Raw genomic sequence first — 123675 nt, 5'->3', positions numbered from 1 at the left:
GGAAGTTTGATAATTTGATTATTACTTAAATGTTGATTAACATGCTTATTTTTTTAGGAAAATGAATGAAAATGACTTCAATACTTTGCATTTTAACCAAAAACCATCTAATAACTTTATTTAATGATAAGGACAAAAAGAAAAAAAAACATAAAATAAAATCATGTGTGCCTAGTGCGCGTTAAGTTTCATAAACAGTATCATACCGTTAAATTCCACAAATAGTGTAGTAAGTTTCATAAACAGTATAGTACCGTTAAATATCATAAACAGTGTAGTAAATTTCATAAACAATATAGTAAGTTTCAGAAACAATGTAGTACCGTTAAGTTTTATAAACAATATAGTAAGTTTCATAAACAGTATGTGTGAGATGAGCAGGTCTCGTGCGTCAGTTTTTTTTTTAAAAATATTTTTTAATATTAGAATTATGTCTTTTTTCATTAAAATCTTAGTTTTTTTATTTTTATTTTTTATTAAAGTTTAAGGGTTTTTCATTAAAATTTAAGTCTTTTCATTAAATAAAGGTATAACATGGTTTTTTTTGTTAAGATAAACTTAGGCCAAACCATTTTTATGAATGTTTCATTTTTTTTATTAGCAACATATCATTTAATCTACAAATTTAATTTATCTTGCATTACTCATTTAAATGTGATCTATAAAACAAAGTCTCTCTTGCATTATATTTTTTTATATGATAATACTAAAAAATATAAATATAAATTGTCACACAACTATTGATCATAATTAGGTCTCAAACTTGTAATATTTGAGAGACAAAGTTGAAACTTAACCATCTGTGTAGGGGCGCACCTAAACAAATAATCAACGGATATTAGGGACTGTTGAATGGATTCCACGACATGCAGAGTCAGATTGATGTAGCAAACATACTCTTTACCCATCTCGTGGGTCCCACGTCGAATCAATTTTTTGGTAGATAGCTTGGCAATTTTGATCATAAACTAAGATTAGGGTTGCAAGAAGCAAACATAATTGGAGAAATTCCCTCATTTGATGTTGGAAAAAAAAAACTCATTTGATATGTGGGATCCATCAAATAAATCTTTTATTTATTTTGGCGACTAAATTCATTTAGACTTTGAGAAGATGGTAGTGTTTGAATTTAAGACGCATTGGTTAAAATCAATCAACATAATTTACTATTTAAAAATATATTATTTTATATCAAAATGGACCAATTGGTGGCTTTGCCACGGCAAACCATTATTCTTGAGGCTGTGAAGACTCACAGAGACATTTTAGCTTTTTCCTGGCCACCATTTAAAGATGCAAGTTAGTCTTATTTATTTTAGCGAATGGTATAAACATGAAGTTTATCAAATAAAAATGTATGATCTATTTATCAATTCTTTTGGTCGGCAAACTAAATTGTCAAACGACTAAATTACTCATAAATGTTGCAATGTGAACATCCCAAGGACCAAAGAAAACTCATTAAATAATAACCGTCAGATTAACCGTCCTTTGGGGTTTCTGTTGCCAACTCGGCGCATCAAAGATCAGTGATGAAGTTTCTTCGAAGTGGAGTATGAATGTCAGAGGGCCGCTAGACGGTCAACAATTCGAACCCTAGTTATAATAACAGTTGGATAACAAATGCCACGGCAATACACACTCAAACCCGCCTCAACAACAACTGGTCATATGTGTTGAATGAAGGGTTTATAGTAGATGTGAGTAAAGTCACTTGAACAAGTCAATAAGCTTACTCTATCTTGCATTTTTTATTTTGTTAAAAAAGAAAACAACTGATGGAAAACTACGGTTATCCACTCATTTTAGGCTTGGAAAGGTTATGAAGAATTTCACTATGTTCGTGGTTACAATTAAACTGATCCACCAGCTTACGCTTGAGTTTGATTATGTTTACAACAAAATTAGACTATACTTTAGTCCTCCCAAAAACTTTGTTCAAAATTGTCCTAAATCTTCACTTTAGGAGGTCTATGCCGATTTACGAGTAATTCCGGTCTAAATCCCGCCATCATTCTTCTCTCGACGCGGTTTTATTTTTGTTCTAGTTGTGCCATGTCACATATTGAAAATGCCCTCCACTGATAAAATAGCTCTTTTGCACTTATATTTTGAGTCCATGTCAACCCTTTTTGCTTTAAGATATTTTATTTTGTCCGGTTGCACATTCCTAACACTATCTTATATTCTTATTGTTATTTGACAAAAAAAAATATATATATTCTTATTGTTGCATAATTCCATCCATAGTACAATTTTTTTGTCGAACATGAACTGTAACTTAGAGTCTTAGACCTCTTCCTTTGCATCCCAAAAAGCCTAACAAAAATTTGCTCTAAAGAGTACAATTTTTCTCATGCGCATCACCTACATGGGCGCAGAAATTGAGCATCAGCTCACTTAATCAAATCTTGGCCTTTCATTTTTTTTTTTAAAATGAAAACAAGTGATCGTGATCAGGTTTTAGAAGTTGATGAGCAATGCATTTGCATGTGGGTAATGCGCAGGGTAGAAAAACTGCTCAAGAGTATTCGGTAGAGCAAAGGAGGTAGCCTGTTAGGTAAGAATGCTTTAGACCATCTAAAGGAGATGTCAAAATTTAAACACAAATTTAAATTTGAAGGCTTATGTGGCCCATCGATCTTTGTATCAATTCTGTTCTCCAACCGATATGTCAAATTTAAACTATTATTTATTACATTATTTACTTTTTATAGTTGTAATTAGTATTTTAAAACAAAAGATAACTATTAAAAAATTATAAAAGGTATTTATTAATTACTAAAAATAGATTTGAAGATGTTGTCAAATTTGACAGCAACTTTATCTGCTGCATTTTTATGTCATGTCACATAGGAATTTGTATTTTGGTTGGAAAACACTAGTGATGTCTTTTATTACTGTTATTGTTGATGTAGACTGTCACATCCCGGCCCGGGCCCCCACAACATCCCGAGCTCGACTCTGCCGTAGCACGATATTGTCTTATTTGGGTCCTGACCATGCCCTCACGATTTTGTTTCTGGGAATTCACACGAGAACTTCCCAGTGGGTCATCCATCATAGGATTGCTCTCGCGCGAACTCGCTTAACTAAAAAGTTCCGATGGAACCCGAAGCCAGTGAACTCCCAAAAAGCCTCGTGCTATATGGAGGTGGGCATGTACGTATAACGCACATCACCCCCTCTCTATTGGTCGATATGGGATGTTATAATATTATTACATCCCACACTACCCAGGGGAGTGGATCCTCTAAGCCTTATATGTACATGCCCACCTCCTATAACACAAGACCTTTTGGGTGTTCACTGGCTTCGGGTTCCATCGGAACTCCGATGTTAAGCGAGTTCGCGCGAGAGCAATCCCATGATGGGTGACCCACTGGGAAGTTCTTGTGTGAGTTCCCAAAAATAAAACCGTGAGGGCATGGACACATCCCGACCTGGATTGTCCACTAGGACTCCGAATCAAGTTGTGTTGGCCGACACCTGGAAGGTGGCGAAGCCATAAAGTGTAGTGATGTGGAAAATGTGAATGAATTTAAACCTAAAAGTGCCTAAATAGAAGAGTGCGCTATGAGCATGAATGAACGCATTTCACACGTGAAGTCAGAGTATAAGTAAAGTACAGTAGAGTAGATTGAGAATCGTACCATAAAAGGTAATCTCTAATACCAAGATTTGCCACGAATTCTCGTCAATAAGAAAGCTCAGCTATTAAAACCTGGATGGGGAAAAAACAAAGGTGAGTGGGCCTGAAAATAAAGTTCTAATAAAAACCTTTTGAAAATGTTATAACCCATTATTGTAAAACCTGTATAGTTTCCAAAAAATCATACTACATATAAGTATGAAATCAAATGCAACTCAACAGTAAATCCAGAAATATTCCAAATCACTACATATCAGCAGCGGTATAATAAAATCAGGTGCTCATCAATCTATGCTGACACATGAGTCAGAATTGCCTAAGGCAACCTATACGACTCATAAATCAATCTATGATAACACACGAGTCGGAGTTGCCTAAGGCAACTTGTACTACTCAATAGGCAACATGTACGACAATGTTGAAGTTGCCTATTATTGCAACATGTACGACAAGGTCGGAGTTGCCTATTATTGCAACCTGTACGACAGTGTTGGAGTTGCATAAAGCATAAATATAGTCATGCCATAACTCAATCATTTCAAATAACACCATAAACTCACCTGAACTTACTTGAGCGTCCCGCGTTCACCTTAACACTTCCAAGCATTCACAACAATTATATGCAGGTAATATGCATATGGATATGCCATGATGCAATTTAAAACTCAACCATATGATAGTATTTAAAATATATATATATATATATGACATGGCATAAAATGCCTAAATCAATTTAAAAGCATTTGTTGAACTATCAATCATATATATACTATAAAAAGGAAAAGACTCACTCAACTGAAGTCCGTGCTACAATTCCCTAGCACAAATATCGAGGCATCACGAATCATCATCGCTTAGAACAATTATCAAATAACGTCTTAGAATGCTTATCACTAGAACATGTAATTTACATAAAATACATCCTCAAGATACACATTATGCTTCTAGAACATCATACTAAAATTTCATTACGATCCAACGGTCGGATTTCCGCCAATTGCTAGAATTAAGTGGCGACCGACGTTTCATTTTACGAGCTTACAAATCCAGTTCGGGAAGATCCGTTTGTCGGATTCCCAATCCGTTAGTTTCTATTGTCCTCAAATATTATGTATTATAATGTATTAAAGTTTGGTGACGATCCAACGGTCGGATCGTCAATTCATATAAGGATCAAGTAACGATTTGTATCATAACTATGTTCAAACGATGAAATTCCATCAATCGGACTTCACATATGGAATTGGGGTATCAAATTTAGCCTAGGAAGGTTAGGGGATACCTCGGCCCATTCACTGCCGTACATAATGGTCGGCCGTCCCTACTCGCCGGAAAAATCAACTGTTTCTAAAAATTCTCAAATTTCATAGAAATGAAGATCTCAATGAGTAGAGAAAGTTTTATACCTGTGGCCAAGTCCAATTTGGCTTGGAAAAACTCCAATTTAGCTCGCACCCACCGGAAACCTAAGGTGGGTGTTCTTCGATTCTCATTCCTCGGTGTTCCAATGCCCCTATCACTGGTTGGGTCTTGTTCTTGGGTCCAAGGGAAATTGATTAAGGGTGGTGCAGCTCGCCGGATCGACGAATCGCCATCGAGGACCTCCGGGTTCTCTGGTGAAGTTCTACACAAAAATGGACCTAAAACCCTTCAATTTTGGGCGGAAATGGTAGATGGGAAGTGATGGAAGAAGTTGCAGGTGTTGGATGTGAATGAATCGCCTGAAAAATGGTGGAAGACCGCCGGAAACCACTTCGGGTCAAAATCAGGTTTCTGCGTGTGAAGGGCTACGGGAAGGGAAGTTGAGAGCTTCTCTCTCTCATCTCCTCATTGGCTAACTCCCTCTTTTTCAAATTTTTTGATTGGTCCTCCCTTACTTTAATTGATTTGGTCCCTTATTTTCTTGCTTAAATCTGATTGGCTTCTTTTCCACAAGATGGGAGTTCAATTTATTTATAATCTAAAATGTAAATAACCAATTTCAAACTTCTATAACTATACCGTTATAATCCGGACTTGCAAACGGCTTCCGCCTATGCGCTCATAGTGACGAACTCGCTTAACTTCGGAGTTTCGATGGAATCCGAAGCCAGTGAGTTCCCAAAAGGTCTCATGCTATATAAAGGTGGGCATGTACATATAAGGCATATCACCCCCTCTCCGTTAGTCGATGTGGGATGTTACAATCCATCTCCCTTAGGGGCCCGATATCCTCGTCCGCACACTCGCACCGAACGGCAAAGTGGCTCTGATACCATTCTATCACATCCCAGACCGGCTCCACCGTAGCACGATATTGTCCGCTTTAGGCCTCAGCCACGCCCTTATGGTTTTATTTTTTGGGAACTCACATGAGAACTTCCCAATGGGCCACTTATCCTAGGAATGCTCTCGCGCAAACTCGCTTAACTTCGGAGGTCCGATAGAACTCGAAACTAGTGAGCTCCCAAAAGGCCTCGTGCTATATGGAGGTGGGCATGTACATATAAGGCACATCACCCCCTCTCCGTTGGTTGATGTGGGATGTTACATGGACTTTTTGACATCTCATTTGAAAATGCTCTTAAGAACAAGGGTATTTTTCTTTTCTTACTATTCTAAAAAACTATTAAAAAATTAAGCTATAGCCACGAATATTGAGGCATCGGCTTACCAACCGTGGCATTTTTGTTCAATACCCACAATTATTGGGGAACAACCATATGGCTTATCTCGCTTTTGTTAATAATGGGTGGCAAAATAACATTTTAATTTTAGGGGTGTGATATCCACACACACCCCATCTTCCTTCTCACACATATTTTTAATTTTCGATCATTGGATCAGATGAATTGAAGAAAATAAACAAACATAAATGTTCAAGGAGTGTGAGAAGTAAAATGAGATGTATAGATAGCACACCCCTTAATTTTTTTCCACTGTTTATGGTCAGTCGGATATCACCATGGATGAAAAAATAGAACGTTGGAATGGATCTAAAGCACTCTATTTCAAAGGTTAAGTTAGTAAACAGGTAAGGAGTCCTTTTGTTAAGCTTTGCAGTTGCAGGACTAATATACAAAACAAACAGAACGAGAAGCCCACGAAAAGTAATACTGTCATTACTTAAAAAACCATACAATGGAATGGAACGTGCTTATTGTGATGACGTAAATAATATCTCCCCACCCCCACCCCCATCGCGAGCCCCACCGCCACCCACCCTCACCCACCCTCTACATTCTACTAAGAATTTGATAAACAAAACTTGTCACTGTCTTTACAATTTGAACATTACTTTGATGGCATTACCCCCACGAGCACTGGTTGCAAACGCTTCTTCCACCTCCTTCTCCGTGAATCCAAAACGGTGCGTGATAAGCGGTTTCACGTCGATCTTCCCACTCCTCAAAAACTCGAGGCAAAGCGGCCATGTGTTCTTGTATCTGAAAACTCCAACAACGTCGACCTCCCTAGCAGCAGCAGGGGTGAGAGGCACTGTCATCAGGCCGTGTCCCATTCCGACAAGGCAGACTTTTCCGCCAGGACGAGTAGCATTGAGGCCGGTCGCCATGGTTTTGTTGAAACCCACACAATCGAAGGTCACATCCACTTCGGAGATCATGGCTTTTTTAATTTCGGCAACTTCATCATCTAAATCGTCCATTTTTGTTGAAACTTTGACGGTGTCATCAGCCCCGAGAGACTTTGCCATCGCTAGACGCTTGTCATCCATATCCACTATAACAATTCTTGGTGCCCCGAAAGCACGAGCGGCCAAAACTGAGACCAGACCAATAGGCCCTGCGCCGATGATCAGAACAGTTGTTTCAGGACCAACATTGGCTCGCCGACAAGCGTGAACCCCAACACTCAAGGGTTCACACATTGCCCCTTCCTCCAAGCTCACATTTTCCGGCAACTTAAAGCACAGATCTGCAGGGTGCACAATCTGATTAGCCAAGGCACCGTGAACCGGTGGGGTGGCGAAAAACTTCATGTCGGGACAGAGATTGTAGCGGCCTCCTTTGCACTGCTGGCAATGTGCGCAGCTGATGCCGGGCTCAACCGCCACTCGGTCACCGGGCACCAGATGCTTCACCTCGCTCCCAACTTTGTCTACGATCCCAGCACACTCATGTCCGATCACCATCGGCTCTTTAACCTCAAAATCCGCACATTTCATGGTCTTGAGGTAGTGAACATCACTTCCGCAAATGCCGACAGCCTTAATTCGAATTTGAACATCATTCGGTCCTAAAATAAAGAAATCCCAACAAAATAGGGGAAAAACAAGTTAGCTATACATCCAAGAAAACAAAAAAAAATATAGAACTGCAAACTGAAACTAAAAACCGAACAGAACAACAACGAAATTAAAAAGGAGAGAGATTATTACCAATAGTGGGGAGCTTGAAAGGTAGGATCTTGATGGTGTTAACATCAACGAGCCAAGCAGCCATGTTTTCCTTCTCCACAGGTTTGACATCTCTAACCATGCCATTGCAGGATTGGCCTCCCTTGCCCATTTTTTACTCTTCTCTGGTTTTTTCTAGGGCGTTTATCTGTGTTTAGAAGACACAAACTTCTTTCTTCTCCAAATAAAATGGACACAGAAGACACGGAATACACGGAATACACGGACTTGTTTGATTTGTTGATGGAAATAGAGTGGATGCGGGATGGTATTTATATGAGTTTGGAGGAGTGTGATTTGGTCAAGTTGCCCTTATACAGCTATCCAAAACCAAACTGTATTATCCAATTACTTTACGGAAAAGGAGAAGTATCCATATTACCATTTAACAATGATCCGAGAAGTTAAAGTATTTTTGTAAATTATATTTTGATACGGAAGAAATAAGTCATCTAAAATATAAAAAAAAAAGTCCTTTTGTGATTGGTATAATTGCAGAATTTTTATTTACAGTGATGTTAAAGAGACTATATATATAATTTTTTAAGAAATGGTATTATCTATCCTAAGGAGAGGGGATAGGCTCAACCTCATAATGAATTAGTAATAATATAGTTCAAATTTGCATTTGGTAAAAATCAAACTTAAACAATCTGCTTTTAAAAAAGTCTACTTATAAAATACTAGTATTTGTCTACAAATTTTTTTAGAAAATTAGAAGGAGAGAGGGAGAGAGAGAGAACGTTGGGGGGGGGGGGGGAGTGAGAGTTTTTTTTTTTTTTTTTAATATTGGAGGTATTTTAACATCACTTGTGAGGCTTCAATAAAAAAAGCAAAATTTGGACCTATGAAGTTACATTATTGTCTATCATTTTTTTTGTGTGTGATAGAAGATTAATTTGTTTTTTCATCATTTTTTTATTGACAAAAAAAATTTCATTAATTAATAAAAATATGAAATGACGGAAAGTCTATAAAAAAACTCTTTTGAAGAAGTCTTATTAGCATTTTTCTTTTTCTAAACAGCATAAATAAATATATATATATATATATATATTTTTTTTTTTGGTAAAGAAACAGAATAATATTTGGGGATTGATATTTACGAGCTTGTTGGAAGCAGCCGAATCGAAGTCACAATTACGAAAAGAGTAGGCGTGGGCCGGAATGAACGGATATTATGCATTTGCTGAATCGATTCCACGACATGCAGAGTCAGATACACGTAGCAACCGTCCCTTGTGGTCCCACATCTTAATTATTTAATTTCCATTTGTAGTTGGGTAGGTTTAAAGGATAAATTAGGATTAAGGTTCTTTGCAACTCAAAAAGAAATACATTTGATGTAATTACCTGCGTTGGTACAAGGGATCATATCGGATAAAATCTCATTCACATTTTGACCCAAAAGCAAATCCTTATTCAATAGTTGATTATCAAATACTTACCCAAATAATCTTTATATATGAATAGGAAACCTTCAAAAATTACGACAACTTCGGATTACTTGCCGCATAAGGAAATTAAAAGGGGCGTTTTGATTTAGACACAGTTACATAAAACGTTAAAAAAAAAACAATTTATCTTGGTTAGCAATTTAAGATTTTAAATTCAAATGAAGTTTAGACGATGATTAAGAAACAAAATTTTTAGGAGGTCAAATAGATTTACCTATGAGGTGGATGCATTGGGTGCGAAAATTTTATAATAAACCCCCGCATATCGTAGACAGTGTAAATAAACAAATAAATGTGCATCCAAGCATCTACCAGCTAAGGATTCAACAACTAAGAATCCCACCACATACTATGTTCTGGTTGATACTCGAAAATCCCTAAGTGAATGAGGAGGATGGGTACACTGCAAGTACTGTCCTAAATCGACTATTGCTTAGATTTATCTTCTTGTTCTTGGGTTTGTAAATGTCTGATTACCGGCAAAAAAAATTACATCCTAATCCTAATTATCTAATGTTAATTATTTCACATAAATTACCGACAAAAATAGAATTTAATTATATATAAAAAAAAAGATGGACTCTCAAAGTTTGCTATGTTAAATTAGATGGTCACTCTCTCTCTCTCTGTGGTTGCCAGCCTATATGTTTTCTGGCAAGCATCATACATCAAGTGACTAGTTTCCACGTCAAAAATATGTGTGATAGATTTTTCCAACCGCTGAATTTGCAACTGGTCCCCAAAGTTGTTTAACATATGCAGCATGTCAAGTCAAAAATCGCCGTAGTAGTTGTAGTAGTACGGTCAATAATTGGATACCTCCCGAATCCCGATCTCCTCCAGCGAACAGTAACAGCAATAGGACAGGGATGATGACTCCACGCCGATATACAGTCAGCTACGCGTAGGAAACAACTGTTTGTAATCATGTATTATCCAACATGCATGAAACGAACGATCCTCGTTTATGCAAGTTTTTTTTCTTTATTTCCATGGCATATGATATATGTGGGTTAGGTTTGTCCTAGGAGTGTGCTCACCATCGTCCATTGGGGTTTCATCTTATTTTAACAGAGTGGAAATATATTAAATTAGTTTTGGATGAAATTTCTACTGAAGTAGCCAGAGTGATCTATATATTTATAAGTAATGTTAAGAAGATTAAATTTGAAGACTAAAATTGTAAACTAAATAATGTATCTAATAGAAATTAGAAATGAGCACGTCTATCAATATTTAAGTAATAAATCAATCATCAACTTCTATATCCTTTAGTTTCTAAAATTTAATTTCCAAATTGAGTATCTCTAGTATTACTCTTTGTTTGGTCGAAAGTGTTTAAGAGCAAATTTGAGTCTAAATCGTAACCTGGAATAGAGCAATTTTATAATTAAGGTGGAATATACCTTAATATGGTAGATATTCATATATTAGTTTTTTTTTTCCTTTTGGAATATGCTTAATTAGGGAATTGCGGATGACTATAATTTGACTAGACCTAAGAATTTGTTGCACAACCCATTAATTCGACCCGAAAGTATCGGATTTATGGTCAACACATTAAATAATCAGGCTATTATTGGATCATTCCGTTAATCATTGACCATGAGTGGTCAACAGTCAACGTCGGTCAACGATGATCAACAATCATGGGTGGTCAACTTTGACCGCTCATGAAGAATTTTTTAAAGTAAATTGACTTTTCCTACAAAATACCAAAGCACATCAAAACATTCATAAAAATTAATTTACAAGTGCGAAAAATGTGAAATTTTTTTTTGTCAACATTCGTGATCACATTCTTTATGCTTTGATGATGGTTACATCATTGTTTGAATTTTAGAGTTTAGGGTTTAGGATTTTAAGATTTAGGGTATGTAGATATAATTTAGTAACAACATGGTATGTAAATACTAATTTAGTATAACGTTTTTCATTTGGTTATTTATTGAAGCAAAATATATATTTTTTAATACGTAACTGGTCGGGTCATAATACTTGTTAATTTTAACAAGTTGAGTTTGAGTCGGGTCATATTACCAGTTCATTTTAATGGATTTGACAAGACACATTCCGTTTAAACATCAAGTATGTCACGAAAACAACACAAATATGATAAACACGAAACGATCACCATATCTAAATCTAACTAGGGTTATTGGACTGAATGATTCCCGTTGTTACACAAAATATTTTCAGTTAGATGCATCGAGTTTGATGCCGGCACTCTTTTCAAATGGTGGCCATAGTTGTTTTGCTTTAGCCTTATCAGTTGTTTTAGGGTTTTGGGTTCTTTGAGCTTGGTTACTGATTAAGCTTCTTTCGGTTATGTGTGATATTTAATCAGTGGTCGATGAGGTTGTTGCCTGTTGTGAGTGTGATGTTGTCCTTTTGGTTGGTGTGTATTCATCTTGTAAATAACTTTGATGTCATGTTGACGTTTATCTTTATTTATTTTGATAAAAGAATTACTACGGGTTATTGTGATTTTGGTATCAATTAATTATTTTATATTTTATTTCAAGGCATATGTTATGTGGGTTAGGTTTGCCGAAGGAGTGCACTCACCATCTTCCATTGGCCTTTGATCCTATATATTTTCCCTAATTAAAACAGTGTGAGATAAGTTTCTCAAGATGTAGCGAAAGTGATCTATTTGTATAGACAAAAGTACTTAAATTGGGACCGAGGAAAATAGAAAGAACGAGAGATAGATACTTGTGAATCACTCAATCAGGGGCAACGAAAATCACTCACGTTGCTAATTGTGGATTCACTCGACATAACCAAGTCTCAAACTTGATTTTAGAAGAAGAAACAACTCACTTCGATTGCACTAAGCAAATTATATTTTAATTCATTCAAGTCTCCTTTCTCAAGGGTTTAGTACATATATTTGTAAGGAATACAACACAATGAAACACTAATCCGAATTGGACTTTTGATCTACCCCAAAAATATTTAAAATGTTCTTAAATGACTACTTAATTATTTGTGTTGCTCTAAAACTCAATTAAATATATTTGATGGTTCCTATATGCATGAGACTATTACTACATCATTATGAGAAATTGAAGTCAAAAGTCTTAAGCAATAACTTGAATGGTGCAATTTATATAAGGTGGAATATGCTACTCTTGTTAGCCTTTTCATTCTAAAGAACCTTTATTGGTGATTCAAATGGCTTTCTCATTAGAGAAATTCTAAGGTTCAGTAACCAGACCACGTGTATATATGTATCACTCCATACACAAACAACACTCGCTTACTCCACCCTTCCTGATTTTTCATGCTAATTTTGGCCCATTTTTTATCTCACCCTCTCTTACAAGGATTCCAGGTGCCGTACGTATAGAAGACCCTCTCTTCTCATTGACGTTTGGTAATGTGAAAAAACATAACGACAGTTTAAGATAAGGTAAGGTTTAGGTTTAATTTCTGGATGACCAATGACTAGGGTTGTTGGGCAGACTTTTTTACACCATTGCACCCGGCTCAACTAATTTTCCTTGGTTTGTTGGCGGAAATTTGCTTTAGATATTTATGGGTTGTTTTAGGGTTTTGGGTTTCTTGGGCTTGGTTAGTGATTAAAATTAGTTGTGGTTATGCGCGCGTGTTGTTTAGTTGATGTGGTTGTCTTTCCCAATAGTTTTGTGTTGTTGAACTCTTAGTGTGTGTTTTGGTCTTGCAGATGACTTTAATGTAACGTTGGAGTTTGTTTTATGAAATTATTTATTTGATAAGAAAATGACTAGGCATATTGTAGTTTTATGATGTTAATGTATTGATGATGTAGGGCAAATATATATATGTATATATAAAAACGAAAGGAACAAAGTCACTTGCAAGTTGCAACTTACAAAACTCATACTCTCTGATCACAGTGGAAGACAAAAACAGTGGAAGCAGCTGACTTGGAGCAGAGAAATTACATTTTCCTAAGGCTATGAAAATATAGTGAGGGCAAGACTGATTCAAATTAAGAGAGTAGGATTCTCTCATCTTCTTCCCACTCTTCCTCTCACCGTTTTTTTTTTGTCTTTCTTTCTCTCTCTAAAAAATCAATACAAGATGATGACGTGGTTTAATTATAACCGTTTAAATAGGAAATGAGGGAAGGAAAGAGAGATTAGGAAGGAAGATAATCCTCCTCCTTCATAAGAGACCTTATATATCTCTCTCTTGCTGGATATCCCATGGGTCATTGGAACTGTCATCTCCTACCCTTCCCTCTGGCTGCTTTTGGATTGTTGAGAGATCAATATATATTATGCCGGGAATCGCCTTACAGGCTAGCTGCCCCTTCATTGAACCGGCATATGGAGTAGATAAATCTTGAGTTTGCACAAACCATTGAAGAGAAGCATCATGAACTCGTAAAGAGCTAGTATCAAGGTTCTCTTCAACACCCGGAGATTTTGAAGCATTATCTAAGTAACATGCACCATGCACGAACACAAGTATCGGTGGCTAAATGCTTTATTCACCTCATCTTGTGTAAATGACTACTGATGCTGTTTTCCTATCGTGTTCGGTCACACACATATATGGCATGGTGTGTACGTGTCAATCTGCGTTGGGTAGTAGCCATTAATTACGCAGGGTTGAGGGTTACATTGCACATGATCTCTTGAATTACTGAGATTACTTGGGATAGCTGGGATGACTGATAAAATGCTTGGAGTCCCTTGCAATGACCAGCTCAAACAAAATATACATGTGAATGGATGTGTTTGAATTAAGAAACGGAGTTGTGATGATGAAATTTTCTTCAATTTTTCCCGAAGTGGCGTTGCTTCAAAGTACACAGCTAATCCATGTCATTTGGAAGTTTACAGATGAAATGGTTCTGTTTTGCAGCTTGATGAATATCAAGTGTCATCTGACAAGAAATGCATTGATGATATCTATACAGTTCTACCAATGCAAGAGACCAAGTATATTTTTACTAACCGAAAAATTAAAAAAACACTTACAATGCTTGAAAAGACATGTAACCACATTTGCTAAAAATATTTACCTCAGGCTTGGGAAAGACTTAGATGTCATGTCCACACCATGTTTTGAAGATGAAGGATGGTGAGTAGTCATTATATGATCTACTACAATTAGGGAAAGTCCCGCATTATAATATTTACATGGTTTGTCACTTTTCTTGCTTGGAAGTTGGAAGTTGGAAGTTATTTTGAGCATGTCTGCAACGAGAGAGCATTCTCGTCGGATTCTCTTTGTAAGGATCCTAGAGATCCTCCAATCACATCCATTCATCGTACATTATGCGTCAGTTTTTGTCAGGTACTGTTTATATTCAAATTTAAATAAAAAAATTTACAATCATTTCTGACTGGATGATATACGATGAACGGATGTGATTAAATGATCCTTAAGATTCTCACAAAGAAGATCCGGCAAGGATCCTCCTGCATCTACAACATATCCTAGCTGGGAGATATTATTTAAGGGTCCCTTTCAATTTTTTTTCTTTCTACATCATTTATTACCTTTTCTTTACCTAACTTGTGCATGGGTCACGTTATTGGTACCTCTCATAATCCTCCTCGATCGCGTTGTAAGTATCTCTCATAATCCTCCTCACGATGCATCTATGTATGAAGCCACTTGACCAAAAAATAAAACACGAAGTACCATCTAACTTTTAGTCTAGTGATACTTTTATTCGTAATATTAGAAGAGGTCCAGAACTTGAACTCGTCCTTTTTTGTTGATAAAAATACTACAATTTTAAATGGACAAGTTCATTTATATTTATCAATTAAAATCACTGCGGCCAAGTCTCTTTGAATGCTAATATAGATTGCATTTTGGTTAACCTAACTCGCGCATAAGTCACATTTGGTTACCCCATAATCCTCCATTCACGAATGAGGTTTATCATCAACTAAAATGCGAGGCACCGACAAACTCTTAGCTTGATGGTTCTCTTCTTCCTAATGCTGAAAGAAGTCCAAAGTTTTGAATTCCTCATTTTCCTTGACGAGTTAAATGATATTTATATGTTAACAACAATGTGGCCAAGAGTATGTGGCTATTTTTGTAGAACATCTAGGATTCAAAGAAATGGGAGAAGCCCTACACCACAACCATGAGCCTTGTGTTAAATAAAACCATTTGTGTCAAAAAATAATAATAATATGCCTCGTAGTTAAGAACCTTTAGGCATCATCTTACATATATAGTTCATAGGTATTGAAAGACTCATGTAAAAAGTAAGATCACAAAAAATTAAAACATTAAAAAAAAAACACTAGCGGAGCTGAGGTTTATTGAAGGTATATGATCTCTGTACATCAACAAGTTTTGCATCTCCATTTCTCATCAGAGATTGATGAACTTCCGATATTCCGAGCCATCACAACTTGTCCTCTCAAGGGTCCGAAATTCACCAACTCGTGACTCATCTTTCACAAAATAAACATGACCTTAATGGCATTTCCCCCACGGGCACTGGTTTCAAATGCTTCTTCCACCTCCTTTTGGTTAAACCCAAAGCGGTGCGTAATGAGCGGCTTCACGTCGATCTTCCCACTTCTCAAAAACTCGAGGCAAAGAGGCCATGTGTTCTTGTACCGGAAAATTCCAACAACATCAACCTCCCTGTGTTCAAAAGACAAAACTCTAATATCAGATAAGGCGAGAAAACCCTAATTATCTAATAAGCGTATACTTGCAGTTACACTTTTGATCCACAATGCCTAAAAACTTAAGTTATTGATGTAGGACAAGATAGGGGTCGATTCGATTTTATCGAGAAAGCTAGAAAAAAGGACAGGAAATGGAATCGCTTTGTACCTGGCAGCAGCCGGAGTAAGTGGGACTGTCATCGTGCCGTGTCCCATTCCGACAAGGCAAACTTTGCCGCCGGGACGGGTGGCACCAAGAGCTGTTGACATGGTTTTGTTAAAACCGACACAATCGAAGCTCACATCCACGTTGGATTTCATGGCTGTCTTAATCTGGGCAATTTCATCATCCAAATCCTCCATTTTTGTCGAAACTTTGACAGTGTCATTAGCACCGAGAGACTGCGCCATGGCTAGACGCTGGTCATCCATATCCACAATGACAATTCTGGGTGACCCAAATGCACGGGCAGCCAGCACCGAAACCAGACCGATGGGGCCGGCTCCGATGATCAGGACAGTTGATTCCGGTCCCACATTGGCTCTCCGGCAAGCATGAACCCCAACACTCAAGGGCTCACACATTGCCCCTTCCTCCAAACTCACATTCTCCGGGAGCTTAAAGCACAGATCCGCAGGATGCACAATCTGTTAAACGAAATGGTTATTACACAAGCCTAATTAATGCATGTGATAATACAATATCAATCTGGCGCAAAGCCTATAAAATTTTATTATTGTGTACATTTTTACCTGATTTGCCAAGGAACCATGAACCGGAGGGGTGGCAAAAAACTTCATGTCCGGGCAAAGATTGTACCTTCCACCTTTGCACTGCTGGCACCGTGTGCAGCTGATTCCAGGTTCTACTGCCACACGATCGCCCAGAGCGAGATGCATCACCTCGGCCCCGATTTCCTCAACGATCCCAGCACACTCATGGCCAATTACCATTGGCTCTTTAACTTCAAAATCTGCACACTTCATGGTCTGCAAAAAAAAAAAAAAAAACCAAAAAAAAACACAGTGATTAGGTACTGATCTGTTGGATATAACAGAGAAAATTATCAACGTTCCTACTTTGGTTTCATTGTTATTTCAGGAATGAACAATGCCATCTAAAACGAACAAAAATAAAATTTTAAAAATCCATAGATATTAAAAACAGGGGAAAGGACATGGAAGGGAGATGAACCTTGAGGTAGTGAACATCACTTCCACAAATGCCGACAGCCTTGATCCGAACTCGAACATCATGGACCCCTAAATTAAGAAATCCCAAGAAAATGGTGCGAGATGTAAGTCATTATGATCATAAATATCTCGACTGAAGACAAAAAACCGAAAGAACACTATGACGAAACTAAAATATTTAGGGAAGGCGCATACCAACACTGGGAAGCTTGAAAGGTTGGATCTTGATGTTGTTAACACCAAGAAGCCAAGCACCCATGTTTTCTGGCTCAGCAGCTTTGCCTCCCTTACCCATTTTTTGCTTGCTTTTTTATGTGATTGAAATATACAGAGTAAATTGCACCCAAAATAAAAGAAGGCAGGCACGGAGAGGTTTCTTTTTTGTGTGGGAACAGAGCGGTTCTTGGTGTAATATTTATACTAGGGTTGAAAGCAAGCAAGCTTATGGAATTATAAAATAAGATTTCGTGTCAAGTTGCAATATAGAAATTATAGAGCACCCAATAAATACATTTACGGTATATTCTAATTATGCATATATTTATACCCACTATCGAGAATAATCCAAAACCAAAGTATTATCTACTTTGGATTTATACGTAGGTGATTCGTCCTCATCGAATGCACAAATTTGCCATAAATAAAAGCATACAATCACACTTTTTGGATATATTCGTCTATTTCTTGGGGAATTTTCATCCGTATTGGGATTTTGGACCTAAGTTTCTCCCGGACATGAATTTTCAACCCTTATGTGGATAATGCTAACGACATAATAGCACGATATAAACTTGAGATATCGCTACATTTGCTATTTTGAAAGTTGTCTCAAAATAAGGTGTAAATTGAAGAGAAATTCTAGCAACTTTTGTATTTGAATCTTTTCATTTTTCAAGTAACAAGTGTATTTTTTTTTTACACAAAAACAAGACCTTTAATGTATTTGAGATTTTATTTTTTTATTTTTCATCATTAATTCTTTGTCAAAGACACATACGCATTAACATTTTGTTTTTCCATAAGAAAATGATAGGTACAGTGAAATGATCCAATTACAAAGGTTAGTGCAAAAGTTGCTAGCACTCCCGTAAAACTAGAACCCCATGGATATTATAGTTTTGCAAAATGGGATCTCCATTGTTAGACTGTTACATCACAGTTTGCATATACTCCTCATTTATGGGCAACGAATTTGGGATCATAGTTTCCTTTCCTATGCCTCACATACAAGAAATTTCGAGTATTACAGTCACGTGATGTTATTCATACACAATACGAATATAACTATTGCTACACCAAATTATGTTACAGTTACACAGAAAAATTTCCCACAAATACCACTAAGTAGTAACTAATTGGCTTATTTTTAGCTATGTCCCCTGAAATTCCTTTTTAATCTGACTTTACCCCATGTAACTTAAAAGTGACCACTTTACTCCTTGAAACTCAAAATTCATTCCACTTTGACTTGTCGACTCTCTCTTCTCCCTAAAACTTCTAGGTTGCCTCCTAAAACATACATGAGATCCAACACCCAATAAGTTATGTCACATGTGCAATAAATTTGATTATAAACCTCCATTACGCGTCATCATTAAACAATCAGAGAATATTCAGTTTAAAAGAAATTGAAGAGATGAAGAAAATAAAATAAAATTTGATTAGTCTAGCTCATCCAAGTCATACCCACATAAGAAACTAACAGATCTAAGGCATTGTGGAGCGAATTTTGAGTTTCCTAGAGACGACTGCAAGTTTCAAGAGGCAAACTAAGATCAAAATCAAATTTCAGAAGGTAAAGTGAAGCGAATTTTGAGATTCAGATAATAAAATTGTGACTTTTGAGTTACATATAACAAAATAAGATTGAATCGTGTGCTAGATGGTGTAGCTAAAAATAAGCATAACTAATTTTTCCAGAGTACACAAAAACGAGGATAAAATTGTGCCTTTTTGGAAGTAACTGAATTAAGGCAAGCACAATATGCATGCATGATTTTCCTCAACGGATATTCAGAACTCTGGTGAGTGTATTCCACGAAATGCAGAGTCAGATTCACGTAAGTTCTCGTCTGTATCATCCTTGCATGTTGTCCCCACATAGAACTTAATTTGATTAGTAATTTAATAGCTTTGAAAGATGATTTGGATGATGCAACCAAAACAAGAAACATATTTGAAGTAATTACCTCAAATATGGGATGATTTGATATGTGAGATCATTTAGGATAATTGCAATATAGTCCTCTTATTAATTTTTGGAACAAAAAGGGAGAATTTTATTGATTAAATATAATGGTTATCCAAAAACTATCCAATGAGAAAAAACATGCTGATTCACCAATTTAACTCCAAAGTTACTCTATAATGTCTTTCTTAAAGATTGTATGTTTTCTTAACGTTATACCGTTATCGCTTCTTCTAAGAAAAAAGGATACAAATCAAATACCTCATTTTTCTTTGACCCAAATTTGAATATTTCACCTAATTAGGCCTAATTATCCTAATAATCCTGATTTTTCTTTAACTAGTGATGCTATCACCAAATTATCCAATATCAACTCTTTAATTACAAACAAGAAAATTAACTTTTTCATTATATCCAATAGATCGATCGATGTTTTCTCTCTGCTGCCAGGTTTATAGGGGGGAGTTGCTTAGGTAAAGTTGAAACCCTAGCCAGCTAGAATGTCTGAAATGAGAGCGATTCAGTAGTGTCACAAACTCAACACGAGAGCTACTTAGTACTACGGTCTTATGGTATTCCGCTTCACTTGTAAGTGAGAGGTCTTAAGTTTGATTATCGACAAAGACTAATTTAAACCACATTATTGCTAACTCATTGTGAGGCTAAGCCCATCATCTCTCCTTTAATGTAGATAATTTCGTTTGTTCAACAAACTCAACACAAGATTCAACAAACTCAACACGAGAATGGCCTCTCAGGTGCTGACACATTTCTGTTTTCTATAATTCCTTCTCTTTTAAAATGTCATCATAGCATCCTGGAAATCATTTATTTTAGATTTTTCATGTAACATCCCAAAAAAATAATACGCTTCGTGATTTGAGTATCCTACATGGAGTTGTATGTCATCTATATGGCGTTGCATGTCTTTCTACATGGCAATGTATGCATGATTTAAGATACAACTAGTTTTACATTCTCGTTTCATATACAAATCATTCTTCACCCATAAGTCCTTCTATTGCCAGCCTAGGTTTTGCGGCACACCTCGCACTGACTAACATCCACGTGAATAATATATGGGATGATATTCTGAAACAGTTGAATCCCACCCACACGATGGTCCCCGAAGATTGGGAGATTTAAATCTGCAAAACTGTCATAGTACGGTCAATAATTGGATTCCACAAATAACAATAATAAGGGGTAATGTATGCCACGCTAGTGTCTAGTCAGATACGAGTCGGCACCAACTGTTTCTCATGATGCCAAACCCTAAATAATAATATTTCAAATGCCCTACTTTGAGTGGAAGCAAGGATGCATGCTTATGAGATAATGCTCGTTTTGTTGCCTTTTCTTAATGATGTAACCTTAATTATTAGTCAAATGTGTTTAAGGATTCCTACTATATGGTTTAATAATTAGTTGGTAGACGTAGTGCAGCGGCGTGACATATATAGTTGGTTTATTTTTTAACACCTTATGCGAGGTCTATTCATTGTTGTATTGTATATATCTTGCAGAATATATGTTATCTTGATATACGTTGTTCGGCTCAATTTCTGATAGCTTATTGTTCTTGTCGGTTTATAATAGTTGTCTAAGATAGGTATACGGCAATTTATGATACGATAGGAACTACGCTAAGTTTCTGAATTATTAATAAATTATGGTTCTTGTAGCTTTGTGATATGAAATGGACATTGACTTATTAAAAGAAAAGAACAAAAGGCATAAGGGTGAAGAATGATTCACATGCAATTTCATCAGGTTCTAAAACACGTTAGTCAAGCGGCAAGCAAAGATTTAACGCCTAGGCATCTAGGTGGGACGTAGACGGTTTTTTTTTAATTTTAATTAATATATTATATAACATGAAAATTAATATTTTATTATACTTAAAAAGTACATAATTGTATTGTGATATATAAATTGCAATATAAAATGACATATAGATTATGAGGTATTGGAACATACTGAAAACATAGGAACACACATATAGATTAGTTGGTTTATTTATTGAAAAAATAAAATACAAAATGAAAGTTATCTGTCTATCTAGGTGAGTCTCAACCTATATGAGTGCTTAGGCAGGTCTAGGTGTCATTTCTTAATTTTCAGAAGCCTAGAGATTAATCGAGACGACGACCAGCCCCCTAGCACCTAGGTGGCCCTAGGAGGGAATGATAAAGGCTTGTCATCTAACATAGCAAGCTTTTAAATTGACAAATTAATCTCTCTTTATAATATTTACAACCGTATGGAACAATATGAGAATAATATGAGCGCATACGACAAGCCGTATGCATTGAAAACCTCTAGATTGGTTGTAATTAAGGCTAACTTATATGTCAACATTTTTTTCATCACCGCACAATATTACTAATCTACGTGTTATAATATGAATGTATAGACGTAAGCAAACACCCACTAATGAATACCACAGGTGAAGGGTGTTCGCATATGACTATGCATCTATTATAATGTCCTCCACACGACATATGCTGTCAGTCATACTGTCGTTTCCGCATAGCTGCTACTATTCTGTGGAGCCGAGATCTCATGAAGGTGTAAATAGTACACAATGGTTTCTTGCCTCTCTTCTGTTCCAAGACCAACCGTGTCAATCCGATGCTGAGCACATAATTGATAATGCTAATAATCATATGCATTCAGGTGATCAGTCCCGACTCTTGAGGGTTGTTCGAAAATATGCCATCTATTTTGATGGAACTACGACCAAATGGCTTCTGCACTTTTCTCTCACCCATCAATTCTATCATTTTCATAGCATCATCCCATCTATCTGAACCTGAGTAAGTACTCGATGAGAGAATGTAATTCCGCTGTTGGAAGGATCCAGTTCTACAAGCTTGGCTGTGACAATCTCAGCTAGGGCCGCATTCCCGTGAATCTTGCATGCACTCAGCAATATCCTCCATACTACAACACCTGGTCCAACAGGCATAGTTTGTACAAACTCAGATGCTTTGTCTAGTTTGCCAGAGCGGCTCAAAAGATCCACAACACATCCATAGTGTTTCAATTCTGGCATCAGTCCATGAATCTTCTCCATGCTTTCAAACTATTCCAATCCTTTCTCTACCAATCCCACATGAGCGCAAGCTAAAAAAATCCCAACAAACGTTCCATGAGTTGGTTGAACACCTTCTCTCAACATCCGCGAGAAACATTCGAGTGCAGAATCTGCAAAACCGTTGACAGCAAGGCCTGAAATTACCGAAGTCCATGAGACAGAGTCCTTCTTTTCCATCCATTGGAACACTTCCATTGCCTTCTCAACCACCCCACATTTGCAATACATATCTATCAAAGCGTTTCCGACATAAACATCTACTTTCACACCATGCGTTTTTATGTAGTGGTGGACAGTCTCTCCCACATCAAGTGAACCAACATGGGCACAAGCAGAAAGCACACTAGCCACGGCTATTTCATCCGGTCTCACATTAGCTGCCATCATTTCTTGAAAAAGACTCACCGCCTCAGAATGTTGGTTAGCTTGAGAGTAACAAGTGATCATGGAAGTCCAAGACACCACATTCCTCTTCGGCATCTCATTGAAAAGCTTTCTTGCATCAACAAAGTTTCCCACTTTCGCATATCCTGTGATCATGGCATTCCAAGAAACTATATTTCTTTCACCCATCCGATCAAATACTTCCCGAGCCAAATTCGCCAAATCACGCCTTCCCAAGTAAACATCAATCCTAACATATTTTCTTCAATATACTTAACCACAGAATCAGCAAATTTCCGTTCACCCAAGTAATTACATGCCAAAATAACTTTCACCATCGTCACCGCATCAGCCCTCACATTCGCTGCCTGTATTGCCTCAAATAGACCCAAAACCTCATTAAACCGATTGCACTGACTATATCCACATATCAAAGAATTCCAAGAGACTAAATCTCTCTCCCACATTCCATCAAACAGTTTCTGCGCAAAACCCAAACCACCACAATACGCACACATGTGAATTAATGCATTGGATACAAAAAGATACGTTTCGAGCCCAAGTTTGAACGCATGGCCATGGACCCTTTTCCCATTTCCAATATCAGAAGCTCGAGCACAAAGCCTTGAAAATGAATATAAAAGTCACAGGATTCCCGGCCAATCCTTGAAGGTACATATTATGAGACATGTGAATTGCTTCACCTGGTTTCTCACTCTGTGACAATCCATCCACGGATCATATAATTCCAAACCAAGAATGTGGGCCGCTCAATTTGATCGAATACTAAATGGGCTTTGTTTAAATACGGCGGAGATGTAAGATGATGGGTCATTATGGAGGTGGGTTCTGATAAGGTGTGCGTGAAGCTCTTTGGTTGAGCTCAAAGTGCTTGGTCCGGTGGCCACTCGCTCTGATTTTTGAACCGCCGTAGAGGTGGTGAAGTGGCGCGTAATGAGTGCTGCGAGTTTCATGAGTATCGGCGTTGGTTTTGGTTAAAATTGAATCGGATTAGAGGCAAAAGTCGAAGTTGTTCATCGACCTTGCCGCCAGTGGTGTTTCCATCTTGTTTGAGCTTGGGCTTAATATATTGACCGATTAACAATTAATTAACATATTTGGGTCCAAACTTGGCCCAGCAAGATCCCCTACTATAAACCATGGGCTGGTGCTTGTTTACATGCCATGGACCTCTCTGCTGCCACCAACTTGATAGGCTGAAATATCCAAGTTATGAAACACAAAGTCGATATGCCCTTTACATCATTGTAATGTAAAAATTGTACGTACATGTTATCAATACATTAACAATAAGATATTGCTTCAATAAAAAAAATGTAACAGAAAGTATCATAATACATGTCCACTGATAAGAGTACCATGTTGGTGCCCCTTTCTATGCGACTTAGACTAGGTATAGCGTCATATACACAATACCACTCCACTTTGTTGAATGAAGAAATAAATGGACCACCATGGGGTGATTAGTGGTTGACAAATTTCAGGCTCGTATTTCATATGGCACATTATGGGTTCGATTTCTGATGTTAGTGAACACACGATGGTGGCCACAAAGAGACTGAAATGCCTCAGTGTCTTCTCGATTTCGGAATGATGAACTACCATTATGAACTTTATCAAACTGGAAAATGAATTATTTGTTAAAGAAACTTATACATTATGATCTCCTCAAAATTATAAACATGGTGCATAACACAAAATTTCTTACTTCCATCTTTTATCATCTTCCATAAACCACATTATATATAATGCAACAAAATTTTTAGAAGAATGTTAAGAAGACTCTCAAAGTGAGATTTATCATAAACCTTCTACTACCTCACAGTTTAACGTCAATTTATATGTCAACGTTACAAAACATTATGTCAAATACATAAAGTGACAAAAAATCTCACTTTTAAAAGAATGTTCTCATCATTTCTCAAGTTTTTAAGGCCGCTGGTTTATTCATGACACTGCGGCTTGTGCTTTGACAAATATAATCTAGCAGTCACCCATTTAGGTAGCCGCAATTATACACCAATTGGAAATTTGTGTCATACTGTCGTGGAAGATAGAAATGATTAATACCAAGATGTCACTTCACAATATTGTTTTAGTGCTAAAATGTGGTTGAAATATGTTTGGAGGATAATTGACATCAAGACTAAGGTCACCAATTGATATAAAGGAAAACTAATAAAAATAACTTGAAAACTTTGAGTTTTAACGATAAGGAAAAAAAAAAGATAAAATGAATAGTATCAAGATTGACTTTTTAGTGTAAAAATGTGATTTTGATAAAAATGTGTTTATATTGCGTCCCATCACTTACTTGATTGCAATTGGATAACCATGTCATGTCTAAGATATTATTTACTAAATAATTGTGGATGGTGACACCAGATTTAGGGAAGAGAAATGCTAAAAGGATTCTCTTAAAGTAAGGCTCTCTATGGAATTTTCAGCACCTCATGTTTTTAGCACAATGTTTTATAATGTTGGCACAAGAATTAACGTTAAACTGTGAAGTGGCAAAGAGTTCATAGAGAGACACATTGTGCCAAAAACATTTCTCTTTAGGGAATGACACCAAATCCAAATAAGGGTACCTATCACCCTAAGAGAAATGCTAAGAAGACTCTCAAAGTAGGAGTCGCCATAAACTATCCGCCATCTCATGTTTTTGGTACATTTTTATAATGTTGGCACATGAATTGTGTCAAAAATATAAGGTGGCGGAGAATTCATGAAGAACCTCACTTTGAGAAAACCTCTTTAGCATTTCTCATCGTCCTAAATCGACTACGATGACAATTAATTTGATCAAGTTTGCCTTTTATGTTTTGTTGAAGTTTGAGAACATCATAACTGTTATTCAAAACATCTTATTTAATATTTATATCAATATAATATTATAATGAAATTGTTATCGTCGTGCTAAAAGACTTTAATTGTGTGTTCCAAATGTACTAATCAGTTTTGGCTAATGATATATACTGTCTGAATGATCTTTTGATTTTTATGTGTACAATAGAAATTAACATATCCTTATGTTTATGGATAAAACAAAACTAATATTTGGTGGTTATATAATTCAGCTTGTTTATTGAGATCGAGGTGGAAATTTCTAGTCCGACTTGCCCCTATATAGGACTTTTAACGGGATTTGTTTTCACCTAATTCATTTAGTTCGGGATTCGAACCGTTGAAATTTGATCAACGGTTATAGTTATTATCACTTTTAAAAGGATCCTCTATTTGTAGCCGTTTAATCAAATTCAAACGATCCGAATCTTGAACTAGGTGAATTAGGTGGAAAAGAATCCGGAGAGGATCCCTTTCCCTTTTGACGTACCAATTTCTAGAGAATCGTCCAATGGGTTGTTTGATTGCCAAGTTGGACGGCCGCCATGAATATACAAAGTTATATATCCATGTCGTGTGGGAGGATAAGCTACCCTGGTTTCTATACATGAGACTTCCGCCTTACTTACGTTCCCTCAAAAGTAAGCTATGTCCAAATGCAACTTGTTGATACTTGATACTCTGTAATTTTACTAAACAAATCACACGTGAACTCACTTCTAATTAAATAGCAATAATGTTTTCATTTGTCATTGTAAGGTTATAGGTTCGAGTCATAAAAATAGTCTCTTTGCAAAGTAAAAATAAGGCTTTCATACAATAGACGTTTCCCTTCCCTGTTGATTTAGAGTTGCTATTTAAGTAACTGAAAGCTTGGAATGGTCCTGGATATATACTGCCCATTTTTTAGCTCTTTTTCCTCTTCATTGTTTGGATTTCATACCTAAATTGAGAATGTACCGTTGATGTAATTGTTTATTGATTCAATGAAAATATGCAATGGTTTTCTCACTCTACTTTTACTTAAGCACGCAAAAAATGAGCTGGGAAATCATTTTTTTTCTTTAAGAAATCGTCCTGCGATAAAGTAGTATCATTTAGCTGCTTTTGTATTGAACTGCTATGTGCTGAAGTTGGTAGGACTAAGGGGACATGGATCCTCTCCGGATCCATGTATCCTAATTCATCAAATTCATGTATCCGGACTATTAAAATTTGATCTAATAGCTAAAGTTATTATAACTTCTAAAATGAATCCCTGTTTGTAGTCGTTAGATCAAATTTCAATGGCTCAAATACATGGATTTGGTAGATTAGGATACGTAGACCCGGAGAGGAACCATGTCCGTACTAAGGGCCTCAATAGCTCACTAGCCTTCACTATTAATCTTGATCCTGTCAATTGAGTTGAGAGAAGAGGAAAAACGTAAAAATCAAATTAATATTTTACCAACTATTGAAAATTTGTTATTCAATTTCAATTTGGCTGGATTGACTACAATACTTACATGTTTAGTACAATCACTATCTACCGGTCATAAATATTTAAGTGACTATATGTATTTTATATAATTATCATCTAACCATTGAGATGGTGATTGTATTCAATATATGTAAATATTGTAGTCAAATCTCAAATTCAAATAGAATGAGGATCACCACTTTACCAAACAAATAAACCCTCCATAAATTTTGTGGCTGAATATTTACACTACCAGCCGCTAGCTTTCCTGGGTTTACATAATTAATCGCCAAACTTACATAGTTAATCGTACCCATTTTCCAACTGTGAACGTAAACTTTTGATGCAAAGCGAGGAAATGATCCCGTGTTGTATTCCCTCAGATAAAACTCAATCGTATTCATGGATGCTTCTACAGCATCCGTATAAAATGTCAAACCTTTCCTCTCTAGGTTTAGTTGGGGGTTCGGGAAATCGGGAATGATGGTTTTAAATTGGTTCACCGGTTCACACCCCCTAATAAAACGAAAGAAAGAGAAAGATGATATAGTTTGGCTCTTGTGTTGCTCATTCGTAATTATACTATAGAGGAGAGAAGAATATGTTCGACAATGCTATCTGAATATGACAACTCTAAAATCAAGTGAAGATTATGTGATATTAATCTTGAATGAAACAAAATATACAAAATATTATGTTTTTATGAAAAGTGATGTATAAATGACATAATCGAGACACCCTTTCACAAGTTTTTTCTTTGAGGAGGCGACTGGGTCAGCTGGTCCAATACGCCAAGAATTTGGAGCACGCAAGGAGGCTAAGGGCTGGTTTGGTATTGCTGTGCTTTGAAAAAAAACTGATGTGAGAATAAGCGGTTGTGCTGTGAGAATAAGTGGCTGTGAAATAAATCAGCAGAGTGTTTGGTAAACTTTTTTGTAAAAGTGCTTTTGGAAAAAAAAGGCAGTCTGATAGTGGGTCTTTTCATTAAAGGAGCACTATAGCTCCGTGTGCTTTGAAAAAAAACCAGTTTTCCAAAGCTGCAAATAACAGCTTCCGTTTTTTCCTTTGATTTCAGCTTATTCTCATAGCAACTTCCAAAATAAGCCAATTTTTTTCAATTTACCAAATACCTAAAACCCTCACAGCTTTTTTTTATGAGTGTTTTTTTTTTTAAGCACCTCATTACCAAACCAGTCTAAGTCCAAAAGTCTCAAGGACCCTTTTGGTGCAAAAATGTCAAAGGCTTCCTACTCCCTAGTCATTGTAAAGCATTAAATGTGAAGCTTTCTTTTTGGGTTAGTTGCTTGATGACTTGATAGTTACAGGTTTTTTATAGGTGGTGGGTGGGGAAGGGCTCCGATTCCTCACGCTATTTGCCTTTTTCTTCCACACTATTTGTCACCCCACATTTTCCGCCACTACCTTTCTTTAATTCTTTTAATTATTAAATTAAAATTTTCAATTACAAAAACTCCCATAATACTATTTTTTTAATTAGCTAGGCTTTATGTATAAAATTTTCCCTTTGTATATAGAAATATTATTTCATAGCTACTTCTACTGAATAATATAAGATGGGGTGTGCTATACACACACCCCTTTTTACTTCTCACACACCTTTTGTTAATTTCTGTCCGTTGATCTTCTTCAATTCATCCGATCCGACGGCTGAAAATAAAAAAGGTGTGAGAGAAGTAAAAAGGGGTGTGTGGATATCACACCCCTATAAGATTCTAATTAGACAATTGACAATTAAATAAGATAAAATTAAGAGAAAATATCAGTATATTTAATTGTGAACCGTTGATCCCTCTCATCTTAGCACCTTATATTTGCAGAATCGTATGGTTATCTAGCATCCACACTGACTCACATATATTTCTTGTTCACCCCCTTAGTTGCAGCCCCTCTAAAAATCTATTCTAATTGCCCTAACCAAATGGAAGGTTCTTTCTCAAATTCAAAAAAAATGTTAAAAAATTAGAATCCAAATGAATAAAACCTCAGAAACCAATCATGTCGTTTTGCATTAATTCAATCAGTAGTAGCCAAGGAAGGTGATGACTGTATCCAAGTCCACGTTGAACCCGACATCCTCCCAACGCAAACAACCAACCAAAAACCTGTCTTTCTTCCTCGCATATAAACACAAATATATCTCCCCCACATTCATATACCTATATATACAAATACTCAGACCTCTTTCTGCTCCATAAAAAACACATCACCTTATATCTCATCTTTTTCACTTCTATCATCTCTAAACCCTAATTTATATGGCACCAGAAGAAGCGGCAGACGCAGCCTCATGGTACTGCGCCACAGCCCTATTAGCCTTGATCTTGTTTGCTTCCATCAGAGAGAACAACTCTACGCCGGACAACAACTCGGTTCGAGGGAAACACTTCAATGACTTCATGATCAACCGGCCGTGTGATGAAATTTATGTCGTCGGAGAAGGTGAAACCCTCCACACCATCAGTGACAAGTGCGACGACCCGTATATCGTGGAGCGGAACCCTCATATCCATGATCCGGATGATGTTTTCCCTGGACTAGTCATCAAGATCACTCCTACCAAACGATCAGCTGCATAGATAGATCATCAATTTAAATCAAAGCTTTCAATTTGATCATCAGGTAGCATAGTAGCAGCTTGTAAGTTGTAACATATATAGAAAATCATAGATAACATTGCTTAGGATAGTTTAAATTTTCTGTCAGATTTTTCAATTTCTTCTTAAAATTCAGATAAACAAGCACCCAAATACTCTTCTGTTTTTATTTTTTGTTTTCATTTACGGCTAAGTGTCTAGGCTCCGAGATTTTTACTCTCACAGGTGTCCTATGAGCCCAGATAGCCCGTGTAATATGTATCCTGTATAAGAAAAAATATCAAGGAAATTGAAACTGTTTACATTTAGTACTTTTGTTCTTTGCATTAATAAGGAAATCTTATGTCATAAAATTGAATTCTTAAATTGGATTAGTTTTTTTTGTTCAAAAAATTGGATTAATTTTAATTATTAATATGCATCAATTGACGACCTTTTGTTTTCTTCCTGTTAGTTCCCTTGTCTTTGGCTATTTCTGATTGGGACGACAGGTCCTTGAGTACTTGCGGTGAAGAAAGAACAAATTTTATGAATAAGAAAATAATAATTTAAACAATTAAAAGATTTTTAAATTGTTTGGTGAGTAAGGTAACGCCGAAAAAGATATGGCATGCAGTTGGGAAAGACATATCAACTTACTTCAAAGCACATGTAAGATTTCTTTTTCTTTTTTCTTGAGGAATTAACACTCTCAACAGCAACCATAAGCTTTTTTCTCAACCTGACTAGGTGCGTACTTTTTAAAAATAACAAAATATTTTTACGTGTTTGTAATTACATTGCAGTATGTTTTTGGATTTTGAAATAGAGGCATAACTGTATTTTGGTTTGCATTGGCAAAATTTAAGATACACCCTTCATTACTAATCCAAATCAATAATGTTTCTTTTGAAGGATAATAAGGTCTTAATTATTAATAGAACCATTCACTATAAGAGGATTTTATTTCATAAGGTTTTCGATGTGAAACATGCTTTAACACACTTCCTAGCTCATATAGGACGGCTCCTTATTGTGCCACATGTTAATGCAACTATACATTGGTAACCAAATTTTTTTATTTTGGTATACTATGCCTAGATACAAGCGATACTGGCACTATTCTATCTAAAAAGATATTTTAACTTCATTAGATGTCAGATATGCTTCAACATGCATGCCATAGATCTGATCGACCAAAACTGTGAATTGACATGTCCGTCGAACAGATTGCAGGATTATTTCACTTTGCAAAAACGTTTCTTTCATTTTCTTTCTATAGAAAATCTCTTTTAATTATGTAATTAGAGATTAAAACGACGGATACTATTCATGAACGCGTTAAATTAGTTGGGTTATATGGATGGAAGCCTCAACATTTAGATACTAGAGTTGACCACCTTTACTACAAAGCAGTTATACCTTTGGAAACTGCCAACTAGATCAAGCCGCTCGCCACAGAACAGATAAGAGACTTTCAAGCACAGTTATTCAAAAGAGGCAACTGCACATAAAGTAATAAACATCAAAGAAATAATTATGGAAAAAACAATTACCAATTAAGTTAACTCTTCCTCGCTCGACTGCTTTGTTCGTCACACTTTACTTTAGGCGTTGTAGCAGAGAAACGCTTGTTGGCTGTCAATTAGACGTCTTTTTCGTATCTTGTTTATCTCTTAGGTATACCTTTGATGAAGCGTTCAACAATTCAAGAACATGTCGTTTTTGTTAGTTGTTTTTAGTGGGTATTGGCTAGTACACCGCTTGGTTTACTTTTTCTTTTTCTTCGTACTTCTAATAAAAATCTAGTAAAGGGGGGCTGTGAGGGGCTTTTTAGGTGCAACTGTCTTTTCTCGTTCAGGAGAGAGTTTGTGTCTCGTACTGTTGACGAAGAGCTAATATCGTCTAATTATTTTCTACAAAAATTTTTGGAAAAAAAAACAAGAAAAAGAAATAATAGTTACATGCATAATGCAAAATATATTCTTTGGTTGCTTGCTAATTGCTTCCAAATTTACTATTGAGCATACGTTATCATTTGTACGTGTTAAATGTGGATTGTTTCGTGGGTATATTGCATACCCTATAATTCGTTTCATTTGGGTGATGGGGGTGTGGAATGTGGATGATTTTGCAGTAAATTAATCATCTTATCTAGTTTTGGTAGGTCATCATGTTACATGTTTGATGACCTAATCTCAACAAAACCAACGACGTGCTGTGCACTTGAAACATCCAAGTACAGTATGGATAAAGTTGACTTGGCTTAGGCAAAAATACAACATACCATAACCAAATGTATACACTAATAAACAAGCAAATCAAATTAAAAAATAAGAGAAAATAAGATTGTTATGATCTCAACCCAAACTTCCTCCGAAGTTAAAGGCTTTATGCAGAAGTGTTTTTATAATAGTTCAAAGTGTTTTTACGTAGTTAAGAGTGTTTTATTTGACGATACATTTATATTCTAAGAGGCAAAAATAAATATTACTAAACAATAATAATAAATAACAAAATATATTTGTAGTTTTAAAGCACCTAACAAGTGATTTTACCGAGAAGTACTTTTTTAAAAGGTTCGATGCGAGGGGAAGCTCTAAATAAACAAACAGATGGTCCCAATAAACAGGAAATAGATCATCTTCGGATCTCTTCCTCTTAATTCATCAAATTAGAGAATTCGTATCATTGAAATTTGATCCAACTGCTACAAACAATGGCTCATTTTAAAAGTTATAATAACTTCAACTGTTGGATAAATTTCAATAGCACAAATTTCCTGATTTAATGGATTAGAAGGAAGGGATTCGAAAATGATCCTTTTTCCCAAAAACAGATCACATAAGCGGACATTTCTGAACAACACCGGGCCCTGGGCTTATAATAAGATCTGGGATAGATTTGAAACCAATCAATTTGAGCTCAACCTTTAGCTTGAGTGCTATCATGGATTACCGATCGGTGATTTTATTATCTCTAGTCATTTTCAAGGAGAACGTCTCCAATGAGCTTCTTCATAAGGTGACCTTTTCTTTTCTTTTTTTTGAACAGGTGACCATTTTTTTTAACATATAAAAAGTTGAGTTTTTACCATAAAATTAATTATAATATGTAAAGTAATTTAATTACTTATATTGTCTCACTTTCTTATCTTTTTCTTTTTTTTTTAACTTTGTGATGCTGCTTGTTTTGTTTTGCAGGTTTAGACTTTTAGGTTGGGCTTTAGAGGGGTTAGGTTTCATGTCCCCTCTTCTTTTTCTTGTATCTTTATTATTTTTGTTTAAGGTTGATGTCTCCCCTTCTTTTCATATATTTTTTATCATTTTTTCTTGCATTTTGAGGGGTTAGGTTTATTTCTCCCCTGACTAGGTATACCTTTTTTTCGATATCAATAAAATTCTCCTCGTATCGTCGAGATTTAAAAAAAAAAACTTACAAGCACATGCAAACCCGATGTGGATTAACACTCTCAACATTCCTCCACACGTGTAACTAATTTTCAAGTTTAACACATGGACAACACAAAAGGGGTAACATGGAGCACATGTAGCTGTTGAGCTTAATATGCAAGACAATTTGCTCTGATACCATAAAAAAAAAGTTAGGATTTCAGTATAAAACTAATTGACAATATAAGGAATATCACAATTACTTATAAGCACATTCAATGTCCCTTCTTTTCTTAATGTGAGATAACACTCTCAACATAGAAAGTGGCATGCCCAAATTTTCTCGTCAAAACAAGCTCTAAGCCAAACATTTAGGGATTATATGCAAATCCTTTACGTTACGTTAATGCTTTTTAGTTGTATGTACTCCTAATGCATATAGGATAATTGGGGGCTAGATTCCGTATAATCGTTTTAATGTGTAGTTCGGTTTGCTAGCCGTTTTTTATTCTGGAATAAATTTAAAAAATAAAAAATAAACTTTTTGTATAATCTCGATATGCATCGTCCCAAAGCCATGTAATGAATGTGCCGGAGTTATTGTTGACTATGAGTAGGATAATATTGATTCATTCTAACATTGCAATTAGTCATATATTTACAACTCAATGAACTGTCCAACAAAATTTCCTCCTAGAGAAAGGAAAATAATGCTTCTTTGTTCACTTTTTTATCCAGAAGTAGAATTTACATCTGGAAATGAAACCAAGTCAGGTCCTCAGGTAATTGACTACGCAAAAGGACCTCCATTGATAATCTTGGAATTAACTAGATTCAACCAATACCTCTCCGTGCAGTTGAGCTACTTCAAAAAAGTTAATTTCATTTAATTAGACCTAGCTACCAAAAACTTTCGATCAAGGCATGAAAAAACAAGTACTGGGTCGGTGCACGCAGTTGAATATATTGGACAATAATAGAATCCAAAATTCATACCATTAATAAATATTTCGATTTTACGTGACGACTTTATATATTCCTCAAATTTCAGTAATACTTAATGTTCTGCATGCATGGGGCCATGAATCTGAGATTTTATAACTTCGACGACTGTGCTTCGTGTGCAAGGAAGCGACTAATTAGGGTTTAAGCAAGTGATCAAAAATGGAAATGGTGTGTATGAAGAGCATTGATTCTTTCCATGAGTGGGTGAAAATTTATGTTGTTCAACTAAAAATGTATCTACATCTTTAGGTCGTTCTTTTTGTGCACAAAGAACGTTTGTTAGGGCACTGGACCTTAGGGATTTAGGCTTATTTAAAGGTGAGTAGCTAGTGTGGTTTTTGGTAATTAAATTCAAGAACACACCCAGATCGTCATATATATGTTGCAAAATTAATTTTATTATCTCTGGGGAAAGTTAATTATATTAGAGGTCACAATGTGTACCACATTTTTTGGAGCTTATCTTCTTGCTGGAATTCTCTTGTTGCTTCCCATTTGTTATTCGGATAAAGGTATGAATATTGTACACGTAAGTTGTTACAAATTAAACAAATGAATGAGCATTTTAGTTAATTTTTCTTTTCTATTATAAATCTGTGTGCAGCTCCGGACTATACATTTGTTAGAGAAGCAATATCAGCCCCAGCAGTGGTTCACTATGACTACATAGTCATTGGTGGAGGCACCGCAGGGTGTCCGCTAGCGGCCACTCTCTCTCACGGTGCCACCGTTTTAGTCCTGGAAAGAGGCGGCTCGCCTTATGGCAATCCGAACATAATCAACATTGACAAATTTGCCCCCACTCTTTTGGACACCTCTCCCACATCCCCAGCCCAGCAGTTCACCTCCGAGGATGGCGTCTATAACATCCGGGCACGCGTGCTGGGTGGCGGCTCAGCAGTGAATGCTGGGTTTTACACGCGTGCCAGCACACATTACATCAAGGAAGTAGGTTGGAACCAGAGAATGGTCAATCAGTCGTATGAATGGGTTGAGAAAGTGGTGGCTTTTGAACCGGAGATTTTGCAGTGGGAGACTGCTTTCAGAGATGGTTTGCTTGAAGTGGGAGTCTTGCCTCACAATAGGTTTACCTATGAGCATTTGTATGGGACTAAAGTTGGTGGGAGTATTTTTGATGCAGATGGACATAGACACACAGCTGCAGATTTGCTTCAGTATGCAGACCCTAGAAAGATCAATGTTTATTTGAATGCACGTGTACAAAAAATCTTGTTTAGACACATTCCTGGTAAGCGTTTATTGACCAATAATGTTAGAAAAATCATATATTTATACAAAAAAATTGCAAAATATAGTTTTTTTATTTAGTAGTTAGCTTATGGTGTGACTACTTTTTTTTATGCAGGAAGACTAAGACCACAAGCTTATGGTGTGATTTATAGAGATGCACACGGTATTAGGCACTATGCATACCTAAAAATGAACTCCAAGAAGAATGAAATTATCTTATCAGCCGGTGCGATTGGGAGCCCTCAACTATTGATGCTGAGCGGCGTGGGGCCCGCCTTCCATCTCCGAGCTCACGGCATCAAGGTGGTAGCAGACCAACCCATGGTCGGCCAGGGAATGGCGGATAATCCAATGAATCTTCTGCTCATTCCCTCACCTCAACCAGTTGAGGTCTCCCTGGTTCAAGTTGTGGGCATCACAAAGTTTGAAAGCTACATTGAAGGAGCTAGCGGATTGACCCTTCCCATTCCTCTGGCTCATAGGCTTTCCAATCACTTTAAGCACTTCTTGAGTCAGGTTTCCATTTCTTACTTCTGTTCTCTTGTCTTGCCAGCCTATGCATTTTTGGGCTCAGCATTTAACTACATTTGTGCAACATCAGGCCCAATTACCATAGGTAGGGTTAGAGCATCTCCAAAAACTTAATTCACTTTAACTAAATATGTAGAGCCATGTAGGATTTCCTTGCTCCAAGAGAGTTGCTAACTCATTCTTCAAATTTAGGATTTGTACTACACTCTAGATTTAGAGAGTTTTTAACCAAATCTTCAAACATTTTTTTCTATTACAATAAAGTGTCTTTTCTCACGATATTCCATTAATTAATTCAACAACAACAAAACAACGTAAGACCACTTTGTTTCATATTAGATATTATAATACTAAAATTTATAGAGTCTATTGGAGAACAAAATTGTGAAGTAGCAAATTTTAATCTTCAAATTGCCACGTAATGCAACAAACTTGTTTTTGAAGAGTTACATTTGTGGGAGCTGTTAAAGATGCTCTTACGATTTTGGTAACTATAGACACATAGATAGAACCAATCATAACTAAACATAGTATAAATAGGAGAAATTTTTCATTGTGACCGAAACACGGGTGGTACACCACGTGTTTTTATATAAGTGGTTAGAAATTATATTTTTTAAGTTATTAACTTTTTGACACACATATCCCACAATTTGTATAGGGATACATGGTGTAACATCCCGTATTCCAGTCACAGAAAAATCTCTTGTATAAACAGGCTTCAAATCATAGTTTATACAGATTAATATCTCTTTAGTATACTTTAGCTCTATTTTTTTATAAAATGTTTGCAAAGATTCTGTGTGTACATATTTCCCGAATAACTTATTACGTGGATTATTTAATAGATAGAGATATAACAAAAACGAACCAATTCACAATTTCAAATTTGGTTTCACATTTGCAGCCTGAGCACCATCCTTTTAGAGCTTCACCAAAAATCATGGCTTGGGCAGCTGATACTGTAAACGGAATTGTCAATAAAACTCTCAGAGCCGGAGTCATACTTGAAAAAATCATGGGTCCACTCTCCACAGGCCATCTTGCGCTGAGGAACACAAACCCTGATGCCAATCCATTTGTCACCTTTAACTACTTCAAAGAACCAGAAGACTTAAGGAAGTGCATTGAGGGCATGAGGACCATTATCGATGTTGTGAACTCCGAAGCCTACTCAAAGTTCCGTTACAAAAACATGCCGGTTGAAGCTCTCATTAACCTGATGTTGACTTTACCAGTTAACGGAAGGCGAAAGCATGCCAACGCTACATTTTCTTTGGAACAATTCTGCATAGACACTGTGATGACCATATGGCACTATCATGGAGGTTGTCAAGTTGGAAGGGTTGTTGATAAAGGATATAGGGTTCTTGGTATTGATTCTCTTCGGGTTGTTGATGGATCGACGTTTTATCGCAGCCCGGGTACTAATCCTCAAGCTACTGTTATGATGCTCGGAAGGTAAGTACATATACATGTGTGATAGTCTTGTTATTCAATAAAATGTTATATAAAATTAATAAAACCTGCATTTTTAATGTTTGCTTTGTATCTGGTGCAGGTACATGGGACAAAGGATTCTGCATGACAGATTACTCCGTGGATCGAAAAAGAAAAATTGATGTGATCACTTTTGTTGCCCAAAGATAAAGTCCATTAATGATTATTGGAATAGATGTTTGATTGAATATTGTATAGATTGGAACCTTAAGAGTTAATAATCTATATTTTTGTTGTCATATTCTATTTTCCTACCAAAATATATAATTTCCAGTTAGATTGGAACATCATGTGATTATTCAGTTCACTAAGACCAAAAGGTAAGCATTTCCGATTCTGTTTTAAGAGACCAGATAGGAGGCAACAAGGAGTTGCGGATTACACAACTGCTAGAACTTGATGATCCAAAGGGCTGCTCATACTTCATATGGTCTGTCATCTACGAGAAAACTTCATGAAACTGGCATCTCACATTTGCTACATCGCGATTCATGTGAGTAGTACATGACCATAAATGTAGGACCCGTTCAAGAAAGTTGTTTTTTCTAGTGCTAGCTAGGCTTGTTTTCCTTAGTTGTGATTACTTTGACAACTGACTGGTAAAAGGAAGATTTGAAAAATTATTACCAAATAAAGACAGGCTTGCGCTTAATCATGGCTTGGTTAGAAAGAGTTAGATACATACTGGCACGAGTAAGACTGAAATGAACACAGGTGTAGCAAACTACTAAAGTCAAATAAATTTGGAGCTAATTTCAACATAAGGGTGAGGGGAATTTGTCTTCAAGACACAAAATGCTAATAATATATATTGCAAATGTCCGTTAGGTCCAGGGCTCGAAACCCTCCAATGTAATCACACATAAAACATAAAAAAAACAACGCTTAAAACAAAAAGACAGTAGAGGAATAAGATGAATATGCTATATATAAGAAAATGGGGAGGGTAAAGGCATCTCTTTTCATCTACTTTTTTCCTGGATGTTCCCAAAGCATAATCCATTGGATATGCTGTTTCTTCTCACTGCTTTTATTCCATCTCTCCGACTTAGAGTCTTTGACCCCAAATCAAAGAACTTATATAACTCGTGCCGGCAGTGCCGTTGTTGAAAACCCAGAAGCATCTGTGCTAGAAGAAGTACTTGTCAAATAAGCAAATCAGTCATAGGGCTCCTCCCTCTTGGCAGGCACTGGTGAATGATGCAACTACAATCACTTTCATTGACTTGCCAAAGGAGAGTTGCCCTGCGATTGCTTTAGCTTAATGAACTTTGCAGCCTGATCATACTGCAGAGATGAAATACATACGATGCTATAAGGTATAATAGCCAAGATCGACAATTTGAAATACGTAAGTGTTTTGTACACAACTGGTACAGCTATGGTGATTTTATTTTGGGCTAACTGCGATGCTATAAGGTATAATAGCCATATCCTCTTTTTTACGATTTTTTTCGTAATACTAATGAATATCGTAATTATCTTAAAATATATAGTTGGTACATTTATTTATGCAGGTGTGCTATCCATACACTCATTTCTACTTCTTACACATCTCTTATTAATTTATTATATCATTTGATCTTCTTCAATTCATCTGATCCGACGACTGAAAATTAAAAGGGTGTATGATAAGTAAAAATAAGTGTGTAGATATCACACTTTTTTTTTTTTCTTTTTTGGTTGAATCACACCCCTTTTTATGTACCCTAAAGTTTTACCTTGTGAGTTGTGACCAAGCACGCAAAGTTGCTTTTACCATGTGGGTTTTGCAAGAGCACTTGCGTACTGAAATAGTGTGATTATTGTGGGTGGAAGCCATATAAACAAGCAATGAACAATTTCCCACTGAAACAGTTTTGTAGAAAAGATTTCTACAGCTACTTTGACCTGCACCAAGGTAGGTGTACTACTAGACAAATGAAGACACTTTTTCAAGGTGTATGAATTTTGGCTTCTTTTTTTTGGTAAGGTATGTTAACCAAGTATCTCAGTTTCTATGAATGTAGAGAGAGAGAAAGAAAGAGAAAGAGAATTGTAGACAGAGAAATAGGAGGAAAAAAATGATTGAATTGATATCTTGCTTAATAAGAAAGCTATTACAAGATTAAGTATTTTTAGTCATAACCAACCGACTCTTCTAACAAATATAATAGATCAGCTAATCTGTTTACATGTGGTATCATCACAGCCTTACAATCTTATACTTCTAACATTTCCCCGCAATCTCATGCTTGGAGCTACCAAGCATTAGATTGTTACAATGAGCCTTACACAAATGAGCACTAAATCCTTTTGTAAGAATATCAGCAAATTGTTCTTGAGAAGAAACAAACTAAACAAGTAATTACTTCTTGGCATCCTTCTCTCGAACAAAGTGAACATCTATCTCAATGTGCTTAGTTCGTTGATGTTGAGTTGGATTGAAGGATAAGGCAATTGCTGAAAGATTGTCCCAAAACAGCACAGGTGAAGAGCAAATGGAAACCTGCAAAAATGCCAGAATTTGTTGTATCCAATCTAATTCAGCAGCTGTTGAAGACATTGCCCGATATTCAGCTTCAGTAGACAATCAAGAAACAGTTTGTTGGTTCTTAAATGACCAAGATATGTGATTGGTACCTAAGAAGACAACTAAACCAGTTGTAAACCTCTTATCATTAGGGTCTCCAGCCCAGTCAGCATTACTAAAAGCTTTGAGATTCAAATCACCCTTGGAATATGTTAACCCCAGATGCATAGTCCCTTTTAAGTATCTTAAGATCCTTAGCTGTAAAATGAGAATTCATGGGTGCTTGCATAAACTGGCACACCTAATGAACAGAAAAGGCAATATCAGGCCTAGTGAATGTAAGATACTGAATAGCCTCTACTATACTCCTATACATGGTTGGATTGTTATAGGGTTTACCATCATCATTCAAAAGGCGATTAAAATGAAGACATGGAGTATCACAAGCTTTAGAGTCAATCATATCTGTTTTGTGCAACAGATCCTGTATGTATTTAGTCTGAGATAAGAACAGACCATTTGTATGTCTAGCAATTTGAATCCCCAGAAAAAAATGTAGATGCCCCAAATCCTTGATATCATACTCAGTCTTTATAGAGTTAATGACCTGTGTAATTGCTGCAAAACTATTCCCTGTGATGATTATATCATCAACATACAACAATAAAAGCACAACAAATTCACTAGCTTGCTTGAGAAAGAGAAAAGAATCAGAATAGGTATTTTGAAACCCCAGAGAATGTAGAAATGTAGTGAACCTTTCATTCCAAGCCCGATGAGCTTGCTTCAACCCATAGAGAGACTTTTGTAACTTACAAACTAGCTCAGGATGATTAGCATTTACAAACCTAGAGGTTAAGCCATATATACCTCTTCTTGAAGAATTCCATGCAAAAAAGCGTTTTTGACATCAAGTTGTCTAAGTGGCCAATCAAATTGAGTTGCCAATGCCAATATTATCCTGACAGTAGTTGGCTTCACCACATGACTGAAGGTTTTTCCATAGTCTAAATCAGGTTCTTTGCTAAATCCTTTTGCTACCAACCGAGTTTTATGCCGAGCTATAGATCCATCAGAGTGTTTTTTGATCTTGAATACCCATTTGTAGCCCACTAGGTTCTTTTGTAGTGGTAAAGAAACCAAACTCCATGTCCCTTGTTTATACAATGCATCCAATTCCTCTTTCATAGCAAGCATCCAAACTGGAACCTTGAGTGCGGACTTGTAAGTGGCAGGTTCCACCAAAGAAAGATCAACATTTGTAAATTCATCAAATGTTGTCAAGAGTGCATTCTTTTTAACAATTCCACTCTTACTCATTGTTTGCATAGGATGTAAATTTAGTGGAGGGATTGGCAACACAACTTGAAGACTATCAAGACTAAAATCAAGTTCCACATGGATCTCAGGATAGGAATTTGCAGCTACAGTAATGGACTGAGATACATGACTTGGGGTTACTGTGTGTGAGGGTACTGATGAAGTTGGATTGAAAGATGTTGTAATGGTGTAACAACTGGACTATGAGATGATAATCGTGGTGACATAGGTATAGAAGATGTATGTGATGATGAATAAGATGGAAATGTAACTAATTCATTAAGGCTATTAATGATAGGTAATGGATATGTAAAAGAAGCTGCTATAGAAAAATGTGTATGTGTCTTAGGTGAAGAATTAGCTATTGTCAATAAGGCTGAATAAGGAAGCTTTTATTCATTAAAAACCACATGTCTAGAAATGTAGAACCTTTGACTTAGCACCTCATAACAGATATACCCTTTATATTTGGAAGCATACCCAAGAAAAACACATTTGGTTGTTTTTTGTTGCAATTTGGTATTGTTGTAAGGCTTAAGAATAGGATAACAGGTACACCCAAAAACCCTTAAGTGTGAGATTAAAGGTAACTCTCCAAACAAAAGCTCAAAAGGTGACTTATTTTGCAAAATTGCAGAGGGCATCTTATTTATGAGATAATTGGCAGTTTGACAACCAAATGACCAAAATTGGGGTGGCAACTAAACATTTTGAAGAAGGGTAATGGTGGTTTCTACCAAATGTCTATGTTTCCTCTCTGCTAACCTGTTTTGCTCAAGAGTATAAGGACAAGATATTTGATGGGAAATGCCTTTTCCTTTAAGAAACTTTTGAAACCTGTTACTAAGGTATTCCCCACCCCTATCACTTTGCAACATTTGAAAGGAAACTGAGAATTGATTCAACACAAATGAATAAAAGCCAACAAATGTGTCAAACAAATCTAATTTATTAATGAAAGGAAACATCCAACAATCAATGAATGTTACATAATATCTAAAACTATCAGCATAAAAACATGGTGCTGGACCCCAAATGTCACTGTGAACAACTTCAAAAGGTTTAACAGCCTTATTGACACTACAATGAAATGGCAATTTGTTAAACTTGCCTTCTAAGCAGCTTTGACACAACATAGGTAATGAAGATTTTGTACAAAGTATTTGAGCTTTACTAAGCATTAAAGACACAATGGGGTTTGATGAATGACCTAGTCTATTATGCCAAATAATAGATGTGACAAGCTGACCAAGAAAAGCTTTTGGTTACAAAATCAATTTCTGAGTTGTAGAATGATGATTGGCAAGTGAGGGTATTAGATATAGCCTTTTACTGCAAATTCCCTTGAACAATATCATCCTTGTGGCCTTGTCCTGTATCCAAAAATTATATGCATCAAATATTAGCTAACAGTTATTGTCTAGACAAATTTGATGCACAGATAACAAGTTTTGAGACAATTGAGGCACATATAGTATAGAATTCAACTTAATGGAATGAATATGAGGTTTGAGAATTGTACTCCCAATATGAGATACTCGTAGACCTTCACCATTAGCAGTTTGAACTGTTTCAGAAGTAGGATAAGGAGTAGCCAAGGTCAAGTTGTTGAAATCAGCAGTCATATGGTTGGTTGCACCAAAGTCAGCAATCCAAACTTGAGGAGAAACAACTTGAGTGGAGGACATGCCATGTATTGACTGTGAGGGTTAAGAAAACACAATGTTCATTGCTTGCATAGAGTATGGTGGAGTAGAGGAATTATGAGACATGCCAAACTGTTGTTGTAAAAAACGAGGATCTTTATCCTTGTGAAAACAATAATGAGCAATGTGATTTTGTTGACCACAAATGTAACACTTAGGCTTAGACCTAAACTGATTAGGACAGAAAGGTGCAGTGTGCCTTTCTTAATAGCACAGTTGACAAGTATTATAAGGATCAGGATAACCACAATAAGCTTGCTGAGGTGCATGACCAAGAACACCTAGACTTGGAGTTGGAAGCACTCGAGTTTGAGTGTGATATGACTGCCTTGGCATGTTAAATTTATTTCCTTGATTGAACTTGCTTTTGCCTTTGTATTTGTTGTTGTACTGCCTAAATCCATAGTTGGATTACCCAGAATTAGGAGAAGTGCCAGATGATTGATCATTAGAACCCCTGTCAGTAGTAGGAACATTGGTAGCCAACTTGGCAAACAACATCTGAGTATTAATACTTGCTTCAACAATTGCTTCTTCTGCAAGCAATTGAGATCTAAATTCCTTCAATGGGATGACCTTTTCTCTTCCACGAATGACACATCTGAATGTGTTATATTCAGAAGGTAATCCATTTAAGGTCAAAATCGCAATATCTTCCTCCTCAAAAAACACTCCTGCAGCAGAGAGATAATCGCAAGCTTCTTTGATTCTCTGTAGATACCGAGATGCTGAATTTGAACCCTTTTTAATGGTTTGTAAGTCACACTTCATCTGAAAGATACTAGTTCTTGAAACTGTCGAAAAATTATATTTGAGATGAGTCCAAATGTCCTAAGAACTAGTACTCCCTATAGCACAAGAAACAGCTACAGGTGACAGTGTAGCAGTTATCAACTGCATAAGTGCACTATCGTGCATTTTTCACACTTTATATTCATCATTTTCAATATTAGCAGATAAATTACCATAACTGACTTCAAATGCAATAGAACCAGAAGATACAAAACGAGGAGGACATGGGGACGAACCATCAACAAACCCTATAATTTCATGTCCCTCCAGCATTAATTCCATTTGAAAATGCCAATTAAGGTAATTAGATTCATCTAATTTGACATTCACAGAAGTTGACACATAGGAAATCAACCAAGTAATTGGAGATTGCAAAATCTGAAGTTGTGAAGCAGTTACCATGATTGTATATGAAGAAGCTGAACGAAAAAATACCTTTCCATGGCATGGAAAAAAAAAAACAAACACCTTGTGTGCAGACGAAAAACACCCAGAAATCAAGAATCTTGGCTTGATGTAGACACCCTAGAATCTTGAACACCAAGAGAAGAGACAATTCAGCTCCAAAATAGCAGACGAACAGAAGCAAGAAACCCTAGAATCTTGAACACCAAGAGAAATCACCGAGAGAAAAAGGTGATTCTGTTGATGCACAAAACCGGAGGTCTTAGAACAACGTAAATCCGACCGTGAATCTGCAAGTAATGTAAATAACACAAGATGTATCGTGGTTCATCCCAAGGTTTGGGCTACGTCCACACTGATTGTATTATATTTCTCTGTTGAAGAGGGAGAGAGAGAGCTTAGAGCTTAGGGGGTGTGAGGAGGCTTAGAGTTTGTGAGGGTGATGAGACCCTTTTATAGAATAAGGGCTTCTTCCCTAATTACATATTTACCCATTCCTTTGTTACATAATTACATTTAAGTCCCCCGAGTATTTATACGAGGTCTAAATACGAGGCCCTAAATATAGTATAAACAATAGCCCCTCAAGTCTTCAGTCAAGAAAGTCTTTTGGCTAGAGACTTGAAATTCAGTCCATGTGTGGGTCGAAGTAACTAGATGATGTCTTGAACTGATGCTCGATATGAGGCAGTGCTCAATCTGAAATGACGCTCAACTAGAGGTAGCACACGCTGCAAGGCTGCTCAGCTCGTGGCTTATGTTGCCTTGGTTGGCTCGGCTTGCGACGTTTGAAGGTGAGGGGGTCCCTTTTATAGAATAAGGGCTCGCTCCTCAATACATGAATGATGGGCTAGAATTGATGCTCTCTAATGATGGTGAGGGAGTCCCTTTTATAGAATAAGGGCTCGTTCCTCAATACATAAATGATGGGTTAAAGTTGATACTCACGGCGAGGCAGTTGCTCAGTAGACGGCGATGATCTCTAATGGTGGTGAGGGAGTCCCTTTTATAGAATAAAGGCTCGTTCCTCAATACATAAGTGATGGGTTAGGAGTGATGCTCGCGGCGAGGCAGTTGCTAACTGGCGGCGTTGCTCTCTAATGATGGTAAGAGAGTCCCTTTTATAAAATAAAGGCTCGCTTCTCAGTACATGAAGAATGAGTGCTCTCTAATGAAAGTGAGGGAGTCCCTTTTATAAAATAAGGGTTTTCTCCTCAGTACATAAATAATGGGCTAGAGTCCCCCAAGTATTTTTCATGAGGCCCAATATATGGTACATAATGTAGTCCCCTAAGTCTTCGATCAATAGAGTATGTTGACTGGAGACTTTAAATTGAATCCATGTATAGGCCGAAGTGGTGGTTGTTCGGATGTGGTATTTGTATACCCTGCACTAAAGCTTTGTAGGTGAAGCTTTGCAAGTGAAGCTTTGAAGCTAGAGCTCTGTAAATGACGATTTTGAAGCTAGAGCTCTGTAAATGAAGCTTTTGACATGAGTGATGCTCATGGATGTTTATGTTGATTGACATGAGTGATGCTCATGGATGTTGACATGAGTGATGCTCATGAATTTTTATGTATGATTGGATGAGTGATGCTCATGAATGTTTATGTATGATTGGATGAGTGATGCTCATGAATGTTTATGTATGATTGACATGAGTAATGTTCATGAATGTTTATGTATGATTGACATGAGTAGTGCTCATGTATGATTTGAAGTACTGGGCGTACTTTTGATCATCTGGTTGGTGGCATGAATGGCTAGTTGCCAAATGATATTAGAGTACGGGTTGTACATTTCATCACCTGGTTGGTGGTAATAGCGGCAAGTTGCCGAGTAATTTTTGGAGTACTGGGCGTACTTTTGGTCACCTGGTTGGTGATAATAGCGGCGGGTTGCCGAATAATTTTGGAATTACTGGGCGTACTTTTGATGACCTGGTTGGTGGTAGTAGCGACGGGTTACCGAATAATTTTGGAGTACTGGGCGTACTTTTAATGACCTGGTTGGTGCTATTTTAGGCTTATGAGCCTTCGCTCTCCACAACATGCCAGCCCATTTACTTTGAGCTTTGCTTTTTTTTTTTTTTTTGGTATTATTACCCTCTGATGGGGTTTATACAGATGTCTCCGAAAAGATAAAATAAATTACATCATTCAGAAATAACAAAAGTAAATCACATATGGGATGTTTATTCCTCACTTTTGCTTTCTCTTTTGCTTTCTCTTTTCTGTTTTGTTCCCCACTGCTTTCCTGCTTTTCTTTTGCTTTCTCTTTTCCACTGCTTTCCTGATTTCTTGAGTATGGAAGCCTGGCTCGAGCACATTCTCACCACATTCGAGACATAGCAGATAATCCCTCAGAATATATGCACAATGTCACACACAACTTTTAAACTTTAATCACCGACAGAAGCACTTGAGTACGAGATAATCATGCGAAGATGGCTGAGGTAGATGAGGGCCGCGCGGACCCTATTGGAAACCACCTCTCAAATTCAATTTCTTCATGTGCTTCACGTCTGGTTCAATTTCCTCTTTTCCAAAATATGTTTCGCAGATTCAACAAACTTAGTGCGCCTATTCATCAACTTCGGCATCTCCTCTAGCAAAGACTCGAGATGTTTGTCAATGGAAGACACTTCGTTTCGAATTGTGACCAACACGTCGGAAGCAGTAATGAAAGCTCGGTAATTGGCCACTGCCATCTCCTGCATTTGCCTCTGTATTCGCTTCACATCGACCCGGAGAAGCTTCGGCTCCTTGTGAAGGCGATCGAAGGTGAAAGAGAGGAGCTCGGAGACGTAGGGTTGCTAGGAGGTGGAGGCCAACGGGATGAGGCTTGCCACCGTGGAGGAGTCGTCGGCAGCATTTCCGGACTCCATCATCGGATGCTGGAGCTCTGAACTGGATGGAGGTTTCGGATCTCGGACCCTTCGATTAGGGGTTTGGACGTATCGGATGGAAATGCAGATTTTCAGATCTGCTGCTGCTGCTTTGGAGTTCGTTGTTTTTTTTTTTTTTTTTTCAAGCTGGATCACCTCTTGAGAATCTGCTTCAGGACTGCTGTTTGCAGAAGCCGGCTTGATTTTCTGATGGGCCTCTTGGAGTTGATCGCTATGTGTTTGATGAAAAGCCTCAGAGGGGGAGATTGGGGTTGTTGGGGAGTTTTTTAACTGCACAGAGTGTGCGAAGCTTTTCTGGGAAAGCCCAAAGAGCGAGGTTTTCTGGGTTCTTGGGTTTCTGCAGATTCAAAATGGAGTGTGGTGAGGTCTCACGGCGGTGAGATGAAAAAAATGAAAGAGAACCGACATAGCTTTTCGTGTCGTTTTCCACAGACGGCGCCAAATGTTAATGCACAAAACTGGAGGTCTTGGAACAACATAAATCTGACCGTGAATCTGCAAGTAATGTAAATAACACAAGATGTATCGTGGTTCACCCCAAGATTTGGGCTACGTCCACACTGATTGTATTATATTTCTCTGTTGAAGAGGGAGAGAGAGAGCTTAGAGCTTAGGGGGTGTGAGGAGGCTTAGGGTTTGTGAGGGTGAGGAGACCCTTTTATAGAATAAGGGCTCCACCCCTAATTACATATTTGCCCCTTCCTTTGTTACATAATTACATTTAAGTCCCCCGAGTATTTATACGAGGCCCTAAGTCTCCAGAGTAGCAGACGAAGAATCGTAGAAGGTGGAAGCAACGAAGGATCGAATCTTTATGCGTGAGCAACAATGGCGATTGATACCATATTAACCAAGTATCTTAGTTTCTATGAATGTAGAGAGAGAGAGAGAGAGAGAGAGAGAGAGAGAGAGATAAAGAGAATTGTAGACAGAGAAATAGGAGGAAAAAAATGATTGAATTGATATCTTGCTTAATATTACAAGATTAAGTATTTATAGTTATAACCAACCGACTCTTCTAACAAATATAATAGACCAGCTAATCTGTTTACATGTGGCATCATCACAACCTTACAATCTTATATTTCTAACAAGGTAAGGTTGTTTAAGGAAAGAAAGCAAATTAATTGATAGTTTAGGGTGATATTTGGTTATAGCTAGATACCCCCACTTCTGGAAGCGTTTTATGGGGCTGTCAGCTGTGATATTATGTTCCACTTCCATTCCATCTTTCTGAAAATGTCCTTCTCGAAGACTTTACGGTCGTTCTTTTCACAAATTTTCAAATATGTACTGAGCTTTTTAATGTCCTGTAATCTTTTCAAAACCCTAATTCTCTGTAATGATCATGTAGAAGCTGTATTGATTGATACATAAATATTCACTGCAGTATGCAGATAAGAATTGGTAGAAGAGAACTCGTGAAGAACATGACATACGTTTTTGCAGCTGCTTTCTTCCACTTCTGACCTTAAAACAAAAGAAGAAGAAAAAACTGCTTTTCTGTGAGCTTTACTTACAACTGCATGAGAATGCCGACGCTTTTTTGTATGGGATATCACATGGCGAAGAGAGGTTAAGACCCTTTTTAGCTCTAAAATCTTATGATTAGGCTGTCCGACAGTTCATATTCGGCCTATGGGGCTGTCTTGTATGAGCCAGGCCCACACAAGACCAAAGGGAAAATAAAGAGAGAGAATATTGCCCCTCAAAATTTTGAATTTAAGTCCATAAATCATAGGTTCCAAGCAATAACAAATGGGCTTGGATGAGTTTGAGCTTATTTTTTATATTTGTTGATACAAGCTATGCATATGACTAGTAATTGAACACAAATTCTAAATTCGAGCTTCGGTTCCACTAGAGAAACTCTTATGTGTTAACTGTAAGCAATAGTTTCATGAATGAACATTGAGGCGTGTAGCTATCAAAAATGAAAGCTCATGATAGTATAGACTAATATAAATCCAAATGCGTGAACATTAACTTGTAATAAAAATTAAGGGGCGTAGCAATTTTGTTTTCAGTTTTCAATTGTGACTATTTTGAAAACTGAAAACTAAAATCATGTTTGATAACTATTTTCAGTTTCAAAAAAAAAATGAAAACCAAAATGTGAAAAATTAAAAGAATTGAAAGACGTATGATATTGAAATTGGACGAAAACCATATACCATATACTTTAATTATTAGGAAGCCCATTAAATAAAGGTTATATTCTTGATCACATTTAGAATATGTATGCATGCATTAGCAAGCAAACTACCCAACAATCCTTATAACATTTCAAATAGATAAAGCTTTCTGACTAAATATATTATTGTTCTTACCTTATTTTTATATACGTTAGAAGCAACGAATATATTAAAACCGTACTTATATGTTTATATACGTATAAAAGCAATGAATATTAGAGTGATACTTATAATATACCTTGTGGCCCAATGTTGAGCATTAGCAAGCTACCTAGACTCGTTGATTATATATATATATAGTATACACACACACAAACAATGCTGAAGAAGAGAGAGAAATCAAAATTTATTTCAAATATAATAATGAATGTTCTTAACCAATTGATTTGTAAATCCTGACCATAAACTATCTAAACTTGAAATCGAAACCAACAATATTCACTCTTTTCGTATAAAATTATATTTATTATGATCGAATGAGTAAATTTTATTTATTTTGAGACATACAAACTACTCAAAGCGCATTTGGCTTATTCTGTTTACAAATTTGGAACTTGGAATTCCAAAACCCTATACCATACAAATGAGATTTTTTTTAACAAAAAAAAAAAAAAAAAGAGATTTTGTTTGTGGCAGAGTCAACAAGTGAGATTTAGTAAAATCTTGCATGCTTAACTTAAACTAGATACACACACAAATACAAACGCAAACACACAAACACACAAACACCTGTGTCGGGTGTGAACCGTGTGCTGTGATCAATCAAAAGGTTGTTGTTTCTTTATCTTTAACTTTTATCTTTTTCTCTTTTGCTTTTTCATCATTCCAAAACATCAATTAGGAGTCTAGGACAGTGCAGCGGCAATATACTGATTTTCCCTTTGTTGACTTCCTCTTTTCTAATTTAGGGATTTCTCCTCACTTTGTACGTATTAAGGACAAAAAAAATACCTTGGCTCATATGCTCCACTTTTTAGCCCATAATTAAACCTAAAAATATATCTAATATTCCAACCATTATTGAGAAAATTAACTTAATACTGATTTGATACTGATGTACTTTTATAAAAAATGGGTATAAAAAAAGCTGAATTCAAAAATGTGTTTGGTAAACACTTAAAAACAGCTTATTTTCACAGTTTTTGGTGAAAAAAAACTGAAAATGTGAAGCAAAAAAAATGAGTTTATTCTCATAATACAGTAGAAGCAGTTTTTTTCAAAGAACAACAATACCAAACCAGTCCTTAATTGCCAACTAGAGTTTGTTGAGTTAGTAAGAATCATTCTTTTTGGTATACTAAGGTCTAAGTTTGAATCTCATTGCCGATAATCTCTCTTGTTAGACGTTTTGTAAAAATAAAAATAAAAATTCTTAAAGAGGCTTGTGATATGCTGTGATTCTAAAATGGAATAGCTTCCTCTCTCTCGAAACTTTTTGTAGATGTCAGTTTTTTTTCTAATCATTTCTTGCTTGAAAATGATGTTTTATGAAAATTAGTGGCATTGTACCCATTCAATTTTGGACCGCTGATTTTAGATAGAGATAGAGTGGCTATTAAACCATTATTTGTTGGAAGTTGAAAAAATGATGTTGATTGCTGACACCAATATTATCTCCTCCTTGTAAAAACATTTTTTGGATCCTTATTTACGAGAGAGTGGATTTTTTCCGGATCCATTTCCATCTAATCCAGAATTCTAACTGTTAAAATGATACAACGATTACAAATAAAGAACCCTTTAAAAATGATAATAACTATAATTATTGGATCAAATTTCAACAATATGGATCCCATACTAGGTGGATTAGGTGGAAAGGAATCCGAAAATGATCCTCGTCGGATCCTCTTTGTGAAGATTCGGCTAGGATCCTTCAATCAAATTTGTTCATCTTACATCGTGTGATCAGTTTTCGTCAAGTATTGTTTATATTTAATTTTAAATAAAAAAATTACAATAATTTCTTATCGTACGATGTATGATGAACGGATATATTTTGAAGATTCCCAGAATCCTCACAAAAAGAATCGACGAGGATCCTCATTCCTCATTTCCATCCACATTCACAAACAATATCAAATTATTTATTAGTTGCATATGTATTTCAGATCAGTTGATCAAAACAATGTGCTCGCCCAGTTGCATTCGAGCTCAAATCCCCTTCCCATAGGTTACAATATTTCAAACTATCGATAACATATAAAAAAGAAAAAATATCTTTCTTTTTATCCAAAATGATCCATGAGACCAACATAACTTCTCACTTTGGTCTATAAAATTTAAAATCGAAAAAAATAGTCCGGAGATTGTCACCGTCAATCATTTTTATTTGTGAGAATTTTCATTTAAAATAAGTTTATTTTTTGTCAGTCAACCCATTCCCCTGAACTAGTGGGTTTTTCAATTTAAAGAAGATTTTTTCACAAAATGACTAAAATGATTGATCGTAGACAATCTTAGGTTAAATCTCGAAGACCAAAATGAAGAGTTAGACCAATCTAATAAACTATTTTGGCTAAAAAGTCCAAAACAAAAAAATTATTAATTAGAAAAATCATACCCTTCACAATTGATGAAGAGAACAGCCTTTAATGTAAAGTTTATCCCCAATTATTTCAAAAATTAAGAAAAGAGATCCTCTCCAGATCTCTTTCACTAAGGTCATCAGATCAAGTGATCCAAAACTTTAAAATTTGATCAAACGGTAAAAAATTATTATAACTTTTAAGAGGTCAAAACAAATGGACCGTTGGATGAAATTTTAAAAGTCCATATCACTTGATCCGGTGTTCTTAATGAAAGAAAACCGGAGAATATCTTTTCTCAAAAATTAAGACAGCTATTGCATTTCTGGCCACAATCAACAGAAAGAAGCAAATTGAGACTGTTGGAGCCTTTAAGAAATAATAAATAAATAGGTTTTTAGTTTGAAACAGTTGGAGCCTTTAAGAAATAATAAATAAATTGGTTTTTAGTACAACTGCCATGCAAAATTTGTCGGGATCTTTGTGAGGATTGTAGAAATTCTTTAATTATATTTATTTTTTTGTACATTGTGCTATCATAAATTATTGTAAATTTTTTTATTTAAAATTGAATATAAATAGTACCTGATAAAAATTAATCGCACGATATACGATGAACAAATGTGATTGGAGGATCCTAGAATCCTAACAAAAAAGGATCCGTCAATGATCCTCTCTCCAAAATTTGCACATCGGCACAATCTATGAAAGTTAAAAGAATTATTCAAACTTAAGGCTTAAGCAAGTTGGAAGAATTCATAGAGATTACAGAAGCAATGTTGGCCACACCGATGATGCCGGCCACAAAGGGAAAAACAGCCCTTTTGTCTTCCACTTTTGCCTCTTGCTTTCTCTGCCCGAGTCCGCCTTTCACAAAAAGACATACATTACACTTGTAGTGCTTAGGAATTATAGGATTAAAGTTAAGCACGTTTAGAGGGATCATTATAATGCATCATGATCATACCGATGCACGCCTTGTTGACTAAATGACGGGTTTATATGAAGTCGTTACGGTTAGTTGAAGTGGTGAGTGAAAGTTGAGTAACAAATTAGAATTAAGATAGGTTAAGTATTCGATTCAGTCAAGTGTAACAAAAAAAAAAAGTGACCAGTTGAGACCAAATCCCTTAGGTCATAACGATCTTATGCACGCCTTGTTGATAACTGGTTAAACATGAAATTAACTAGAGAAAATGTCAACTAAGCCACCTAATTAAGCAGAGTCTTTAAGTGTCACGACCTGTTCAAACTAAAACAGGTAAGACAAAGTAACCTTCTGCACCTTTTTCCAACCGAAAAATAACTTCTTATAAATACAAACCAATAGCAGAAGACTTAATCAAAACAACAAACAAAATCCCCACACTTTACCAAAATTGTTGAGAGAGAGAGGGCGAGAGATGCAGTCACCTTGCTGGAAGGAGGTCACAGAAGTATGCCTCAGTGGCTGCTGCCCCAACCCGTTACAGAAGCTGTCAGCGCATCACCACCGCACCATGTCCAATTCCGGAAGCACTTCTGCAGCTTGTCGCCGCGACTTTGCAGCCACGACTTCATCATCCATATTCCCAAACACCGTGTTCACCAACCACGAGTGTCTCCCGTCTTTGCACGAGTCCTTCGCTGACTTCACCAACGTTTATCCCAAATACCATGAGACTGCGGAAGTTGATCGGATACGAGCTAAAGAGTACTACCATCTCTCACAGTCAAACCATACCTGCCTTGATTATATTGGCATCGGCCTCTTCTCCTCTTCTCAGCTGCACAATCACGAATCCTCTTCTCAAGTGAGGTCGGATTTCCCCTTCTTTAGTTTGTCGTACAAGACAGGGAGTTTGAAGACGCAGCTGCTTCATGGCGGCCAGGAATCAGAGCTGGAATCTGCAATGAGAAACAGGATTATGGATTTTCTTAACATATCAGAAAATGATTACAGCATGGTTTTCACTGCCAACAGAACATCGGCTTTTAAACTTGTGGCGGAATCTTACCCGTTCAAGACCAGTAGGAAGCTGCTGACGGTGTATGATTACGAGAGTGAGGCAGTGGAAGGGATGATTAACAGCTCCGAAAAGAGAGGAGCCAAAGTCATGTCGGCGGAGTTTTCGTGGCCCCGGCTGAGGATTCAGTCGGCCAAGTTGAGGAAGATGGTCGTAAGCAAGAGGAAGAAGAAGAAGAAAAGGGGGCTTTTCATGTTTCCGGTACATTCTAGGATAACAGGCTCCAGGTATCCTTACATATGGATGACCATGGCGCAGGAGAACGGGTGGCACGTCTTGGTTGATGCTTGTGCATTAGGACCAAAAGATATGGACAGCTTCGGCCTCTCTCTCTTTCAACCCGATTTCCTCATTTCTTCCTTCTACAAGATTTGTGGGGAAAACCCTTCAGGCTTTGCATGCCTCTTTGTCAAGAAATCTGCTGTTTCGGTCCTAGAAGTTTCCACGAGCACAGGAATTGTAAATCTTGTCCCGGCAAAGCAATTGCTTCAAATAGCAGGGGATTCTTCCGGTACCGACACAGAGCTTGAGCAGATATCCAGACTTGGCATGCAGCTAGATGCATTAGGCACGGCAAGTTCTTTCTCCGGTCTGATATCCAATCAGTCAACACCGACAAGAAGATTGAAGCAAGAACGGCCTGAGAGAGCTGAAGAAGCTGCAAACTGGGAAGAAATCGAAATATCTTCAGAGAAGGACGAGAATTCCAGAAGCAGCGGTAATGGGAACCTAGAGGTTGTATGCAGGGGACTGGATCAAGTGGATTCACTGGGGCTAATGGTGATCACTAACAGGGCAAGGTACCTGATCAATTGGCTGGTGAGCTCATTGAGAAAGCTTAATCATCCTAACAGCAAGGGAATTCCTTTGGTAAAAATCTATGGGCCAAAGATCAAATTCGATAGGGGACCAGCTCTGGCATTCAATGTATATGATTGGAATGGAGAGAAGGTAGAGCCTGTTCTCGTACAGAAACTTGCCGACAGGAACAATATTTCTCTTAGCTATGGATTCTTACACCACATCTGGTTCTCGGATAAGTATGCTGAAGAGAAAGGGAGAATCCTAGAGAAAAGAGAAAGCGGAGCGAAGGGAATGGATGCTAACAAGTCCAAGGCGAAACCTGATCTAGGAATTACCGTGGTTACAGCTGCACTCGGATTCTTGGCCAACTTTGAAGACGTATACAGGCTGTGGGCATTTGTTGCACAGTTCCTGGATGCAGACTTTGTGGAGAAGGAGAGATGGAGATATACAGCTCTTAATCAGAAAACAGTTGAAGTTTAAGTATAATATATATCTGTATCTATATCTATACATTTGTTTATTCTAATTGGTCCTGAATTGTAGGATATTAAACATCATTGCAGAGAAGATTCTGTACATATGGAATTTTAACTGTCAGGGGAAAACACATGCTTCATTCTTTCACAGAAAGAGTTTCAGAACCTTTTCCATTTCGAAAGAGTTTCAGAACCTTTCATGCTTGGCTTGTTATGTAATCTCATATTTTGCTTCCTAAATCTAATCCTTGCAAAATTTCAAGTTTATACAGGAATATTCTTCAAATCATCGAATACCCGCTCTACGTCACTTCCTAAAGTATCAGAATTTATAACATAAAGAAAGAGAAAAATGATAGTAAATACCTATCTTATCAGGAATGGATGGGAAAAAACCCTTCAAGATAGACTTGTTTAGCAAGGATATTCAATAGTATATGGATATCGTCCTTTCGAGGGTGGCTGGTACCTCCAACTACAAATTCATAAGCCTTACCATCGACCTGTATAACACTCGATCCGGGGGACTTCTGTATTCCTTTCCTCTTCATCAACTTCCTTACCCTTATTACATCCCCCCATCTTCTATTTGTTGCATATATGTTTGATAGAAGCACGTAAGCCCCGCTATCTTGCGACTTAAGTTTCAGGAGAGCGTCTAATATTTCTTGGGAGAGCTCAACGTCACCTACGGCCTTGCAAGCACTCAGGAGAGCTCCCCATATCAGCACATCGGGTTGCATGGGCATTGTGTTTATCAACTCCCGAGCTTCACCCAGGAGTCCAGCCCTACAGAGCAGATCAACCATGCATCCATAGTGTTCTAACTTTGGGGAAAGATTGTAAGGTTGGCTTATCATCTGATAAAAGTACCGACGGCCTGCATCAACCAAACCAGCATGGCAGCAGGCAGTCAAAATGGCTAGAAATGTCACTGCATTTGGTCTAGGTCCAGACCGAGTCATTTCTTCAAAAATTTTCAGCGCTTCGTGCCCATGTCCGTGCATTGCTAAACCACCTAACAATGCGTTCCATGTAGAGACATTCCCACAATGCAATTCGTCAAAAGTCTGCAATGCCATCTGTATACAGCCAGACTTCGCATACATGTCTATCAGAGATGTTCCAATATGGACATCCCACTGGATACCCTTACGATCAATATACTCATGCACCCATCTTCCACAATCAAGAGCCCCAAGACTGGCACAAGCCGAAAGCACACTAGCAAGTATAATTTTATCAGGCTCGATGCCTAAACTTTGCATATCGTGGAACAACTCTAATGACTCTCTTGCACGTTTACACTGCACCAATCCACTTATCATGCTCGTCCAAGATACAATATCCCTTTCAGGAAGCTCATCAAAAAATTTCTTTGCATCGCATAAACTCTCACACTTAACATACATATCCAAGACAGCATTGCCTACCACCAAATCTGTCCCCAACGAACGCTTAAAGATCAATCCATGAATCACCTTCCCCACACTCAAATACCCCATCCGCCCGCAAGCCACAAGCACACTAACAAATGTTGCCACATTCGGCTTCACATCCATCCTCGAAAACAAAGACATAGCCTCATCAAACAATCCCGACTTCACATGCCCGGATATCAAGCCAGTCCAAGACACCACATCTCTCTCAGGCATCTCATCAAACACCTTGACCGCACTCCCACAATCCCCACAAACGCTATAGAAATGTACCAGCGAGTTCTGCACATAAACATCACATTGAAAACCCATCTTCACAACCACCCCATGAACCTGCCTGCCCTCTCCCTTCCCCGAAAACTTCACACAAGATTTCATAACCGCCGGGACGGTAAACATATCCGGTGAAAACCCATCTCTCACTATCCTTCTAAATGCCAAAAAGGCCGCCCGCGGCGCGTCTCCGCTCGCACAGCCGGAGATCAACAAGTTGAACGGAAACGAGCTCTCGCGCCAATCAATTTGTTTCAAAAAATCACAAGCGTAATCAACAGAAGTAACTGATTTTCCGAGAAATCCAACCACGCTGCTTGCAACCAAGTCATTGGAAGCTAGCCCAGAAGCTAAAATCTGTGCATGGATTTGCTTGAAACTCCGGAAGCCACTGCATTTATTGATCATATCTAAGAGAACCCATTTCGTAAAATTCATAGTCTAATCCAATCAGCTAAACAAAGTCTGTTTTGATAAGTACGGGGAGCTCCATTGGAACCAGAAACCGATATCCAAGCTTACGACTTTGTGAAGGCGGGACTTGAGAGCGCGATTTCAGAACTGGAAAAAAGGAAGAAGGAGAACTGGCATTTGCGGAGTGACATAAACTCTACGAAGTATCCAACTTTATTGTAGTTTTAGAGAGTTTGCAACGCCGGAGTTGGGATCGGACGACCCTGCTTTGCGACGGAGTACTGCTTCCATTGTTTTTCGACTTTTTATTTATTCAATTGACGAGTTGAAAAAATTTGTATTTCTTCAATTGAATCATAATCATATGTATTTTGTACCACTGGCTTTTTGGGCCTTTTGAAGAAAAATTGTAAATATATTTATTCCAAGCTCATTGTTTTGTCTATGTGTTGTTTTATGGTGGTGATTTTTCGTACTTTCAATTTTTTTCATGTATTTTCTCCTATTAGTTTTGTTTGGATCAAATATCATATGTGATGTTAATTTTGTTAGAATTGATCACGTAATCACTTTTTAAAGAGTAAACTCATCTTAATACTATTTACGCACAAAAGTCTGACATCAATCATCTATCTTTGAATGAACGTGATAAGTGCTAAAAAATGAATGGTTGGTATGATAAAGGGATTATGGTAGGAGTGCTGAAACAAGTCTACCCTTGAAAAATCAATTACAAATTATAAAAATTACGATCAACTAGTATTTCTCTCATATTATAAGTGAAAATTCTCCTTTCATATCACTGGGAAAAAAAATTGAAAAAGCCTTTTGAATAATGGAATCTCCAAATCCAACCAGTGCCTTTTGAGTACACATGTTCAACGCTTTTCCAGGCGCACGTACCTCATACATGCTATGGACGATACGTTTATGAGCCCGTTTGGTAAAAGTTAAATCGGCCTTTTAGATGTGCACTGACCCAACCCGTTTACCTCGTCTAATAAATTGGGTGGGAGGCCAACAATATTACAATCAGAAGAGCCTAATATGCAAGGGTTTAGCCCTTGTTTGTTAGAAGAGATTTTGCAGTGGGACATGGATACTCTCCGGATACATGTATCCTAATCCATCAAATTCATGTATCCGGATCATTGAAATGTGATTTAATGGCTAAAGTTATTATAATTGTTAAAGTGAGTCTCTGTTTATAGCCGTTGTATCAAATTTAAATGACTCAGATACATGAATTTGGTGGATTAAGATACATGGATCTGGAGAGGATCCACGCCCTTTGTAGTGGACCGGGACATGATCTGGTACATTAAGCGACATAATTCAATTGGTTAGAAATTCAAAGGATATCAAACACATGCTTATTTAATACCATGAATGTAGAAAACAGTCCAAATAAAATACAAAAGGGAAAAACTGTTTATTTTTTATACCTAATAAGTTTTTGAACTTTTAAGTATTCGTTCTTATATTCCGAGTAGCATATTATATGTGTTTATTTACTTAAATTTCCAACGGTGTCAAATGCACGCTCGTTTGATTCCATGAATAGTCCAAATACATTCCAAAGGGAAAACTATGTACTTTTGAAACCCAATAAGCTCTTAATATTTTGAGTACTCATTTTTAACATCTTAGTAACATATTTATTTTTTTTATTTGTTTAAATTTTGTGTTCTCGGCAGACTGAAAAAATTTCATTTGTTACATCATTTACATTACTATATTACTTCTTCTCAATTGAAAATTTAAAATTTTGAAATGAAAAAAAAAATGAAAAAGGCCGGGACAGCCTGGACTGCCAGAACGATGGGAAGGGACCACCACGAGGAGTCAGCGTTAGAACAGAACAGAACGAGAAGGATCCGCATTCCTATGGACACGTGGCCCGATCCTATGAGCCCACTCCATGGCCCACACTGACCCACTCGGCTTGATCCACGCCCCACCTCAACTTTCTAGTGTGGTCCCATCGTACTTGCACGTGTACAACTCAAACCACATGGAACTATTTTCTTTTACAATAGATTTTTATTAGGATAAATAAGAACTTCGTTAATAATAGACGACTTTAACGAAAAACTTCTGGTACTATTTATTTTAACGAAAAATCACATTTTTACTTTAAAAAAATCAATTATGTACTATTCACTTACAACACATTTTTATCGATTTTTTTTTAACTCAAAATTTTCAAATCATCTTCATTAGTTTTCCTTTAATAATATCCAAATCATACATAAACGTGCATGTGAACAGAAAAACCCGAATGATGCCTCTGAGAAAAAAAAAACTCGATAAGCAAAACTTAGTGGGAAAAAGCTCAACGAAGGAAAAAGAGGCTTGACATGAAACATAAACTTAAAACTTCCATCACAGACTCGTTGTGAATAAGGTCCATCAGCCACATCGGAGTAGTTAATTAACTTATTATATGAGTGGTAAATTAAAAAAAAAAAAATTCGTTACTTGTTTATAATATTCGGTATATTGGACCGTATTCGGATACGGATACACTCATAAAAGTCAAGTCTCTTTTTTTACCGTAATCGTCAATTTGCTTGTTACATAAAAATTATTGAACAATCTCCATTTAGTTTGATAAGAAATGCAACTTGAACCTAAGGCCAAAAGTAGAAGAGAAAGCCAAAAAAGACCTTTGAGCCTAAACAAAAACAGAATGGCTTCTTTGGTGCATTACTAAAAAGGCCTAAACCCTCTAAAAATCTGAAAGAAAAAAACACCCTAACTTGAAATTAGTTGACTAAAAACTCCAAATCAAGATTCTGAGCGTGGCGTTTGTGAATTTGCAGCCTGCCCCATTAACTGAAGCTCCCTCTTATCATAAACCTCCAACGAAAAATCCTTCAGCATCTGAGTGGTGGCGCTTCGCGGAGCAGCGGCGGCGGATGCTGCAGCACTAGTCCCTGAGGCCGACTCCAAACTGTGTCCCAAACTAGAAGAGCAGCTCCCACCACCACCCGTGGCTGCGCCGCCCGGAATTGAACACGATGAGGCCTGCAACTGCCCATCTCCACCGCCAACGCTGCCAACTTGAACCCCCGCTGGAAAGGCCGAGACGAAATTGGACAAGGGTCTGGGTTGGAAATTGAAAATCGGCGCCGTGGAATCCGCCGTCGGAATAGCCCAGAGCTGAGGCTGGTTCTGAATCGTCCCGGAGTTCGGAAACATGAAGAAAGGCCCAGCCGCGCCGGTTGCTCCAATTTGCCACATAGGCACCAAGCCACCACCACCGCCGCCGTAAATCATTGGTGCTATGGGTGCCAACCCGCTAGACTGGTCGTGCACGTCAGCAAACTCACCCAGGGACCCTCTCATCTTCTTTCTCTTCTTGGGTATTTCAGTACCTTCACCGTTGGGTCTCGCTGGCGAAGTTGTTGGTATCTTTAGAGCGCCGCCGACCGAAACGGCGATAGCGGGGATGGTGCCTGAGCCGGTGGCTTGAATTATAGCAGGCTCGGAGTGCTCCAGCAGCCACCTAATGGTTTCACCGTCGGACTTGTGGCCGAGTTCCCGGGTCAGTTGAAAAATCCTGGCCGCACACGTGGCGGGCATCCGGACCCTCCGGCCCCGGCCCTCCACCTTCGTGTGGCGGTCCTTCGACGACCTCCTAGCAGGTTTCGGTGCCGTAGAAACGGGCACCGGAACAATCCCCATGGACAGAGATCCCTGCTGGTCTAACTGTTGCACTGGGCCCGCCAGCTCTTCTTTCATCATCAGCACCGTCGCCGAAAAGTTTTGCTCCGGAGTATTCGCCACTGATGGGCTGGACCCTGAGGTGGAGGTGTTGTTACTGTCGCCACCACGTTCAAGCTCGTTGCTTTCTTGAAGGCTCTGCCTTTGATTCGACTTCATCTTCTTCACCAAAAACCTAACCCAATAATCTGCCGGAGTTCAAGAATCTCCGAAAAATTGAACAACCCAGAAAACCCAGATGGAAAAGCACAAAATCAAGCTGAAAAAAGGAGAAAATTTCAAGAATTTAAAAGCAGGAAAAATCTGGGTTAGCTGCAGAAACGGAGCAAGAACAGAGGGTGATTTTTTACTGGGATTTTGAATCTCTGTTCATACTTCGGGGGAGGATTAGATTAGATAAGATTAATGAACTAATTACGGAAAGCAAAATCAAATAATTTGAACAGTTATGAAACTTAGAAGGAACAAGAAAAAGAGAGGGAAGAGAAGGAACAGAGGGAGAGAGAGAGAGAGAGGAAACAAACCCTAGAGAGAGAATCAGAAGAGCCCCACTTATCCTCTTTTTTTCTCTTTGCGAGCCCTACCACTGATAGCCAGGGACCCTCCCGAAACGATTTATTTATTTATTTACAGGGGAAGGGGATCCGATCAACGGTTCATAGAGTTGCGCACACATCATGGACCACGGAGATGCCGACACGTTGATGAGCCTTGTTTTGTGAGTTCCGTACCTTCAGATTAGGGATTGCATGGAGATGACCACCTGCAGAGTTGTTCATTCTGATGAAAAGTATTGTACAAATAAGAACAGGCCACGTAATAATCAAGAACATTCAAATCACACGCCTAACAAATTGTGACCTTTTTTATTTTTATTTGTTTTGTTTTGATTTTCCTTAATATTTTGAAGGCTTTTGTCAAAATGGTTTATGATATTGGGATAACTCATCATTTTAATTTTTAACATTTAAATTAATTGTTCATAATCAATCATTTTAGTCTTTCTGTGAAAAAATCTATTAAATAAGAATCAAAATGATAAAAATACCCTTACTTTAAAATACAATTAGTCAAAATGATTTGACAAAATTTAAGAGTATTTTTGTCATTTTATTCTTATATAATGGAGATTTTTCATTAAATGATCAAAATAATTGATAGTGAACAAACTTAAAAAACACGTCAATCTCGCAATTTTAATATCATTTTGGCTAAAAAGTCTATTTTAAATTACCTTAATTTTTAACAATCACACAAGGATTAATTGGTAAGAAAACAATTTAAAAAGAAGAGAATTTTAATCAAATAACGTGAAAAGTGAAATAGAAAAATGAGACAAATTAACAGCTATATGCCAAAATCTATCCAGATCGAGTTCCAATAAAATTATCAAAATAGATAATACAATTTTTTAAGAGTCCGAATAGCATGTGGTTTGGTCACTTATGTTTTTGTCTTGGTAGATTATTGTTTTTAGACATTCATATATATATATATATATATATATATATATATATATATATATATATATATATATATAAGTACAAAACCTAAGGAGATGTGATCATATGACTAATAAAGGCGAGTCAGACTAAAATATAAGGTCATCTTCAACCGAAGGGTCCAGAAGGTCAAAGGGCCGAAAAACGCTCGAAAATCGTCTCCAACTGAGGGCTAGGTCAAAGGGCTCGTGAGCCCCACGGAATCTAAAAGGGCCAAAGGGCTAACCCAATCCAACCAGCCCTTCCCCGAGCTGGCTAGAAATGTGAGCATTCCAATTAGATATAACTGACATGAATGCTAGGCCAAATTTTCAAATGCAACGGCTAGCTGACGTCAGCTAGCCGTTATTTTTTTTATTTACAATTTTTTTTTCCTATAACTTTTTTTTTTAATTCTATGTTTTTTTTTCAATAACTTCCTATAACTTCCTATAACTTCTATTTTACAAAATTTGTTTCATATATTTTTTTTAATTCTATTTTTTTCCTATAACTTTTATTTTACAAAATTTGTTTCATATTTTTTTTTACTTCCTAAGCCATTATACAATATTAAATTAAATTAAGTAACATGAAACAACATTAAATTAAAATAATAAATTATGTTTGGCCCTATGGCCCTTTGGTCTTCAGTTGAAGACGGTTTTTTGTGACAGGGCTAAAACGAGCTCTATGGTCCTTTGGCCCTCGGTTGGAGATGGAGACAAATACGGCCATTTACTGTTCATTAAAATATTAATTTCTTGGAAGGCCAGAGGGCTAAAACGAGCTTTCTGACCAGCCTTTGGTTGAAGATAGCCTAAGGCTAGTGGTTCAAATGAGCAGCCATCCAGCTTGTCTGGATAGCTGGATGGCTACAACTATGAATTTTTGTTCAACATGAACAAATAAATTTGAGGTAACTTCACCCTCTTTCATATCTTATTTGCAGTAGTACTACGAAATTGTTGTACATTATTCCCACTTTCTCACCAACCGCAAGCACAACCAACCTGATAGATATAAGCCAACAATAACCTGATCATACTTCAACAATATTCAAATATGAAATTTGCTTCTTTTAGAATGATCTTTAAGTTTAATCCATTCAACAAAACGTTGGTCCTCCAAGGACCAAGAACAACAGCTTAGGTGGATATGCTTGGTTTCAAAGCACAGTACAATAGTACATGACCAAAAGCGGGGTCAAAGTTCTAGTACTTCACGTTCGCTAGCTATATTACAATGGAGGCTGTTTCTCTATTGAGTAACTTAAAAGTACGATCAACATCCATATAACATATATACATGAAATGCTGAAAATGTATATATATAATGATCCTATATATAAAATTTATATCAGCACCTTCAAAATATCTAAACCCTAATTCCTACCTCATTTGTCCCAGAGAAAATGGCTGTGTTTGCACCAAAAACAATGTTCTTCTTCTTCCTCCATGCATTACTGTTACTGCTTTCAACTAGGTTTTCACAGTCAAAAGCGGCGCTCAGTGCTCAGTACTATGATCAAACGTGTCCACAAGCTGAGAAAATTATATTACAAGCGGTGTATAATGCTTCCATGCATGACCCTAAAGTCCCAGCTCGCATCTTAAGGATGTTCTTCCATGATTGTTTCATAAGGGTACAGTCTCTCTCTCTCTCTCTCTCTCTCTCTCTCTCTCTCTCTCTCTCTCTCTCACTTAAACTATCCCCTATATTGCCTACATAACATCCCTGATCCTGTAGAGCTATGTGGTCATTACCAAGGTATAAAATATCGATGATATCGGAGATATCGGTAGTCCAAAAATACGAAAATTTCAATGGAAATATCGGGATATTATCGATATCGATAAAAATTGAATAAAACCCACGGAAATTGTAAGAAAAACTTGGAAATTTTTATTGAAACTTTGCAGAATGTCTATTTAGTTAATTATTTATTAGTTTATCACAAAAAAAATTGGAAGGAAATGCATTGCATGATGGATTTAACTGATTTAAGTTGATTATATAGCGAGCTGGCAAACATTGTGAGAGTAGAAAATATGTAGTAATTAATGAAAGAAGTTTAAACACACAATAATCATTTATATATAATGAATTAGTACAATATTTTACACTTCATACATTGCATGGTAAGATACATGAGTGACTTAGTACCATATAGAGTTCCTATCAAGGTCTAAAATATCGATGATATCGGAAATATCGGTAGTTCAAAAACACGGAAATTTTGATGAAAATATCGGGATAATATTGATATTTTAGACCTTGATCATTACTTGGACATTATACATACAATATTATTGCACTATGTTATTCTCCTCCATGAACAGTAGAGCGGGATCCCTGCTAAGAAGCTTGTCTATATATCGTATAAATTTTTTGTAGAATTAATTTATGTTTCTTATTGGTTAGGGATGCGATGCGTCGTTGCTGCTAGACTCCACCGCAGGAAACCAAGCAGAGAAAGACGGCCCTCCCAATATCTCAGTCCGATCATTCTACGTGATTGACGATGCCAAAGCCAAGCTAGAAGCCGCATGTCCACACACTGTTTCTTGTGCTGATATCGTCGGCATTGCTGCAAGAGATGTAGTGATCATGGTATGTATGCACTTAAGTTCCCACGTTGCCATACAAATGCTTAATGTATAAGAAACTGATGTACGTACGCTCATTTTTGTCAGTCCGGAGGTCCGTTTTGGAATGTGCTAAAGGGGAGGAAAGACGGAAGGGTGTCGAGAGCTAATGAGACCATCAACTTACCAGCTCCAACTTTCAACATGTCCCAATTGATTCAAAGCTTTGCTAAGAGAGGTTTAGGTGTTAAAGATTTGGTTGCTCTATCTGGCGGCCACACTCTAGGGTTCTCACATTGTTCTTCATTTGAATCCCGGCTTCGGAATTTTAGTTCAGTGCACGACGTGGACCCAACCATGAACAAAGAATTTGCTCAGAAGCTAAGAACCAAATGCTCTAAGCCAAACAGGGATATCACTGCCGGAGAGTTGTTGGACTCAACTTCCTCAACTTTTGATAACAATTACTACAAGCAATTGGTGGCAGGTAAGGGCGTGTTTGGATCGGATCAAGCGTTGTTTAGCGATTACAGGACTGGATGGATTGTTGAGTCGTTTGCCAAGGATCAAAGTGTGTTCTTCAAGGAGTTTGCAGCTTCAATGGTAAATCTTGGAAATGTTGGGGTGATTGAGGATGGTGGTGAAGTGAGACTTAATTGCCGTGTGGTGAATTGATCAGAATCATCTAATCGCAAGAGAGTCCTTGATCAAAGATTTTTATTTTTGTTGTTTACAATTTGTTCCCGATTTAAATTTCCGATGTAAATTTGATCTTGTCTTGAGAATAAAATTTATTTTCCTTATACAGTTGGTTTCTGCACACAAGTTAACAAGTCAACATTTTTTTCCTTCCCTTGCACAGCCGTGTTTAATCATACCGTTTTTTCGTATTGTTAAGTCAATTTATTTTCCGATCAAACGGCGGGTTGGCATTGTCACGAAAGACAGAGTCAGTGTCGTAATACCTTTTTGATCTGTTGACGATCCTGCCTTCTCTCTTCCCTTTCAACAACACTCATCAGTCCAGAAGGAATTCTCATAGTATCTACCCTCACAATTTTGAGCTGTGGAATAAAATTAACAGCTTGATCTCATTGTGCCGATTGTTAACATCCTTTCGGCCCTGCTCAGCCGTTCCAAGATCTTCGGTTTACACCAAGGACACAAGGACTGTCAAATACCATGCTGCGGACTCTGGAATCTCAATGTCTTGCCCACAGGTAACCGGAGCAGCAGCCATGCACCGTGAAGGCTGCTCACCCACGGTGGTCTCTTACAGCAATTATATTCGCTCTGCAGACCACAGGTATGTCAAACAATCTACTCTGTAACTTCCAAAACTTCTTTACAAACCACTATGTTTTCTCAATAAAGCATATGCCGTGGACCTGAAAAAGCACGAAAATGAAAGAGAATTTGCTAACGGATTGGGTCTTCTCAACCCAACCAAGGCAGTATTCCTGAGTGAGTTTTTGATGCATCTGAGAAAAGATTACATCGACCTTCTGTGCAAGCAAAGCTACAACACAACCACAGTAAGAAAAATTCCGGGTGAAAAAAGTGTTTGCAGGACCACAAAACCCGGTAAGGCATGGACCTCAAGTATCCCTCTTTTGCTCAAGCTATAGAAGATGGTCATAAGGTGAAGGGAAAATTTCATGACTTGCAAACGTCGGCAAACCCAAGACAACCTACAATGTTAGGATTGATATGCCTGATGTTAAAGTGGAATCATGTGTACTTTCCCTCACAGATGTTAAAGAGAAGAAATAGTTGTGTGTGGAGGTCAACGGACCACACATAACTCAGGTTCTATTATATGGAGAAATGAAGATGTAGTGTGCTTCCATCTGTATTCTTTACCAATCCGACTCAGAAAACAAAGAGATCATCAACCCATCGGATGCATATATCACCAGGCGAGAGAAGTTCTTTCCTACCTCACTAAAATAAGAATAGCAAAGAAAACTGTGCCTATGTTGCCCACAGAAATCTAGAAGTATGATGCTCTGGTTCTATCATCTCTTAATGTAGTAAGAAACCAGCAATAATGTTTCTTCTATAGTAAAAAACGTACTCAGTTAAGGAAAAAAATGGTATCCTGATCCTTTATTTACATTTTTTTCCTTTTTGCCACTAGATTATGATATGTATCAAGTGTCTACTCCAAGTAATATCTTAAGAACAAAGAAATTCAGATGAAAAATGAAGTGGTGTCACGAAGATAATACACATTTCCGTTACTATATGTTTTTGGTTGAGTAACCTTAAGAAGGTTTTCAGCTTATACAAGTAACCAAACATCAAGCAAATACTACATCCGAACGAAATACATACTTGATACCCTTTGTAACATTTCGGGCTTCATGCAGCAAGCATTTGTCCCCATGAATGTGCAGAAGAGCCATTCCTTCGGTGGGAGGCACCTACAGAATTTCATGGATTGACAGTCAATGCATATTCCATAAAAACATTCAAGAAACAAACAAGATTTTACATCAAGTTGAACATAAAAACTAAAGTGAATAGTAGACAATAAAAGCAATACGGTATATGACGAAAACATAACTCACCTCTGCCACAACACTATTCCTTGAACCATAGAAAACTGTTTCTCCTCCAACCAGAGGCTCTGAGGAAGAATCCTTAAGACTGCTCGTATCACTTTTAGCTTTTGGTTTGAAACCGCCACCACTTAAGTATATTAGCAACGTATAATGTGTGCGTTTTCCGTCACCAAGATCATTACTTTCATCAATATGCCTTCCAAAGCGCTGACCGGCCTTGTACCTGAAAACACATTGCAACCGAAAATTAAGTTTCCAGGTGCACAGGACAACAAAAAACAGCACATTCTTTTGTAAAATAGAGAAGCATTTCTATGCGAACAAGTGACAGCGGCGTTCTTTAACAAATCGAATCAGATAATTCTTTGCAACAATCCAATCAAATGTACCCAATTTGTAGGATCAAAAAGTAGAGTTTTCTATAAATGGGGATCAGTTCACACTTCACAATTACAAAAAGTTTTCGAACTTGTTAAACAACATTAACAAAATGAACTTCACCAACCTATAGAATCTGATATTCGGGTTTAATCCAACAGCGGTCCTCCCTCGAATTTTAATGTCAGAAAACAATTTGTTAAGACCAGACTCCCATATTGTATCTGCAAGAACAGGATCATTCACAGAGATTCTATCATTGTCTCTGTACGCTTCGCCTTTCGTCGGGCCAAGACTCCCCTGGTGAACAAACCCCATAGACTCTGCAGCTTTAACGAAAGCATTTGATTCTGCAGAAGTCAGGAAATTCTGCACCTGAAAATACCTTAACTCACTCAATTAACTATTAACAGACCGCCATTACACCATAATCTTCACCAAGATCAAATTTTGATCCCAATTTTAATATTTACTCAAATAATAAATTAAACCCAAATTACTGTTCATGCATCTGAGAAGAACCCATGTGTAAAAAAAATTGAATTTTTCATAAAAAAGATGCAAGATTTTTGAAATAAAAATGGAATGGGATTCTTACAGTAAAAAGATTGTTATCTTTGAGAGGAGTTAGCTGAAGATTTTTCTTTGGTTTAATGGACGGCCAATTGGATGTCTTCTCGGAATCTGCTTCTCCTCTCCGGTCTGCCATTTTCCGCTTGTTTGTTCTTCTTGTTTCAGCCATTCGATGCCTTTCCTTCGCTTTCTCGCTTCCTCCGTTTTATGGGTTTTATGGCCCATTTACTCAGTCTCGGCCTACCGATTCCTTACTAGTTATGGGCTGGGCCATCATGTACTCTTTTGAAATGGGATTTTTTGTTGTTTTAAGGAATTTACCTATTCTATTATAACGTGATGAGAAAAATTGTAGAAACTATCTTTTAATTTTAACTCAATTAGATTAAAGGTTCATCAACTAAAAATTCATGACTATTGGTTCCTTAACTCATCAAAACATGCAGTTATAGTTCTTTTCATCAACTTTGTTATAACTTTCGTCAAAATGAGTCATATATCATGCATATGAAGTTGAATCATGAGGTTAATATGGAAAATCAAATGAGAAAAATTGCAGTAATGGTCTCTCAACTTTAACCTAATTGGAGAAATAGTCCATCAACTTTAACTCAATTAGAGCAATGGTCTCTTAACTTTAACCCAATTATAGTAATGGTCATTCCAACATGACTCATTTTGACTGAATTAACGAAAATGACCGTAGCTGCACGTTTTGATGAGTTAAGGAATCAATGACTGTGGATTTTTAATTGAGGGACTATTGCTCTAATTGGGTTAAAATTAAAGGACTATTGCTACAATTTTCTCTAACATATTATATATAAAAAAATTGTTATCGACACTTCAAAATTTAATTGTGCACTCCAAACGTTTTATAATTAGAAAGAAAAATATTCTTGTAAAAGGTGAAATTTTTTAATGACGATTATATGGACCTAACTAATGTATTATTATTTTTTATATCTTTTTTTTATACATGCAATTTTGAGGGATGAGGTATTCAATCACAAAACATGAGTCCTCAAATATAAGGGTGATTGCTAACTAAGAGCTCGTTTTGTAGTATTTTTAAAATAATTGAAAATGATATTGATAAAATTAATTTTGAATTCTAAAAGTAATTTAAGTGTTTTAGAAACACTAAATATGTGCTTCTTGCAAAAAAAAATACTTCAAAGTGTTTTCATAAAATCCACTTGAACTTTTTTACTAAGAATTAGTATAAAAAATATTTTTACCACAAACGTTTTTAATCATTTTGAAACTACATGAGTGCTTATTCAGCTACAAACACTTTTCAAGTCTTGTTCTTTTCGTAATATCTCCTTCCCCATTTATTACCTAGAGAACAAGTTGGTTAATTAACCTGCACAAGTACAATGGCTGCAAATTCTACATTTTATATTATTACTTGCGCCGCTGCCATCAATTGAAGGGACTTGATTGAAATCTTGATGCAAATTGTAGGTAGCCTAATCGGATAAATGGTTCCTGTGATCATAAAGTATTCGGATGATAGCCTCTGTGGTAAAAAAATTCGGATTTAAACCCCTGTGGTCACAGTATGTTAGGATTTAAACCCCTGTGGTCTAAGTCTGTTAGGATTTATGCCCTTTTGTCATTCCTTCATTAGGTTTAGGTTGGTAAAATCGGATAAATAGTCTCTGTGGTCATAAGGTATTCGGAAGATAGTCCATGTGGTAAAAAAAATTCGGATTTAAACCCCTGTGGTCTAAGTTTGTTAGGATTTATGCCCGAAACTAGAGGTTCTGTCATTTCTCCGCTAAGTTTACAGGTGGAGCAGAGTTTCTCTGAGGAGATGCGACAGAATGAGGTGAAACTAATAAATCACATAATTCATTAAAATTCAAGATCTAATAAATCAAATAATTCAAAATGCTTTTATAAAATTAACGAGTTTTTGACTCCCGAATATCCAACTGATAGTGTACACAGTTTATTTTTTTTGTTAAACAAAGGTGCAAAGAGAAACTACAAAATAATGTCAAGAGGTTTAGGGACTTCATAAATATTAGATAATGATAATTGCTTATAAAAATATTGAGCTTGTTAGAGAGACTCAGGTTGGGCAATGTATCAGCAATAAAACTCATCTCCTATAGCTTTGTCGAATATTACATTCACAATCAAACTGTAACATCAGGCGACAATACTAAAACACTTCATCAAGATATTGTGGACTATTTTTCTTCTTCTTTATTCTTTACTTTTCCACCAATATAGCAAAGAAAACCACCTTTCCATATGCCTTTTGAATATATAACTACGAATTAAAGTGCTCTTCATCTTAAATATGTAAAATTCATCTTTTTTTTTTTTGTTGTGTGGAGAATCGATGATGAATTTTTCATCGTCCGATTTCACTATGAGAAGTGATTTTTAAATATTTGCATTGAATAAATTATGAAAGATAGAAAATTAATAAAAATGACATCACAAACTTTTTTTTTTATATATAGAAACACCTAATAGATTTTATTGCAAATAAGTTTGAAATCTATTTTCCATAAAGTCTATTAGGTGTTTTTATAGTTAAAATAAAAGGAAAACTAATAAATATAGCTTGAAAACTTTGAGTTTTAACGATAAGGACAAAATAAAAGGTAAAATGAATAGTACAAGAATTGACTTTTTAGTGTAAAAATATGATTTTTCCTTAAAATAAACAATACCGAAAGTTTTTCGTTAAAATTCTTTAAAATAAACCTACGTAAAATGCATTTTATCGCAAATAAGTTTGAAGTCTATTTGCCATAAAGTCTATTAGGTGTTTTTATAGTTAAAATAAACCTATGTAAAATGCAGTTCACTCTCAAGTATCCTATTTTATTTTTTATTTTATAATCTAGAGACCTGATTGACCATGCTACACAGACGAGCCAATGGTTTGTTAAAGATTTCAATAATAAAATATATATATATATATATATATATATTAGACTTGGTGCTGTATTGTGCAGCATATCTGTATGTATAATAGGGAAAGGCAGCTGCGATGCACAGCAAGCCTACAGGCAGAAATGTTGGATTTCAACCTTTGTACATCTTGTTGAATGGTTACAATTTTTGGTTAAAATATATGATGCTTACTCAAATTGTATGAGTAAAATTAAAAGATATAATTAGTCAATATTTATTTTCTGAAAATTTTAAATAGAATACATGTCTTTTAGATCAACACTTTTAAGAAGAGTTGTATATCTTCAATTAAAATGAAAGGACTTGATGAACATGTGCCTTAATGCCTATAAATACCTATCGTGGCATAATTTTCATACACAATTTCAGAAATTTATTGTCTACATAATTTCTTTGCTCTCCTTTCTCTCCTCATCATATTCATACAATTTCTTTCTAGTTATTTATAAGAGAATACAATTCGGTTTTGCTAATCGAATATTCCATGCTTTGTTATATCCTGAAAGTGATTTGCCAAGAACTCTTTAGCAAACTCATTCGAGTGGAGGCAAATAACACTTTAAGGAAACGATTCAAGTCGTACCCCAAAGTCATCATTCGGATTATTCTCTATATTTCTATATTTACTCTACCAATCTTAAAGTGTTATTTTCGTCATGGATAACAAATCTGATAACATAGATTTGAAGATTATCAATCAAGATGTCTACAAGTTTGACAAATTTGATGGATCAAATTTCACCCGATGGAAGGACAAGATGCGTTTCATGCTTACTGTTCTAAATGTCATATATGTGTTGGACCCGAAATTGGAGCCTATTTGTGAACCAAGTGACAAAGACTCGGACAATATAGTTGCCGATAGAAAGAAGCATGAAGAAGATGAATTGGTATGTCGAGGACACATCTTGGGCACATTATCTGATCGTTTATATGACTTGTATGCACATATTCAATTTCCAGAGGAAATTTAGGAAGCACTTGAACACAAGTACACAACGGAAAAAAAAAGTATTGATAAATTTTTAATATTCAAATATTATTAATTCACTATGTTTGATAACAAACCCATCCTAGATCAAGTTCATGAATTATTGGTATTGGTCTCAAAGTTTCGTGAACTTAAAATAGTTATTTCGGATCATATGATAGTTGGGGCTATTATGGCAAAATTATCCTAAACATGGAATAACTATAGAAAGAAACTTCTACACATTGTGGAAGATATTACTTTGGAGAATTTGCAAAAGGGCATTCAAATTGAAGAGGAAACTCGAAATCGTGATAAGAATTTTACAAATCAAGATTTCTCTAAAGTTCACATTGTCGAAGGAAACAAATATAAAAAGAACTTCAAAGTCAAAATTGACAAAGGGAAGTTTAAAAAGACCAATTCCAACAACAATCAAAAGAATGCAAATGATGTATGCTACCATTGTGGAAAGAAAGGTCATTACATTCGTGATTGTAGACACAGGAAAGCAAGTGAGGAATATGCCAATAAGTCCAATAGCGCAAATATGGTGGAAAACTCTGAAATTGATAACATTGTTGCAATGGTATCAATGATGCATATTGGTATGATTACCGAACTGAATATGGTAGCAGCAATAAAATCCTCTGATTGGTGGCTCGACTTAGGGGCTACTATACATGTGTGCAATGACAAGGCACAATTCAAGACATATGAAGCATCAACGGACAATCAATAAGTTTTAATGGAGAATCATAATTTCGTCAAAGTTTTAGGAAAATGAACCGTTGAACTTCAATTTACTTATAGGAAGAAATTGACGTTGCTTAATATACTACATGTTCCAGAAATTAGAAAGAATCTTGTGTCTGCAAATTTATTATGTAAGAACGGTATAAAGACTGTTATAGAGACCGACAAGTTAATAATGTCGCAAAATGGGATGTTTGTTGGGAATGAGTATTTTTGTGATGGGATGTTCAAACTAAGTATTAATAATAAAGGGAATTCTTCTGCTTATATTGTTGAATATTCCTCTCATTTATAGCATTTACGTTTAGCACATATAAATTTTAGATCTTTAAAATACATGCGCACACTTGGTTTAATTGCTTGCAATGATGATTATAATGATAAATGTGAAACATGTATTTAAGCGAAAATGACTAAGAAACATTTTCCAACTGCCGAAAGAAATACAAATTTATTAGACTTAATACATTCTGACATATGTGAATTCAATGGTGTTTTAACAAGAGGAGGAAAACGATATTTTATCACATTTATAGATGATTATTCTAAGTTCACTTATGTTTATTTATTGTGTAATAAAGATGAAACTTTTGAGTGTTTTAAGCACTATAAAGCTGAAGTTGAAAACCAAAAAGGAAGGAAAATTAAATGCCTTCGTAGTGATAGAGGTGGTGAATATTTTTCAAATGAATTTGATATTTTTTGTGAAGAGCATGATATTATACATCAAAGAACTGCACCTTATACACCACAACAAAATGGTTTGGTAGAAAGAAAAAATAGGACACTCACTGAAATGAGAAAGAAAAATTAGGACACTCAGTGAAATGATTAATTCTATGATGATTAATGCTAATACTCCAAAATATTTATGGGGTGAAATATTGTTTACTGCATGTCATATACACAATAGAATTACATCTACAAAGACACATGTGTCACCATATGAAATTTGGAAATGAAGAAAACCAAATTTGTCATATTTGAGAGTATGGGGTTGTGTAGCTTTTTATAAGGCACTCGATCCTAAGAGATCCAAGTTGGGTCCAAGAGGAATTAAAAGCATATTTGTAGAATATGCAGAAAATTCAAAGGCATATAGGTTGCTTGATTTAGACTCAAATACAATAGTTGAGTCTAGAGATGTCGAATTTATAGAAAATAAATTCTATAACGACTACTCAATGTCTGGAAAAGAGAATGATCAAACACTTTTCTCTAATCCGGCTAGTAGTCATTCTCAATGTGAGAAAAGAAAACAGTCTGAAACTATTAATGAACCAAGGAAAAGCCAAATAGTAAGAAAAGAAAAGATTATAGGCCCTGATTTTATTTCATCTCAATCTATTGTATTTTTAGTTGAAGGAAATAGAACAAAGATTCTTAAAAAAATACCCATATTGTTGAATGTTGAAGATGATCCTAAAAGTCTAAGCGAAGCAATGACTTCAAGAAATGCAGCTTTTTGGAAATAGGCTATAGATGATGAATTTGAATCATTAATATTTAATCAGACATGAGTTTTAGTAGACTTGCCCCAATGATCAAAAGCAATAGGTTGTAAGTGGGTATTTAGAAGAAAATACAATACAGACGGGTTTATTCAGACATTTAAAGCCAGACTGGTTGCCAAGGGTTTTAAGCAGAAAAAAGGAATAGACTATTTCGATACATATGCACCAGTAGCTAGGCTAACATCAATTAGAATAGTGTTTGCATTGGCATCTTTCTATAATTTGCATGTGCATCAAATGGATGTGAAAACTGCATTTTTAAATGGTGATTTAGATGAAAAAGTCTATATGGAATAACCGGAAGGGTTTGTTCTCTCTGGGAATGAAAAGAAGGTTTGTAAATTAGTAAAGTCGTTATATGGATTGAAGCAAGCAACAAAATAATGACATGAAAAGTTTGATTTGTCATTTTATCATATGGATTTAGACATAATAGTGCTGATAAATGCATATACTCTAAATTCACAAATGATTATGGTGTTGTTATATGTTTATATGTCGACGACTTGCTAATTTTTTGTACAAACATCAAAGGTGTATTTGAAACTAAAGAGTATCTAAATTCAAAATTCAAGATGAAGGATTTGAATGAAGTAGATACTATATTGGGAATTAAAGTAAATAAGCATAGTAGGGGTTACGATTTGTGTCAGTCACATTATATAGAAGAATTGCTTCTTAAGTTTAAGCATCTACAAATCAAAGAATCAACTACCCCTTATGACCCTAGTGAAACTTTGCTTAATAATTCTGGTAGGTCTGTTGCACAGCTTGAGTATGCTAGTGTAATCGGAAGTTTAATATATGCCATGCATTGTACCAGGCCAAATATTGCATTTGCAGTATGCAAACTTTATAGATACACTATTCATCCGTGTACTGCTCATTGGAAAGCAATAAATAAAATTTTTGGTTATCTTAAAAGAACTATTAATATGAGTTTAACTTATTATGAGTTTCCAGCAGTACTTGAATGATATTCAGATGCAAATTGGATAACAAGTGCTAATGATAATAAGTCCACATCAGGGTGGATTTTTACAATTGACGGATGAGCAATTTCTTGGGCTTCGAAGAAGCAAACATGTATAGCACATTCAACTATGGAATCTGAATTTATAGCATTAGCGGCAGCAGGTAAAGAAGCGGAATGAATTAGAAATTTGTTATTGGAAATAGAGTTGTGGCCACAACCAATGCCATCCATTTCTTTATACTGTGATAGTGAGGCTACTTTGTCTAGAGCATACAATAAGGTATACAATGGAAAGTCTAGACATATTAGCTTGAGACATGAATATGTCAAGCAATTAATAATTGATGGAGTTATTAATATTGTTTATGTTAAATCAAGTAATAACTTGGCGGATCCGTTAACGAAAGCACTTTCAAGAGCTTTGGTAGTTAGTACATCTAGTGGAATGAGGCTAAAACCCTTTACTGAAATTAGCCACCAATAATAGTAACCCAACTTTGTCTAGAACATCACTAGTTTAAAAGTTTAATGGGTAATAACAAGTTATTGTTAAATGGTTGTGAAATCACTGAAAATTAATATATAGCTCATTCCAGGATGATCAGTGCAAGACTGCTACGTTTAGGAGGATGAGTTTTATCTCTTAATGAGGTTATTTGTAGTTATGTCTATAGTAGCAGAGACATGGGAATAACCTCACCTATATGAACATAAGAACTGGTGCAGCTTCTACCAAGAGTTGGGTTTTCTCTTGCAAATGTTTATGAAACCAGGATGAAGCACAATGTCATAATAGTGCTTAATTAGTTCAGAAATTTCTTTAAGGAAATAAGATATAATCATGTGTGTAGTGATTCCGGTTTTAACATTAGAATAGGTGGTTTAAACTTAGGTCACTATCGTATTCGTTATAACTTTGAATTACTTACACTAATTAAAGGTTTAATTCGAAAGACACCTTTATTGTATGCATGATTATATCGGTATGCTTGTGATTAATTATAAAGAGAGAAATGTTATTATATTATTAATCATATTATTGAAATTGGGAAGCATTGTTAAAGATTTCAATAATAATAATAATAATAATAAAAAATATATATATATATATATATATATATTAGACTTGGTGCTGCATTGTGCAGCATATCTATATGTATAATAGGGAAAGGCTGCTGCGATGCGCAGCAAGCCTACAGGCGGAAAGGTTGGATTTCAACCTTTGTACATCTTGTTGAATGGTTACAATTTTTTGTTAAAATATATGATACTTACTCAAATTGTATGAGTAAAATTAAAAGATATAATTAGTCAATATTTATTTTCTGAGAATTCTAAATAGAAGATATGTCTTTTAGATCAACACTTTTAAGAAGAGTTGTATATCTTCAATTAAAATGAAAGGACTCGATGAACGGGTGCCTTAATGCCTATAAATACCTATTGTGGCATAATGTTTCATACACAATTTCAGAAATTTGTTGTCTACATAATTTCTTTGCTCTCCTTTCTCTCCTCATCATATTCATACAATTTTTTTCTAGTTATTTCTAAGGGAATACAATTCGGTTTTGCTAATCGAATATTCCATACTTTGTTGTATCCTGGAAGTGATTTGCTAAGAACCCTTTAGCAAACTCATTCGAGTGGGGGTAAATAACACTTTAAGGAAACGATTCAAGTCGTACCTCAAAGTCATCATTCAGATTATTCTCTATATTTCTATATTTACTCTAACATGGTTCCCTCTGGACCTCACTTGTACGTTCCCGTCTCACTCCTAAAACCCTAAATGTAGGAAAAATTTTAGTTGTGATGGAAATACGGATGATATACTACGTGTTTTTATGTAAGCGGTGAAAAATTTTAATTTTTAAGCTATTAATCTTTTAACATACATATCTAACTATTTATATAAAGATACGTGATGTACCGTATTGTATAACGGTCACACTGAAAAATATAATGTAAGGAAAACAAGTTTGGGCTCGGCACTCAAGGCTGGCACGTGACACGGTCGTATCTTGGAAAAAATGACGCCGGTCTGCAGACATCGGACAATGCGGTGGCCTGTTTCTATTGGCTCATCCGCAAGTAATTGTACGATGATTACCTCAACATATTAAAAGAACCTATAAAGATTCCACTCCCTCTTCCCTTTCTTTGAGAAGAAGAAATGAGGTTAGGGAATCATTTAATTACCCTTTTATTTCTTATTGCGAGAATGAGAATTTTATTTTTAAAAAGTCACAATTCAAATGGAAATGAAAAGACATATTTGATTCATTTGTATTTCTATATCAATTTATAAAGGTGTATGTTCCTTTCAAATTGTGTAACAGGAAAAAAAATTATTTTATGTTGCAGAAGTTAATAAATTCTAAAAAAAATTATAAAAGAAGTTTGTACAAATCCACATAATTTACCAAAATTCATGTAGAGTTGTAGAGCATTCAAACCTTTTAAAACCAGTCACTAAAAACAAATTCGTTAAAATTTTATGAGATCCAAATTGACTGCACTCTTAATTTTGTGAAATAAGAGAAACAATGAGCTGAAGAATCATTTAATTACTCTTTTATGTTTTACTACGAGTATAAAAATTCAAATTTAAGTACAGATGAAAGTACACTATTATAGTAACTTGGTTACACTTATATCAACTATTTCATTTTTTATTTGCTATAATTGAGAACTCTATAATTAATATTATACTTTTTACTTTTTATTTTTTGTGGGTAGGAAGTTTGGACAGAAGGACAAGGGGAATAATAGAAGTAGCTCTCGATCGATATGGAAGGAAAATGGTTGTGTGGCCTGAGAATAAAGAGGAGAAAGAGATTGGACACAATCAGATAAAAAATTCCTTCTTTGCGTTTCCTGCACTGTGAATATTATTTTTAGGGTTTCTGATCAATTTTCCATAACTGTATCCTTCAAATCCAATACCGTTGTGTGCTTGTTGCTTTTTTGGGGGTGCTTTCTGTGTCCTTTTGGTAATTAACCCTTATGGGGTCTCTGGGTTCTATTTTTAGAAACTCAATTTATCATGTTTTTGGGAATTTTTTTTGTATACATCCTTTTGGGGTTCATCTATAATTTACTTTTTATTAGAACTTCTTTGGGTTTTCAAAGTTGACTATCTCCAGGGTCACCGGACGTTCTTCACAAATCCAACATTGTTTCTAGTGTTAGGGTACTTCTTCAAATCTTCCTGCTTGTAAATCTTTGTCTCAGTATACTGCTTCTGAAAAACCCTTCTATATATAGCGATTTGAGCTATATATGTTTCTTACCTTTACCAATTTTATAAGATTTTTGCTTATTTTTTTTTAATTTTTAATTTTTTTTTGTGGCAATTAACGATGGTGGTGAATGATGAATTAGGCAAAGCCAAGACATGGTGAGAGGGAAGATTGCGATGAAAAGAATTGAGAATGCCACAAGCCGGCAGGTGACCTTGTCCAAACGTCGAAACGGCTTGTTAAAGAAAGCTTATGAATTTTCTGTTCTTTGCGATGCTGAAGTTGCAGTCATCATCTTCTCCCAGAAGGACAGGCTCTATGAGTTCTCCAGCTCTGAGTAAGTTTCTTTAATTTCTATAAATTCTTGAAACCGCATCTTTCTTTTCTTCTATATGCTTAATTTAATTAGATGAAACAAGAAGGTAAGGGGTACTTGTACTAGCTTGATGCTAGGGTGTAGTATGATGTAAACATATAATACAGATTTGTAGCTTTCTATCCGTATAATCACAATCAATACTTGAAAACCTATATATATTTATGTTTAATTTGTACCATACATCTTACACATGATGTTTACCCTTATAATTATAATCATATCAATTCAGATATATATTTAGTACAATATGTATTTGTTCAACTACATCCCAGCCAGATTTCTGTACTCAAAGTTTTAACTTTTACAAAATAATTTTGTACTCTTGTTTTACTTTTTTTGACTTAGATGAAGTTCACTAGACGTATCCTATACCCCACTGACCAATTTTACTTCAACTCACCAGCTCTAGTTATCATCCATCGTAGCTATTTCCTTGCGATTAGCATATATTTAACGTGAACGGGACATCTCAGCAGCCGGTTTGAGTTTGAAACGGGAGCAACCAAGCTGTATTAAACTGACCTGAAATGAATTCAAACATTAAAAACTCATCCACATACAATGGAGTTGTACCTTAATTATAATTTGTGAATTATTGCAGTTATATGATCAACACAATTTCATTGATATTAGCCTACTCGTTTTACAATTTACAGGTGTGTAGGTCTAAATGCTAGCTGGCTTTTTTGTTAACTATGGAGCATTCTGTCCTTTGCAACAATTTATGTAGATTTTGTCCACTAAATTGAATGAGATTTCAGAAAACTTGAATCATTGCAAAATGTCATCTATATCATATTGTTAAGAGATACTAGGATGAATGGAGTACAATGATTTCATCATTATCTGATATTTTGGACTTTTTTTTTCTGGATGCTTCAGCATGCGAGAGACGCTAACACGATACCGTAAATATGCAAAAGATCATGAGCAAACCAACAAGGTTGAAGTGGAACAACATGTGCAGGTTAGAAGCTCCATCTTGGATTTTGAAAATCCAATCTTTTAGATTTCAGATTTTGTTATGAAACTTAAAAAATCTTGATGTCATGAATTTAGTCTTTGGCCATAATCTTCAAAATGATGGAAGATAGTATGCAAGTGCATGTTGTCCAAAGTATAGACTTGCATTTAGCGTAGTCTTACTGGTATAACTATATTAGGGAAGAAAAAAAAAACTTTTAGCCTTCTCTTTAAGGCTATGACCTCTTTTAGCTGATTTGTTTTAGCATCCTTTAATTTATAGAGAAGAAGGTAGTAATTTACATCAAATCTTGGTGGAAAGAAGATCAATTTATACATGACTTAATAAAGAACAAGAACTATAGCATTTTACTCAATCCTTTCTTTTGAAGTGAACTGGTTGAGTATATATGAACAAGATCTATTTCTTTTTCATTACTAAATTTAAAATTAATCTGTTAAATTTAGGCCTGTTGAACAAATTGCAAGTAATTTAGTTGCTTCCGGTGGGTTGGTGGGAGTATGCAACGACGCCTTCCACCAGGGAAGTAAAGGGTTGAGAAATTGGATAAATTGCATGCCTTCTGGAGGTACAGTTGTTGCTTTTTGGGATATACATACATATGTATATGTGTGTGCACGCAAAAAATTAATAGGGAAGTTTTTGATAGATTTTCTTCATATGAGCTGAGATTGAAAATTCGTTTTTACTGGTGTGCTAGAGGTACATGGTGAGTAATAAGCACCACTCCTTGCTTCGTTGCATGCTCAAATGGCGAACTCGTTTTTGCCCTACATAACTTGAGTAGGAGCCTAGGAGGCATTTCTGGGTGCTTTATGGTTCTCAGGATTATTGTGGTTTATGAGAGGAGAGAAGCACCAAGCCTTTGAGGGATCTACTAGCCTAATCAGTTAACTTTCCTGGGAAGTGTTTTTGAGATCACTTGCTGGGATGGTTCTTGTTCGTCCTACTTGGTTTTGCTAAGCACCTTTCTTAACAATATATAGAAGATAAACAAGAACTAATTGTTAGGAACTCCACACTTCTACAGTGAACCAGCAAATTTGAGTTTCATTCTAATAAATAAAAATCAAACAAGCATTGTAAGTCGGAAATTTTTGGTCTAACAACAGTGAGTCCAATTGTTAAGTGTCATGTATAGCTGTCATGAGTTTGATTCATATAATAGTGGGCCAACCATTTTGATAGGGAGAAAGGAGAACAATCAATAATGAAGTGAAGAAAAAGAAAACGCATTTGAGTTTCACAATTAATAGATGGGACTCACATTTATCAAACTCACATCAATCCGAAAATAATGTTACATAGTTCGAACTATAGGAATCTAACTTATCTAAACTACTATGAAAACCCCAACTTTGCTTTATAGTTATCTTCTAGCTATGTGAAAATCATTACCGTACACACGTAATTGTGTCTGTATGTACACACGCAATTGTGTCTGTATGTTAAGTACCATAAGATTTTAATTGCTGACAAGTTTTTTTGAATTTGTTCGGAGTAGGATTCTCTCATCTCCAAATTCATTCCCCTCCTTTTCTCTCCCCTCTCACTTTCCAAGTTATCTTTCTCTCTTTATAAAGAAGTCAACACAAGATATTGATATGGAATCTGAAACGGCCAAAGGACTGGCCCAATCTAACCAGCCAGCCTCGAGCTGGTCAGAAAAGTGAGCATTCCTGTCAAATATAACTGACAGGAATGCTAGGCCAAATTTTCAAATGCAATGGCTAGCTGACGTCAGCTAGCCTTTATTTTTTTTATTTACAATTTTTTTTCCTATAACTTTTTTTTTTTTAATTCTATGTTTTTATTTCTATAACTTCCTATAACTTCTATTTTACAAAATTTGTTTCATATATTTTTTTTAATTCTATTTTTTTTCCTATAACTTCTATTCTACAAAATTTGTTTCATATTTTTTTTAAATTCTATTTTTTTCCTTTAACTTCCTAAGCCATTATACAATATTAAATTAACATGAAACAACATTAAATTTAAATAATAAATTATGTTTGGCATTCGGTTGGAGACGGTTTTTTGTGACAGGGCTAAAGCGAGCCCTATGGCCCTTTGGTCCTTGGTTGGAGATGGAGACAAATACGGCCATTTACTGTTCATTAAAATATTAATTTCTTGAAAGGCCAAAGGGTTAAAACAAACCCTCTAACCAGCCTTCGGTTGGAGATGACCTAAGGCTAGTGGTTCAAATGAGTAGCCATCCAGCTTGTCTGGATAGCTGGATGGCTACAACTATGAATTTTTGTTCGACATGAACAAATAAATTTGAAGTAACTTCACCCTCTTTTATATCTTATTTGCAGTAGTACTACGAAATTGTTGTACATTATTCCCACTTTCTCACCAACCGCAAGCACAACCAACCTGATAGATATAAGCCAACAATAACCTGATCATACTTCAACAATATTCAAATATGACTTTTGCTTCTTTTAGAATAATCTTTAAGTTTAATCCATTCAACAAAACGTTGGTCCTCGAAGGACCAAGAACAACAGCTTAGGTGGATATGCTTGGTTTCAAGGCACAGTACAATAGTACATGACCAAAAGCAGGGTCAAAGTTTTAGTACTTCACGTTCGCTAGCTATATTACAATGCAGGCTGTTTCTCTATTGAGTAACGTAAAAGTACGATCAACATTCATATAACATATATACATGAAATGCGGAAAATGTTTATGTACAATGATCCTATATATAAAATTTATATCAGCACCTTCAAAATATCTAAACCCTAATTCCTACCTCATTTGTCCCAGAGAAAATGGGTGTGTTTGCACCAAAAACAATCTTCTTCTTCTTCCTCCATGCATTACTGTTACTGCTTTCAACTAGGTTTTCACAGTCAAAAGCAGCGCTCAGTTCTCAGTACTATGATCAAACGTGTCCACAAGCTGAGAAAATTATATTACAAGCGGTGTATAATGCTTCCATGCATGACCCTAAAGTCCCAGCTCGTATCTTAAGGATGTTCTTCCATGATTGTTTCATAAGGGTACAGTCTCTCTCTCTCTCTCTCTCTCTCTCACTTAAACTATCCCCTATATTGCCTACATAACATTCCTGATCCTGTAGAGCTATGTGGTCATTACTTGGTCACTATACATACAATATTAATTATTGCACTATGTTATTCTCCTCCATGAACAGTAGAGCGGGATCCCTGCTAAGAAGCTTGTCTATATATCGTATAAATTTTTTGTAGAATTAATTTATGCTTCTTATTGGTTACGGATGCGATGCATCGTTGCTGCTAGACTCCACCGCAGGAAACCAAGCAGAGAAAGACGACCCTCCCAATATCTCAGTCCGATCATTCTACGTGATTGACGATGCCAAAGTCAAGCTAGAAGCCGCATGTCCACACACTGTTTCTTGTGCTGATATCGTCGGCATTGCTGCAAGAGATGTAGTGATCATGGTATGTATGCACTTAAGTTCACACGTTGCCATACAAATGCTTAATGTACAAGAAACTGATGTACGTACGCTCATTTTTGTCAGTCCGGAGGTCCGTTTTGGAATTTGCTAAAGGGGAGGAAAGACGGAAGGGTGTCGAGAGCTAATGAGACCATCAACTTACCAGCTCCAACTTTCAACGTGTCCCAATTGATTCAAAGCTTTGCTAAGAGAGGTTTAGGTTTTAAAGATTTGGTTGCTCTATCTGGCGGCCACACTCTAGGGTTCTCACATTGTTCTTCATTTGAATCCCGGCTTCGGAATTTTAGTTCAGTGCACGATGTCGACCCAACCATGAACAAAGAATTTGCTCAGAAGCTAAGAACCAAATGCTCTAAGCCGAACAGGGATATCACTGCCGGAGAGTTGTTGGACTCAACTTCCTCAACTTTTGATAACAATTACTACAAGCAATTGGTGGCAGGTAAGGGCGTGTTTGGATCGGATCAAGCGTTGTTTAGCGATTACAGGACTGGATGGATTGTTGAGTCGTTTGCCAAGGATCAAAGTGTGTTCTTCAAGGAGTTTGCAGCTTCAATGGTAAATCTTGGAAATGTTGGGGTGATTGAGGATGGTGGTGAAGTGAGACTGAATTGCCATGTGGTGAATTGATCAGAATCATCTAATCGCGTGAGAATTTTTATTTTTATTGCTTACAATTTGTTCCCGATTTAAATCTCCGATGTAAATTTGATCATGTTGAGAATAAAATTTATTTTCCTTATACAGTTGGTTTCTGCGCACAGGTTAACAAGTCAACACTTTTTTTCTTCCCTAGCACAGCCGTGTTTAATCATATCCGTTTTTTCGTATTGTTAAGTCAATTTATTTTCCGATCAAACGGCGGGTTGGCATTGTCACAAAAGACGGAGTCAGTGTCGTAATGCCTTTTCGATCTGTTGACGATCCTGCCTTCTCTCTTCCCTTTCAACAACACTCATCAGTCGAGAAGGAATTCTCACAGTATCTACTCTCACAATTTTGAGCTGTGGAATAAAATTAACAGCTTGATCTCATTGTGCCGATTGTTAACATCCTTTCGGCCCTGCTCAGCCGTTCCAAGATCTTCGGTTTACACCAAGGACACAAGGACTGTCAAATACCATGCTGCGGACTCTGGAATCTCAATGTCTTGCCCACAGGTAACCGGAGCAGCAGCCATGCACCGTGAAGGCTGCTCACCCACGGTGGTCTCTTACAGCAATTATATTCGCTCTTCGGACCACAGGTATGTCAAACAATCTACTCTGTAACTTCCAAAACTTACTTGTTAAACAACATTAACAAAATGAACTTCACCAACCTATAGAATCTGATATTCGGTTTAATCCAACAGCGGTCCTCCCTCGAATTTTAATGTCAGAAAACAATTTGTTAAGACCAGACTCCCATATTGTATCTGCAAGAACAGGATCATTCACAGATATTCTATCATTGTCTCTGTACGCTTCGCCTTTCGTCGGGCCAAGACTCCCCTGGTGAACAAACCTCATAGACTCTGCAGCTTTAACGAAAGCATTTGATTCTGCAGAAGTCAGGAAATTCTGCACCTGAAAATACCTTAACTCACTCAATTAACTATTAACAGACCACCATTACACCATAATCTTCACCAAGATCAAATTTTGATCCCGATTTTAATATTTACTCAAATAATAAATTAAACCCAAAATACTGTTCATGCATCTGATAAGAACCCATATGTCAAAAAAATTTGAATTTTTCAAAAAAAAGATGCAAGATTTTTGAAATAAAAATGGAATGGGATTCTTACAGTAAAAAGATTGGTATCTTTGGGAGGAGTTAGCTGAAGATTTTTCTTTGGTTTAATGGACGGCCAATTGGATGTTTTCTCGGAATCTGCTTCTCCTCTCCGGTCTGCCATTTTCCGCTTGTTTGTTGTTCTTGTTTCAGCCATTCGATGCCTTTCTTTCGCTTTCTCGCTTCCTCCGTTTTTTGGGTTTCATAGCCCATTTTCTCAAGTCTTGGCCTACCGATTCATTTCTAGTTATGGGCTGAGCCATCATGTACTCTTTTGAAATGGGATTTTTTATTTTTATTTTTTTTTGAAATGGGAATTTTTATTGTTAAGGAATTTACCTATTCTATTATAACGTGATGAGAAAATTGTAGAAACAATCTTTCAATTTTAACTCGATTAGATTAAAGGTTCATCAATTAAAAATTCACGACTATTGGTTCCTTAACTAATCAAAACGTAAAGTTATAGTTTTTTTTTCAATTTTTTTAGAACTTTCGTCAAAATGAGTCATATATCATGCATATGAAGTTTAATCATGAGGTTAATATGAAAAATCAAATGAGAAAAATTGCAATAATGGTCATTCAACTTTAACCTAATTGGAGAAATGATCCATCAACTTTAGCTCAATTAGAGCAATGGTTTCTCAACTTTAACCTAATTATAGCAATTGTCATTCCAACATGACTCATTTTGACTGAATTAACGAAAAGGATCATAGCTACATGTTTTGATGAGTTAAGGAACCAATGACCATGGATTTTTAATTGAGGTACTATTGCTCCAATTGGGTTAAAATTAAAGAACTATTTCTACAATTTTCTCTAACATATTATATATAAGAAATTGTTATCGACACTTTAAAATTTAATTGTGTGCTCCAAACGTTTTATAATTAGAAAGAAAAATACCCTTGTAAAAAGTGAAAATTTTTAATGACGACTATATGGACCTAACTAATGTTTTTTTTTTATATCTCTTTTTTATACATGCAATTTTGAGGATGTGGTATTCAATCACAAAATATGAGACCTCAAATATAAGGGTGATTGCTAACTAAGAGCTCGTGTTGAAGTATTTTTAAAATGATTGAAAATAATTTTGGTAAAATTGATTTTGGGTTCCAAACGTACTTTAAGTGCTTTAGAAGCACTAAATTTGTGCTTCTTGCAAAAAATACTTAAAGTGTTTTCATAAAATCCACTTGAATTTTTTTACTAAGAATTAGTATAAAAAATATTTTTACCACAAATGTTTTTAGTTATTTTGAAAATACTTTCAAATGAATGCTTATTAAGCTACAAACACTTTTCAAGTCTTGTTCTTTTCGTAATATCTCCTTCCCCATTTATTAACTGGAGAATAAGCTGGTTAATTAACCTGCACAAGTACAATGGCTGCAAATTCTACATTTTATATTATTACTTGCGCCGTTGCCATCAATTGAAGGGACTTGATTGAAATCTTGATGCAAATTGTAGGTATCTACCAGTACCTGATACTGTACACAGTTTTTTTCTTTTTTTTTTTGTTAAAAAAGGTAAAAGAGAAACTACAAAATAATGTCAAGAGGTTTAGGAACTTCATAAATATTAGATAATGATAATTGCTTATAAAAATATTGAGCTTGTTAGAGAGACTCGGGTTGGGCAATGGATCAGCAATAAAACTCATCGCCTATAGCGTTGTCGAATATTACATTCACAATCAAACTGTAACATCAGGCGACAATACTAAATCATTTCATCAAGATATTAAGGACTATTTTTCTTCCTCTTTATTCTTTCATTTTCCACCAATATAGCAAAGAAAGCCGCCTTTCCATATGCCCTTTGAATATATAACTACGAATTAAAGTGCTCCAAATTCATCTTTTTTTTTTTTTTTTGGTTATATGCAGAATCTATGATGAATTTTTCATCGTCCGAATTCACTATGAGAAGTAATTTTTAAATATTTGCATTGAATAAATTATAAAAGATAGAAAATTATAAAATGACGTCACAAACTTTTTTTTATATATAGAAACACCTAATAGATTTTATTGCAAATAAGTTTGAAATCTATTTTCCATAAAGTCTATTAGATGTTTTTATACTTAAAATAAAAGAAAAGCTAATAAAGATAGCTTGAAAACTTTGAGTTTTAACGATAAGGATAAAATAAAAAGTAAAATGAATAGTACAATGATTGATTTTTTAATGTAAAAATATAATTTTTCAATAAAATAAACAGTATTGAAATTTTTTCGTTAAAACTCCTTAAAATAAACCAATGTAGAATGCATTTTATCGCAAATAAGTTTGAAGTCCATTTGCCATAAAGTCTGTTAGGTGTGTTTAAATAAACCCATGTAAAATGCAGTTCACTCTCAAGTATCCTATTTTATTTTTATTTTATAATCTAGAGACCTGATTGACCATGCTACACAGACGAGCCAATGGTTCCGGCCAATGGTTCCCTTATGGTACGCAAATGGGACGGAACGGAACGGGACGGGACGGAACAGAACGGGACGGGACGGGACGGAACAGATGATGTAAATATTGAAAAAGAAAAGGAGAAATTTTGTCATAAAATGTTATAAATTTATGTTCCACGGATGTGGAACGGGTCGTTCCAGGGGGAAGAGGTGGAACGAAAAATCAGCCAAATTTCGTCCCATGGGACAACCCGTTCCACAGTTTTTAGGCGCACCAAACGTGGGACGGAACGGCTCGTCCCGTTCCGTCCCGTCCCGTCCCACGTACCAAACGGTACCTTAGGACCTCACCTGTACGTCCCCGGCTCGCTCCTAAAACCTTAAGGGGGCGTTTGTTGTGCCAGACTATCTCGAACTGGACTAACTTCAAGGATTAAGCTGGATTGACTTAGACTAAACTAAATTGGACTAACTTAGTGAAACGTTTGGTGCAGTGTTGAACTAAGAAGCTGGATAATAACAAATTCTAATATTATATTATTTAATATATAAATTATTAATATTTTATTATGATCTAGGTGACCGGAGATGACGAGGAGTCTATCGGGAGTGGTTGTTGAGCATGACAAGGACGAGAAATGATAGTTTTAGCTAGTCCCATGGTTATTGGGGGGTTTCGCTAAGACCTCTTAGTGAGGGGTTTTGTCCATGCTAGTCCTCTTTAGTCTCATTAATGTTAGTCCCAGCATGGAACAAACACGGTATTGGACTAACAGCTAGTCCAATCTAGTCCAGTCCCACTTAGTGAGGGCAAACAAACGCCCCCATGTAGGAAAATTTTTAGTTGTAACGGGAACACGGATGATACACCACATGTTTTTATGTAAGTGGTGGAAAATTTTAATTTTTAAGCTATTAATCTTTTAACACACATATCTAACAATTTACATAAAGACACGTGGTGTACCTGTTTGTGTGACGGTCAGATGAAAAATCTCTCATAAATGTAGGGAAAACAAGTTTGGACTCGGCACTCAAGGCTGGCACGTGACACGGTCGTATCTTGGAAAAAATGACGACGGTCTGCAGACATCGGACAATGCGGTGGCCTGTTTCTATTGGCTCATCCGCAAGTAATTGTACGATGATTACCTCAACATATTAAAAGAACCTATAAAGATTCCACTCCCTCTTCTCTTTCTTTGAGAAGAAGAAATGAGGTTAGGGAATCATTTAATTCATTTAATTACCCTTTTATTTCTTATTGCGAGAATGATAATTTTATTTTTAAAAAGTCACAATTCAAATGGAAATGAAAAGACATATTTGATTCATTTGTATTTCTATATCAATTTATAAAGGTTTATGTTCCTTTCAAATTGTGTAACAGGAAAAAAAATTATTTTATGTTGCAGAAGTTAATAAATTCTAAAAAAATTATAAAAGAAGTTTGTACAAATCCACATAATTTACCAAAATTCATGTAGAGTTGTAGAGCATTCAAACCTTTTAAAATCAGTCACTTAAAAAAAATTCATTAAAATTTTATGAGATCCAAATTGACAGTACTCTTAATTTTGTGAAATAAGAGAAAAAATGAGGTGAAGAATCATTTAATTACTCTTTTATGTTTTACTACGAGTATAAAAAATCAAATTTAAGTGTAGGCGAAAGTACACTATTATGGTAACTTGGCTACACTTATATCAATTATTTCATTTTTTATTTGCTATAGCTGAGAACTCTATAATTAATAGGGATGTGGTATCCACACACCATTTTTTACTTCTCTCACATCTTTTTAATTTTCGATCATTGGATTGGATGAATTAAAAAAGATCAAATGATAGAAATTAATAAAAGGTGTGAGAGAAATAAAAATGTATGTTCTATCCGCATACCCCTAATTAATATTATACTTTTTACTTTTTATTTTTTGTGGGTAGGAAGTTTGGGCAGAAGGACAAGGGGAATAATAGAAGGAGCTCTCGATCAATATGGAAGGAAAATGGTTGTGTGGCCTGAGAATAAAGAGAAGAAAGAGATTGGACACAATCAGATAAAAAATTCCTTCTTTGCGTTTCCTGCACTGTGAATATTATTTTTAGGGTTTCTGATCAGTTTTCCATAACTGTATCCTTCAAATCCAATACCGTTGTGTCCTTGTCGCTTTTTTGGGGGTGCTTTCTGTGTCCTTTTGGTAATTAACCCTTATGGGGTCTCTGGGTTCTATTTTTAGAAACTCAATTTACCATGTTTTTGGGAATTTTTTTTGTATATATGCTTTTGGGGTTCATCTATAATTTGCTTTTTATTAGAACTTCTTTGGGGTTTTCAAAGTTCACTATCTCCAGGGTCACCGGACGTTCTTCACAAATCCAACATTTTTTCTAGTGTTAGGGTACTTCTTCAAATCTTCCTGCTTGTAAATCTTTGTCTCAGTATACTGCTTCTGAAAAACCCTTCTATATATAGCGATTTGAGCTATATATGTTTCTTACCTTTACCAATTTTATAAGCTTTTTGCTTTTTTTTTTTTTTTTTTTTTTGTTTTTGTTTTTTTTCTTTGGTGTGACAATTAACGATGGTGGTGAATGATGAATTAGGCAAAGCCAAGACATGGTGAGAGGGAAGATTGAGATGAAAAGAATTGAGAATGCCACAAGCCGGCAGGTGACCTTCTCCAAACGTCGAAACGGCTTGTTAAAGAAAGCTTATGAACTTTCGGTTCTTTGCGATGCTGAAGTTGCAGTCATCATCTTCTCCCAGAAGGACAGGCTCTATGAGTTCTCCAGCTCTGAGTAAGTTTCTTTAATTTCTATAAATTCTTGAAACCGCATCTTTCTTTTCTTCTATATGCTTAATTTCATTAGATGAAACAAGAAGGTAAGGGGTACCTGTACTAGCTTGATGCTAGGGTGTAGTATGATGTAAAAATATAATACAGATTTGTAGCTTTCTATCCGTATAATCACAATCAATACTTGAAAACCTATATATATTTATGTTTAATTTGTACCATACATCTTACACATGATGTTTACCCTTATAATTATAATCAGATCAATTCAGATATATATTTAGTACAATATGTATTTGTTCAACTACATTCCAGCCAGATTTCTGTACTCAAAGTTTTAACTTTTACAAAATAATTTTGTACTCTTGTTTTACTTTTTTTGACTTAGATGAAGTTCACTAGACGTATCCTATACCCCACTGACCAATTTTATTTCAACTCACCAGCTCTAGTTATCATCCATCGTAGCTATTTCCTTGCGATTAGCATATATTTAACGTGAACGGGACATCTCAGCAGCCGGTTTGAGTTTGAAACGGGAGCAACCAAGCTGTATTAAACTGACCTGAAATGAATTCAAACATTAAAAACTCATCCACATACGATGGAGTTGTACCTTAATTATAATTTGTGAATTATTGCAGTTATATGTTCAACACAATTTCATTGATATTAGCCTACTCGTTTTACAATTTACAGGTGTGTAGGTCTAAATGCTAGCTGGCTTTTTTGTTAACTATGGAGCATTCTGTCCTTTGCAACAATTTATGTAGATTTTGTCCACTAAATTGAATGAGATTTCAGAAAATTGAATCATTGCAAAATGTCATCTATATCATATTGTTAAGAGATACTAGGATGAATGGAGTACAATGATTTCATCATTATCTGATATTTTGGACTTTTTTTTTCTGGATGCTTCAGCATGCGAGAGACTCTAACACGATACCGTAAATATGCAAAAGATCATGAGCAAACCAACAAGGTTGAAGTGGAACAACATGTGCAGGTTAGAAGCTCTATGTTGGATTTTGAAAATCCAATCTTTTAGATTTCAGATTTTGTTATGAAACTTAAAAAATCTTGATGTGATGAATTTAGTCTTGGGCCATAATCTTCAAAATGATGGAAGATAGTATGCAAGTGCATGTTGTCCAAAGTATAGACTTCCTTGCATTTAGAGTAGTCTTAATGGTACTATATTAGGGAAGAAAAAAAAAACTTTTAGCTTTATCTTTAAGGCTATGACCTCTTTTAGCTGATTTGTTTTAGCATCCTTTAATTTATAGAGAAGAAGGTAGTAATTTACATCAAATCTTGGTGGAAAGAAGGTCAATTTATACATGACTTAATAAAGAACGAGAACTATAGCAGTTTACTCAATCCTTTCTTTTGAAGTGAACTGGTTGAGTATATATGAACAAGATCTATTTCTTTTTCATTACGAAATTTAAAATTAATCTGTTAAATTTAGGTCTGTTGAACAAATTGCAAGTAATTTAGTTGCTTCCGGTGGGTTGGTGGGAGTATGCAACGACGCCTTCCATCAGGGAAGTAAAGGGTTGAGAAATTGGATAAATTACATGCCTACTGGAGGTATAGTTGTTACTTTTTGGGATATACATACATATGTATATGTGTGTGGTGTGCACGCGAAAAATTAATTGGGAAGTTTTTGATAGATTTTCTTCATATCAGCTGAGATTGAAAATTCGTTTTTACTGGTGTGCTAGAGGTACATGGTGAGTAATAAGCACCACTCCTTGCTTGGTTGCATCCTCAAATGGTGAACTCGTTTTTGCCATACATAACCTGAGTAGGAGCCTAGGAGTCATTTCTGGGTTCTTTATGGTTCTCAGGATTATTGTGGTTTATTTGGGGACAGAAGCACCAAGTCTTTGAGGGATCTACTTGCCTAGTCAGTTAACTTTCATGGGAAGTGTTTTTGAGATCACTTGCTGGGATGGTTCTTGTTCGTCCTACTTGGTTTTGCTATGCACCTTTCTTAACAATATATATAGAAGATAATCGAGAACTAATTGTTAGGAACTCCACACTTCTACAGTGAACCAGCAAATTTGAGTTTCATTCTAATAAATAAAAATCAAACAAGCATAGTAAGTCGGAAATTTTTAGTTTAACAAGAGTGAGTCCAATTGTTAAGTGTCATGTATAGCTCTCATGGGTTTGATTCATATAATAGTGGGCCAACCATTTTGAGAGAGAGAGGAGAACAATCAATAATGAAGTGAAGGAAAAGAAAACGCATTTGAGTTTCACAATTAATAGATGGGAAAAGAAAACGCATTTGAGTTTCACAATTAATAGATGGGACTCACATTTATCAAACTCACATAAATCCAAAAATAATGTTACATAGTTCAAACTATAGGAATCTAACTTATCTAAACTACTATGAAAACCCCAACTTTGCTTTATAGTTATCTTCTAGCTATGTGAAAATCATTACCGTACACACGCAATTGTGTCTGTATGTTAAGTACCATAAGATTTTAATTGCTGGCAAGTTTTTTTTAATTTGTTCGGAGTAGGATTCTCTAACCTCCAAATTCATTCCCCTCCTTTTCTCTCCCCCCACTCTCCACGTTATCTCTCTCTTTATAAAGAAGTCAACACAAGATGTTGACATGGTTTAATCGTGACCGTTCAAATAAGAGGGGACTAGAGGTGAAGGAAATTTGAAAGGGAGAGAGTCCTTCCCCACTATGTCCATCATCTCTAATTTACTACATTGACACTTGACACATGTTGAAACCAATTGTCCCACATCGGACAGAGGGAAGGAGAAAGAGTACTTTAAATAGAATTACCCCACCCTAACTAACACCGAGATCTTTTGTGATAAAACCTCACACCTGAGGATTGGACAGGTGGTAAAGTGGAGACAGTATTAGTGTTGTTGGAGTGGGCACTTGGCCCGTCGACCTGAAAAAATTCTACATGGTATTAGAGCCAGGGGACGGGCTTGTACACCCAAGTGATTGGGTGGGTCCCCACTGGCCCCGCGCAATGGGTGAACCCCGACATGGCTCCACGTAGGCCAAAGATGTTATGTGATTGGGTGGGTCCCCATTTGGCCCCACACGATGGGTGATCCCTGACATCGCTTCACGTGGTTGCCGATGTGTGGATCTCCACGTGTGACCCATAAAATGGGGTCTCACGTGCGGGGAGTGTTGAAACCAATTGTCCCACATCGGACAGAGGGAAGGAGAAAAGTACTTTAAATAGAATTACCCCACTCTAACAAACATCAAAACCTTTTGTGATAAAACTCCATACTTGAGGATTGGACAGGTGGTAAAGTGGGGACAATATCGATGTTGTTGGAGTGGGCCCTCAGCTCGTCGATTTGAAAAATTCTACAACACATGCTTGTCAAATGAAAATGGGTGAAAGAAAAGAGAAGTTAGGGAGAGGGAGGGGGTGGGGGTTTCAAGTCGTTGACTAGGTTAACTTTTAGCAACTCCTTTCACACCTAGAAATACTATAGTTCACATTTCGCAATGATTGTACTCTTTCGTTGGGACTTCTTTATGTTATCATGTGTTATAACCGCTGATGATATGATGTTTGTTTTTCAGACAATTTTGTTAGAGATGTGATTTTCGCACGCCCTTTTAACTTTCTGCTTTTATCTTTGGTTAAATCTAACCCCATATGAGACAACTTTTAACTGAGAAAAACTAATTAATCTGCATGCATGCAGCACTTGAAACATGAATCAGCTATTATGGCCAAGAAGATAGAGATCCTAGAAGCTACTCAAAGGTTTATGGCTTAGTTTGATCATCTTCTCCTGCATTTTTTACACTCAACTGACATTTCAGGTTTTCCTAAACTCTGAAATTTGTATGTCTTAGGAAGCTTTTGGGAAATGATTTGGATTCTTGCTATGTTGAAGAACTCCAAGAGTTGAGTAGCCAGCTTGAACGAAGTTTACGCAGCATAAGAGAGAGAAAGGTACATAAGTACATGTATTTCAGCTGATGGTCACAAGTCCATTTTCCTCCCAACTTGTATCAGTTAAATGGATTTTTTTTTTCTTCTATTGGAATTTAACTAACTTGAAGTGACTCCAGGCTCAATTATTCATGGAGCAGATGGAACAGCTAAAGGCAAAGGTATTTATTTATTTGCTAAAATGATCATAAAATCAAATCTCAATTGCTAAATTGATCATAATCGTTGACAGCATATAATTGAATATCGACAACACAGTGGTCAAATATTGATGACGTAATGGTTAGATATCAATGGCAAACTTGAAATTGATCTTTTCACCAATTGAGATTTGAAAAATGATCAATTGCAGCCAATTTCTCTTTAAATTTTAGTGCTACAAAACCTATTCATTTGAATTTTTACAGATATATGTCCAACTGCTTCACTAGTTCCAAGTTCTAACACCATCTTTCTCTCTTCTAAAATCAGGAGACTCTCCTCTTACATATATGTCCAACTGCTTCACTAGTTCCAAGTTCTAACACCATCTTTCTCTCTTCTAAAATCAGGAGACTCTCCTCTTACAAGAGAATGCAAAATTACGTGAACAGGTAAACTAGTCCGGTTGAACCCTTTTGCCATTATTTGATTACCAACAACTAGGTACTGTGAATGAGGTTTGAGGTGATGTTATATCATGATAAGAATCTTAAACCGATCATTGTGAATTTTTCTGGTCTTTCCTTCTTCTCTTGTTTATTTATCTGCACTATGATGATATGCTCAGAGTGGTGCAAAGCTGTGGATGGAGCATTCAGTTCAAGCAAAAAGAGCTTCTACTTTAAGCTATGAAAAAGCAGGAGTTTCTGCTTCTGTAAACTACAGGAGCCAAGGTAGCATGAGTTCTGAGGTGGAGACTGAATTGTTCATTGGACCGCCAATAATGCGCGCTGTTGATGCATCACAGCCTGAGTCAACATACATCAGATAAATAATAATGTTTGTCAATCATCTCTAAAGAAAATGCCATAACAATTAAAATAAAGAACAAAAAAATGCGATGGATACCCATCTGTAGTAGGCCGTGCTCTCAGATTAATAATACTAATAAGGTCAAACAATAAAAGATCAAAGAAGTTATAATTTCCTGAGTTTTGAGCCTGTTGTATAATTTTGTGTATGTTAGCACCACTTTATTTGCTATCAATGTATGAGGAGAGTAAGTGTGTGATGTAAAACTAGCGGAACATATTATGGAGCAACTGGAAGGTGTAAGTCAACGAATTGGTTTAGGGAAATCTGAAGTTAAGAGATTTTTATTTTTTATTTTTTATTTTTTTGGGAAAACATCTGAAGTTAAGGGGTTTGGTATTCGATTTGAGCCCATAATTCGCATTAAGAAGTGACAAGTAATCGAACTCATCTCTATGACATGGCTTTTCTGATCAAATAATGGGCGTTTTCTTCAGATTAAATAGTTATACCCTAATTCCTGTCTGAGAGAGCACTTACCCAAAGATTTTCATTTTTTCCCAATTTAAATTGCCAATGTAACTTTGATCTTGCCCTGAGAATTAAATAAATTCTATTTTCCTTATACGGTTGGTTTCTACATAAACATTTGTATGCACGAAACTGAAAATCACACGCATTTTTTCTTTCTCAACGCATTCATGTTTAATCATGTTTAATCATGTTTATTTTATTGGATAGATTTATTCAATTTGATGACTATATATAAAAAGGACCTTAAGCTAATGGTGCCTGATATTCTGAAGGTAGACTAATAATGCAATTTGTACGACTCGAATGCTTCGTTTCGCCCTATAAACTTCTCTTTCTACCTATCTACTCTCACGGTTTTGAGCTCTTGGATAAATTAGTAGCCTGATCTCAATGCGCTGGGTGTTGACATCCTTGCGCCTAGTCACCCGTTACATGAGCTTCAATTCACAAAGACACAAGGAATGTCAAATACCGTGTAGACTCTGGAACCTCAATGTCTTTCTCACACGTAGCCGGACCAGCAGCCATCGTGAAGGCTGCTCACTCGAGCTGGTCTCCTAAAGCTACTAACTAAAGTTGCGCAGGGCAACAAAAACCTTTGTTTTCCATAATCATAGAAGCATTTCTCCAAGAGCAAGTGATACCGGCGTCTCTTAACGAATCTAATCAGATGATTCTACACAATCCAATCAAATGCACCAAATTTTTTAGATAGTGAAATGGGATTCTTAAAGTAAAGAGAATGGTATCTTTGAGAGGAGCTATCTGAAGCTTTGGTTTGGTTTGATTGGAGGCCACTTGGATGCTGTTTTCTTGGAATCTGCTTTCCTCTACGGATTCCCATTTTCCGCTTGTTTTTTCTCGTTTCAGCCATACGCGTAGGAGGACTCGGCCTTCGTTTTTCTCGCTTGCTCTGTTTTAGGGTTTCTGGCTCATTTACCCAGACTCTATTGGAGTAGAATTGACATTCACTTCAACTTAGGGAGTGTAGTAGATTGGGATTTTGAGATATTTAATTTCTTTCTCTTTATAAATTTAGGGGTATTTAATTATGATTTTAAATTATTCTTTTAAAGTTTAGCTGTATTTAATCAAGATTTTAAAAGAGTTATAATATTTTAGATGTATTCAAGTAGAAATTAATTTTAAAGAATTTTAAAAAGTTGGTGAATCTGAGAGAATTTGATAAATTTTATAGTTTATTTTAAGTATTCACAAATCTCACATCTCCCTGAGAATTTGATGGAATCTTTCAAAATTTTACATAAAATCTCTAGAAATTAATTACACTCTATCAAAATCCATCAAAATCCCAATCGAATGCATCCCTCCAAGTGTCTATTGCCCAAGATTCAAAATCTTCACCTTCTTGCAGTTTAAATGAATTTAATGTAGAGGGTTCAAAACAGTCTTTGACTTCAAAAAAAAAAAGGATAAATAAAAATTAAATTAAAGATTTCGATTGTAATATGTATTAAGTAAAAGCTCACTTAGTATTTTACCCTGGCTAACATGTTATGCCGTTTTTAGATTTATTTAACTTGTAGAAGTATAAATAGTAAAAGAAAAAGGGAGTATGCTCATTATCTTACTATTATTATTATATGAGTTTAAATTTTGAGACAATATCAGACGTATTCTTATTTTATCATTGTGATTTTTAAGGTTTAGGTATTCTTCTTTATTTAAGAGATCGAAGGATGTGACTGACCTTGCTAGATCCAAAACATCATATTTCCAGGCTTTCGGCCAATGGTTCTTTCTGGATCCCACAAATACGTCCCCGTCTCGCTGAAAATTTGGATTCGGCACTCAAGGCTAGCTACGTGACACAGTCGTATCTTCGAAAAAATGACGATGGGCCGCTGACAGCAAATGCAGCATGGACTCTTAGGTACCTTGTAATTTAATATTAATTTTTGTATTAAAATTATAAAATATTATAAAAAATATGAGGTGACATAGAATTATGGCTTAAGTGTTGACTAATGTTTTTTATTTTATTTTATTATAACATACCACATAGTTCACAAATTTAATCTAAAAATGTAGCCCACCTAGCATTATGAAAATTCTTTCAGTTGATTCTCAAGCACTTTTACAAAACACTATTGCTTATATATAGCTCGTCCTCTCTCTTTTTCTTCTTTGTTTCTTATTTTTGCCGGTAATACTTGAGAGACTAGTTATTCAAACTTTGTAAATATATGATATGATTGTTGATGATTGAATTATTATTTAAGTGTTGATTAATATGCTTATTTTATATTAGGGAAATATCACATGGTTTACAAATTAGTCTAAAAAATTAGTGTACCTAACATTATTCTATATTTCCCAATTAAGAAACGCAACTAGGTACTTATATTTAAATTGACTAAACTTATGTCTGTTTATTTTATATTCATTTATTTGTTATGACTGAGAGTTTTATAGTTAATTATACCTTTTTATTGGGTTAGGAAGTTTTGTGAGAAATACAAACGGAATAATATAAGTAGAGCTATCGATCAATATGAAAAAAAGAAAAGAAAAAAAAAAAGGATTGTGTGGCCTGAGGATAAAGGGAGTGGGCATCCACAATTAGATAAAAAGATCCTTCCCTGTGTTTCCCTTCTATGTGAATATTATTTCTAGGGTTTCTAATTTAGTTTCCATATTTGTATTTCTTCTAAATAAAACGTTAACTTTAGTCTATGGAGTTAACTTTAAAAAGTAAATAGGAAGTTAGATTTGCAACTAATGTACAACGTTAAGGGTTTGTAGGCAATAAAATGATAACATTACCCTCTAAAATGAGTCATATGACTTAAGTTGATGAAAAATTGGATAAAATAATTTTGAAACTAATATTAGGGATTTTTTTACCGAAAAAAATCTAATTTTCACTGAGGTAATAATTTAAGAACTAAATCAACAATTAATCCTAATTAAAACTATGCCTTTTTTTGTGTGTGTATGAAGTTTGGAGAGAAAGACGAAGGGAATAATGGAAGTAGTCAAAATGGAAAGAAAAGGGTTGTGTGGCCTGAGAATAAAGAGATTTTTTATTTTATTTTTAATAAACGATAATATTTAAGTAAAAAAAGATTAAGTTTCACAATAAGTTAGCAATAATATAATTCAAATTCGGAAGCTTTATATATAGAGACAAAAACTTTCACTATATTTCAAGTAACTCCACTAGTTTTTAAACATGTCAAGAAGAGACGAAAACATGAAAACAATGTTTTAGAATACCAGTCATTCCTGTAAGTCTTTAGGGCTGTTAATAGAACCCAGCCCTCACAACTCCAACAAAATTAATATATGTCATAAGCTTAACTCATCATCGACTATTTCTGCAGAATCAGTTTTGAAATTATATGTAGAATCAGTTCAACTCGTCATCGACTATTTTGCAGAACCAGTTCAACCCGTCCTTGATCATTTTTGTAGCATCAGTTCAACTCGTCTTCGACTATTTTTGAATAATCAGCTTAACCCGTCCTTGACTATTTTGCAGAATCAGTTCAACCCGTTCTCGACCATTTTCCAGAATCAGTTCAACCCGTCTTCATTTTGCAAAATCAGTTCAACCTATTTGCAGAATCAGTTCAACCCGTCATCAACCATTTTTGCTGAATCGGTTCAACTCGTCTTCGACCATTTTTTTAGGCCAAAAGAAACACATTTAATAGATTCATTTACAAACCCATCTCTCTATACAACCCAATGAAAATACAACAAAATTACAACACAAAGTAAGCTCGATTTCACTAATCCTCACATACGAATCTTTGTTTGTTTCATCAGTAGATATTGAACCTAAAAGCAAATAAACAGAAGAAACAAAACATAAATTATAGTGATATCTTTAAGCTCAGTAACTAGAAAATAAGCATGCTTTTGTACAAATTAACGAAATAAAACTATATATGTTAGTTCAGAACTACAAACATGTCACCCTATTTTTGTTACCATAATTTAATCGAAGTAAAGAAAAATGAATTTCAATGTTGTTGTTCTTGTACATATCACTTATTTGATACCGACCTCCTAACTTATAGTAGAATACAAATTAAGATCCACTTCAACATCTATAAATCTCTACAAAATTAGCGAACTAACTCATTTCTAAATGAAGAAATCTTTTCAAATATGGGAAGTCTCCTTTACCTTAGAGGGTTTCAGTGCTTCACCAAGTCATCCTCGAGAAAAGCATTTTTTCTATATTTAAATATAAAGAGTTGGTAGACAAACTCACAGGTTAACATTGCTCTAGCTAGCTTCTGCAATAGTTCCTTAGTTCAAATTTTTTACTTGGGCTTGTTAAATTCTTCAAGATGACCTTTTGACAAATCGTCAAGAATGGCTTGTGCTTCATCGTACCATGTTTTCTTGATCATGCACATGCATAAATTGTGATTTTATTGGTATATGGATCGATATTTGTTGTTTATTGATGAAATAGGAAAAAGGAAGAGAGAGAGAGAGAGAGAGAGAGAGAGAGAGAGAGAGAGAGAGAGAGAGTGAGAGAGAGGTAGAGAGTGAGAGAGACATAGAGAGAGGAGCATGAGAAAGAAAAAAAAAGAGAAATAAGAGAGTAGGAGAAAGAAGTGTGAAAAAATGCAAAAGATAAAATGTATTTTTGTAACTTACATTTTAGAGGAAAAAAAAAGTAACATTATGTTTGGATGAGGGAAATAAACTTGAAATTTAGATAAAAGTCAGAATTTATAAATTGACATACACCAATTCCCCTGTTTAGATTCATAAATATAGAAATTTAGAATTTTTGTGTAGAAAAAGAACTTGGAATTTGGGACCTCCAATTTCCAAGTTTAAATTCCATGTAAATATGTGTCATTTCCCAATTTTTATGATTGATGGCTTAAAAATAACAAATTCCGTATTCAAGTCCATTGTTTTTTTAGATTAACCAAACAAGAAAATTCACAAATTCTAGAAAATAAAATCCTGTCATTTCAATTTCTCTCATTTTAAAATTTCTTAATAATCTTAAATTTATTAATCCAAACATAGTGTAAATGATGTCATCTTTCACATATATTAATTTTTGTCTTTCATTGAAATGTTTAAAAATTTTTGTTTTAATATAAAATTAAGTATTAAAAGTATATTTATCTGTAATTTTTCCTTCACATTCGGCTTTAAAAAAAAAAAAGAGATTGGACATTCACAATCAGATATTCCTTCTTTGCGTTTTCCTGCACTGTGAACATTATTTTAGGGTTTCTGTTCTATTTTCCATAATTGTATCCTTCAAATCCAATACCGTTGGGGGTCTTTTTCTGTATCCTTTTGGTAATTAAAACTTATTCTCTGGGTTCTATTTTTAGAAACTTAATTTAAAATCTTTTTGGGAATTTTTTTCTTTCTATATATCCTTTTGGGTTCATCTCTAATTTGCTTCTTTTAGAACTTCTTTGGGGTTTTTCAAGTTGACTATCTCCTGGGTTTTCTTCATTGTCACCGGACGTTCTTCCCAAATCTGACATTTTTTCTAGTGTTGGAGTACTTCTCCAAACCCTCCTGGGTGCAGGTTGTAAATCTTTTTCTCAATAGTGCTTCTAAATAACCCTTCTATAGCTAGCTTTTTGAGCTATATATGTTGCTTATCTTTACCAATTTTATAAGATTTTTCCCTGTTTTTTGCAATTAACGATGGTGGTGGCCGATGAATTAGGCAAAGCTAAGACATGGTGAGAGGGAAGATTGAGATGAAAAGAATTGAGAATGCCACAAGCCGGCAAGTGACCTTCACCAAACGTCGAAACGGCTTGTTAAAGAAAGCTTATGAACTTTCGGTTCTTTGCGATGCAGAAGTTGCAGTCATCATCTTCTCCCAGAAAGACAAGCTCTATGAGTTCTGCAGCTCTGAGTACGTTTTCTTTAATTTCTATAAATTCTTGAAACCCCATCTTTCTTTTGTTCTATATGCTTAATTTCATTAAATGAAACAACAAGGTATGGGGTACTCGTGATGCTTGGTGCCTGGTGCTAATGCTAGGGTGTACTATATATGTTGTAAAAATACAATACAGATTTCGAGCTTTCTATCAGTTCTAGTCATAATCAGTACTTGACAACCTATATATATTTATGTTTAATTTGTACCATACATCTTACACATGATGTTTACCCTTATAAATTTATAATTATAATCAAACCAAATTCAGATATATCTTTGTAATTAGTACAATATGTATTTCTTCAGTTACCTCACAGGCAGATTTGTGTACTCAAAGTTTTAACTTTTAGAAAATATTTGTGGCATTTTGTTTTCCTTTTTTGACTTAAATGAAGTTCACTAGACATATCCTATACTCCACTGACCAATTTTACTTCAACACACCAGCTCCAATTATCATCCATCCTAGCCGTTTCCTTTCGATTAGCATATATTTAACTTGAACGGGACTTCAGCAACTGGTTTGAGTTTGAAACGGGAGGAACCAAGCTGTATTAAACTTACCTGAAATGAATTCGAACATTAAAAATTCATCCACATACAATGGAGTGGTATTTTAATTATAATTTGTGAATGATTGCAGTGATATGATCAACACAATTTCATTGATAGTAGCTTACTCCTTTTACAATTTACAAAGTGTAGGTCTAAATGCTAACTGCTTTTTTGTTAACTATAGTGCATTCTCTGTCCTCTGCAACAATTTATGTAGATTTTGTCCACTAAACTGAATGAGTTTTCAGAAAACTTGAACCACTGCAAAACATCATCTATATCATATTGTTAAGAGATACTGGAACTAATATGGAGTACTCTATGATTTCATCATATTTGAATTTTTGACCTTTATTTTTCTGGATGCTTCAGCATGCAAGAGACTCTAACACGATACCATAACTATGCAAAAGATGAGCAAACCAACAAGGTTGAAGTGGAACAACATGTGCAGGTTAGGCGATCTATCTTGGATTTTGAAAATTCAATCTTTTAGATTTCAGATTTTGTTATGAAACTTTAAAAATCTTGGTGTGATGAATTTAGTCTTCGGCCATAATCTTCAAAATGACGGAAGATAGTGTGCAAGTGCATTGAGAGTAGACTTGCTGATATAACTATATTAGGGAAAGAAACAACTTTTAGCTTTCTCTTTATGGCTATGATCTCTTTTAGCCGATTTGATGTATTTCAGGATAGAAGCTTAATTATAGTTACGGACCTAAAGTTTTGAGTCGTAATTGGCCCTTTATATCACAAAAAATGTTTCAGCGTCCTTTAATATATTGAGAAGAAGGTAGTAATTTACATCAAATCTTGGTGGAAAGAGATCGGTTATACATGATTTAATAAAGAACGAGAACTATAGCATTTTACTCTCAATCCTTTCTTTTCAAGTGATCTGGTTAAGTATATATGAAAAGATTATATTTCTTTTTCGTTACAAAATGTAAAATTAATCTGTTAAATTTAGGCATATGTTGAACAAATTGCAAGTATTTTAGTTGCTTCCGGTGGGTTGGTGGGAGTTTGCAACGGGGCCTTCCACCAGGTAAGTAAAGGGTTGAGAGATTGGATAACTTCCATGCCTTTCTGGAGGAATAGTTGTCACTTTTTGGGATATATACATATGCATATATGTGTGTGCACGTAAAAAATTAATTGCGAAGTCTTTGTTAGATTTTCTTCATATCAGCGGACATTGAAGTTTCGTTTTTACTGTTGTGCTAGAGGTACAAGGTGGTTAATAAGCACCACTCCCTGCATAGTTGCATTTTATATGGCGAACTCATTTTCACCATATATAACTTTATCTGGGAGGCATTTCTCGGTGCTTTATGGAAAAGGAAAGAGGATTATTGTGTTTTATGTGAGGGTTCTAGTAGCCTAATCAGTATAACATTCCTGGGAAGTGTTTTTGAGATCACTTGCTGGGATGATTCTTGTTCTTCCTACTTGGTTTTGTTATGCACCTTTCATATCAATGTATTTATAGAGAATAAAATCAAGAACTAATTGTCAGGACTTCCACACTTCTAGAGTGAACTAGCAAATTTGAGTTTGATTCTAATAGATGAAAAGCAAACAAGCATAGGAAGTGAGTTCAACAAGGATGAGTCTTATTGTTAAGTGTCATGTATAGCTCTTATGAGTTTCATTCATATAATAGCGGGCCAACCATTTTGAGAGAGAGAAAGGAGAACAACCAATAATGAAGTGAGGGAAAAGAAAACGCATTTGAGTTTCACAATTAATAGATTGAGCTCACATTTATCAAACTTACACCAATCCAAAATTAATGTTAAATTGTTCAAACCATGAGAATCAAACTCATCTAAACTAATATGAAAAACCCAACTTTGCTTTATAGTTATCTTCTATCCATGTGAAAATCATTACCGTACGCATACAGTTGTGTCTATATATTATATAAGATATTAATTGCAGGCAAGTTTTTTGGATTTTTTCCAGAGTAGGATTCTCTCCCTTCTAAATTCATGCCCCTCCCCTCTAATCCTCTCCCATTTTCCTCTTTCTCTTTCACTTTTTATAAAGAAGTCAACACCAGAAGGTGACATGGCTTAATCGTGACCGTACAAATAGGATGCAACTTGAGGGGAGGGAAATTTGAAAGGGAGAGAATCCTACTCCAATTTGTCTATAACCACTATTTACTACACTGACACTTGATACATGCTCATCAAATGAAAATGGGTGAAAGAAAAGAGAAGTGGGGGGGGGGGGGAGGGAGGGGGTTTCAAGTCGTTGACTAGGTTAACTTCTAGCAACTCCTTTCACACCTAAAGAGATTAAAGATCACATTTCGCAATGATTGTACTCTTTCGTTGGGACTTCTTTATGTTATCATGTGTTATAACCGTTGATGATATGATGTTTGATTTTCGACAATTTTATCAGAGATGTGATTTCTGCACTCCTTTTTAACTTTCTGCACTCATCTTTTGTTAACCTAACCCCCATATGAGACAACTTTTAATTGTCAAAAGCTAATTAATCTGCATGCATGCAGCACTTGAAGCATGAATCAGCTATTATGACCAAGAAGATAGAGATCCTAGAAGCTTCTCAACGGTTTATGGCTTAGTTTGATCATCTTCCCCTGCCCTTTTTCACTCAACTGATATTTTAGGTTTTCCTAAACTCTGAAATTTGTGTGTCTTAGGAAGCTTTTGGGAAATGATTTGGATTCTTGCTTTGTTGAAGAACTCCAGGAGATCAGTAGCCAGCTGGAACGAAGTTTACGCAGCATAAGAGAGAGAAAGGTACATAAGTACATGTATTTCAGCTGATGGTCACAAGTCTATTTTCCTCCAACACGTATCTGTTTAATGGATTTTTCTTTTTCTTTTGGAATTTAACAAACTTGAAGTGATTCCAGGCTCAATTATTCATGGAGCAGATGGAAAATCTAAAGGCAAAGGTATTTATTTTATTTTTTGCTAAAATATCATAAAATCAAATCTCAATTGCTAAATAGATCATAATCAAATATTGACAACATCAATCGAATATCGACAACACAGTGGTCAAATAATTACGACATAATGGTTAGATGTCAATGGCATACTTGAAACTAACCATTTCAGCAATTGAGATTTGAAAAACGATCAATTGCGGTCGATTTCTCCTTAAATTTTAGTGCTACAAAACCTATTAATAGTAATTTTTACAGATATAGATCAACTGCTTCACTAGTTTCAAGTTCTAACACCATCTTTCTCTCTAAAATCAGGAGACGCTCCTCTTACAAGAGAACGCAAAATTACGCGAAGAGGTAAACTTTGTTAAGTCCTGTTGAACTCTTTTGCCATTATTTAATTACCAACAACTGCGTACTGTGAATGACGTTTGAGGTGATGTTATATCATGATAAGAATCTTAAACCGATCATTGTAAATTTCTCTAGTCTTTCTTTCTTTTCTTGTTTATTTATCTGCACTATGATGATATGATCAGAGTGGTGCGAAGCTGTTGATGGAGCATTCAGCTCAAGAAAAAAGAGCTTCTGCTTCTGTAAGCTATGAAAAAGCAGGAGCTTCTGCTTCTGCTTCTGTAAACTACTGGAGCCAAAGTATCATGAGTTCTGAGGTGGAGACCGAATTGCTCATTGGACCGCCAATAATGCGCGCTGTTGATCGCATCGCAGTCTTAAGCAACATACATCAGATAAATAATAATGCTTGTCAATCATCTCTGAAGACAATCCCATAAAAATTAAAATAAACAAGAAATGCAATGGATACCGGTCTTTCGTAGGCCGTGCTCTTAGATTAATAATATTAATAAGGTCAAACAATAAAAGATCAAATGGACGTTTATAATTTCCTATGATTTTTGAACCAGTTGTATAATTTCATGTATATGCTTAAAGCGTCAGGTTGTAGCACCATATTATTTGCTTTCAATGTATCAGTAATGGTTGTGTTAATTTCCACCGAAAACAATCTTCGCCTTACATGCATTACTATTACTGCTTTCAAGGAGTGACCTAACTAATTATAAACTCATGCAAAATTCCTTCTCTTATTGATGTGAGATACATTCTTAACAACTTTTGACAGTCCGGATGTCCGCAGTGGAATGTGCTAAAAGGGAGGAAAGACGGAAGAATGTCAAGAGCTAATGAGACCATCAACTTACCACCTCCAACTTTCAACGAAGATTTGGTTGCTTTATCTGGTGGTCGCACTCTAGGGTTTTCACATTGTTCTTCATTCGAATCCCGACTTCGGAATTTTAGTTCGCTTCATGGTGTCGACCCAACCATGAACAATGTGTTCTCTCAGAAGGTAAGAAACAAATGCCGAAAGCCAAAGTGCGTTCTTTAAGGAGTTTGCAGCTTCTATGGTAAAACTTGGAAATCTTGGGGTGATTGAGGATGGTGAAGTGAGACAGAATTACCGTGTGGTAAACTCAAATCAGAGTGAGGGCAATTACTCAAAGTTTTTTATTTTTACAATTTGTTCCCAATTTAAATCGCCAATTTACTTTGATCTTGAGAATTAAATAAATTTTATTTTTCTTATACAGTTGGTTTCTGCACAAATATTTATACGTAAGAAAATGATAATCAAACGTCTATTTTCTTTTCTTCCATATTCATGTTTAATCATGTTTGTTTTGTCTCTTAGACTTATCCAATTTGATGACCATATATAAAAAGGACCTTTAAGCTAATGGTGCCTGATATTCTGACGGTAGACTGCAATTTGTACGACTTGAATGCTTCGTTTTCCCTATAAACTTCTCTTTGTACATATCTTTTTATTTTGAACAAAACGATATTATCTACACTGAAAGGAAGATGATGGGCTTAGCCTCACAATGAGCTAGCAATAATGTGGTTCAAATTCACCTTTGGTGAGAATCGAACCTAAAATCTCTCATTTACCAGTGAAGAAAAATATCACTAGATCATAATACTAAGTGGTTAATTACACTAACACCCTTTGAGGTTTATCATGTTTTCACAAAACCCTCTCACGTTTGAAATATAACGCTAACACCCCTTGAGGTTCTAATTCACTTTCACATAACCCCTTTAGGGCTAACATCACCTTAAAATAATTTCTTAAAGTACAAAAAATTATCTCAACTATTGGTGTCATGACACTTTCATACCTCATCTTTTTAAAATGACAATGTCATACCTCATCTTACGAATTTGTGTTAATATCGTACCTCCGTCAGTTTTTCTGTTAATTTTTCTGTTAAGTGCTGACGTGGCTAGAGACGGGACCCATTTTTTATAAAAAAATTAATTAAATATTTAAAAATAAAAATTAATTATTAAAAAATAAAATAAAATATAAAAAACCAAAAAAAACCCCATCAACCCGTGTGCCCTTTCCCCAAAAACCCAGATCCATTTCTCTCCCACCCAACCCCTTATCTCTACTCTCTCTCTCTCTCTCTCTCTCTCTCTCTCTCTCTCTCTCTCTCTCTCTTCTTTCCCTGCAAGGCTGTAACTTGCATCCCTAAAATCCCAAAACACAGGAACCCTTCCCACCCGTCCTCCCCCCAACCTTCCTCCACCACCCACCCTCTTTGATGCCAAGGAGGCCGACGATGGCTTCACCCGCAGCTCTTCGAGTTGGTCCCTGTTCATGTCGAGGAATCGGGGTCGATGATGTTGATGTCTTCCTCGGGAAGAGATTGAAGGCTCTGATCAACTGCTTCGCGTGCATGGACGGGAAGCTGGACCTGGCGAGCCCGAGAGAGTTCGTGAGCTTGGCGGCGACAATCGGAGGGAAAAGGAGGAGGATGAGGTGAAAAGAGAGAAAGGTGATGAGGTGAGGGAAGAGAGAATTTGTGCGTTCCATGGCTTGTAAGTCTGCGTTTTGGGGGAAGAGAGAGAGAGAAATGAGATAGGAGAGAAGGGGATCTGGGTTTCCGGTGCACCTTCTTAAACCTCGCCCATTTTCTGAAACTTGACTTTGAGAATTGAGGGTTTGGGTGTGTAGGAGGGGAAGAGGATCTGGGTGTGTGTAGGAGAGTGATGGGTGTGTAGGAGGGCAAAGGGATTTGGGTGTGTGTTTGGTTTTTTTTTTTTTTTTGGTGTGGGATCTGGGTGTGGGCTTGGTTTTTTTGGTTTCTTCAGTGGGGTGATTCTAGTTTTGAGTTTAGAGCGGGGGTGGGATCTGGGTTGGGTGGTTCTGGTTTTGAGTTTGGGGAAGACGGAGCAAGGGGAAGAAATGGTGAGAGGGAGGAAGGTTGGGGGGACGAGTGGGAAGGGTGGGAAGGTTTTGGGGATACATGTGGGTGTCCAGAGAGAGAGAGAGAAGAGAGAGAGAGAGGGTGGTGGAGGAAGGTTGGGGGGGACGGGTGGAAAGGGGTCGAGGTCGAGTGGGAAGGGGTTTTGGGGATGCCGAGAAGAGAAAGAGGCGAGAGAGATGGGGGGGAGAGAGAGAGAGATGAGAGAGAGATTTAATAAAAAAATTAATTAATTTTTTTAATTTTTAATTTTTAAAATATTATATTTTAATCCAGTTGGATTAGTGAGTGGCCCCTTATCTAATCACGTTAGCACTTAACAGAAAAATTGACGGAGGTACGACATTGACACAAATTCGTAAGATGATGTATGAAAGTGTTGTGACACCAATAGTTGAGGTAATTTTTTGTACTTTATCCAACTTCTCTTTGTACATATCTTTTTATTTTGAACAAAACGATATTATCTACACTGAGGGGAATATGATGGGCTTAGCCTCACAATAAGCTAGCAATAATGTGGTTCAAATTCACCTTTGGTGAGAATCGAACCTAAAATCTCTTATTTACCAGTGAAGAAGAATATCACTAGATCATAATACTAAGGGGTTAATTACACTAACACCCTTTGAGGTTTATCGTGTTTTCACAAAACCCTCTCATGTTTGAAACATAACACTAACACCCATTGATGTTCTAATTCACTTTCACATAACCCCTTTAGGGCTAACATCACCTTAAAATAATTTCTTAAAGACAATTTTGCACTAATTATTAATTACTTTATGAAAAATCCTTTATAAATAAATAGAATGAAAATTCAAATTAAAATCTTACATTAAACAATAAAAGAAAATTGAAGAAATCTTGTTACCTTCTTCCTCTACGCTGTTAATTCATATCCCAATCCTCTTTTCTTAATTGGAAAAACCCTAGCAGAACAAATCTTTCTCCTGTTAAATCCTTTGGGCATTTCGGAGTAGGAATGTGGTCGGGTAATTTCTTCCAAGAAGCCAAATCAGGTACCCTTCTCCATGTTTGAAATCAGGGCTTTCTTCCATAACGTTTTCTCATCGAAATTGGTTTCTGTTTGGGTGAACAAGGAGTGAAGGAGGTTGTCGAAGAGATGGAGGTGGCGATTTGAGGACAAGAACAGAAAAAAAATTGAGAGAAAGATCCGAAGATGCATAGGTGGCTTTCTATTTTCAGTTTTTATTTTTTATTTTTTATTTTTTTATTTTATTGTTTTTTTTATGGTTAATGTATGTTTTTGAAGTCCAACAAAAAAAAATCTATTTTCTTTATATTGGTTATTATTATATATATTTTTAAAAAGCCTTTTTTATTTTTTGAAGTAATTAATAGTGGGGCAAATTTGTCTTTAAGAAATTATGTCAGCCCTGAAGGGGTTATATGAAAGTGAATTAGAACCTCAAGAGGTGTTAGTGTTATACTTCAAACGTGAGAGGGTTTTGTGAAAACACGATAATCCTTAGAGGATGTTAGTGTAATTAACCATAATACTAAGTGACATCTTTCTACTATCTACTCTCACATTTTTTAGCTCTTGAATAAAATTAATAGCCTGATTTTCTTGCGCCGGGTGTCAACATCCTTGAGGCCTAGTCACCCGTTAATCGAGCTTCAGTTCACAACAAAGACACAAGGAGTGTCAAATACCATGTAGACTCTGGAACCTCAATGTCTTTCCCACAGGTAGCCGGACCAGCAGCCATCGTGAAAGCTGCTCACTCATGCTGGTCTCCTAAAGCTACTAGCTCAATTTGCACAGGGCAACAAAAACCTTTCTTTTCGATAATCATAGAAGCATTTCTCCAAGAACAAGTAATACCGGCGTTTCTTAACGAATCAAATCAGATGATTCTACACAATCCAATCAAATGTTTAATTTTTTTTAGATAGTGAAATGGGATTCGTACAGTAAAGAGATTGGTATCTTTGAGAGGAGCTATCTGAAGATTTGGTTTTGGTTTTGATTGGAAGTCACTTGGATGCTATTTCCTCGGAATATGCTTTCCTCTACGGTTTCCCATTTCCCGCTTGCTTTTTCGCTTTTCAGCCATACGCACAGGAGGTGGAGTCGGCCTTCCTTTTATCGCTTGCTCTGTTTTATGTGTTTGTGGCCCATTTACTCGATACTCTATTGGAAGGGAATTGACATTCCCTTTCCTCTTAATATCCAAGATTCAAATTTTTTGTTTCTTTGTAGTTTAGATGAATTTAGTGTAGAATATTCAAAAATATTTATTTATTTATTTTTGGTCATATAAGCCAATTCCTTTTTTTTTTGTTAGTTCATACCAAGGTCTATACAATGTAGAGAAGGATTCAATTATGTTGAAAGAAAAATCTCATGGAAATATTTTTGAGCTAGCTATGATCTTAAATTTTGTTCAAATCCGATGTATTAATCTTTTATTTTATTTTATCAAAGCATGTAAACAAGCTCTGTTCTTATGATATAATCATGTCAGTTTTCATACAAATTTTAAAGCTCTATCACTCTTGTTGAATTAAAATTTTCCTTAACAATATCCAAAAAAAAAAAAAATCCTACAATTGTTCTCCAATTAAAACAAGATTGTGAAGCCTAAAATAATCCAAAAAATTCTAGAGGCGACATGTGGATTTTTATTTAAGAAGGACAAGATTGTCCTCAATAAATGGGCAGGCTTCTCATATTCTTCCACCCGTAGGCGCAACTCACATCCTAAATAACTCAGCAGCTGAGCACACCTGCCCATGGCAATGAATTAAAGATAAGGATTAATTACCCAAATCCTATCTTTAATACATTTCTAATTGAAGATTGACTCCAATCAAGTAAGTAATCATAATTTAAATCAATTAAGGATTATTATCCTATCATCTCAAGATATTATCTCCTATTAAATATCTTGGGAATATTTAGAGAATCTTTCTCCATTAAACCCTATATGGTTGGCCCAAGCCCTATAAATACCCCATATTCTACCAATTTTAGACAGCTTTTTGCAACCCTAAAAAGCATTAAACACTTTACTCTCTCAGAAAAACTAACTTAGGCATCGGAGATCCGTTGATCTAACCCTCTCCCCCCACGTCGTGGGTGCATGAGGCTTAAGGCTTAGGTCTTTGATCAAAGGTAGTGATTGTTTTGCAGGTGCATTTTCGTCAAGATTGAAAACGGCGGAAATTTGCATCAACAAAGATCATGCACTGATAGTGGAATTGGATTATTTATTTAAATATAACTAAAAAAATTAACGATTTCGATTGCAATATGTATCCAGTAAAAGCTCACTTAGTATATTACCCCACCACCATGTTATGCCGTTTTTAGGTTTATTTAACCTGCACAAATACAAAGAGCAAAAAAGAAAAAAGAATATTTTTAAAGGAAAACTAACAAAAAAAAGTTTAAAAAAAATTATTTTAATGAAAAGCTATTTTTAAATGTATAGTGAATAGTACCAGAGAAATGTATAAATATGGTTTTTCGTTAAAGTTGAACAGTACCGAAAATGTTTTGTTAAAACTTCCTATTTTTAGTTATTAACTTAAATTAGTAATGCTCATCATTCTACTCAACAAATAAAATTGTTATTTAATTTCATTTTGATGTTTAAGGTTTAGGTATTCCTCATTATTTAAGAGATCGAAGGACGTGACAGAGACCTTGCTAGATCCAAAACATACTTCATCGTGCTTCCAGGCTTTCGGCCAATGGTTCTTTCTGGATCTCCAAAACACGTCCCCGTCCCGCCGCTAAAAGCCTAAAACCCTAACCATTTTTATTTTATTTCTGAAAATATGATAAAATATAAAGATAATTCGGACTCGGCACTTAGGGTGCGTTTGGTACGTGGGACGGGACGGGACGGAACGGGACGAGGCGTTCCGTCCCGCGTTTGGTGCGCCAAAAATGGGTGGAACGGGTTGTTCCACAGGACAGATTTTGAGTGTTTTTGCGTTCCACCTCCCCCCTGGAACGGGTTTGTTCCACGTTTGTGGAACGCAATGTTTTACCATTTTAAGACAAATATACCCCATGTCTTTTTCAAAAATTACACCTTCGTTCCGTCCCGTCCCGTCCCGTCCCGTCCCGTCCCGTTCCGTTCCGTTCCGTCTGCGTACCAAACGCACCCTAAGGGTGCGTTTGGTACGTGGGACGGGACGAGACGGAACGGGACGAGGCGTTCCGTCCCGCGTTTGGTGCGCCAAAAATGGGTGGAACGGGCTGTTCCACGGGACAGATTTTGGGTGTTTTTGCGTCCCACCTCCACCCCCTGGAACGGGTTTGTTCCACGTCTGTGGAACACAATGTTTTACCATTTTAAGACAAATATACCCCATGTCTTTTTCAAAAATTACACCTTCGTTCCGTCCTGTCCTGTCCCGTCCCGTCCCGTTCCGTCCCGTCCTGTCCCGTCCCGTTCCGTCCCGTCTGCGTACCAAACGCACCCTAAAGGCTAGCCACGTGACACGGTCATATCTTGGAAAAAGTGACGATGGGCTGCTGGACAGCAGACGCGGCTGTGTGTTGGCCCATCACGCAAGTCATTGTACGATGGTTGTTGACAATTTTCCCTCCAAGATATGAATTATACGAGAGATGTTAAGAAGAATCTCTTAATTATTTATATAAGAAAATTATTGTAATGATTTTTAAATTTTAATTCAATTAAAGTAATACTTTTTAATTAAAAATTCACGATCATTAGTCCTATAACTCATCAAAATATTTAACTATAATCATTTTCGTTGTGAGGTCAAAATCAAGAGGTAAATTTGAAAAATTGAATGAAAAAATTGTATAAATAATCCTTCAACTTTAACCCAATTAGAGAAATAATCCATCAACTTTAACCAAATTAAAACAATGGTTCTTCAACTTTAACCCAAATGTAATAATGATTCTTTCAACACGACTCATTTTGACAAAATTTATGACGAAATTGATGAAAATGACCATATCTGCACGTTTTAAGAATTTAAGGGTCCATTAGTCATAGATTTTTAGTTGATTGACCATTGCTATAATTTCCTTTATTTATAAACTCTTGACTAACTCGTAGTTTAACATTAATTTTTCTGTTAATACTATAAAATATTGTGCTAAAAATATGAGGTGACAGAAAGTCCATAAAGATTCCACTTTTGAGGGAGTTTCATTAACATTTCTCTTAGATTATGACTTACTGTTGATTAACATGTTTATTTTCTATTAGTGACGCATTACATAGTTTACAAATTTAATCTAAAAAATTAGTCTAGCTTGTATTATTTTATGAAAATATATCAATTGATTCCCAATGCACTTTTACAGAACACTATTGCTTATAAGAAGCCTTTAAGGGAAGAGATTCCCAATTTTTCATAAAAATGGGAATTAGTTGTGGGATTCATACCACAACGAACTTTAACAATCTGAACTGTCTATTTTTCAAGTTGCACCTTATTGATTATTCTTACAAAATATTAGCCAAATCGGAAATATTTAAGACATCTAATTTGGTTAAAGAAATATTAACGAATATGTTGTTATATAAGAAACAATAATATTTTATCTTGATAATTAAATAGGTAAGTGGTTTTGGACTGAATTCAACTTTTGCAAGTATGATCTATGAATCGAGACTTACAAAATAGATAGTTCGGATTGTTGAAATTCGATGTGGAGTGAGTCCTACACATAATCCTCATTTTTTTGAAAAAAAAAGGGGATTTCTCTGCATAAAAGACCTAATTGCTTATATATAGCTCGTCCTCCCTCTTTTGCTTGTTTGTTTCTTAGTTTTGTAGGCAATACTAAAGAATCTATCTAGTTAAATTTTGTAAAAAAATAACGTACTTGTTGATAATTGAATTATTACTTAAGTGTTGATTAATGTAATTAATTTTTTTTTATAACACAACAAATAGTTCGCAAATGTGGTATAAAAAATTAGTCTACATAACATAACTTTATTTTTGCCAAATAAGAGAAGCTACGAGGTTAATGATCATTTAATTTTTCGCTTATCCTTAACTTAGAGGTGTAGACGAAAATATATTGTTATATATAACTTGATTAAACTTATGTTTGTTTATTTTACATATATTTATTTGTTATAATTGAGAGCTGTATAATTAGTTATACTTTGTTTTTCGGTTAGGAATTGTTTTTTGGGTAGGAAGTCAGGAGAGAGACAAAAAGTGTGGCCTGAGGATAAAGAGAGTGGGCATCCACAATCAGATAAAAATATCCTTCTCTGCGTTTCCCTTCTCTGTGAATACTATTCTAGGGTTTCTGATCTAGTTTCCATATTTGGATTCCTTCCAATCCAATACCGCTGTGTCCTTGCTGCTCATTTTTAAGGTGTTTTCCTTTGTCTTTTCAGTAATTAGTACTTATGGGTTCTCTATATTCCATTTTTAGAAACTTAATCTAACATGTTTTTGGGGGTTTTCTTCTATATATATCCTTCTGGGTTTCATCTATAATTTGCATTTTTTTAGAACTTCATTGGGGTTTTTAAAGTAATCCCTCTTCTGGGTTTTCTTTGCAAAATCTATCATCTTTCTAGTGTTGGAGCACTTCTTCAATTCTTCTCGGGTTGCAGGTTGTAAATCTTTTTCTTAATAATTCTACTATAAAAAACACTTTGGCTAGCTGTTTGAGCTATATATGTAGCATATGTTACCAATTTTTATAAGGATTTTTGTTTTCGTTGCTATTAATTATGGTGGTGGACGATGATTTAGGCAAAGCTAGGACATGGTGAGAAAGAAGGTTGAGATGAAAAGAATTGAGAATAACACAAGCCGACAAGTGACCTTCTCGAAACGTCGAAAGGGGTTGTTAAAGAAAGCTTATGAGCTTTCGGTTCTTTGCGATGCTGAAGTTGCAGTCATCGTCTTCTCGCAAAAAGGCAGGATCTATGAGTTCTCCAGCTCTGAGTACGTTTCTTTTATTAAATACCTTATGCTTAAATTCTTGAATCCCCATCTTTTCTTTTGTTCTATATGCTTAATTTAAAAAAAAAGGAAAAAAAAAAAAAGAAAAAAAAAGAAACAAACATCATTAAAAATTTTGTGCGTTAAGTAACAAGGTATGGGTATAGTTGTACCAGCTTGAGGCTAGGGTGTACGATGATACAAAAATTGAAACTAGATGATGAAAATTTGATTGTAGTCCCTAAACTCTATTAAATGTTAGCTTATGTGTGTGTGTGTGTATTTATATATTTTCATGATGTCCATGAGTTCATATTTATGAAAAGTATTTCATAAATTTAATACTCATTTGAAATTCAAGTGAATTTCAATTTATTTGTTGACATCTTGCATAAAAAATAAACTGTAAGTAAATGATATAACAAAATTATTAGATATGGACTTTTCATTTTTGGTACATTGTGTATTTGCATATTTTCTTATGTCACTAATTCATTACAACATATTTACGTACAAATATTTCGGTATACTAATTCATTTTAACAGATAATTGTATGGACACATTTAGGTACGCTAGTTCATTATGATGGATGGAGCAATGTATAATTGATTTCATCGTTATTTGATTTTGACCTTTCGTTTTCTGGATGCTTCAGCATGCAACGGACTATAAATCGATACCATAAACATGAAAATGGATCAGGGCCGACCAACAAGGTTGAAGTGGAACAATATGTGCAGGTTAGAAGTTCTATCTTGGAATTTGAAAATCCATCTTTAGATTTCAGATTTTGTTATAAAACTTGCAATATCTTGACGCGGTGAATTTAGTCTTCGCCCATAATCTTCAACAAGATGGAAGATATATAGTACGACTTCATCTCATTGATTCATAAAGTCCAGAGAATGGACTTATTGATATAATTATACTAGATCAAAAAACAAACTTTTACCCTATGTTTGGACTAGGGATAAGAGATTTTAAAGTTTCATGGAACTTAGACTACATTTATAAAGAATGCATTACAAAAAGCATTACCAAATTTAGATAGACAGACTTGAAAATGAGTAGATGCAATACATGAGAGAGGTTTTAAATCCTTTATGTGGTGCCTTTGCAGTGCATTTGTAGTATTTTAGTAGTACTTTTGTAGTACTTGTGTAGTTATAAGTAGTTTTTCTGTTATGCATTTTAAATAATTGAGCATAAAGTTCAATGGAACTTTGAAATATCCTCATCCAAACATAGGTTTTAGTTTTTATATATCAGTTGGGTGACATGAAAAAGAGCCGAGTATCTATGATTTATTTTGGGCTAAAAGCTTTAGAAGCACAGACCTAAAGTTTTGAGTCCTAGTCGGCCTCTAAGATTCACAAAAAGTAATTTGGCATCCCTTGATATATAGAGAAAGGGTTGTGAATGACGTCAAAGCAGGGTGGAAAGAAGATTAATTAATTTATGTACGAATTAATAAAGAAAGAGAACTATAGCATTATACTCTATGAACCAAGTTGCTTGTGTTTCCAAAAACTATATATGAACAAGGTGGTATTTCTTTTTCATTATGAAATGTCAAAATCTGTTAAAATCAGGCATAAATTGAACAAATTGAAAGTACTTTAGTAACTCCGGTGGCTTAGTGGGGACTTTGCATCCGCGCCTTCCACCAGGGAAGTAATTAAAGGGTTGGGAAATTGAATAAAACTCATGCCTTTCTTGATCTATAGTTTGTAATTTTTTTTTCCAATCAACAATATATGTGTGTGTGTGTATATAAGGTTATAATTCAAAGGACAAACATTTTGACAAATATTTTATATTTATAGCCATTAATTGATGTGGATATTAATTTAGATAAAACTGAGAAAGAATTAAAAAGTTGAAGGAAATTAAAAAGAAGAAAGAGAGAAACCCCTATAAACGAGAAATTTTTTATTGTGATCGTTCTTGTTGCTTCCCTTCCTACTTGGCTCAGTTAGGCACCTTTCTTTTCAATATAACATAATCCAGAACTAATTGTTTTAGAGATTCTGTGTGTCAACTGTGCATTATAATTTTATTCTACCTATGTGAAAATCAGCGATTTGGTACCATACATACACACAATTGTATATGTAAATAAGTATATTAAGTGTACCATAAGATTGCTGGGAATTTTTTTGGATTTTATCCTTCTTCATCTTTCTTAAGCATCATCATCATTATTTTACAATATTGATACCTGATAGGCTGAGACATGCTTATCAAACGAGAAAGGGAAAAAGAAAAGAAACTCGGGAAGGGGCTTCAAGTTGTTGGTTAACTATATATTAGCAAATCCTTTCACACCTAAGCATGTCGCCATGCGTTTGTAGTACTCTATAGATTTAGTTGCGACTGATGATTGTTTTTGTTACAGAAGTGATTTTCGTATTTCTTTTGACACTATATTTTGATTCTTCTTTTATTTATTCAATTCAATAACCTGACCTCATATATGAATATGAGACAACTTGTGGCTGAGAAAAACTAATTGATTAATCTGCATGCGTGCAGCACTTGAAGCATGAATCAGCTATTATAGCCAAGAAGATAGAGATCCTAGAAGCTTCCCAGCGGTTTATGGCCTAGTTTGATCATCATCTCCTGTATTTTTTTCTCATCTGACATTTTATTAGATTAGGTTTTCCTAAACTCTGAAATTTGTATGTCTTAGGAAGCTTTTGGGAAATGATCTGGATTCTTGCCCTGTTGAAGAACTCCAAGAGATCAGTAGCCAGCTGGAGCGAAGCTTACGCAGCATAAGTGAGAGAAAGGTACATATATACATCTAATCTGATGATGCCCATTTTCCTCCAACTTTATCAGTTAAATGGAATTTGTTTTGGCCTCTTGAAATTTAACTGACTTGAAGTGTTTCCAGGCTCAATTATACACGGAGCAGATGGAACAACATAAGGCAAGGGTAAGTATTTAATTTAGTGTTACAACTATTAGGGTGCTGTTATCAGCACTTCAATAATATTATCTCGCATTTATTGTATAATTTTTTTTTTTAATTGAGTAAAATGATAAAAATAAAATCTCATTTATTGACTGATGAAAATATGTCAAAATATGTTTGTTGTAACGATTTCCCAAAAATAATATTGACAACACAATAGAAAACTGATTATTTCAACAATTGAGATTTTACCGTACTTTTCTCAACAAAAAAAAAAATTTAAACAATTGAGACTTGAAGACAATCATTTTGGCCAATATTCCAATAAAAATTTAGAGTGCCTGATAAAAAATTTTGGAGTGTTAATAACAACTCTAACCATTAATAGTAATTTGTAGAGCTGTATGTATACATTCTCCAACTGCTTCACTAGTTCTAAGTTCTAACCATCTTTCTCTCCTCTAAAATCAGGAGAGGTTCCTGTTACAAGAGAATGCACAGTTACGTGAAGAGGTAAACGTTTTTAATCCTTTTGAACTGATTCCGTTTAATTCCTAACAACTACGTACTGTGCATATGACGTTGGAGGCGATTTGGTATCCTGATTTCCATTATGATTTATTTTGCTGGTCTTTCTTTTCTTGTTTATTTATCTGCACAATGATGATATGATCAGTGTTGTGCGAAGCCGTGGATGGAGTTTTCACCTCAAGAAAAAAGAGCTTCTGCGTCTGTAAGCAATGAAAAAGCAGGAGCTTCTGCTTCTGCTCCGATAAACTACCGGAGCCAAAGTAGCATGAGTTCTGAGGTGGACACCGATTTGCTCATTGGACAGCCAATGGTGCGCGCTGTTGATCGCATCGCAGTCTAAAGTCAACATTCATCAGATAAATAATAATGCTTGTCAATCATATTTGGTAGGCCGTGCTCTCAGATTAATAATTCTAGTAAGGTCAAGCAATAAAATATCAAAGGAAGTTATAATTTCCTATGATTTTTGACCCAGTTGTATAATTTTATGTATATGCTTAATGCGTCAGGTTGTAGCACCAAATCTGAACTTAATGGCTAGGGTATTCGTTTTGAGCCAATAATACGTTATTTTGAAGGGAACAAGTAATCAAATTCATCGCTATAACATGCTTTTTTTGATTAAATAGTGACGTTTTTCTTCATGAAATCTGTGGATGCAAATTTCTTCCTCCTCGATCTTGGACGATTTTGCACCTACAAAACAATTAACACCTTAGGTTAAGGTCAAGAGCCTCACGCGCCCACGATGAATGGGGGGGCTTTGGCCGAAGAACCTCCGATGCCAAAGTTAGAATTTAGAGAGAAAGAGTGTTTAGAGAATTTTGGGATTTTTGCCAAAGTGTTGGAATTAGGTTTTTGGTGAGAATGAGAGCCTATTTATAGGGATAGGGTTCTTGATTTAGGTTAAATTTAGGAGTTATGGGAATAATTGACTAATTAATTTAGCAAATAAAATTATTGCCAAATTAACTAGCTAACTAATGTGATAAAATAGGTGAATATGATGAGATCAACTAGGGTGGCCGGCCATTTGGGGTTTTTTGGGTAATGGGTTATGTAATGGGGGATTAATCGGCATAATGGGTCATTTAATTGGTGATTTAATGGATTAATTAGGAAATAAATCCATTAACTCACCAATTAATCTAATTTAAATGGAATGTTTGGAATGGTTACCTTGTGGGGTATATGGATGAAATAACTTTTATTTGTTACCTTCTTTGGGCATTTTTGACTTGGTTAACGGATGATTGCCCGCTGCTCGTGCATAGGAATCTCGGTATGTCTCAAGGATATTTTTGTCTTCTTTTATCCAAAAATCCACGTGTCGCCTTGTGAATATTTTTGGCTCCACAAATGCCCCCACACCTGTTGGGCTACTCGCAGAAAAGGGCAGCAGGTGTAGAGATCATCTTGCTTTAGGAAACGTAGGACTGCTTCCTATTTTGATGTAGATTCTCTCTTTAATAGGAAATTAGGTCCTTCTAGAAAAGGGAAATAAATTTCTCTCAAAGCCTATTTAAGTCCACCTTAAGTGGGTTATTAAATCAACTTTGGAGAGCGATTATTCTACCCTACAAGAGAGAGATAGCTTAGAGGATATTTGTTCCCCCTCCTCTAACAATCTTCTACATCTTGCCCGTGCAAAGGACCGTCTTTCGTTGCTTTCTTTGTCTTCTTCGTGCCGCACTGAGGTAAGAAAAAATTAATTTTCCTTGTCTTCTTCTTGGATGGTGCTACCGTGGGGCAGCCGTCGGGGTGGTGTGGCACGTCGGCTAGCATGGGCCAGGAGTCGGCTCGGCGTGGGCCGATGAGGTATTGTGGTAGGGACCACTGCTTTAAGCTGCTCGACTTGGCTAGAACCAAGGGTAGCTTGTGAGGCTGGGGCCGCAGATTGTGGCCCTGGGGCGCAGTACTAGGCGAGTCACATGGCTCATGTCCTTTTAGACTTTTGGACACGACGTGAGCTAGGCCGGTGATTGAGAGAAATGAAGAGGTTGCGGGCCTCATGAGCTTTTGGAATGTTGGGTTGAAACTCCCCTGCTAGGTACCACGAATGGTGTTGGCTACTTTAACTCTCTTCGTCAGGAGAAACGTGGGTTGCTCCCAAAAGATGAGGTGAATAGGATTAAGGCGCATGCATTGGCTCGTCCAATCACCGTTGTGGATCCTGCTGCAAGTGAAAGTGGGAAAATGGATCTTCCCTGCCTACTCAAGAGATGCCGGCTGAGAAAAAACCAAAGACTTATTTCGCTGCTTGCGCAGGTTCGCCGACTGCTTTCAGGGTTGTGATTGACTTGACTTTTTCCAAGGGGACGAAAAATGAGGCTGCTAGATCTGAGCATGTGGCGCCTGTCATGTCAAGAATGGCTAGTATGATTGCTGATAGGATTGTTCGGCATAAAGGTCCTATCATGCCCCTAGTGCCGAATTTTGTACCAAGACGTCTGTTGGGAGCTAAGTCCGGTTCACCTTTGGAGAGGCTTGCTATTATGAAGAGCGATAAGGTGGACTCTACTGCTAAAGTGGTGCCAAGGCCCATTCCTTATGCTGTTGAGACTGATTCGTCTGCTGGGAATGAGGAGACTGCTCGCGTAGGCAGCTGTGAGAAATCCACTAAGCCTGCTTCTGGGGAAGCTGCTGAGATCTATGTGCTTTTGAAACCAGATCTCTTGAAAACATGGACGTTTGTGCCAAGTTTGTTGATGGCGTCAGAAAGGTTGTTTGCCCAAGCTCGTTTGCGAAGCATACAACCCAACATAGAGGAACTGCTCTGCTTGCTATGATGTAGATATAGCAAGGCTGCTAAGGAGATGGCAAATACTATGGCAGATTCTGAGCTCGTTGCTTTGAAAGGGTCTAATATTTCTGCCCCCACTTTTTTGTAGCTTGAGACCGCTCGCCAAGAGATCGTTGACTTGAAGACTAGGCTTAACGCGATCTAAGTTAAGCATGAAAGTGCAGAGAAGGAGATCGGATGTCACATACCTTAGATTCAAGATCTTAAGCATGTCATTTTTTAGCTTCGTTCTGCTGCAAAGGATGAAGAGTTGATTGCTGCTTATAACCAAGTGATCCACTTCAAGAGAATCATCGATAGGCTTGAACCCCAAGTGTTGGAACTTCAAGGCGTACTGAAGATCAACGAAAGTCTGAAGAAGGAAGTGGATGAGCTGCAGAGCATCCATGTTGGTCTGCTCGAGGAGGATGAGCAGCTGAAAGGTGAAAAAACTGGGCTCGGGGTTTCGAGACCTTCTCTATTTCTCCGGAAGATTTGCTTGATTTTACTTTTGAGGCTTCCATTGGTGAAGTAGTTGGAAAAGTTAGTACCCAGGCTGGGGCAACCGGGGGTGAAACACCGGATGATACCGCTGCTAAGAGCGTCGCGGCTACTGAAGGTGTGGCGACCGAGTAGTCGTGGGATGTCCAAGCTGCTATAGTATTCTAGGTAGCCTTTAGGATTTTATTTGTTTTTCCTTGTAGCTCTTGTTTTGCTTGAACTCCTTCGGCCTTTGCTAGTTGTTTATAAACATGTTTTCCTTCACTTTTCTTCATCTTCGCTTCTTTTATTCATGCCCTAACCTTTAGACTTGATAGACCAGTGGCAGGCATGCTACTTTTTTATAAGCAGACAAGCCCGCGTAGCCTATGCAGCTGTAGGTGTTGGTGTAGAAGTTTGCAAAGTTGTTAGCCATAGGGTTGGCAGCCGGATGCCTTACTTACAGAAGCAGACAAGTCCGCGTAACCACTAGGCTGTTAACTTGACTTTCTCCAATTCCGTAGATTGCTTAGCAAGTATCACAACACTTTAGGACTTGGTGTAGGTTGTTCCGCGCTTGGCAGAAGTGAAGCTTATAGACTACGTAGCATGTCGGCAGTGGATAAAACTTCGTATATGCGTGCTAGCTTGTTTAACCTTTCACAAGAATGTGTGGCTGTATAAGTCTAGTGCGGCTTTACTGCTCGAAGGGCAAGCTGTAGGCAGTCTTCCGGAATCCGTAGGCTACCTTAGTGCACTCGGTAGCAGCTTTAGGATTCCAGGGCAGCCGTCCATCGGATGTACTGCGTAATGTGCCCTCTCCGTCTCTAGGGCCCGGTTCCCCACGGATTAGGCCAAGAGACCCAAAATCCTTCAGTTAGCTAAGCCTTGAAAAAGACCA

At 36.0% G+C, this 123675-nt stretch overlaps 12 protein-coding genes, 1 long non-coding RNA gene, 1 other non-coding gene and 2 pseudogenes across 23 annotated transcripts; 9 read left to right on the top strand and 7 right to left on the bottom strand.

Moving 5' to 3' along the window:
- Positions 1-6729: 6729 nt before the first annotated feature.
- Positions 6730-8560, bottom strand: LOC103440086 (sorbitol dehydrogenase). Its single transcript, XM_008378772.4, has 2 exons — positions 8031-8560; positions 6730-7888 (listed from the first exon to the last, which is right to left on the bottom strand). The coding sequence occupies exons 1-2, from the start codon at positions 8158-8160 to the stop codon at positions 6912-6914; spliced, it is 1107 nt and encodes a 368-aa protein (XP_008376994.1). The 5' UTR covers positions 8161-8560; the 3' UTR covers positions 6730-6911.
- A 7055-nt stretch (positions 8561-15615) lies between these two features.
- LOC103440002 (sorbitol dehydrogenase-like) lies at positions 15616-17851 on the bottom strand. Its single transcript, XM_008378672.4, has 5 exons — positions 17536-17851; positions 17342-17409; positions 16900-17136; positions 16316-16794; positions 15616-16120 (listed from the first exon to the last, which is right to left on the bottom strand). Exons 1-5 carry the CDS (start codon positions 17633-17635, stop codon positions 15928-15930), a joined length of 1077 nt encoding a protein of 358 aa, XP_008376894.1. The 5' UTR covers positions 17636-17851; the 3' UTR covers positions 15616-15927.
- Positions 17852-21753: 3902 nt separating this feature from the next.
- Positions 21754-24064, bottom strand: LOC103440009 (pentatricopeptide repeat-containing protein At2g29760, chloroplastic-like; annotated as a pseudogene).
- Positions 24065-29618: 5554 nt separating this feature from the next.
- LOC139191542 (uncharacterized) lies at positions 29619-29939 on the top strand. Its single transcript, XM_070812433.1, has one exon. The coding sequence runs from the start codon at positions 29619-29621 to the stop codon at positions 29937-29939; it is 321 nt and encodes a 106-aa protein (XP_070668534.1).
- A 4529-nt stretch (positions 29940-34468) lies between these two features.
- Positions 34469-38267, top strand: LOC103441237 (protein HOTHEAD-like). The gene is made up of 5 exons (XM_008379941.4): positions 34469-34845; positions 34938-35582; positions 35700-36100; positions 37023-37576; positions 37677-38267. The coding sequence occupies exons 1-5, from the start codon at positions 34770-34772 to the stop codon at positions 37735-37737; spliced, it is 1737 nt and encodes a 578-aa protein (XP_008378163.2). The 5' UTR covers positions 34469-34769; the 3' UTR covers positions 37738-38267.
- Positions 38268-38765: 498 nt separating this feature from the next.
- MIR399I (microRNA MIR399i) lies at positions 38766-38879 on the top strand. Its single transcript, NR_120965.1, has one exon. It is a non-coding gene; the product is annotated as a microRNA MIR399i (primary transcript).
- Positions 38880-53162: 14283 nt separating this feature from the next.
- LOC103440018 (pentatricopeptide repeat-containing protein At4g38010) lies at positions 53163-57824 on the bottom strand. Its single transcript, XM_008378696.4, has 3 exons — positions 55635-57824; positions 53977-55211; positions 53163-53866 (listed from the first exon to the last, which is right to left on the bottom strand). The coding sequence occupies exon 1, from the start codon at positions 57416-57418 to the stop codon at positions 55643-55645; it is 1776 nt and encodes a 591-aa protein (XP_008376918.1). The 5' UTR covers positions 57419-57824; the 3' UTR covers positions 53163-53866; positions 53977-55211; positions 55635-55642.
- LOC103440026 (molybdenum cofactor sulfurase) lies at positions 53383-55535 on the top strand. The gene has a single exon (XM_008378708.4). It carries the CDS (start codon positions 53383-53385, stop codon positions 55270-55272), a length of 1890 nt encoding a protein of 629 aa, XP_008376930.1. The 3' UTR covers positions 55273-55535.
- A 2157-nt stretch (positions 57825-59981) lies between the features above and the next one.
- Positions 59982-61729, bottom strand: LOC103441246 (transcription factor TCP19). The gene is made up of 2 exons (XM_017326127.3): positions 61648-61729; positions 59982-61382 (listed from the first exon to the last, which is right to left on the bottom strand). The coding sequence occupies exon 2, from the start codon at positions 61280-61282 to the stop codon at positions 60185-60187; it is 1098 nt and encodes a 365-aa protein (XP_017181616.3). The 5' UTR covers positions 61283-61382; positions 61648-61729; the 3' UTR covers positions 59982-60184.
- Positions 61730-63865: 2136 nt separating this feature from the next.
- LOC103440034 (peroxidase 66) lies at positions 63866-65995 on the top strand. Its single transcript, XM_008378719.4, has 3 exons — positions 63866-64249; positions 65029-65217; positions 65301-65995. Exons 1-3 carry the CDS (start codon positions 64019-64021, stop codon positions 65865-65867), a joined length of 987 nt encoding a protein of 328 aa, XP_008376941.2. The 5' UTR covers positions 63866-64018; the 3' UTR covers positions 65868-65995.
- A 1371-nt stretch (positions 65996-67366) lies between these two features.
- Positions 67367-68934, bottom strand: LOC103440042 (uncharacterized). Of its 2 annotated transcripts, none has more exons than XM_070826586.1 (4): positions 68736-68934; positions 68265-68506; positions 67766-67982; positions 67367-67618 (listed from the first exon to the last, which is right to left on the bottom strand). In XM_070826586.1, the coding sequence occupies exons 1-4, from the start codon at positions 68877-68879 to the stop codon at positions 67496-67498; spliced, it is 726 nt and encodes a 241-aa protein (XP_070682687.1). In that variant the 5' UTR covers positions 68880-68934; the 3' UTR covers positions 67367-67495. The 2 variants fall into 2 exon arrangements, with proteins under 2 accessions (XP_070682687.1, XP_008376952.3); XM_008378730.4 differs by having other exon boundaries at positions 68265-68512; positions 68736-68907.
- A 12453-nt stretch (positions 68935-81387) lies between these two features.
- LOC103406505 (peroxidase 66-like) lies at positions 81388-84683 on the top strand (annotated as a pseudogene).
- Positions 84684-85213: 530 nt separating this feature from the next.
- LOC114826462 (uncharacterized) lies at positions 85214-85874 on the bottom strand. Its single transcript, XR_011583523.1, has 2 exons — positions 85734-85874; positions 85214-85509 (listed from the first exon to the last, which is right to left on the bottom strand). It is a non-coding gene; the product is annotated as an uncharacterized lncRNA (long non-coding RNA).
- Positions 85875-90104: 4230 nt separating this feature from the next.
- MADS21 (MADS-box protein SOC1-like) lies at positions 90105-96207 on the top strand. Of its 4 annotated transcripts, none has more exons than XM_017334930.3 (8): positions 90105-90544; positions 90750-90944; positions 91868-91952; positions 94674-94735; positions 94828-94927; positions 95047-95088; positions 95399-95520; positions 95697-96207. In XM_017334930.3, the coding sequence occupies exons 2-8, from the start codon at positions 90763-90765 to the stop codon at positions 95752-95754; spliced, it is 651 nt and encodes a 216-aa protein (XP_017190419.2). In that variant the 5' UTR covers positions 90105-90544; positions 90750-90762; the 3' UTR covers positions 95755-96207.
- Positions 96208-101564: 5357 nt separating this feature from the next.
- On the top strand, positions 101565-107430 carry LOC103439967 (MADS-box protein AGL42-like). Of its 4 annotated transcripts, none has more exons than XM_008378632.4 (9): positions 101588-101722; positions 101838-101960; positions 102105-102299; positions 103257-103338; positions 105415-105476; positions 105568-105667; positions 105784-105825; positions 106138-106179; positions 106967-107430. In XM_008378632.4, exons 3-9 carry the CDS (start codon positions 102118-102120, stop codon positions 107231-107233), a joined length of 777 nt encoding a protein of 258 aa, XP_008376854.1. In that variant the 5' UTR covers positions 101588-101722; positions 101838-101960; positions 102105-102117; the 3' UTR covers positions 107234-107430. The 4 variants fall into 4 exon arrangements, with proteins under 4 accessions (XP_008376871.1, XP_008376847.1, XP_008376854.1 ...); XM_070826569.1 differs by lacking the exon at positions 106967-107430 and adding an exon at positions 106362-106833; XM_008378649.3 differs by having other exon boundaries at positions 101565-101960; positions 106982-107430.
- A 7844-nt stretch (positions 107431-115274) lies between these two features.
- Positions 115275-120138, top strand: LOC103439953 (MADS-box protein SOC1-like). Of its 3 annotated transcripts, XM_017334420.3 has the most exons (9): positions 115280-115479; positions 115688-115723; positions 115866-116060; positions 116714-116798; positions 118594-118655; positions 118754-118853; positions 118961-119002; positions 119453-119494; positions 119658-120138. In XM_017334420.3, exons 3-9 carry the CDS (start codon positions 115879-115881, stop codon positions 119850-119852), a joined length of 708 nt encoding a protein of 235 aa, XP_017189909.1. In that variant the 5' UTR covers positions 115280-115479; positions 115688-115723; positions 115866-115878; the 3' UTR covers positions 119853-120138.
- Positions 120139-123675: the final 3537 nt, after the last annotated feature.

This window comes from Malus domestica, chromosome 01 (assembly GCF_042453785.1).
Source record: "Malus domestica chromosome 01, GDT2T_hap1".
Classification (NCBI taxonomy): Eukaryota; Viridiplantae; Streptophyta; class Magnoliopsida; order Rosales; family Rosaceae; genus Malus; species Malus domestica.
This window is presented reverse-complemented; position numbering and strand designations above follow the sequence as displayed.

Bases quoted from the DNA above. Each gene is read 5' to 3' on its own strand.
- LOC103440086 (XM_008378772.4), bottom strand. From the start codon at position 8,160: ATGGGCAAGGGAGGCCAATCCTGCAATGGCATGGTTAGAGATGTCAAA. The intron at 7,889-8,030 runs GTAATAATCTCT...TCTTTATTTTAG, and splicing joins TTTCAAGCTCCCCACTATTG to GACCGAATGATGTTCAAATT.
- LOC103440002 (XM_008378672.4), bottom strand. From the start codon at position 17,635: ATGGGTAAGGGAGGCAAAGCTGCTGAGCCAGAAAACATGGGTGCTTGG. The intron at 17,410-17,535 runs GTATGCGCCTTC...TTCTTAATTTAG, and splicing joins TTTCAAGCTTCCCAGTGTTG to GGGTCCATGATGTTCGAGTT. The intron at 16,795-16,899 runs GTAAAAATGTAC...TTCGTTTAACAG, and splicing joins ATGGTTCCTTGGCAAATCAG to ATTGTGCATCCTGCGGATCT.
- LOC139191542 (XM_070812433.1), top strand. From the start codon at position 29,619: ATGGCACCAGAAGAAGCGGCAGACGCAGCCTCATGGTACTGCGCCACA.
- LOC103441237 (XM_008379941.4), top strand. From the start codon at position 34,770: ATGTGTACCACATTTTTTGGAGCTTATCTTCTTGCTGGAATTCTCTTG. The intron at 34,846-34,937 runs GTATGAATATTG...ATCTGTGTGCAG, and splicing joins CATTTGTTATTCGGATAAAG to CTCCGGACTATACATTTGTT. The intron at 36,101-37,022 runs GTTTCCATTTCT...TCACATTTGCAG, and splicing joins TTAAGCACTTCTTGAGTCAG to CCTGAGCACCATCCTTTTAG.
- LOC103440026 (XM_008378708.4), top strand. From the start codon at position 53,383: ATGCAGTCACCTTGCTGGAAGGAGGTCACAGAAGTATGCCTCAGTGGC.
- LOC103440018 (XM_008378696.4), bottom strand. From the start codon at position 57,418: ATGAATTTTACGAAATGGGTTCTCTTAGATATGATCAATAAATGCAGT.
- LOC103441246 (XM_017326127.3), bottom strand. From the start codon at position 61,282: ATGAAGTCGAATCAAAGGCAGAGCCTTCAAGAAAGCAACGAGCTTGAA.
- LOC103440034 (XM_008378719.4), top strand. From the start codon at position 64,019: ATGGCTGTGTTTGCACCAAAAACAATGTTCTTCTTCTTCCTCCATGCA. The intron at 64,250-65,028 runs GTACAGTCTCTC...CTTATTGGTTAG, and splicing joins TCCATGATTGTTTCATAAGG to GGATGCGATGCGTCGTTGCT. The intron at 65,218-65,300 runs GTATGTATGCAC...CATTTTTGTCAG, and splicing joins CAAGAGATGTAGTGATCATG to TCCGGAGGTCCGTTTTGGAA.
- LOC103440042 (XM_008378730.4), bottom strand. From the start codon at position 68,879: ATGGCTGAAACAAGAAGAACAAACAAGCGGAAAATGGCAGACCGGAGA. The intron at 68,513-68,735 runs GTAAGAATCCCA...AGGTATTTTCAG, and splicing joins AAGATAACAATCTTTTTACT to GTGCAGAATTTCCTGACTTC. The intron at 67,983-68,264 runs GTTGGTGAAGTT...ATGTGTTTTCAG, and splicing joins CCGAATATCAGATTCTATAG to GTACAAGGCCGGTCAGCGCT.
- MADS21 (XM_017334789.3), top strand. From the start codon at position 90,763: ATGGTGAGAGGGAAGATTGAGATGAAAAGAATTGAGAATGCCACAAGC. The intron at 94,928-95,046 runs GTACATAAGTAC...AAGTGACTCCAG, and splicing joins GCAGCATAAGAGAGAGAAAG to GCTCAATTATTCATGGAGCA. The intron at 95,089-95,478 runs GTATTTATTTAT...TTCTAAAATCAG, and splicing joins TGGAACAGCTAAAGGCAAAG to GAGACTCTCCTCTTACAAGA.
- LOC103439967 (XM_008378625.3), top strand. From the start codon at position 102,118: ATGGTGAGAGGGAAGATTGAGATGAAAAGAATTGAGAATGCCACAAGC. The intron at 105,477-105,567 runs GTTTATGGCTTA...TGTGTGTCTTAG, and splicing joins ATCCTAGAAGCTTCTCAACG to GAAGCTTTTGGGAAATGATT. The intron at 106,180-106,966 runs GTAAACTTTGTT...AACTTTTGACAG, and splicing joins ACGCAAAATTACGCGAAGAG to TCCGGATGTCCGCAGTGGAA.
- LOC103439953 (XM_008378604.4), top strand. From the start codon at position 115,879: ATGGTGAGAAAGAAGGTTGAGATGAAAAGAATTGAGAATAACACAAGC. The intron at 116,061-116,713 runs GTACGTTTCTTT...TGGATGCTTCAG, and splicing joins TATGAGTTCTCCAGCTCTGA to CATGCAACGGACTATAAATC. The intron at 119,495-119,657 runs GTAAACGTTTTT...TGATATGATCAG, and splicing joins ATGCACAGTTACGTGAAGAG to TGTTGTGCGAAGCCGTGGAT.